This window comes from Panthera pardus, unplaced genomic scaffold (genome assembly GCF_024362965.1).
Source record: "Panthera pardus isolate Hobbes unplaced genomic scaffold, ASM2436296v1 HiC_scaffold_25, whole genome shotgun sequence".
NCBI classification, from domain to species: domain Eukaryota; kingdom Metazoa; phylum Chordata; class Mammalia; order Carnivora; family Felidae; genus Panthera; species Panthera pardus.
Genome location: NW_026526821.1, coordinates 53412646 through 53556824, shown reverse-complemented (window position 1 = coordinate 53556824; position 144179 = coordinate 53412646). Strand labels below are relative to the sequence as shown.

The window sequence follows — 144179 nt, the reverse complement described above, 5'->3', positions numbered from 1 at the left end:
TTTCCTCTCTTCACCTCCATGCTTCACCTCCTTCCACTCTTCACTCTCTATTCTGTCCATCCTTCATTCTAGATTTTTCTTTCTCCTGTGCTATAGGAGACTTTGAAGGTTCCTGGTGTCCTTGTAAGCCAGATTTCTTACACCAATTCATCTCAATTCATCAGATGCCTGATGATAATCTTGAACCTTAAATATTGGCCCCCCTCAAGGAGGCTTCTGTGTGGATTTGTCTGCCCCTCCCAGGAGGCTGTGAACTGAAGCATGAAGAACAGAATCCTTCCTAAAACTGAAAGGAAGCCTGATTACTTTTTCCCCCGGACAATAGGTGTCAACTTATTCTATAAGTAATGTCACAGGAAGCAGATGTTTTCTTTCTCTCTCTCTCTCTCTAAGAGCCAGAGGCAGAATTCCCCTAGATTTGTGTTGTATAATTCGGTAGCCTCTGTCATGTGCTAACAAGCACTTGAAATGTGGCCACTTGGAATTGAGATGAACTGTAACTGTAAAATCCATGCCAGTTTAAAGACTTATTAAGACAGTAAAAAGAATTTTTAAAACATTGTGGAATACCTTATTAATAACATTTATATTATTTATTGTTTACATGTGAAATTTCTGATACTTCAGGTTAAATAAAATATTATGAAATATTATTCCCCCTATTTCTCTATTTTTAAATTTAAAACCACTTTATTGGGGTACCTGGGTGGCTCTGTCAGTTACGTGTTTGACTCTTTATCTCGGCTCAGGTCATGATCTCACAGTTCATGGGACTGAGCCCCTCATGGGGCTCTCTGCTGACAGCATGAAGCCTGCCCGGGATTCTCTCTCTCTCTCTCTCTCTCTCTCTCTGCCCCTCCTTCCACTCATGCACTTTCTCTCCCTTTCTCTCTCTCTCTTTCAAAATGAATAAATAAACATTAAAAAAATAGGGGCACCTGGGTGGCTCAGTTGGTTAAGCATCTGACTTCAGCTTAGGTCATGATCTTGCAGTTCACGAGTTCGAGCCCTGCAATGGGCTCTGTGCTGACAGCTGGGAGTCGGGAGCCTGCTTTGGATTCTGTCTCTCCCTCGCTCTCTGCCCCTCCCCTACTCACAACTCTCTCTCAAAAACAAATAAACATTAAAAATATTTTTAAAGTTTAAAAAATAAAACTACTTTATTGAGGTGACATTTGATCAACATGAAAAAAGCTGTACATATATTATATGTACAATTTGATGAATTTGTAGACAAGTATACACCCATGAAACCATTACCATAATCAATCTCATAAACATACCCTTCAGCTCCAAAAGTTTCTTCCTATTTTATTTATTTATTTATGCAATGATGATAACACTGAACATAAGAACTACCTTCTAGCAAATTTTTAAGTATGCATCAACCACCCCTTTTCTGGGAGGGATACGTCCCAAGCCCCCCAGTGGGTGACAGAAACCATGGATAATACCAAACCTTATACATACTGTGTTTTTTTCTGAGACATACATACATGTAATAAGGTTTAATTTTCAAATTAACCACAGTAAGAGATTCACAACAATAACTAATAATAAAATAGAACAATTTTAACATTATCCTGTAGTCAACGTTATGCAAATATGGTCTCTCTCTCATAAAATACTTTATTGTGCTGTTATCATCTTTCTTATTGTGATGATGAGTGATAAGATACCCACGTGATGAGATGAAGTGAGGTGAATGATGTAGGCATTGTGATGTAGTATTAGGCTACTACTGACCTGTCAACACCCCAGAAAGAGGATCCTTTGCTTCTGGACGGCAGCTGACTGCAGGTAATGTGGGAAGCAAGATGACGGCTAAGGGGGTTACTATAAATCCAGGCACAGCACTCAACAGTGGATTCCAGGACTTGTTCGTCTTCCATAACCAGAACTTGGCACCCTTTGATAACACTGCCCTATTTCCCCCTTCCCCAGCCTCTGATAACTGCCTTCCTACTCTGCTTCTACTCATGTTCCTTTCCTCAAACAGGTGGGATCAGGTAGTACTTGTTCTTCTGTGTCTGCTTATCTTGCTCAGCACGATGTCCTCCAAGTTCATCCATGTTGTCACAAATGGCAGAGTTTCCCTTTACGTTTTGGCATGTGGCCAACAGAAAATTTAGAATTACAGATGTGGCTCACATACTCTTTCCACTGGACAGAGCTACTCTGGGGAATGAACAGGTTTTTTGTTAATCAAATTATTTCGATGACCCATGGCAGTGAGATGACAGGTCGGAAGAGGGACAGGGTGAGCAAACAGCAGGGCTGGGCACAGGGGACTGACAGGGCAGAAAGAGCAGAGGAAAATTTTAAGAACAGGAATTCTGAATATTCAGTGATGCTGTTTGCAAGTTAGCGATGCAAACTTTTCTCTGACCCTCCTGACTTTCGGTAAAGTTTCCGCTCAGAGTGTTTTCAAGGAAAATCAAGGGCAATCCGTGGGTGTGACGTGAAGGTACAAAGCCACAGGTTATAAAATAGAGATGGGAACTGAGAAGCAGCAAATCCAAGTCAGAGAGCACCAAGGACCATGTGAGTGTCCAGAAAAATGCATAATCCCTGGAGAGACGACTGGACTCGGAGAAGTCATGGGATGGGCTTGTGGGTCTCACCAGCAGTGCAGCCTTACAAAGGGGCCCCAGTCAGATGTCATTTTCTGAATAGTGCAGGCTCTACTAGTGGACACAGCATGGTTTCTGACACTTTATTATGGAAGTTTGCAGATATTTGGCAAAGTTGAAATAATTGTACAAATGAACACCTATATATATATCCCCCTGCTTAGACTCTACCATTAACATTTTATTATACTTAAAAAAATTACATATCCATTTGACTATCTAATGCTCCATATATTTATCAATCCATCTCATTTTTGATGCATTTCAAAGTAAATTTCACTTATCGGTATACTTCCCTTTATAAACTTTAGCATCAGGATATGCCATCCCCAAATATGCCACTTTGGTTTTTTGTTTGTTTGTTTGTTTGTTTGAATTTTTTTAATGGTTATTTATTTCTGGGACAGTGAGAGACAGAGCATGAGTGGGGTGAGGGTCAGAGAGAGAGGGAGACACAGAATCTGAAGCAGGCTCCAGGCTCTGAGCTGTCAGCACAGAGCCTGACATGGGGCTCGAACTCACAAACTGTGAGATCATGACCTGAGCCGAAGTCAGTCGCTCAACCCACTGAGCCACCCAGGCACCCCAGCCACTTTGGAATAAGGATTATTTTGAGCGGAAGGCAATTGAGAATCAAGAAATGTGTGAAGAATTTTTCTGCCTAAAAGCAGGGCATAAATTTCCTTTTTGCGGGGTGACCCTCTCTTCTATACCAAGAAGAAAAGAATAATGTTTATCATTGGAGATGAAGAGTCAGCACGGAGATGAATCTGTGTAAACGGACCTTACTAAAAAAATTCCTTAATTTTCATTAGTTTCCTCCAAGCACTTCCTAATCACTTTCTTACAATCTATGATCTCTCAAACCTAAACTCTCTTTCTTTTTTAAAAAGGTATAGATGTCCTGGAGTCTAAGTGCTTCTTCGAGTTTCACTTATTTTTTGTGAGCTCTCATGTGTAACATGTTAATAAAATGTGTATTTTTCCCCCTGTTAATGTGTCTTTTGTCAGTTTAATTTTCTGGCTCCAGTCCTCAAACATAAGAGAGTAGAAGAAAAGTTTTTCCTCTTTCACAAATATCATTAATTGGAGGGGCGCCTGGGTGGCGCAGTCGGTTAAGCGTCCGACTTCAGCCAGGTCACGATCTCGCGGTCCGTGAGTTCGAGCCCCGCGTCAGGCTCTGGGCTGATGGCTCGGAGCCTGGAGCCTGTTTCCGACTCTGTGTCTCCCTCTCTCTCTGCCCCTCCCCCGTTCATGCTCTGTCTCTCTCTGTCCCAAAAATAAATAAAAAACGTTGGAAAAAAAAATTAAAAAAAAAAAATCATTAATTGGAGTTCAATATATAAGGTAAAACTTACGTAAAATGGGTGTGTAGTTTTGATGAAAGTATATACCTGTGTAACACAAAGCCCTGTCAATATATGGCAAATTTCATCCCCCCAGAATGTCCCTTATGCCCTTTCCCTCAATCCTCAGCTCCATCCGCTAGAAGCAACTACCTTTCAGATTTTTCCTGACCATAGATTAGTTTTGTCCTTTCTGGGAATTCTTGTAAATGGAATCATACAGTGCATACTATTTGGGTAAGACTTCTTTTACCCAGCAATTTTTTTTGACATTCTTCCATATTGTTATTAAACACAACATTCTAAAGCATCTTCTGTCACTCTAAAATGAGCCCAAACAATTTTATTTCTACCAGACTAAGCATACACTCTGGAATTTAACATAAAGACATGGACATCACCATAGTCCTTCACGTCCAATATTATGCTCCTGATGTTGATAATAGTAGCTACACCCCAAAATACACTACTTTGGCATAATACTAATTTAAGCTGAAGGAAATTAAGAAAAAGCAGATTACAGGGATGGCCCTCAGAACTTCTCCTTTTGATCTAAAAGCAGAGCATACGTTTTACCTGGAAAAAGGTGCCCTCCCCACACTAGGTAAAGGAGAACATCCTTATCACTGGGTACTAGAAGTCAACATGGAGGGGAATCTATACTTACTATAAACTTACTATAAACTTACTAAAAATAACAGTATCTTCCATTGTTTCTCTGTATACTTCCTAGTCCCTTTCCCATAAGTAGCCGCCCCTACCTCAGACCCTTTTTCCCTCTGTCCTGGCACGTTTGCATAAGTTCTCACTCTTTGTGAAAATGTATATGAACTCTCAAGACTACCTGCTCTTTTTCGTTTTTCGTTTTTTATATATGGAGGTCTCCATGTTCCTGTAAAAATATTAACATCAAATATGAACTGTGTGCTTTTCTCCTGCTTACCTGTCTTTTGTCACTGTGATTCTTAGGCCAGCCACAGAACCTGAGAGAAGAGGTTTTGTGCTGTACAGTTCTAAGAAATATCTGTGTCCTCAATAATCTCACTTGAAAAGGTACATAAAATATAAGAATACCCAAACATCATATATTCCTGTTGAGGACATACTTAAAAATTCATCAACCATAAACATACTGTAATATTTCTTTAATCTATGTATTTCAATTATTTTTAAATTTTTTTAACGTTTATTTATTTTTGAGACAGAGAGAGACAGAGCATGAACAGGGGAGGAGCAGAGAGAGAGGGAGACACAGAATCCGAAACAGGCTCCAGGCTCTGAGCTGTCAGCACAGAGCCCGACGTGGGGCTCGAACTCACGGACGGTGAGATCATGACCTGAGCCGAAGTCGGACCCTTAACCGACCAAGCCACCCAGGCGCCCCTGTATTTCAATTTTTACCATATCTTTATATCATGTCAGAAGCTTGCTACCCTCTACACTGAGTAGAACTTTTTCTTTTTTTTTTTAATTTTTTTTTTCTTTTTTTTCTCAACTTTTTTTTTTTTTTTTTTTTTTTTAAATTTTTGGGACAGAGAGAGACAGAGCATGAACGGGGGAGGGGCAGAGAGAGAGGGAGACACAGAATCGGAAACAGGCTCCAGGCTCCGAGCCATCAGCCCAGAGCCTGACGCGGGGCTCGAACTCACGGACCGCGAGATCGTGACCTGGCTGAAGTCGGACGCTCAACCGACTGCGCCACCCAGGCGCCCCGAGTAGAACTTTTTCAAAAGCTGCCCCTTCATCTAATATTCTCAAACTGGAAATATACTTTGCCCAAACCCTCCCAAGCTATATGTGTGATGTAGGTCCATTATCCTCTCTCAGCTTCCATCTTTCAGAATGGACGTATTTCAAATTTGCTAAAGTTTTATCGTGCTTTTAATTAATATGGCAATCAGTTAATGGTTACTTATCATGGGCCTCCTATGATTAACGTGTTATGGAATTGGTGAATAAGACAGATATGGTCCCTGCCTAAGTAAATCTTGATTGATTGATCTTAAGTGAGCAAGAAGGTATGCAAGAATAGTTCAGATGCTATGAAAATGTAAAGCAAGGGCCCTAACTTAGTCTTCCTGAGAAGAGGCATCAAGCAGGGTTGAGGATGATCAAAGTTAGGTAGTCAATGCAACCATCCATCAGGCTTCTAGAAGTCGGCTCCCACAGTTGCAGAACTGGGGGGCAAGCACTTAGCTCACAATTGACCACATGGCGTGAATCAGTCCACTGAGTTTTTGGCTGCTAAAATTCTTTGCCACTCTGGTTTGGTGGTCATTGATTCCCAATTCTTAATATTGCTCTTGGAACATATTGGGAGTGTATTTATTAAACGACTTTGAATGCTCTTATAGTTGCAAAAATAAAAAAATGCTATTTTCCACATCCACGAGCCGCTAATCTGAATGTGAATAAATATGGATGAGCAGTAACTTATGCATATATTGAAAATATGCCTTCTTAGAGATCTATAATGCTTTTTCTCACTCTAGAAGCCTCATCAAAAAAACAATGGAATGCAGTAGATTTTAAGGATATACATTTTACCAAAGGTACCAAAGCCTTTACTAAACTTCAATCCCTTAGTTGAAGAAAGAATGTTGTAAAAAAAAAAAAAAATCTTGTGGACTGGCTCCTGGGAAGTTTGTAAACAATTTCCTTCTTTCTTTTTCTTTTGTGTCCTTCCATAAAGTAGCCAAGCATTATTCCTATAAGCTATCAATTCTAACAGAAGGCAAATCACATGTATTTATTAACTTTCTTGAATTCTTTTTTTTTTTTTTTAGCTTTTTTACTGTTTATTATTTTTGAGAGAGAGAGAGAGAGAGAGAAAGCAAGCAGGGAAGGGGCAGAGAGAGAGGGAGACACAGAATCAGAAGCAGGCTCCAGGCTCTGAGTGCTCAGGACAGAGCCCGATGCGGGGCTTGAACTCACAGACCACGAGATCATGACCTGAGCTGTCGTTGGCCGCCCAACCTACTGAGCCACCCAGGCACCCCTAACTTTCCTGAATTCTTAACATCGCTTGCTAATCCCTTAAAAAAATTCCCTCTTGATCTGAAGGTAATGGTAGCAATAAAAATACACATTATAGCATCATTAGGAATTGTTTGTTTTGTCTTCAGTCTCTTCTGAAGTTCCTCCACTGGATCAGCTGATAATGATAGCAATCAAAAACATACAGCATGCAGGCGGGGGGCAAGAGAATCCCAGGAAAGACATACAAGACGTTCAATTGGGATTTAAAATTAGATGGAACCAATGAGCCAGAAAACAGATAGGGGAGGCTGCTTGACAGTCGGTAGCAGCAGCAGGAATGAGCATCCACGGAGTAGGGGTCTCAGCTGGGCAGATGTCTGTGCCAGAGTGAGTGAGTGACAGATAAGACAGGATGGAGCAGCCTCCATTCTGGGAAGTGGGTGCTGTCACTACTTGGTACAGTCTCCTTTTGAGGGAGTGGTCCCACTCATTTAAGGAAGGAACACTGTAGATAGAGTTAATAGATGTCGTAGTGGACCTCTGCAAAATTTAAGTACAAACCATGGTGTGATGTTCGTTGCTGAACTATCATATATTGAAGTCCAGGGAAGAAACCACCCAGTTGATGTAGCACTAGCGTATGCAAGCCACGTGAAGTGCATCTTCCCTGCTGAATTATGAGAGATTTCCAACATTCTTTATTCCATAAACCAACATTGATTGCATACTTATCTTGTGCCAGATTTAGGATATTTTTTTGTCCAAGTTGTTAAACAAAAGGGAGGCAAGAAAGCAAGCAGCAGGAAGACCAGGTAGAAGTCTCCCAAAATATTCCTCAGAAGAGAGGATGACGTTCAGGGTCTCACAAAGGGAGAACTTCAGCATTTGCTCATGGGATGGATATGGCGTATGGGAGGAGAGGAGTCAAGGAGGAACCTGCTGTTCTTATGGTGGGCAAATAGAAGAAAGGAGATTGTATTTATCAAGATGGAGGGTCTGTGGGAGGTACTGGGGAAAAAATGGAGAGCTCATTTTGAACATGTGAACTGTGACAACTCCATTAGACATCTAAATAGAGATGTCAAGAAAGCATTTGGGGATACAAGTCTAGAACCCAAGTGCTGAAGGACCACTTTGGAGGTTGTTGTTATTTAAATAGTATTTCAAGCTATGAGACTGGATAAGATGCCCTAAAAAGTTACTCAGCTTAGTATTTGAAATAGCTGTTAAGTAGATCCAATTAAAATGAAAGGACATATTAACTTAAAAAATCATTATCCGAGGAATCATAAAGATAGAACTTATAATTGGTCTCCTGAGAGAGGTGGACAGATCCGTAGAAGACTGGATCTGAAAACTACGTAACCCCAAAGACACACAGCGATTGTATCATTTATGCCTGTCCCCAAAGTGTCACAGAGCACCTAAAATATAGATGACGCCCATTCAATATCTGATAAGTGAATGGATGGATCAATGAATGAAGCTTGATGGAGAGGCAGTCAGGCTTCCCAGAGACAGGGAACCATGATTGTAGGGCTTGGGTATCCTTGGGTCTTACACTTTTTAATTTAATTTAATTTAATTTAATTTTATTTTATTTTATTTTATTTTATTATTGAAGTATAGTTGACATACAATGTTATATTAGTTTCAGGTGACTCACACTTCCCTACTGCCTTTTTTCTTAGCTATTTACGACCAAGTCTTAGGATGTGAAATCCCTGTCTAATTCATGGTGTGAAAATTAACCCTACTGTCTTCTTTCCTCTCATAATAGGAACTCATGGATGAACACTCAGGAATCACCAGGCTGAGAGAGAGAAGGGTGAATAAGCCAGAGAACCCCCAGAACAGCTCTGGGGAAGCAGCACTGTAGGCTCTTATTTCTATAGTCACCTTTTATTTTGCAGCCGCAGTTCACGGCGAGGAATACCAATGAGTTGAGGCACGCTGCTAATTGCCAGATCAACATAACCTCTAGGGAGAAAAGCAAAAAAGCATTCCTATTAACTTCAGCAGTGGAATAATTTGAATCTCCTTCTAAGATGTCTTGTCTCTTTTTTGGTTAATTACTGTGGCAAACCCTATTTTCTCTTTAAATCAAGCCCTGCAATGCCCTTAATTCAACTGGGCTGCTACTAAAGTGCAGCCTTCAGGGGAATGAACTGGGAGTCTTTCATCTGAGAAAAAATAAACCTTCTTGGGGGTTATAGTTTTGTCACTGATCTCAACAAGGATGGCATAGTGTCGGCCAGCCTGCACCTGTCAGGGGGTGGGGGGACAGCCCTCCCACCTTACCACCCTGCTTCCAGGAGAAAAAGCATCCTCACCCTGCTTGAGGATGCTTCTGTGTACAGTCACCACTCACTTCTGTTTCCTCCCGAAAACCATCATCTCTCTTATGCAATGTGAAGTGAACACTGTTCAGAAAACTTTTTGCTTCATGTTGGCCAGGGCAGATTCGCCACGGGCTCTGGCCAGGACAGCTCTTGCTTGTTGAGCATGTACTGTGTGCTGAGCACCTTCTGAGCACCCTACCCAGAGGCGACCATTGAACACAGCAAGCCGAAAAGTCATTACTATGGTATAGCCTGACTGCAGAAAAAGAGAGGGAGAGGGCTTAAGCAATTTGCCAGCTGATGGGCTGCTAGTGCTAGTGCGGGAGAAGACAGGGCTGCAGGATCCAGACATAAACTCAGAATCACAGCAGGTTGGTGCCCTCATGCTCTCTAATTGGATATTTTATTTGTTTTGTTGTTCAATTGGACGGTAAGCTTCTAGAGGTCAGGGACCCCTTCACAGCACTCATTCCAGGGTTGGGGGAAGCCACCTCTGTGAAAGCTGAGCCAGACAGCAGGATGTTGAGCAGGCATTGGCCAGGCATCCTGCCCTGTGGCCTCTTGGCATTGCAACATGCATGGACTCTACTTTCCTATGGAAACTTTTATGGTGCTGCTATCCCTGCCCTTCTAGAGAGTATGTTCCCCGAGAACAGGATCTATATAGCTTTCTATCTACCAGCATGCCTCTTCTCCTAACTCCCCAGGGTAGCTAACAGAGTAAGTCACTCTGCAGAGTGCTGTATGTACAACGTCCTCTTACTGGTCCTGGATTCACTTATTGACCAACGCAGGGTTCACTGGAGAGGGTGAGAAAATGAGAGATGGCGTCTGCTGAATAACTTTTTGTGTACACACATGTATACCTGTCCTGTAAGATCTCCAAACAAGACTTTATGTTTCTCTTCTTTGAATGCCCCATCAGCTAGAATAATACCTGGTCCTCAGTACCTGCTTAATACTTTTTTTTTTTTTTTTTGTATGAATACATCACACAAAAATGCACTTGAAATTTTTTGGTCTGTTCAATGCTGATGATTCTTTTCTTTTTCTTTTCTGGTATGTTCCCTCTCCACGGGGAGTCATGAAAGCCAGTATTCTATTCAAGAAATTTTTTAAAGAATGTAATAAGAGTAAAAAGATCAAAAATGAACTCAAGACCAGTGGTTTTAACTGGGACACATTTCATAAACAACAGTAATGTCTCCCCAATGATTTTAATATTTTATCACTTATTGTTATAAATTGTAGCATTTCTTAATAGGTATGCATATATGTAGTTAGTGCTTTTATGAATGCAAAGCTTGGCCTTATAATTACATATTACTGAGTCATCATAATTAATGAAATTCATGGAAAGAACACCAAGAACAATACCATTTCATAATAGAGAATCAATCTGCTTAACTTTCTCTATGGAATTTCTGATAAATGATGTGTATAGAATTTTACCAATAAATGAAGCCGAGATTCTGGTTTGAGTCTTATTTTAAAACTCAATACACCATAATAAGTACTCATTATAGACCTTTTGTATGCTGGGCACTGAAGATCTGGTCAATAATACACATACATGCCTAAAACCCTCAGGATGCCTAGACCTGACACTTTCCAAAATTATCTATAATCAGGGTTTCATAAAAGAAAAGAAGTAACTGTTTGAACGTATTGTTTGAACTGTTTGATCTTTTGAAACACAACCAGTGCAGAAGTATTTCTATGCAAATAAAAGAATCAATTTTAATTTCTTTCTGATATGCAGCTTTGTGGGAGCTGGGAGATAATTTTTCAGATGCAAGGATCTTTTCAACACCTTTTATCAGCATAGAGAAAGAAAACCAACATTTATTGAGGAACTACTAGCTCACAAATGTTAGTGATAAGGATCACATACAGACTTTTAAACAATGCAGATTCTTGGGCTCTGCCACCAGAGATTGTGACTCAGGAGGCCCAGAAAGCTGGCCTGAGATTGAGTGCCCTTAAAATATTATGAAAAACACTTTGTCCCTCTACAGCCATTAACTGAACTGACTCTGGCTTTGTCCCAAGAGACTGGCTCCTGATTCTTGAGGTGCCCTCAGCTTTTGATTTCTACTTCTCAAACTGGTGCTCCTTCCCTACTCCTGTAAGACTCCTTTTATTTCAAAACCTAGTTTCCTTATTCCCTCAGCTGCCAGCAGTTGGCATTATGTGAAACCAAGCTGTCAGGAGTGACCACAGCCTCACAGCTGGCCCTGATTCCTGACACAGATGCCCTCATTTAATGTGTCCCCTGGCCCCCTTGGGGGTCACAGTTTCGGCTCCTGGCCTACTCCCTCACCCAAAGCTCCCGACCCAGCCAGCATCTCAGGTAGTACTAAGCCACTCCATTCAGGCCATGGGGATCACACTCTCATTTCTCCTTTGGAAGGTATTTGAAGAATTCAGATCAAAAAGATTTTCACATGAACATGGGTCTCTTTAAGATAATCATCATCATCATCATCTAATACCACAAATATATAACAACATTAGTGTGAGCATTTACTGAAGATGCACTATGTGTTAGGCACTGTGACGTCACCTTGTTCCTTCTTCACACGGCCACGTGAAGTAGGTCTGTTGCTGTCCCCACATTACAGTTGAGGGCTCTGGGGTTCAGAGATTTTTGTTGCTTTGTCCAACGTCAAGGAGGGAGCCAACTGAAGAAAGTATCTCCAGCAGAGCAGTTTTAGGCACTGGAACACAAGGACACTATCCAGAGGCAGAGAAACTTTCCAAGTGTCTACAAAACTGTCATTGACAGCTCACTCATAACCATAAGTACAACCTTGATCAAGTGGCCCAGGACATCAGGAAAATGTAAGGAGACAATCGTATTACTTCAGGTAGCGTTAGCTGGGATAAAAAGTCAACCCCCCAGATACATAACAACTTGTGTTTATTTCTTGCTCATGTTCCAGTTCTAAGTAGTTCTGGTCACCAGAGAGTTTGGCTCTAAGCAGCATCCCAGAGGCCCAGGCTGAGCGAGGTTCTGCTGCCCTCAACTTTCACAATTGCTCTGGTCACCTCTATCCAGTTGTGGGAAGAGGAGAGAATCTGGAGCATCACACAAGAGAAGTGTTGGGCCTGGCCAGGAAGTGGGTCCACCTCCTGTGGTCCCCTTTCATTGGCTGGAACTCAGCAAGTTGCCCTACCTAATTGTAAAGGAAACTGGCCAAGGTTGTCTGACCGAATATCCAAAAGGCAGGACAGAACCGGTTGGTGTGAAGCCAGCCGTCCCTGGCCTGGTGCCTCTTCCTACCCTCCAGAGAGCATTCATACATAGCTCATCCTTCTATAGAATGCACCAGCTCCCCTCTCTGATGGAGACAATCTATGTCTTACGCTGCCAGTGTGTCAAGCTTAAAGTCCAAGTTCTCAGGGTGCATGCAGCCCCTCCGGCTGATCTGAATGTAGTTCCATGCGCTTCAACAAACTTAAAGACAAGTTAAAGTTGTTTTTCTACCCCTCCTCACTGCCACCACACTCATTCCTAACTCTGAAGGAGGGACAAGATAACGACAATAAAAACGTCCCATGTGGTGGGGCGCTTGGGTGGCTCAGTCGGTTAAGAGTCCGACTTCAGCTTAGGTCATGATCTCATAGCTTGTGAGTTCAAGCCCCGCGTCGGGTTCTGTGCTGACAGCTCAGAGCCTGGAGCCTGTGTCTCTTTCTCTCTCTGCCCCTCCCCCACTTGTGCTCTGTCTATTAAAAGTAAATAAATGTAATTAAAAAAAAAATGTCCCATGTGGAAAAGGGAAGAATGTGACACACACAGCAATTGCTGGAATGATGAGATAAATCCTGTCGGACAGAATTTGCAAGGTCCCTCTGCCCTCACATGGGGCAAAGTTCCTTGATTCAACACCATTTCTCCTCTCCAGTCTAGAAGGAAGTGCTCTGCCCACTGAGTCCTGTGAGTCTGCCTCCGGAAGGTTCTTTCTTGTTCCTTATTTCATGTGTTCACTATGGAAGGGAACCACAGGACATTTGACAGTGAAGGGGAGGAAAACAACCATTTCTCCTCTCCTCTCTTATCTACCAGTGACTGGAACCCACAAATTAAGCTGACAAGAGCCAGATTAACAGGAGAAAAGGTATATTATGCACACATATGGAGGCTTTCATAGAAAAAGAGTGTAGACTCAAAGAAGCGGTTAGACCCAGGGGCTTATATGCCATTCTAACAAAGAGTGATAAATTCTGGAAAAGTGACAAGACAAAAGGAAGAGGTTTGGGCTTAAAACTGTGGGAAGGTGGATACATGGGTAAAACTAATGGAAGATGAAGATTATTTTAGGAAAGTTTGCTATGCAGATCCAACTCGGTGCCCATTTTTCTGGAATGGTGGTTATTTGCCTCCTGGTATGGGAGAGGGGAGGGGAAACCCCTTCAGGAATGAAAATTTATGCCCTGCTTTTAAGGAGACAGAAGACAGAGACGTTTTTTCTGTATAAGCTGTTTTTTTTTTTTTTAATATTTATTTATTTATTTATTTACGCATTTAAGAAAGAGAATCTGAAGCAGGCTCCACATTCAGTGCAGAGCACGACACAGGGCTTGCTGCCACCACCCTGGAATCATGACCTGAGCCAAACTCAAAAGTCAGACACTCAACTGGTCTGAGGGTCACCCAGATGCCCCTGCTTTCACTGCTTCTTAATTGCCTTCAGCTCGAATGTTTCTTATGTCACAATGGCATATCTTGGGGTGATATGTTCTGGTTCCTTTCAGTAGGGCTGTGAGCTTCCATGGCCACCTTCTACAGGTTGGAGGGCTAAGGTTTCTTTAAGATTCAAAGGCTTTTGGCTAGGGAGTTTTGTTATTCTGTCTATTCTCGTTGGTAGGGTAATTCCTCCAATTCTTATGATCTGTGTGAGCCCACTCTCTATTCCATATGTCAGGAACCCAAGCACAGTTTCTAGATTAACTCTCAAGACTGCATTGTTTCTGTTTTCTTCCTGGACACCTTCATGTAATGGCATGCTTCCTTCATGTAATGGCAAGGCCATTGAAGCAATTGCTTGGGGCAAGGCCACATCCTTGATCTGATATTTGCCACAGGGATGGGCCACTTTATTTAACTAAGTCCTGATGAATTCTTACTGCTCAAACCTTTCCTCAGTCCTTCTTCTAAAAGTTTGGAGTCTAGATGTTATCTGCTGTTTTTAACCCTGTGAGACCCTATATTTATTCACATTTTCTGCTCTCTTTTATTTTTGCTTGCAAACTGGTCAAACTTTTCTAAATTATTCTCCTTCTTACAACACTTGGCTAAATGCAGCGAAGGGCAAGCAGCATATACAAGTGTTTCTAGCTCTCTTCCACCACTTTCTATAAGGTCACAGGCTCTAGAAGTCCTCAGCCAGCTTACCAAGTCACGCTAGGCAATAATTTTACCACATGTTTTGTTTTGACCTAACAGGAGATGTATCATTGTGGAGCTGTTTTCAACATGTAGCTTCCCAAGATCACAGGCCTTCTCCATCTAGTTGTAAAGAGGGGAGGAGGCTGGGATGTGGTGAGCACTGCCACCACTCACACTGCATTGGCTATTGGTTACACTCATTCCTGTGGCCACACACAACTGCCAGGGAGACTGGATGATGAAGGGTAGCCGAGCACTCTGTATCAAGGCCCCTGGAAAATGACTCATGGCCAGTGACTTCCCACTCACTCCACTAAAGTCTGACTCTGGCCACCTTTTAGCCTCAGGAGCACATCTATGTTCTGGTGCAGAAGTCGGGCCAACGTTGCCTCTCCCTAATGGGATGTATGATGGAGTGGTGGCCACAGATGTGGGAAACTGCCTGCTGGCTCTGCCTTTCCCAGCCCTGAGTGCCTGGGTTCTGTGTATTCCCCTCTGCACTGCAGAGACGAGAGTAGCTCCTGTCTCTAGGATGCAGCACCTGACAAATGAAGACTGAAACTCATGTTTTCATCTCAGAGTACATTTCCTAAATGCCTGAAGAAGAGAAGAATGTGGCTTTTGGAGAACATCTAACGAAGTCTGCTACAACTCGGAAAAAGAAGCTTGTTCTCATCACCTTTAGACAGGCTTCAAGTCATCAGATCGACATGATTCATCTCCCTAGAGCTTTGGTGTTGTTATTGGTTTTGGTCTTGTAGGATGAGGGCTAGGAAGAGGAGTTTTTTTTTCCCTGCCAAAAGCTCCTCAGATGCCTTTGCCCTACCTGCACCCCACCTGGGGGGACTTCATAAACTATCGACCCTCTCCATTGGGAAAGGAATGATACACTTGACATTTGGGTTCAAAAACTCTTTAAATCCCAAGTGCTGCCTTTTAGAAACTTCTTGGTCAGTTGGAATGTCACTGTCCCATTGACCTCACTGGGTGCTGTGGTAGCACACTGAACTCTTAAACTTCTCTAGAGTTCTCCACTGCCCCAAGCCAGCAAGAGATAAATCAAAATGTCAAGGTTTTATCCTGCATGCATATCCCATTAACATCTCCATCATTCTTGATAAGCATTTAATGGAGTACAATAAATGTTTTAGCACTGAATCAGGGCAGACTATGAACTCGGGGACTCCTGGAAGACATCTGGGAAGGGAAGGAACATGGACAAGGCACAGGTTGTGGTCACCAGCCTTGAAGGATTTGCAGACATTCCTCAGTGATGTGCTAGGACCACTGCCAAGAGCCTAATCTAAGGAGAGAACATCAAATCCAAATGCATGCTGGTAAAGCATGTAGGCTTCTTTTAGATAGAAGAGTTACTTTTCAGTAATAAGAGTTTAAATTCTGGCCTGTCCTTTAAAAGCAGAATTGCTTTCATCACCAAAGAAATGAGGTTGGGAAAATGCATATCTTGGGCAGGTGCATATACATTCATTCATGTTCCATTGATCTGAGTTGCGTGACCAAAGCCCACAGTTAATGAGATGGAAAGGGGAACCAGTATTTTGTAGTAGTTTATGAAAGGTTCCTTGACCCACGTGTGGTAGTTATGGGTCAGATATGCCATGTTGTTGTTACCTTGCTGATGCTGCCTTCTGTAGCCACAGGGAATCCAGTGAAACCAGTAGATTCTGAGCGTAAGCTGTCACCACACTTTCTGCACATAAAATTAGTTACCTGGTCAGAAGCCTTGCCCTGTGAAGTGGTATTGAGACAAGGAAACTAAAAGGACCCATGAAAAACTTTTTTTGCTCCTTTCCTTGCTTCTGTTCTTGCTAGAATCCGCATCCCTGCCTTACACACACCTTATAGAATAATGTATGTCCTCCTTGTAAAGGTGGATTTAAGGATTTCTTTGGAGTCTTCCAGCACAATAGATAACATCTCAGGAGTGATCGGGTGGGGTCATCATGAATATTTTTCAAGACTGCTGACTCATCAAGACCCCTGGTTCCGCAGCAGAAGGGACTTACAGAGAACACTTAAAAACTCATCTTTGTTCGCAGATTACTGAGAAGACATGTGCACCAGACCATCATCCTCAGTAAAAACCCAGGCCCTAAAGAGGAGACTCACTCTCCTTTCCTTTCCGAGTCTTCTCATGATGCTCAGTCCATACCTACACTCTTCTCTGTATCTTTTATAAATTCTGCTTTCACTTCTTCCCCACTAGTGTTTGATTTCTATCCTGCAAGAAGCCAAGGACACTCTTGGCTTGTCCTTTGGGATACCCTTCTGGGTTCTCACACCCAGTAAGCCTATATCAGTATGACAGCAGATGAGGTCTTTAAAAGTTCACTGACAGAGGCTGTGGCAGAACTATGGCAATAGGGAATGCAAATCCATATTAAGTGTAAGTGAGGATCTCAACGAATAATTCTACATCCCTTTCTTCTACATGATGAAGGTGGGGGTCCAATGCATCCAACCAGGTGGCTAGTTGGCCACCAAGAAGACAGAAACAATGAAAACAGTTCAAAAACATATTTCTCTGTGTTTTCTCATTTTGTGAAAGAGTATTCCTGCAGAGTTTTGTTTAGATCACCTTGAAAACAAATCATCATCACAAAGACCTAGTTTTATTTTACTTTTCAAATGTAAACAGATGAAACCTCTCTGAAAAAGCATCCATCTTCAAAGTCTAGCATCCATCAGTGTTCTCTTCTATTAATTATTTAGATGTATTAGACTGAAGAGATCAAAATATGATAATAATAATACCACCACCAACAATTCATATTCACTAGGTGTTAGGCTCTGTGCTAAATAATTTACATGCACTGTCTAAATTAATAACTGCAATAATTCAATGAGTAGGTACTGTTATTAACTTTATTTTACATGTGAGGGAACTGAACTTGAAAGAGAGTAAGTAATTTACACAAGGTCATCTAGCTAGTGTAAGAGGCAGGGACTGAACCTTGCCTTTCTAATCAATAATGTGATTCCAGGTGCTTGCCATAAGGCATGGTTGTTGTTGCTGGTTACATTGCTGCAGAGCTGGGTACTATCCTAGCCTGTGTGGCTGAGGATATTTGGGGGCTCTGATTTCCATCACACTTGGATCATATAAATGAATAAGCAAAAAGCAGGATGTAGATTTTCCTCTCTGACTACCCATATCATCAAAACCTATGCTCTTTCTGCTAGAACATAGACACACAAACGCACACACACAGTGTAATATATATATATACCTACCTATACCTATATATACATATACCTAATATATATATATACCTATACCTATACACACGTATATACAGATATACACATAATGCATGTACAGACCCCCGGATTGAAAATTAAAGCAATTGCTTATGTTCTTGTCTCTTGCCTGTAACTTTCTTGTGCAGTTTTTCTCACACTGGGATCACAGATCCATCAGCCTCCTCAGATGTATTTTCAGGGTTTTGTGTTTGCTGTATGGGTATTTTAAGTTGTATAGTCAAGAAACAGGTGGGGTAGATAGAAAGTGGTTGCAAATCCTTTACTGTTCCTGCCTTTAAGAGGTGGTGTCTATTTCTCCTCCCCTTGAACCCGGGCTGACTTCGGTGACTTGCTTGACCAATAGAATGTAGTAGAAATGACATTATAAGGCTTCTGAAGATAGAGCATAAGAGGTCTCCACCTTCTAACCCTGCCATCTTGGTGTATTCTCGCTGGGGACTATAGGCGGCCTTTGATGAAGTCTGACAATCCTGAGCCTGCTATACTGGAGACACCTCCGGCCAATGGTCCCCGCTGTGCTAAGCCTTCTAGCCATCCCTGCAAAATGCCAGATGTGTGAATGAAGCCACCTTGGAGCCCTTGGAGCAGCCCATCCACAAGCTGAGTACACAGGGCAGAAGAATCATCAGCCAAGTGCTGCATGAATATGTGAATGATGCAATGACAAAATTTAATAAAATGGCTGCTATTTAACTCTCTGAAAGTTAATTCTTAGGCAGTGATAGACAACTAGTCCAATAATGTACATCTATTCCAAAGCATCTCAATCTGGATCTACAAATGTTTTTGGTAAGCAACAAGATAGTAAATATTTTAGACTTTGAGAGACATAGAGACAGCGTCTGACACAATTACTCAATTCTGCTGTCGTATCATTAAAGCAGCCATAGACAATGTGTAATGAATGAGCCTGGCTATTATCAATAAAACTTTATTTACAAAAATGGACAGCAAGCTGGATTTAGCTGCAGAAGATGGTTTGCTGGCCAAGCACTGTCATATTTTGGTATTTGCTTTTTTTTTTTCCTTTTAATATTCAAGTTGGCCTCATGTAGTACTACTTTAAATGTGGGTTATCGAGACAGGAATGCAAATTTAATGCTGAATGATGTAAAAACACACTCTGTAAATACATTTTACATAAGAGAAAGTGTCAGGAGACTTGGTCTATGATAGGATAGATAGATAAAGGAATTTAAAGGGAGTTGCCCTATTGCAGTCCATACTCAATTTGTGTGATTCAGCTTTAACAAAGCAATATTAGGTCACATCCGTGTTGCTAATGGAGATTTAATTTATTTGGTTGCTAATTCCTGTTTAATTCGAAAATGTTTTTGATGTATAGTTGTGTGAAAACTACAAACATATAGAACTTTTACCTAGTTTTATATTGAAACACATCACAACATTATTATACTAAAGATAAATTGAGTCGACTGTGGGGGACCAGGAGAAATTTTTTTTCTTATGAGTGCTTTGTACCTTCTCTGTGTGAAAAATGTAAGAAATACTGCCCTTAGGCCCCCACAGCCATGGTGTTGGTCACCATGACAACCATTCATTGACCTGTGTTTGGCTAGCTCATGTTGCTGCATTTTCAATGCCAGTATACAGTATCTCCACTTAAGGTGTTTCCAGAATCTTCCTTTGATTCAGAAGTTCCTATCTGGTGTCCATTTAGCTGGCTCCCATAGGTCCAATGAGTCTTCATAGTTTCTTTTCTGCCTGGTCTGGTTAGCATTTTTGGTATACATAGTTTCTCGAGTAACATTCCCCCAAATACTGATACCAATTTAAATTAACAGCTGTTGAGCCAGCAATATTACAAGGTTGCTCTCTTCCTGCTGGCCCATGGCTAGACTACATTCCCAATGGCAGTCAGGCAAGGGGTACGTGACTGATTCAGGCATGGGGACTGTGGGCAGAAGTAGTACATACCGCGTCAAGGCCCCTAAAATGTCCCATGGCATCCTACCAACCCTCTCTTCTCTCATCCTGTGGGGACATGGAGAGAATGTGTGGAGGGCTCCAAAGCCGTCAGGGGATTGGAAGAGCCTCAAGTCAGAGGAGCCTGTGTCCCTTTCATCACAAGGAAGGGTGTCAGCCAAACACCCTATTGAACTGCCACCTAAGCAAAATTCACATCTGATATGGGATTGATTTCAGCACCAAATACAGCAGTCATCCCTAATTTACAGGGGGAAACTATCATTGTTGGTACTTTCCTGTACAAAATTGCATCATCCACATTCTTCTCTTGAATCTTTGGCATGGAGCATTGCTTATCAGCTAATGACGGCAGCAGATAAGCAAACAAATAAACAAGTAGCAAAGGAAGATACATTGTAAACTTAAGGAATACATTTTAATCTGTAGCTCAGCAATTTGTTTTATTGCTCTTCAGGTATGTCCACGGTTATAATTTTGTATTGATCACGTAGGAGAGACAGATGTTTCGCAGAAAGAAAGCTATTTCTAGTATATCAGTATATACTATTTCTAGTATATAAGACGAATGCAGCATATTGATATTTGAAAGTTTCACAAACATCTTCAGGTGTTGTAGAATCATTCAGTTAAAGCACGCCATGAATAGGGACCACATCCCTGAACCATGACTGTTTCTGATTTGTGTTTCATTCAGAATTTTGCCATTTTGCAACTTTGGTATATGGTGATAATATCATGAAACAGTAATTTAAGGTTCTTTCCTGGTAATCCCTAGTACTCCTGGCTCTTTCTCCAGCTCAGGGGGTGAAGGCATGTTGCCATCAATCCTCAAATAAGGAATGTATCTGTAAAATAAAGAGAAATAAAGAGTCAGATATTTAGCTTCTGATTTTCTTTAGCTACAGTGGGTTTTAAGAGAGAAAATTTGGAAGACTGTGCCATTATGAAGAGCTAGTTTCATCTATATCCAGGCTGGCTAAAGATTCTCCAAACTGTAGGTGGGAGAAAAATCTAGAGTGGAACCAAGAGAAGTAGACACTGGTGGCCCAGAACTAGGAGCCATTTCCCCCGCTCTCCCCACCCTAGGCTGACTCCAAGGTCAGGGTATTGAAACAATCCCAGGGTGGGATTCTCTCCCCAAAAAGAGAGAACACATGACTTGCTTTTCCTGGGGAACCATGGGAGGCAGAGAGATACATAGTACCCCACATCCAGGAAGGTGTAAAGTAACAAATGGAACTGTACAAGCCATGAACCAGAGAGACTCCAGGCTGTCCCATCACTCCAGCAAGACACAGCTGTGACTTGTGAGCCTGCCTGAAAGGTGGAAAAAAATAGCTGGCAAGAGGACCAGACTTCAGAGACTTTGAGACTGCAGGGAGGGGTGTGGTGGCAGATCTTGGATGGGCCTGTGGTTGGACATTAGACAGCAATGAGGACATTTCAGCATGCATGGATGAATGATGGCTAGAGACCAGACACTTCCTGTAGGGCCTCAGACCACGAAAGCTGCTCCCTCATGTGGTCATGAATTTTACTTCAATGAAACTTTAGTTTTATTTTAAGTACAAATACATTTGAGTATAAATAAATAAGACTTATTTATTTTTCCTTTGTTAAGATAAAATTAACATACTGCACAGTTCACCTTTTAAAGGGCGCAATTCAGTACTTTTGAGCATATTCACAGGCTCATGCAACTATCACCACTGTCTATTTCCAGAACATTCCATCACCCCAAAAAGAAACCCCATACCCATCTGTAGTCATTCCCTATTCCCCCCCTTGCCCCAGTCTCCAGGAACCACTAATCTACTTTAGGTCTCTATGGATTTGCCTAATTTCAGACATTTCAATATAAATGGAAACATAAAATACTTGTTCTGTGACTTTGTTCACTAAATATAATGTTTTCGGGTTAATCCACATTGTAGCATATATCACTACTTCATTCTTTTTTATGGCGAAAAAAAATTCCATTGAATGCATATACCACATTTTCCTTATCCATTCATCAGTATGGATGTTTGAGTTATTTCTACTTTTTGGCTGTTATGAATAGGCTTCTATGGATATTCAGGTATGAGTTTTTCTGTGGATATGTTTAGAATTATTTTGAGCATTGTATTCATTTTCCATGGTCACTGCAACAAATTACCATGAATACTGGCTTATGACAAAATTTCTTATCCTATAGTTCTGTATTTTAGAAGTCTGAAATTCATTTCACTGGACTAAAATCAAGGTGCCAGCAGAGCTTCATTCCCTTCCAGAGGCTCTCCCTTCCTTGCCCTTCCCAGCTTGGAGAGGCTGCCCATAGTCTTTGGCTCATAGTTTTCTTCTTTCATCACCAAAGACAGAAACTCTGGGAAATGATCTTTATCCATTGCCACCTCTCTGGATCTCCTTATTTGTATCTTTCCCTAATTCTTTGATTACTTTAAAGATTACATTGGGCCCACCTTCATCATCCAGAATAAATCTACTTATTTTGCGGTCAGCTGATTAATCTTACCTGCAATCTTACTATCCTTTGCGATGTGCGAATTCTTTGCTTTAATTAATGATTAATTAATTCATTAATTAATTAATAAGCTCTATGCCCAATGTGGGGCTTGAACTCACAACCCTGAGATTAAGAGTTACATGTTCTACTGACTGAGCCAGCCAGGCACCACAATACCTTTGTCATGTAACATATTATAATCACAGGTTCCAGAGATTAGGATGGAATTGCTGGGGCATTTGGTCATCATATCTAATTTTTTGATGAACCACCAAACTGTTTTCCTAAGCAGACATACCATTTTACAACCCAGAAGAAGAGTAAGAGTGTTCAAATTTCTCCACATTCTCAGCAATACTTGTCATGTCTGGTTTTTATTATTGACATTCTTGTGTGTGCCAAGTGTATTATGAGATTGTGATTTACATTCCCCTAATGACTCATGATGTTGAGCATTTTTTCATGGGATGCAAGCCCATTTGTACATCTTCTGCATAGAATTATCACTTCATTTAAATTGGGCTTCTATGTTTTTTATCATACATTTGTAAACGTTCTTTGTATATTCTAGATACTAGACCTTTATAAGATGTGTGATTTGCAAATATTTTCTCCCATTTTATGACTTGCCTTTTCACTTTTTTGATGGTGTCCTTTGAAACATAAAGGTTTTTACTTTCGTGAAGCCCAGTTTATATATCTTCAAATACATTAAAGATTTCTTCTGCCTGTTAAAATCTGCTTTGGGCCTCTTTAGCTAAATTTTAATTTCAGGTATCATCTTTTACAACTCTAAAATTTCTATTTCATTACTTTTATAATATCTATATCTATATATTTATTGATATTTAATTTTGTGAATCATTGTTCTTACACTTTTCTTTAATTATTTAGACGTGGTTATCTTTAGTTCTTTGAACATATTTATAATAGCTGATTTAAAGTCTTTGTCCAGTAAGTCCAACATCTGTCTTCCTTATAGATTTTTTTTTTTTTTCCTGTCTTTGGACTGTACTTTCTTATTTGTCTTATGTCTCATAAATTTTTTGTTAAAAACTAGGCATTTAGAATTATATGATAATTCTGGAAATCAGATCCTCCTCCCTTCTTAATGGTTATTATTATTTTTTTTTTTTGCTATTTGTCTATTTAGTGATTTCTTCGAAGTACTTATGTAAATACCGTCTGTATTCCTTGTGTTTGCAGCCATTGTGGTCTCTGCCCAGTTATTTTAGTGTTCAACTAGTGATTGGTTTTTTTTCAATGCCTTGAGCCATTAAGCCACCTAGCCTTTGCCTAGGGGTCTAACGTGTGTTGAAGCATGTCTTCAACATTTGAATATTGGGTCTTTTCTGGGCATGCACACATCCCTGCATATGTGCATAGCCTTCCAGATTCACAGGAAGACATCAAAGCTTTTTCAAAGCCTGCTACAGACATCTCTTTCCCAGTTTATTTTGTTCTAAGGTTTTTGGTCAGCCTCTCGTTAGCTTCAACTGGTTAGCATTCAGCTGTCAGACAGCTGTGATGTTAAAGAATTGCTGCTTGTTTTCAAAAAACATCCTAGTGATAAGGCTGTTAGCTCCAGATGGCTCTGAGTTAGGTAAAAGACCTACACTCTCTGAGAAATGCTTTTTGCAGTGAGCTGCAAGAAACGTCAAACAAGGATGGTTCTCTGAGGCTTTCAGGAAGCTCAGAAGCTGTTCTGGCCCTCCAGTGGCTGCTATGGTTGATAGCTATCAAGATTCTCACAGAACTGGAGAGAACGGGAAGAGAATAAGGCAAGTTAAAAATGCTACAAAGCTCACTTGTCTTACTGTGATTTAGCCACTTTTTTTGAATACACTCTCCTTGGATTGTTTTAATCCCTTAGTTAATGTCCTAATGTCTGAAAATTTTGATTGCAACAATTTCTTCCAGTGTTCTTGTTGCTTTTATGGAGAGAGGGGATTTCTGGAAGACCTTACCCTGCCACCTCAGAAGTACTTTTTTGCAGTCCAGAATTTAAATACAACTCTGGGAAAGAATGGGATTAAATCCAAGCTAGATTAGAAATATGTTTTTTCATTAACACCAAGATTTTTTCCCCTCATATTTTAACACCCATGAAGTTGAAATGCATTTTGCCATCACTATTTGCCAGTCAGCAGTCTTAAGAATTTGTTCTTATCTCCTTGTGGACATTAAAATTGCAGACTATATCTGCTCCGAAGTAGCTCCGAAGAAAATCCTGAAGATGATAGCAGTACACCCTTTAGAAGTGGTGTATCATCATTGCTTCTGATAGTGTAGAGGACAACTGTGGGTTGAAAAATCATGGAAAATCAATGACTCTTATCCAAAAAGTGACTCAGAAGAGAGAACCTGTGAATACAAATGTTTTAAGAATACCTTAAGTAACGTGTTCCACTTGTATTTTGCTTTTCTATATATACAAGCATGCTAATGTCATAAAAATTTGCCAATAAGCCTAAAAGTCTTTTCAGCAAATATACGAGTTCAAAGTAACTCCTGTTTCCTGGAGATATAACGTGAGTGTAGCTACTGCAGATCTTCTGGTAAACATGTTAAAAATGTAAAAAGGAACAAGTAAAATTAATTTTCATGTATTTTTATTTAACCCAAAATGTCTAAAATGCCACTTCAATGTCATCAGTATAACACAATGATTAGGATATTTTACATTCATTTTTCATAGTCTTGGAAATTCAGGGTGTATTTTACATTTCACATCTCAAATCTGATGAGCCACACTTCAGCTGTTCAATAGACTTGTGTGGCTTGTAGCTACTGTGTTTGACAGCACACAAATTCTCACTAATTACAGCATTTTCTCCCCTAGTGGTACACAAAAGAAAGATGTATCTCATACTTAGTGATGTCTTAGACGAGATGAAATATGGTAGCTTTTACCTTCTGTTGGGAAAGGGAATTAAGATAGAAATGTTTAGTTATGAAAAAAACTAGCTATGCTTCTCGTACACTCCCGCCGTGTAGATGACAGCTGTCCAGAACACCATTGCTTGCTCAGGATTCCTAGGTCAGCTCTGAGCCTAGGTCAGCCTCTTGGAGCGCCTATGGTGAGGCAGCCACAGTACCATGGCCGCTGGTTCTTCGTTTACTGCCACCCAATATGGCTTCCAAGGTGACTGTGTGTCTTCCCCTAGATGCTCTGTGCCAGACCTCACTCAAACAGGTTCATAGAGGAGAAGAGCAGTTCCAAAGTACCTTCTGCAGTGACTTTAGGCCAGCATTGTTTTTAAGACAGCCAAGGGGCATGCTGTTGTTCTAATCCTCTTTTCTTCTCCCTCCTTGTGAGGATCAGGAAGTCAGTAATGACAGGAATACATTTCTCAAAGTCATTGATTTTTCTTTTATTTTTGTGATCAGTTTCTCAGCTGGCATCTCATTGTTTTCAGGTTAAGTACTGCTTGTTTCTCCAGCATGATGCAATTTAGTTAGGACAGTAGCTGGGAATACAGTTGATGGAACGCCAGGCCTCTGTGCGTGTGCTTTCTCTACTCCACATAAGAGGTACTCTACTCACTAGGTGTGACGAACATAGACACTGGCTTCTAATAACAAAATGAAAGTTGTACTTGCCTGACACATGTAGTTTAGATGCATTTTAGTGTTCTGGGTATTCAGAGAACTTGAAAAGCCTGAATCCTTTGTTAATCTCCATACATTTCATAGCACGGTTTCTCAAAATATTCAAAATATAATTATCCTGAAAAGCTGAGCCCTTGGACTATTGGGGTATGGGATACTTGAATATTAAGGCAGTACCTCTAGGTACTAGAGACTGCTTTAAAAAGCCTAACATAATGGTTCCAACTGTGGGCTCTGAAGTCAGACAAGGGTTGCAAGCCAACCTCTGTCATTTCCTGGCTGTGTGATTATACACTGATGAATTAACCTCTCTGAGTCCCAACTTTCCTGGGGCTAATATAATATCTGCCTTAGAAGGTGATTTTGTGAGATCTATGTGCAACCATCTACTACAAGTCTTGCTTAAATAGTTCTTGGTAAATTGTACAGTGCCCCCAACCCCCGACCTTATCTCTAGGGGATATATTCAAAGACCCTGATTGATTCCTGAAACCAATGATAGTACTTAGTGCTATATATATTATGTATTTTTAATACATATGTACCTATGATAAAGCTTAATTTATAAATTAGGCATGGTAAGAGATGAACAATAGCTAATAATAAAATAGAACAATTGTAACAATACATTGCAATAAAAGTTATATGAATGTGGTCTTCAGTATATGATTGTGCCATACTCATCCTTCTTGTGATGATGTGAAATGATAATATGCCTACATGATGAGATGAAGTGAGGTGAACAATGTAGGCATTGTGACATAGCGTTAGACTGCTGCTGACCTCCTGGTGATAGGTCAGGAAGATCATCTGATTCTGGACCACAGCTGACCTTGGGAAACTGAACCATGGTAAGCAAAACCATGAATAAGGGTGGGGGCCTCTGTATTTGTAATGGGAGGTGGCAAACCTTTTTGTAAAGGGCCAGATAATTAATGTTTTAGGTTTGGCAGGTGGACTGTGAGGTCTCTGTCGCAACTAAGCTCTTTGTATGCAGCAGCGCAGACAGCATGTAAACAAGTGAACAGGGCTGTGTGCCAATAAAACTTTATTTACAAAAATAGGCTGTGGGCTGCCGTTTGCCAACCCCTGTTCCAGGCAATGAGGGGCCAGTAGACGTTTAGTGCAGGAGGGCGTTTGGCCTGCAGGGCTCTGTGCTCCAGGGTCTCTCGAACACAACATTTAAGTGCACAGAGCTCAGTCAGCCTGCTGAGCTTTTAGCCAGGAGGCAGTTTTGTCTCTGACCGGATGCCTTTGCTATGCAAGTGGTGTCAAAGATCCCTGGCACTTGTAGTTCACTCCCCCTCACTTCAGCCTTCCCTTTCCTTACCCTGTTCTTCATCCCCGTCTCCTTCCCCTTGTTCCTCCCTCATCTCTGTGCAGCCTACCCAAAGTTGGTCCTGTTCTCCCCACTCAGTCCTCCCAAGAGCATCCAGACGGCAGAGACCACCAGCCAGTCCCCCGAGGAGGCACCTCCATGTCCAGGGAGGGGCCGGCTCATCACTGGCTGCTCTCTGAGCATCTTTCTAATCAGGGCCCTCAGGGCAAGGCCTGCGTTTTAATGATCTGGAAGCAGGCAGTCATGTTGTGGGAAAAGAAAAATGACAGTAACACAAAGGTAGTGGGAGCCCTCTCTGATTCAGCACAACAGTCAGAGGTGATTTATGTCTCCCGAATTCCCCAGCTGCTCATGTCAGTCCTCACATCAAATACCCCGAACGCCTCCCTTCAAGGCTCCCTTTACATTCCACCCAGAAAGCACAAAGGACTGGGAATTTCTTTCTAGGAGCCTGATTAACCGATTTTCCCTTCACACAGCAAGCACAAAAATACCAAGGCTGATCTGACATTGCAGTGGGTTAAGGTGACTTCACTGTCCCTAGGCCTTCCCTCTAATAACTTACATGTATTTTACATATATATAATAACTTACATATTTTTTCTAAGACCCGAAACCCTGTCAAGCTAAGGAAGAGTCTCCCAAGGCGATAAATTAACCATAATGCTGGGCTACTAACTCCACCTAAAGATACGTGAGCCTAATACGCCTTTCCTGCTTGTTTTTGCCACTGTGGTTCTTTGCATTTGACAATTACCCCTTGGATGAAGACGGCCCCTGCTTCCGGTCTGAGGCCCCAGGGGTGGCCCTACTCTCAGTTCCAGGGCATGCTGTTGTTACCTTGTGTACAAATTTCTAATGAGATTTTGGCATTGTGCCGCCCTCTCCTAGGGATGGCTCGGGATTCTGCCGGTCGCTCATTTGTATCCGCGACTTTTACAAATTAAAACACAGAAACTTCTAGACAAATGAAAACATGTTTTATTTACAAGAAAAAAGTCTGTACACTGTGTATACATAAAAATATACAAAACCAAAATAGAAAATATCAAAGGTGTTAAAATGTATACAAACACTTTTAAAATGTGACTCCTGGAAAAACCTCAGGCCTTCATTAGTTTGAAGGGTACACATTCCAGTTTAAAAATTATCATACAAAAAAATTCCCAAAGCTGTTAAAAAAGTTCACTGGTTCCCACCGGAAAAATGTCATACATGTTTTATCTGGAGTAGAACAAGATGTGCGGCATCAGAAATGTTAGGTGTTAGCACTATCAGTGCAGTTAATTTGTGTGAAACCTACCTGGTAAGAAGACTATTTTCCACGAAGCCAATATTCACTTTTGCCCCCAACCTTGTAAAAGCCATGAGCTATATAATAAATAACCTTCTCATCAATGTTCGGCGTCACATTCTGATGAGGCCACAGTGTTCAGGGTTCTACCTGCATAGTGCCTTTTAAATATTTCTGCCATACTTTTTAACATACCCAGGGTGTGTAAAATATCAGTGTGTGGGAAGACCGAATTTTTTTTTAATAGAAGGACATATAACATTTACGTTTTTCTATTAAAACACTGGTGTTTGCATAATTAAAATAAAATTGGTTGTAAAGGTTTTAGGAAAAGTTTGATGAAAAAAGACAATATAAAACCAACATGTGTGTAGATACGTATATATACAATTATATAACTATATCTACATGCACACTTTTGTAACAAAAGTAAGAACTATAGCAATGTCTTTAATTCTTTAAATTCTATCATTCCAAGCTTGTAGAAGAGTATGCTGGATTATTACGTCTTACTAAAAGGCTTCATTTATTTAAGAAAACAAGAATCAGAACTTACATTTTATCCTTGAATTCACAGAGAGATACCTTTCATTTACCAATTGTGTAAATAATGCCCAAGTGACAAGAACATGCAGAATATTTTCACAATGGAAATGTCCAGAGTATAAAAAGAAACAAGTTTGAACGCAGGCACATTTTACCTAAGCAGTTAACTTCTAAATGTAGCTGCCTTCGTCGGCTGTCACAACTGAGAAAGAGTTCTAACCTATCAGAAAGTGGGAAGTCGAATCGGATAATGTGACAGAGTATCAGAATATATTCAGAGACTATTTGGCCTGTCATGGATTTCTCGATAATTCCCTACCTCCCTCTCTGCCTCTTCCCATAGTTGAGCAGAAATGAGACCAGGTCACTCTACCTATCAGCCTTGAACATGCACTGTGTGTTGATCTCTAAGACAGGCTGGAGAGAGAACTTGAATCATGTCACTTGTGCATAAAAAATGCTTCCATCATATGCCATTACTCACGTGAGACTGATCTCACTTAATGCAGCCGAACAGGACCTAGACCTAATTAATTCAGTGGATGTACGTGTTCCTGCCCGGAAGGGTCAGCTAACAACATAAGGTATTAATCTGTTCCACTGGAAGGAACTGGCTCATAAACACGTAACAGAGCAATCCCATGGTAGTTTCAAACTGTTACTTTTATTTCCCAATTTTGAAAATGCTAACGATTATTTCAGCATTGCTTTGTCCAGACACTATGGCTACAATGACAGATTATTACTGGTGAGTTCAGGATTGATTAAATGTCTGGCTCAGAGACCTAGGGCAGGAGACACTGGAAGTGTTGTGACTGACGCAGGGCTCCTGGAGTTCTACATACAGGCAGACAAGGAAAGACCCAATAATTGGAAGATGTGCAAAAGTCCCTCACTTTTAATACATTTTATATTCATTTTAATACATGCCCTTGATGTTGCATGGTGCATATATGCAACTTTTAATTGACCACCTCTTGGCCTATGCACAAAGTTCCCGATAAAAGCAGTCTTGTTAAGGACTTGGGCTGGAGGGAAGGTCAGGTACGCAGGGCTGGCACTGGTATTCCCTGGGGACAGTGAGCTTTCAACACCTATTAAACCCCATCCTCATACCTGGTAGAGGAACTGGGGAAACTAGTCAGGGAAAATCTAGATAAAGTTGCCTTGTCATTCTTGGTCAACATTTGTTTCTTTGTGATAACAACCACCACCACCAAAGATCTCCTGAAATTATCTTCAATTGAAGATAATGGTTTCAGGTTGAACCTTAAGGATTTTATCAGTGTCCCTTCCAGAAGTGGATGGAGCATTTTAGAAGGGACAGAGCCTGGGAGAAATGTAATAGGACAGCATTTATTGTTAACTACTCCACAGAAGAGCTGTGTGTTTATTGCAGTTCAGTAAATGTAGCCTAGAAGGACTTAATCAATGTCTGGCAAAATACTACCACTTAGGACCAATTTAGCTAATACCAGATGCAGTCATCATGTTAACTGTAACTGCCTGATATTTTTGAGAGGCTAAACAATTTAAACTTTCAAACAGAAGAATGCTCAGCCATGCTATATTAATATGTGTACCACATTTTCTGAATGTTTAACAGATCCTGATTCCCAAGAGTCTTTAAGGCCATAATAAATTCAAAAATTTTAATTAAATTTCCTTTATGCTCTTCAGTCTTTCTTGTAACCTCAGTGAGACTGAAAGGACTTTTTAAAGTACACACGTTACAACAAAATGCTATTTAAAAATCTTTGAAGTGTTTTCTGGGGCTTCTGAACTTGAATATTTATATTGACCCCGATAAATTTTCCTTTAGCCAAGCTCTTATGTCACTGAAGGGGGTTGTCCTGGATAAAAAGAAGGTCAGAAGGAAATCCACCAGGAAGGCTATCAAAGGAACTTCAATGTCATGGGCATTTGAAGGCAGAGCCTGGAAGGTCCAGGGAGAACCAAGGCCACAGGAGGACTGCTCACTCACCGTGATCAGAGTTACCTCACCAGCATCCAGTCACTGAACTCCTTACTCCACATGGGGACAAAACTAAGGTCTTTCAGGAAACCAGAGAGAAAAGTGGCTTGACCATGTCTGCTCACACATAAGCTAATGTGTAGGATAAAATTATGAATCTATTTTCATAGTTCAAGAAAGAAAGTTCTAAAAATAGGCTTTTAGTGGATACCGTCATGATTAAAACTTTTCAGTTATTCCTACACTTCACTATCATAATAAGCCATAGGAGATGTCTATTACCTAACCTGATTTCTGGGGAGTTAGCCTAACCAAACAGAAGCTGTCAATTTCTATAAACCATTCTTGCTCAAGAAAGTAGTTTTGAAAGCACTCAGGAAAAAACCAATCCTGGAACAAAAAAGAAAAAAGAAAAAAAAAAACTTTCCCACAAAACTCTCTTGACATCTACACGCTTGCAAGGGAGAACAGATTTTTAATGAAAAGAAGTCTTATGTGTACTGCTGAAAAATGTTTCGGTTATATAGAGAGATAGTATGTTTAATTAAGGTATTCCAAAATGTTTCTGTTTCACTACATTCATAGCAAAAAAACCTATTTTTCAATGTATCAGTGACAAAAGCTGAGATTAAAACCAAAAGAAAACAGAACCGAATACAGTTAATGCACTGGGGTGACACCTTCCTTCCCTCTATGAGCTGTTGCCTCTCAAGCATGTAGGTATTTTCCTTCTTGTTAAAGAGCAACCTTTTCACACAATTTTACTTAATTATGTGGCTTGTGTGTTGCTGACATAAAATATATCTGTGAAAACAGGGGCAGGGTTCCTCACTGTCTGTCTGTAGGGAGAATTAGTGAAAATCCAGAACATCACTGCTAGGTTTCCAGTAGCTGATATTGACCTGAAAGAAATCCCCATGAAAGAGACAGGTGTGCATCCCCAGAAGCACAGAGTGAAGGCTCCGAAATTCTTCTAGATTGGAAGGAGCCCTTCCTCACGGAAAAGGGGGTCACAAGTGTCTGGAGTGTAACAGCGTAAGGGCTGTGAGAACTGGCAGCCGAGGAGGTACAGTGCGCAAAAGTTGGAGCTGGGAACATCCTGGTCCCGGGCCACCCTGCAGCCAGCCCAGTGATTCTGTGTCTACTTGCCAGAGTAAGAAAATACTGCAGGAAAACAAAGTGTCTCCTTTGCAGTGCTATTCCAGGAGTGGCTTTTTCTTGGACTGCTTGAGATGGATGCTTTATGGTTTTAGAAACAAAGCAAAAATTCAGTGGGCAATGGGAAATGGAACTGGGGAATATGCAACGGTTGGGGAACATGTGCATCTCTCAACATATACTGGGGATTCTGCTGTTAAACACATCTGAGTGATAATTCAGATGGTTGTCATAAACTCTAGGGTATTTAATAACGAATGAATGTACAAGGGACACATTAGGTGCTATAGATACCGTACCTTGACAAGGGTGTATAAACCATTTCATAGTATCAGGTATATCATGGAAAGAAATTTGTAGCTGAAACCAACACTGATAAGGGGTGCCCACGGCATAAGAAAAGGCTAACATTTCTGGAGGTACAGTACCCATTCGTCACACATTTGCTTTTTCTTTCTTTTCTTTTTTTTTTTTTTTTGCATCTTTCTTGAGCTTTTTCCTTTTAAACTCCATTTCTGTATTCAAAGTAGTAATAAATACTCAATGGCTTAGAAAAAGAGGAATTCTCGCGGCCACCACTAAATTACAGTCTAAAGACTGAAGACTACATTGCCTAAAATATATCTTCAAGTATTCTTCTGGGACTCAGAGTACGACAGTAGTACCTTATTGCACATGGGCTCTCAAGAGCCCCTCTTCAAGAGTGCGGACCGACGCGCCTGGGCGCAGGGCAGCGCACCGCCCGGAGCCCCGGCAGGACCACCTTCCCCTTGCGGTGCAGGTCCCCCTGGGCGCCCGTGTTCAGCCGCTGCACCAGCAGCTTCTCGTAGAGCAGCGGGTGGTACGCGCCGAGCGTGCAGGCCGCGTCGTAGTACAGCTCGTGGTAGTGGCACAGCTCCGTCTGCCGGATGGACGGGATGTATTCATACACGTGCACTTCGCTGCACATGGACATCATGATGAGGATTCCTGCCGCGGAAAGAAAGTTAGAAGCCAATGAACAACTCCCAGCAGGAGCGAGAACGTTCTGGAGTGTGGTGGACGGAATGACTGTAGCAACAGGCACTTGCCCTGGGCTCGTTTTCCTGTTACTTTTACCGTGGCAGTGTCAGAACCTCCAGCAAGTGGCCTGTTTGTGGCTCAGGGGCTGTGGGGGCCTGAGATGTGGTACTGTTATACATTCATAGGATTCATAGGATTATTGTGGGAGGCACAGTTACTGTACTTAACAAGACATAATCTAGTGAGTAAGGTTTACATTCTCCAAGTTCACGTGTTGCAGTCCACAGACAGGTTCTGTTCTCATTTGCAAGAGTGGGGCTCTTACGTTCCAAACAAACACATGTTTTAAAAAAAAAAACAAGGGCTATAAAATAGCTTCTTGATTATAAAACATATGAATGGAAAGAGATGGAATTGGGAAAGAGAGTTTAAGATTCATAATATCAAAATTATCTCCCTATGTTGCAAATAGAGTGCTATCAAACCTCATCCTAGGCTAGGGGGCTTTCTTTTCCCAGCACCACCACCACCTTTGTTCACATCCTTTAAACTTCAAGCAAATATATATGCTTATGCCTTTTAGGAAAGAGGTATCCTTTATGAAAAAAAGATGGTGGTAACAGTTAGCTCCTGTTAGAGGCAGTATCTATCTGCAGAGGACAGTTATATTTCTAATTAATCAACCATGAAAACCCTTACAGCCAGAGAAATTCACGCATAAGGGCCACTGGGAGAGAAGAGAGCAGGGGCCAAATGTTGTCTGGGGGTTCAGAGGAGTTGCTCAGGGAGGTGAGGCCTGCACCTATGGGGCAGCCTGGCAGACAAGGGGAGACAGGGAAGCAGGAGAAAGGGATGCTGGTCCAGAGGTGACAATGGCATCCTGTTTAGAAGCCGGTAAAGGTATGACTTGAGAGCCATGACGTAGTAGTGTGGCTGAGAGTAAAAGATATTCCTAACAGAGAGAAGGAGGTGCTTCTGTTCAAAGTCTCAAAAGCAAAACTGTTCTCAAGAGCTATGTCAAAACTTCAAGCTACTGGTCTGTTCCTCCTCTTTTCCTCCCACAACCCACTTCTTCTTCTTCCTCTTCCATGGCTGACTTGCTGCCGGGTTGTGACCCCTTCCTCGGGAAGGCCGAAGGTGACAGCGATTCAGGTGGAGCTAAGGGCAAGAACCTTCCTCCTGAAGTCACCGAGGAGAGCGGGTATCAGTACCTGAAGATACAGCACAGGCGATAATTGAGTCTCCCTCCTTCTGATAATTACTGCTCTAGGAACATTTTGTCCCCTCCTCATAAAATCATCTGTAAGGAACTCACATTGCAAATGAGAAAGCCATGTGCCCAGGGCGAACTAAATCCCCCAACTTTTTTCTGGTTACCTTACACCTGCAACAAACAATGTGTATGTTCTTCATCAGGGAGTGTCACAGGACCTGTGTCTATGGTGTTGAGAATGGCTTCAGTGTTTTCATTTTTCAAAAATATGTATTTTTTTAATGTTTACTTTTGAGAGAGAGAGAGAGAGAGAGAGAGAGAGAGAGAGAGAGAGAGAGAGAGAGACAGGATCCGAAGTGGGCTCTACACTGAGAGCACAGAGCCAGATGTGGGGCTCAAACTCACGAACCACAAGACCGTGACCTGAGCAGAAGTTAGATGCTTAACTGACTGACCACCCAGGTGCTCCAGCTTCAGTGTTTTAATCAGGAGCTATGGAACAAGTTCTTGAACTGCAACACCTGGAAGCTGGCTGCTTTCCCTCCCCTGGGCATGATACGTGGCTATGCCAGCTTTGCACAAGGAACTGCATTGAAGGGTCCTGGCATCCCTCGCATACCTAGATGCCTTTCATTAATACAATTATGACAACTACTTTCCTGCAGATGGCAGTGAAGAGCCTTTGAGGGTGTCTTGCACAAAGGCATCTCGAAAACTAGCAATGGAACTGGACCAGTCTCCGTTTACCTGGGTTGTGTTGTCAGCCAGTAAAAGAAACTCCTCCCTGAGGGCTGTAGTCAAATGTGTACGAGTTGCCACTTTTGCAACTCTGGTCATTAGAGTATTAGAGTGGATAGCTTTCAGAAGTTAATCTCATAGTTAAATATCTTAGCCACGTTATTGGCTCCTCTCCTAAAGCAGTTCTCAAACTTCAGCATGAAAAAGAATGACCAGGGCAGCATGCTAAATGTCAGTTCCTGAGACTTGTTCCCATTTCCAGAGATCTGAGTGCCACTAGTGTATGTTGGGATCCAGGAAACTGCATTTTTAAAAAAATTTCCTCATGGCACAAAAACAGACACTCAGATCAATGGAACAGAATAGCGAACCCAGAAATGGACCCACAAACTTATGGCCAACTAATCTTTGACAAAGCAGGAAAGAATATCCAATGGAATAAAGACAGTCTCTTCAGCAAGTGGTGCTGGGAAAACTGGACAGCAACATGCAGAAGAATGAACCTGGACCATTTTCTTACACCATACACAAAAATAAACTCAAAATGGATGAAAGACCTAAACATAAGACAGAAAGTCATCAAATTCCTGAGGAGAAAGCAGGCAAAAATCTCCTTGATCTTGGCTGCAGCAGCTTCTTACTCAACATGTCTCCAGAGGCAAAGGAAACAAAAGCAAAAATGAACTACTGGGACCTCATCAAAATAAAAAGCTTCTGCACAGTGAAGGAAACAATCAGCAAAACTAAAAGGCAGCCGACAGAATGGGAGAAGATATTTGCAAATGACATATCAGATAAAGGGTTAGTATCCAAAATCTATAAAGAACTTATCAAACTCAACACCCAAAAAACAAATCATCCAGTGAAGAAATGGGCAAAAGACATGAATAGACACTTATCCAAGGAAGACATCCAGACGGCCAACTGACACATGAAAGAATGCTCAACAGCACTCAACATCAGGGAAATACAAATCAAAACCACAATGAGATACCACCTTACACCTGTCAGAATGGCTAACATTAACAACTCAGGCAACAACAGGTGTTGGCGAGGATGCGGAGAAAGAGGATCTCTTTTGCATTGTTGGTAGCTATACACACACACATACACACACACACACACACACACACACACACACACACACTGGAGTATACTCAGCAATCAAAAAGAATGAAATCTTGCCATTTGCAATTATGTGGATGGAACTGGAGGGTATTATGCTAAGCAAAATTAGTCAGAGGAAGACAAATATCATATGACTTTACTCATATGAGGACTTTAAGAGGCAAAACAGATGAACATAAGGGAAGGGAAAGAAAAATAATATAAAAACAGGGAGGGGGACAAAACATAAAAGACTCTTAAGTATGGAGAACAAATAGAGGGGTTGTGGGAGGGGGGAATGGGCTAAATGGGTAAGGGGCATTAAGGAATCTACTCCTGAAACCACTGTTGCACTATATGCTAACTAATTTGGATGTAAATTAAAATAAAATTAAATTAAAAAAATTTCTTTAAAGTTCATTTATTTTTGAGAGCAGGGGGGGAACACGTGGAGGGGCAGAGAGAGGGAGACAGAGGATCTGAAGCAGGCTCTGCACTGACAGTAGAGAGTCTGACGTGGGGCTCAAACTCATGAACTGTAAGATCATGACCTGAGATGAAGTCAGACACTTAACCAACTGAGCCACCCAGGAGCTCCAGGAAACTGAATTTTTAATAAACATTCCTAAACTATGTGTGGCAAAAGGCTGTTAAAAAAAAAGTCCAATCTATCACAGACCATCACTTCTACAAAATACAGTACAATGATTTACTAGAAAAATTATCACATATTTGGATGCCATGCTATGTCAAGTTACTACAGAAGTTTCTAAATACTGTCAATTTCTACGATGATCTACTTGTAGACCAATGACTAATGTTTCTGGACCAATGCCGGTCTGCCTACAATGCATTGATGGCCATTGTTTGAGGATTATGTTGGTCTAACACACATATTCTTTGAAAAGGTCTGCTGTCAGGGATGCCCATCCTGTCTCATTAGTAGCTAGACATTCCACATATTAGATTAAATCTAGAGTTGAGTTTGCTACCCACACCCAAGTAAGAAGATCCTTGGGTGGTTTCTCAAGTACTTCCTATTGTCTTCAGCTCAAAGAGCATCTACTAACATGTTTGAATCAGATTATTTTTTTTCTCTAGGAAGTTTCCCAGAGAAAATTTTTACTCTTGCTGCTAGTTATTACATTTTAAATCATGCATTTGCTAGGTATACAATATAGATTTTGTCAGAAGACTGGGCAAGAAGTTTTGGTTTCCCTGCAAGTAAATAGGTACGTTTTAGCACTTTCATATAAAAATACTTTATATTTAAAAATAACTTCTAGGGGTACCTGGATGGCTCAGTCAGTTAAGTGTTCAGTTTCAGCTCAGGTCATGATCTCATGGTTCATGAGTTTGAGCCCCACATAGGGTTCTCTGTTGTAAGCCCAGAGCCCACTTTGGATCCTCTGTCTCCCTCTCTTTCTGCCCGTCCCACCCCTATCAAAAATAAACTTAAAAAAAAAATTAAAAACAATTAAATGACTTCTAGAGCTTCAGAAATGCAGAAACTTGGTTCTTCATTTTAGACAAAATGAAGGTGAGTGGAGGTTAAGAAAGTGTGGGTTCTTGCTTTGAGTTACCTGCACAATTCCTCCTGATCTTTCCTTACCTGATACAGACTTACAGGAGCAATTATCCAGCCCAATGTGTACTCATACGAACTTGTGGCTTTCTAGAACCATGAGCTGAGAGCATCGTAAAACTTAAACAATAGCAGAATCTGCCCTAAGTGTTTAAATGTCAGCCAGCTATAGCACTGACATCACAACTGGTATGGCAATACCTTCAAAAGGAAGGGGAAGAGCAATTTACAATTTGTTGGCTACACGTGAAAGGTGGACAAGATTTATGGCACCAAAGCTGGAGAATATTTTTATTATTTAAAAGTTTTTTTCAGACAGCATGGTCAATTCATTTGGCATATGCATACTCCACTTTTCGATTTATTAGGGCCATGATTACACACAGATGGGAGTTTAGATTCTGACTCTCTCATATAATAAATACTAAAAATCATTACTGTTAAATGTGGTCAAATATACACAATAGTTATGCTAACAGTTGAGTACTTAGCCATAAACAAATTCTAAAGATGAAATTTCTTCTTGTTTTGCAAAAAGGAGCTAGGTAGACATCAATATTTGGAGTTATATAATAGCCCTGGCACAGTTCTCAGTACGCGTGTTAGGGAACAGGGGATGTGGGTGTAGACACTGCAGGGAGGCAGGGCTGGGACGGGGCTAGGAAAGATCAAAGGCTTCACATTCTGCCAGAGGCCTCTTCAGTTAAATCCAACATTTATTAAACTGGGCACAGTGCTAATCATTGGGGATTAAGAGAAAGTTTCTTTAAGAAAAGAAAGTTAAAGAACTAACCTTTAAATATAAAAACAGGTAGCAAGCCCATAACTGGCAATTCTTTGGATGACTTGGAGAAAGAGTCTTACGTGATGCACTGAGAAAGAATGTTTGAGTACTACCACCAGCATTGCCTCTCAAGTGTTGTGACGCTGAGCCCTACTGTTCACAAACAATGTAAATACCAACAACACGTGGTTCTCCTCTGAATTACCACCAATAAAGTGCCACATTGAGAGCTCCCAACTCACCCCCTCCCCAGGTTTGCTGATTCACTAGGAGGACCCACAGGACCCAGTATATAGTGCTACTCTGCTATGATGTATTAAAGCAAAAGGATACAAGGTAAAAACAGCAAAAGTAGAAGTTACGTGGGCCAAACTCCAGGAAAAAACTAAGGCCAAGTTTCCACTCCCAGTGGAGTCACACAGGGTTTGCTTCATACCCCTAGCAACACATGTGAAATGCTGCCAATCAGGGAAGCTATTGAGAGAGTTGGTGCTCAAGGTTTTAACTGGGAACTGGTCATGCAGGCAGTCTCTGCCTGGCACATAGCAAAATTCCAGACTCCCAGAATGAAAGCAGGTGTTCAGCATAAACCATAGTGCTTGCGTGAACAGTCTAGGCAAGGTGAATTACTCTTATTAGTTTCGAGGTTGGGAACCTTCCCAAATCAAAGATCCCAGATGCCAGCCAAGGGCCAGCTTTGCAGGCATGCCTTCCTAAATATCAGCAGTCAGGCCTGTCAGGTTAAATCTTTTCTGCAAAGATACCATACATGGATAAATTCACAGTATCATGTTACTTCATAATCAATTCCCCATGCCAGAATTCACATGGCAAATTCACATCTGGTTATGCTAAAAATGTTTTTAGTATTTTTTTCATTTCCTTTCTTAGGACTGCTCAGGATCACCTAAAAATCAAAAAGGATACAAATAATTTAATACTAGGCTATTCAGTAAAGAATTTTTTAAAAATCACTTAAACTTTTATGTTAAGTATTTTGTTTATGGACTACCAAAAAGTAACTGCTTTCATCACTAATAAAATTTTACTGCTTTCACCCAGCATTCAAAGAAGAATCAATACCAATCCTTCTCAAACTCTTCAAAAAACACAGAGGAGATGGGAACATTTCCAAATTCATTTTATGAGGCCAGCATTACACAGATACCAAAAACAGAAAAGGACACCACAAAAAAAGAAAATTACCAGCCAATATCCCTGATGAGCACAGATGCAAACATACTCAACAAAATATCAACAAACCAAATTCAGCAACACATTAAAAGGATCATACACCACAATCAAGTGGGATCTGTTCCAGGGATGTAAGGATGGTCCAGCTTCTGTAAATCAATCAATGTGATAGACCCACATTAACAAAATGAAGGAGAAAAATCATATGATCATATCAGTAGATGCAGAAAAGCATTTGACAAAACTCAACACTCATTTATGATAAAAGTTCTCGACAAAGTGGGTTTAGAGGAACTGTACCCCAACATAATAAAGGCCATACCTGAACAGCCCTCAGCTAACATCATACCCAATGATGAAAAGCTGAAAGTTTTCCCTCTCAGATCAAGAACAAGACAAGGATATCCACTTGTGCCACTTTATCCAACATAGTATTGAAATTCCTAGCCAGAACAATTAGGCAAGACAAAGAAAAAAAAAGCATTCAAAGTTAGAAGGATAGAAGGAGAGAAAAGGAAGAAGTAAAACTGTCACTCTACAGATGACATGACACTATATATAGAAAACTCTGAAAACTAGCCCAAAAGCTGTTAGAACTAATAAATGGATTCAGCAAAGCTGAAGGATAGAAAATCAATGTACAAAAATCTGTTTTGCTTTTCTACACTAATAACAGACTATCAGAAAGAAAAATTAAGGTAACAATCCCATTTACAATTGCACTATAAAGAATAAAATATCTAGGAATAAACTTAACTAAGGAGGTGAAAGATCTGCACACTGAAAACTGTAGGATACTGATGAAAGAAACTGAAGAAAACACAAAAAAATGGAAAGATATTCCATGCTCATGGACTGGAAGAATTAATATTGTTAAAATATCCATATTATCCACAGCAATCTACAAATTCATTGCAGTCCCTATCAGAATCCCAATGGCATTTTTCCCCTACAGAAATAGAACAAACAATTTTAAAATCTGTATGGAACCACAAAAAAACCCCAAATAGTCAAAGCAATCTTGAAAAAGAACAAAGCTGAAGGCATTACCATCCCTGATTTCAAACTATGTTACAAAGGTACAGTAATCAGGACAGTATGGTACTGGCATAAAAACAGACACATAGCTCAATGGAACAGAATACAGAGCCCAGAAATAAACCCACACACATATATGGTCAATTAATTTCCAACAAAAGAGCCAAGAGCGTACAATGGGGAAAGGACAGTCTCTTCAATAAATGGCACTGGGAAAACTGGACAGCAACACACAAAAAATGAAATCGGACTGCTATCTTATACCATACACAAAAAATAACTCATAATAGATATAATACTTGAACTGTAACCATGAAACTCCTAGAAGAACACATAGATATTAAGCTCCTAAACATGGATCTTGGCAATGAGTTTTTGGATTTGCCACAAACACAAAGGCAAAAAGAAAAACGAAAAGAAAAAAAAAAACAAACAAAAAGAAACAAGTAGGACTACGTCAAACTAAAAACTTCAAAGCAAAGGAAACCATCAACAAAATGAAAAGATAGCCTACTGAATAGAAAATATTTGCAAATCATATATCTGAAAAAGGGTGAATATCCAAAACATATAAAGAACACAGGCAAAAAAAAAACCCAAAACAAAACAACAACAACAAAAAACCCAACAATCCATTTAAAAAATGGGTGGAAGACTGAATGGATAGATTTCCAAAGAAAACATAAAGATGACCAACAGGTAAATGAAAAGATGCACAAAATCACTAATTATCAGGGAAATGGAAATCAAAACCACAAGGAGATATTACATCACACCTCTCAGAATGGCTATCATGAAAACAATAAGAAATAACAAGTTTTGGCAAGGATGTGGAGGAAAAGAAACCCTAGTGCAGTGTTGGCGGTATTGTAAATTGGTACAGCCACTGTGGAAAACAGTATGGAGGTTCCTCAGAAAATTAAAAATAGAAATTACCGTATCACTCAGTAATACCACTTCTCAGTATTTATCCAAAGAAAACAAAGCCACCTGGAAAGATATCTGCACCCTTATGTTACTGAAGCACAATGTTCACAATAGCTAAGATACAGAAACAACCTGAGTCCATTGCTGGACTCTGTTTCTCCTAACAAAGAATTCTTGAAGGCATTGATAAGTGAAGTAAGTTAGAAGGTGTTATGCTAAGTGAAGTAAGTTAGACAGAGAAAGACAAATGCCTTATGATATCATTTATATGTGGGATAAAAAAAAGCCCAAGGAACAAAAAAATACCCTTATAGATACAGAAAGCAGATTGGTGGCTGCCAGTCACGGTGAGGGGTGGGCAAAACAGGTGAAGGGGGTCAAAAGGTACAAACTTCCAGCTATAAAATAAGTATGTCATGGGATATAACATATGGCATTGAGACTATAGTTAACAACACTGTATTGCATATTGGAAAGTTGCTAAGAGAGTCCATCTTAAAAGTTCTCATCACAAGAAAGAAAACTCTGTAAACCACATATGGTGACAGATGTTAATTAAACTTATTGTGGTGATCATTTGGCAACAGACACAAATATCAAATCATCATGCTGTACATCTGAAACTAATATAATATTGTACATCAATTAAGCCTCAATGAAAATTTCCTGCTCCTGACACGAAGCCAGACTTTTAGATAGGCAGATCAATATTTAGACACATTTTAATGTATTTTCCTAAGCCAATCAGATGGGCACGTGGCCAGCTTTTTAAAATCTGTAAATATAATTCAATTAACATTCAGTTTCTTTGGCCAGTTTTTACAAACGAGTCCATACTAGGGATTCATTTAAAGGGGAAAAAAAAAGTGCACATTTTTCTGGGCAATCATGACTCAAGAAGCATTCATTTGCCAAATTACATGTCTTTAAGTACTGTATAATGCAATGTAATTATCAAACCAATTAAAAAGCATTTCAACTGGTCTTAATAAAATGTCACATTATCTGACTCAGCATACTAACAGTAGATACACTTATTTATTTGCTCCAAAGCCAGGATACAAAGCAAAGTACAACCCATGTTCAGAGTACCACAAATTCTAAATCAGTGAGGCTTCCTCTGTAAAATTCTACTTTGAGTGTCTAGCTGTAGTTGATGTGTTTTCAGATCAGGTATAGTGTATTCATGTATTTTAATTGTGATTAAAATTATCTTGCTTTCACCTGAAGTATTCAAAGTAACGTCCAAAATTGTTCAGAATGACAGAATTTTCTCCTTGATGAATGGATCCTTTTAACACATGGCAAAATAAACTATGGATATAAACAACACAATGCAAGTGACAGAAAAAAACGCTGGCTTACATCAATTCCAGTTAACACTTGAACATAATTCATATGTGAGGTAAATTAGGAATTTCTGAGCATGACCAACACCACACTGCAAACCAGATTTCTGAATACATGGTCCGAGTGCAAGAAAATCTAAGTGTATGGAATAGGCCAGTCTCATAGGAATCTAGCACCCCTGTCTGGTTTCCCCATAAATTCATCATAAAATAGAAAATTATGAAAATTATACTTAAGATTATTTAAAAAAATTAATGTTTATTTATTCTTGAGAGGGGGGAGGGGACACACAAGCAGGGAAGGTGCAGAGGGAGAGGATGACACAGAATCCGAAGCAGGTTCCAGCCTCTGAGCTATCAACACAGGGCCCAACATGGGGCTTGAACTCACAAACCATGAGATTATGATCTGAGCTGAAGTTGGATGCTTAACCGACTGAGCCATCCAGGTGCCCCTATGCTTAAGATTATTTGGGAGCAAAAGTGAGTCTTCAAGTAAGACTTCCAGAAAATATTTGTAATTAAAAGGTGGTTTGGAGATCTGAACTTGATGTAGCAAAATAATAGTTTAAGAAGCATCCACCTCATTAGATAAAATCATATAATGCAAGAATGATACCGGAAAGGCCAATTATTAGCTGATTTGTATTTATTTCATGGTAACACACATTCAGAATTCATTATTTACAGGGAAATGCAAAGGTATCCCTAATCAATATAATTCTGGCATGTTTTACATAATCATAAATATGGATGCTAAGTGGCTTCTTATTTTGTGTTAAACATCTGAGTTTGGATGATGTATTGGAAAATTAGAATCCTCCCCCCTCAAAAGCAATACAACATGGAAAAGAAAGTTATGAGTTGTTTTTAAGCCTATTATTCTTGTGCATAGTTAAAGTGCCTGAAATTATAGTGTCTGCATTTATGAATTCCAGAAATATTAGTTATAATACAATCAGTACTGGCTACTGCCTCTTAAAAAGTGGCAGGAGGTGTTGCTGGTTTCTACAATAAAAATACCGTCAGTTGCTCAATTCCGGATTAAAGTAGAGAGTCTTATCTCTGTGCTGCTGGTTGGGATGTGTGCTACCAGGCCTGTCTGCCTGCTGGTACTTAGGCTATGTGCCACGGATGGAGAAGCTATTGCCTCCCGGCCTGGCTGGATGCCCTACTGCATGTAGATGACAAACCAATGCAGACATGCTTTATGACCCCAGGTGAGTTCACTGACCTTGTATAAAAATATCGGTCTTTATGAGAACAAAATGGAAGCCGTGAGACTCCAAGTAAATTATTCCTTATCCTCAGTCAGGCTATGGTACAGTCAAAACGACTTCAAAGTACCAAATAACAAGATAAATCTCTAGTATCCAACTAGTGATGAAAGAGAAATGCTACTCATATGCGCACAAATCACTCCCCAGTGGGTTCAGGGTAAGGAACCTAATAAAATAAAAAAGTTGCTCCAAAGAAACAAGTCTTTATGGATCATCAAAATTACCTTGATCCACATTACTTTCTTTTAATTTAAAAAATACATGTGCCATCCAAGAGGTATAGGAATCCCTTTACTGCTTCTCTGGAGAAGGGGATGGTACATGTAATACATTTCCAGTGTATCTACTAGTGTGCCTCTTTCTGGGAACTGTAAGGACAAATATGGTCCGATCAGAAATTCAAAGAAAAAGCATTATGTCAACACTTACCAACAGTCACCTACATGACATGTCATACACAGCCTTTGCCTGGCACTAATACCCTTGGGAATTTATCTTAAGGAAATGGTTTACAAGAAAGAAAAGTTTATGTATGCACATACAGAATAAACTATAGTACTATTCATACAGAGATAGTAATGACGCATCAATAAATTGATGATATCAAATACTTTGAAACAACTTAAATACTCAACAGCTAAAGAAAGGCCTAATTTATGATATTCCTATTTGATGGACTGATATGGCCTCTGTAATATCAAAGGGAACAAGTCTATTTTTTATTATGTTTTTATATTTGCCAATATGGTCTTATTTGACTAAGCATAAAGTTTTAGATGGAAACATCACAATAATAGTAAAGAGCAAATATTGGCTATTGTGCTAAGCATATGATGATTCAAACATTATGGTAGTACTGGTATCTTCAGTTTCCAGTTTAAAGAACTGAGGTTTGGAGGTTTAGAGTAACTTGCTCTCAAGATCATATATCTAGTTGACAGGTAGAACCAAAGTTTGATTCTGGTCTCTGCAAAACCCAAGGTCTTAACCACAGCACATGCATATAGTGTGTTATGGGAGGAAGTGGGCATCCTTCTAGATGTGAGAGAAGCTCTATCAGAGGGGAGAGTCTATAAGGAGACAAGAATCAGAACTTCCAATTCATTTTTTCATGCCTTCACTCATTCAGCAAACATTTACCATGCACCTGTTGTGTGGTGCCATACATTGAGGGAATCCCCTTCATTAAAACCACATTAAGAAAACCCAACCCTAGATGTGGTTGCCATTTGGAAGAGCACAGACTAAAACAATCAGATGGCAGTATGCGAGGTGGTGGTGGGGTTACTGGGTGCTTCAAAAAAAATGTTTAAAGGGGCGCCTGGGTGGCTTGGTCGGTTAAGCGTCCGACTTCGGCTCGGGTCATGATCTCACGGTCCGTGAGTTCGAGCCCCGCGTCGGGCTCTGTGCTGGCAGCTCGGAGCCTGGAGCCTGTTTCGGATTCTGTGTCTCCCTCTCTCTCTGCCCCTCCCCTGTTCATGCTCTGTCTCTCTCTGTCTCAAAAATAAATAAAAACATTTAAAAAATTTTTAAAAAAAGTTTAAATATTTAGTTATAATGCTATTTTCCCCTTTGCAAAGGAGACTCTTCAAAAATGTTACAAGGAGCCCTCAACAAATACAAAAAGATCGAGATCCTATTGTGCATATTTTCAATGCCATGAAACTTGAAATCAACCACAAGAAAACATTTGGAAAGGTAACAAATACTTTGAGACTAAAGAACATCCTACTAAAGAATGAATGGGCTAACCAAGAAGTTGAAGAGGAAATTAAAAAGTTCATGGAAGCCAATGAAAGTGGTAACACCATAACCCAAAACCTCTGGGACATAGGAAAGGCAGTCATAAGAGGAAAGTAAATAGAAATCTAAGCCTTCCTAAAGAAGGAAGAAAGATCTCAGATACACAACCTAACCTTACACCTTAAAGGGCTGGAAAAAGAACAGCAAATAAAATTCCAAACCAGCAGAAGACAAGAAACAATAAAGATTAGAGCTGAAATTAATGCTATCGGAACCAAAACAAAAAACAAAAAACAAAACAAAACAAAACAAAAAAACAGTAGAACAGATCAATGAAACCAGAAGCTGTTTCTTCGAAAGAATTAACAAAATTGATAAACCACTAGCCAGATTGATCAAAAAGAAAAAAAAGGACCCAAATAAAGAAAATCAAGAATGAAAGAGGAGAGACCACAACCAACACAGCAGAAATAAAAACAATAATAAGAGAATATTATGAGCAATTGTATGTCAATAAAATGGGCAATCTGGAAGAAATGGACTAATTCCTAGACACATATACACTACCAAAACTGAAACAAGAAGAAATAGAAGATTTGAACAGACCCATAACCAATAAAGATATCGAATAAGTAATCAAAAATCTCCCCCAAAACAAGAGTCCAGGGCCAGATGGCTTTCCAGAGGAATTGTACCAAACATTTAAGGAGAGTTACCACCTCTTCTCTTGAAGCTATTCCAAAAAATAGAAATGGAAGGAAAAATTCCAAACCCTTTCTATGAAGCCAGCATTACCTTGATTCCAAAACCAGACAGAGACCCCACTAAAAAGGAGAACTATAGACCAATTTCCCTGATAAACATGGATGCAAAAATCCTCAACAAGATATTAACCAACTGGCTCCAGCAATACATTAAAAAAAATATTCACCATGACCAAGTGGGATTTATACCTGGGATGCAGGGCTGCTTCAATATCCAGAAAACAATCAATGTGATTCATCACATCAATAAGGAAAGGACAAGAACCATATGATCCTCTCAATAGATGCAGAGAAAGCATTTAACAAAATACAGCATCCTTTCTTGATAAAAACCCTCAAGAAAGTCAGGATAAAAGGATCATACCTCAAGATCATAAAAGCCATATATGAAAGACCCAACACTAATATCATCCTCAGTGGGGAAAAACTGAGAGCTTTCCCCCTAAGGTCAGGAATAAGGCAGGGATGTCCACTCTCGCCACTGTTATTCAACATAGTACTGGAAGTCTTAGCCTCTGCAATCAGACAAAGAAATAAAAGGCATCCAAATTGGCCAGGAGGAGGTCAAACTTTCACTCTTCGCAGATGACATGATACTCTATATGGAAAACCCAAAAGATTCCACCAAAAAACAGCTAGAACTGATTCATGAATTCAGCAGAGTCACAGGATGTAAAATCAATGCACAGAAATCAGTTGCATTCCTATACACCAACAATGAAGCAACAGAAAGAGAAATCAAGGAATCGATCCCATTTACAATTGCATCAAAATCCATAAAATACCTAGGAATAAATCTAACTAAAGAGGTGAAAAATCTATACGCTGAAAACTATAGAAAGCTTATGAAAGAAATTGAAGAATACACAAAAAATGGAAAAAGATTCCATGCTCCTGGATAGGAAGAACAAATATTGTTAAAATGTCGATACTACCCAAAGCAATCTACATATTCAATGCAATCCCTATCAAAATAACACCAGCATTCTTCACAGAGCTAGAACAAATAATCCTAAAATTTGTATGGAGCCAGAAAAGACCCCGAATAGCCAAAGCAATTTTGAAAAAGAAAACCAAAGCAGGAGGCATCACAATCCCAGACTTCAAGCTATACTACAAAGCTCTGATCATCAAGACTGATCATCAAGACAGTATGGTACTGGCACAAGAACAGACACTCAGATCAATGGAACAGAATAGCGAACCCAGAAATGGACCCACAAACTTATGGCCAACTAATCTTTGACAAAGCAGGAAAGAATATCCAATGGAATAAAGACAGTCTCTTCAGCAAGTGGTGCTGGGAAAACTGGACAGTGACATTCAGAAGAATGAACCTGGACCATTTTCTTACACCATACACAAAAATAAACTCAAAATGGATGAAAGACCTAAACATAAGACAGAAAGTCATCAAATTCCTGAGGAGAAAGCAAGCAAAAATCTCCTTGATCTTGGCTGCAGCAGCTTCTTACTCAACATGTCTCCGGAGGCAAAGGAAACAGAAGCAAAAATGAACTACTGGGACCTCATCAAAATAAAAAGCTTATGCACAGCGAAGGAAACAATCAGCAAAACTAAAAGGCAGCCGACAGAATGGGAGAAGATATTTGCAAATGACATATCAGATAAAGGGTTAGTATCCAAAATCTATAAAGAACTTATCAAACTCAACACCCAAAAAACAAATCATCCAGTGAAGAAATGGGCAAAAGACATGAATAGACACTTATCCAAGGAAGACATCCAGACGGCCAACTGACACATGAAAGAATGCTCAACAGCACTCATCATCAGGGAAATACAAATCAAAACCACAATGAGATACCACCTTACACCTGTCAGAATGGCTAACATTAACAACTCAGGCAACAACAGGTGTTGGCGAGGATGCGGAGAAAGAGGATCTCTTTTGCATTGTTGGTGGCAATGCAAGCTGGTGCAGCCACTCTGGAAAACGGTGTGGAGGTTCCTCAAAAAACTAAAAATAGAACTACCCTATGACCCAGCAACTGCACTACTAGGCATTTATCCAAGGGATACAGGTGTGCTGTTTCGAAGGGACACATGCACCCCCATGTTTATAGCAGCACTATCAACAATAGCCAAAGTATGGAAAGAGCCCAAATGTCCATCGATAGATGAATGGATAAAGAAGATGTGGTATATATGTATATATGTATACACACACACACACACACACACACACATATACACACAATGGAATATTACTTGGCAATCAAAAAGAACGAAATCTTGCCCTTTGCAACTATGTGGATGGAACTGGAGGGTATTACGCTAAGCGAAGTTAATCAGTCAGAAAAAGACAAATATCATATGACTTCACTCATATGAGGACTTTAAGAGACAAAACAGATGAACATAAGGGAAGGGAAGCAAAAATAATATAAAAACAGGGAAGGGGACAAAACATAAGAGATTCTTAAATATGGAGAACAAACAGAGGGTTACCGGAGGGGTTGTGGGAGGGGAGATGGGCTAAATGGGTAAGGGGCATTAAGGAATCTACTCCTGAAACCACCATTGCACTATATGCTAACTAATTTGGATGTAAGTTAAAAAAATAATTAAAAAAAAAAAAAGAAACCAAGAAGTTAAAAAAAATAATGAAATAGACATTATTCTTATTCTTGAAAAATCTTATTTTTATTATTTATTATTTGAAGTTAATTTTTAGAAATATTCTCCTGACTTTTTCTGAATGTACTTATTTACTTTATTAATACAACTAGCTATTCTAATAACAATTAAACCATGTTTTAGTTATTTAAACTAAAAAAAAAATGTTACAAAGAAAAATCTTATAAAGCAACAGAATCAGTCTCTCCCTTAAGGTTTGGTCAAAGCTTTGGACCAGTATCTATATTGGGATAAATAATCTCTAAATCTCCTTCGACTTACATATGTTAATAATGAGCTCTCTTAAAAAGTCAGGTTTTCATTAATTTTCACATAATGACCTTGTTAACAAAAGTCAGAATATATTCACACAGTTATATTACAATATTTTGAAAGATAGGGGCACCTGGATGGCTCAGTCGGTTGAGCGTCTGGCTTCAGCTCAGGTCATGACCTCATGGTTTGTGAGTTCTAGCCCCACATCGGGCTCTGTGCTGACAGCTCAGAGCCTGGAGCCTGTTTCGGATTCTGTGTCTCCCTCTCTCTCTGCCCTTCCCCCGCTTGCACTCTGTCTCTCTCTCTCTCTCTCTCAAAAATAAATAAAAAATTAAAAAAAAATTTAAAAATATTTTGAGAGACAATTATCACTAATCAACATACAACTTTGAATTAGGTTTCATGTTTAATTGCAGTGAATATTCATCTCTTTAGGAACGATTCTTCAAAATATTTTGTTTGGTAGAGTAGTTTGGTAATAACATGGGTTCGATTGTTTTAAAAAAAAGGGGGAAAACATAGTTCAAAAATGTTCATTTAGAAATCTGAGAGGACCACCTTCAGTACACATTATAGATATTAAATCTTTAATAAGTATCTTAGTAATATTAAAGCTTGTAATGAAAGTATAGTTTAATTCACTTGATATTAGTATGTATTTACATTTTGTCAATATTATAAAAATTGTTCACATATGTTCTTTAAGTCAGTTTTATTACAAAGAAAGCAAACTGAAGTTATTAGCTTTGATAAGTCCTTTATGTATGTGAATTAGAAACTTCTGGAATGTTTTGGGGGCGCCTGGGTGGCTCAGTTGGTTAAGCGTCCAACCTTGGCTCAGGTAGTGATGTCATGTTTCATGGGTTCGAGCCCTGATTCAGGCCCTGTGCTGACAGTTCAGACCTGTGTCTCCTTCTCCACCCCTCCCCTGCTCGTGCTCCGTCTCTCAAAAATAAATAAATATAAAAAAAAAAAAATTAAAGAGAAACTTCTGGAATGTTTTTCCAGTGAAGAGGCTCTCAGAGTTTGTTTTCTTCAATGGTAGGTCAATGTGTTCCTTAAATCCTACAACTCCCTGCTCTTTCTTTATAATCAGAAAAGGCAGTTCCTATTACTGTAAACAGAACAAGAAGAATTTATTCAGATGCAAGTTAAATATTTGTGCCTGAATCTGATGTTACTAGGACATCTTGCCCAAAAGGAAACTTCTCCATAGGAGCTGATAATACACAGATCCCACAGAACCCAGGAAAAAGTACAGTGCCTATTTGGGTATTGTGATCAGAGTTGACATTGATGCAGCAATATTTCCAACCCTGTTCTAAGGAACATTCAGAATGGTGCAGTGGACAGAAGTTACTTCTAGACCCTTCTTCCCTTCAACATGGTAGTTTTCCCCTTATCTGTAGGTTCAGTTACCCACGGTCACCTGCAGTCAGAAAGCAGATGATTCTCCTTCTGATAGGTCATCAGAAGCTCAGTGGTGGCCAAATGCCACATCCCAATGCGCATGTCATTCACCTTATGTCATCTCATCAAATGGGCATTTTATCTCCTCACACCATCAGAAGAAGGGTAAGCACATTGCAATAGCAGTTTGAGAGAAAGACTGTATTCATATAACTTTTATCATAATATATTGTTATAACCCAGAAGAACACTCATATACCTACCACAGCTCCTATCTACCAGGCAAGCCCACATGATTTGTGTGCCATCAAGGAGACTGCTGGTGCAGGACTAGGGGTTGCTAATGAAGGTACAAATGCTTCTGGAATGGGAGATGTTGGCTGAACTATCTGCCTGAATATTACTGAGGGCGGTTTCCTGAAATCAATGAGAGTTGGGACGTTGCTTATTGGTGCCCGAACTTATACCTGACTAATCAGTACATCCGAGAATCTGGGTGCCAAGATGATAAACCAACCAACCAAACAAACAAAAATCTACTTTTAAGAAGGACATTGACAGGTAGCTGTTACGTATATCATTTCACAAGTTTTCAAGGCATGAAAGAAGTCCATCAGTAATGATAAGAGTAAATTTTTTAGCTATGTCTTCAAAGAAACAAAGGAATAATGTATTATTGGTAGGATCCTGTGTTCTCCTGCTGAGCTAAATGCTTATCACCTTGATGGCATGTCTATCAATACAGGACCCGCAGACTTGATAGCTGAATTTCCTTCTAACTTCAGGATTCTAAAATGCCAGAAGGATGGTTCTCAAAGTACAGAACAAGGACCACAGCAGAAGCATCACTTAAAAACCTGTTAGAAATGCAAATTCTTGCCCCTTCCACCTTCCCAGAAACTCTAGGGGTGGGCCCACTTGTCTGTGTTTTAGAAAGGTATGGTAGCCAGCCTCCAGCATGGCCCCCAATGATCCCTACCTGGTATCCCCATCTTTGGGTAGTTCCATCCCACAACAATGGGACTGACTTGTGTAACAAATAGAATGTAGCCAAGGGGATAGATAGTTTATGACACCATAAAAAGTACTGAGACCTCCTTCTTGCTCTCTCCCTTGGATTGCCTGCTATAGGGAAGCCGGCTGCCATGTTGTGAGAGCATTCAAGTAGACCTATAGAGAGGTGTGGTAAGGAACTGAGGCCTCCAGTCAACAGCCATCTTGTGAGTGAACCATCCAGAAAACAGATCAGCCAAGCCAAGTCCAGACAGCTCAATGCAATCTCATGAAAGATACCAAGGTGAGCCGGCCAGCCAATCTGCTCCTACAATACTGACCACAGAAACTGTACAAGATAATAAATGCTTATTGTTCTGTCCAGTAGCTAAGTTTTGGGGTAATTTGCCTCACATCATTAGATATCTAATACATAAGCCCTCTCTGGGTGATTCTGACACATGTTAAACTTGAGAACTTCTCAAGTTCTAAGCTAAAACATTCATTCTCCAAATAATTACTTCTTGTACCTCCTATGCGCTAGGCTAAGAGCAGGAACACAATGGGAAAAGCACACACTTCCCAGCCCTTGATGCATCCTGCTCTCTTCCTTCATTGCCCAGTTTGTAATTTTATTTTATTTAGGGAAGGCACACCTATGTAATGTCTGTCACTCGGTGCACCATGAGTTCTTTGCCTGGTTTCCTCACCACTGGGCTGAGCCTGGGCTCAGCATCATGCTTGGCACATAGAGGGGCTTAATTAATACCTACTTATTGGATGACTTTCCCCTTCCATTTTCTCCACCTTCCTCCTGTATGATGAATTCAGGCACCAGGAACAAGTCTCCTAATACCACCAATGACATGACATTTAAAGGGTTCAAGGTGTGTTCCCCTGGGAATCTAACTACCATTTATTTCCATAGAAAGACATGTCTTTTGTGTTCAAAACAGTCAACTTTTAGAGTCCCTCTATTTCACACGTGCAGATTCATAAACACGTATAAGGAAAACGTATGCAGCGGGTTTAGAAACATCAGTAATTAAATGTGACACCATTTTCCTTTCCAGAAGAGCACATCCATAAAGCAAAGGGCCTCATCTTGCTTCACCTGCAATATGTTCCCCACAGGTGGAGCCCTGCGCTAATGAGGAAAACCAGGGCGTCAGAATATTGCTCTCCTCTGATAGAAAGCATCCTGCTGACCGCTGTACCTAGGCAGAGCCCAGCGCTGTGCACACAGAAACATCCTGATCTCACCGACCAGGTCTGCAATGGGTTCTTTTTGTCCAGTAATGAACATGAGAGGTTAGTGTCTGGACATGATGAGGTGGTGAGACAAGAAGTCAATAGTTTTTTTTTTTTTTTTCTACGTGACCTTAGAACACGTATTTGGAGAACACTTCTCAATAACAGAAAATAACTCATTGATTTTTAGAAATTCTTATGGCCGACAGATTGAGATGTGAGCGACATCATTCTGCTAATATTTAGGAACATCAGATAAGTTATAAGACAGACTCTGGCTCTCAGCATATTTCTGAGCAGGATCAAAGAGGAGGCAGACAGATAGCAAAATCAGCAGAGTATTCAGAGGGCGACTGGGGCTCTGCTGGGCACAGCCCACCCAGACTGCATCTCCCGTCCATCCTTAGTGAGAGCTCACTCTTAAATCTGGCCAGGGAAGGCAGGCCATGTCTTCTGTGACATCTGTATCCCCAGTCACAGAGCACAGCCCGCCCACTGGGAACTTAAGGCTTCCTTATCTGCTTGCTCTTTTTTCATTCTTCTGTGATTAGCAAAACTTAACAGCACTGTCCTATGCAACTTTGTGTGATGATGGAGGTGTTCTCCTGCACTGTCAAGACAGTGGCCGGCAGTGCACGTGGATACTAAGAACCTGAAATAAGGCAAGTGCAAGAGGAACTGAAGCTTTTCTCTCCTTTAATCCTAATTAATTTAAATTTGCATGGCCACATGTGGCTAATAGTTGTCACTCTGGGCAGGACAGTGGTAGAAAACAGGAACCATTGCCCATCGGCACACCAACTCATCTTTAGAAAGATTTTATGAGTCTCATTTCTCATATGAGCATATTTAAGGCTCACGGGGGTAAGTGACATGCCCATGATCAAAAAGCTGGTAAAGGGCAGAGAAGAATTTACACTTAACCTGCCAGACCCAGCCTCCACTCCTGCAATGACGTCAAACTGCATTCCTCCATATTCGTGTAAAAGCAGCCTCTAAGGCAAGTATCAGCCTCTGAAAACTCCAAATTCTCAGTAAATAGCTATGAAAGGAAGCTGGCCATGTGTGGCAGGATTCCTTCCAACAAAAACACATGGGAAAATATTTCTCTCCAGCTATGACTATGTGAGTCTTTCAACTGCACATTGCTGTAAGTATATCTGACAGCCCCCACTGTGCTCTAAAACTTCTGCTCCAAGCAAGTAGAAGCCCCATGAATTCGTGAGAAGGCAACAATATGAAAATGATTTTATTAAACTTCCGCCACATCCCGTTACGCTGTCTAAGCATTATGCTCTCCTACTTACCCTTTGCTGACAAACTGGATTATACTTTCTTTCCTAAAGCAACAGGATCCCACGAAACTGTGCAAAAGATAAAGACACTACGATTTCAAAAAACTGATTTGGACACAGAGTGTCAAAGGTATGACTTTAAAAGGGGGTTAGCTATACTTAAGGCAGCTAATCTACAGAGTCATATCGTAAATTCTGTCTTGAACTCTAGGTAAAATAGTTCACATTATTGCAATACCAGAAACTCACTCCAAAATCCACAGGCCTCCATTCAGATACTTGTGTGTCCCGTATCCATAACGAAAACAGTGCTATCTCTCCTTTATTCAGAGGGACCCAATCTGCAGCCCAAATTAAGACGCAGGGTGGCTAATTCCTTGAAATTAGGCGGGGAGAACATCACAGTTTTTTGTGGACACAACTAACATCCTTTGGTTCCACTACAGCTTTCATATTGCCAAGGGGATCGAGGATATTCCTTAATATTACCCTACTCGGGTAAAATCAAAGAGATAATGGGATGATTAGCTGAATCATGGGTAAAGAGGTAGAGTAAAACCACAAATTTTGGAGGATCAAAGCCTGGCTGCAATATATATATATATATAAAATAAGCTAAGTGTGATGATCCTGTTATATGAAAAAAATTCATTTTTTAGATTAGAGCTAGTGGACTCTGGCAGCAAGAGCTGTACAAGGTCTTAGAATTAGTCTCAACAAAGCCTGCACTTGCTATCTTGCAGCACATGACACTATCCTACGGTCACAAATTCAGCTCCTCAATCTGGTATCACGTAAACAATGTGAATGGGTGAGTGGCTAGTGGATCACAGATGACCCAGGTGGGGTCTGTGTGTCTTCCCCCTTGAATCCAGTGGGGCCTTGACTACTCTGACCCGCAGAAGAGTGCAAGTGACATTGTGCAGGTCTCTAGGCCTCAACCTTAAGAAACAGGCAGCTTCTATTTCCTGCCTTTTGGCACACTTGCCAGGGGCCATGAGCTCCCATGTAAGAAGCCCGAGTACCCTGAGACCACCATGCAAGAGACCACGTGCAGGCACAAAGTCAATAGTCCTGGCTGAGCCCGCCCTCCCAGCCATCCGCGCCACAGGGGCCAACTACGGGAGTGTAGCCATCCCATGAAGCAGGTGAATACCATGAAGTGATTCCCACTGAAGCCTGTGGAACAGAAGAATAACCCAGCCAAGCCTGTCCTGACCCACAAAACCGACAGAAAATAAGTTTTTGCTGTACACCTTGCAATTCTGGGGGCAGTTATCACGTACCAATAGAAAACTGGAAAAAACAGAGTGTTTCTACTATCTTCAGCTTATCTATGCTTCCTCTAAAACCAACTTTTAATTGTTCTGATTAAATAACATAACTGTACATTTGCTAAATACTAAGCCTAACCCTAACCCTGAGTGCCTGCCTGATTATCCATTTTTATATATACCTACCAATGAAGCCAGAAGATGGTGGGTTGGGCTGAATCTTCTCCTTGGTGTTCTCCTGAATAATGTCCCAAAGCTGCCATATAAATTTAGGATGAAGAATGTAAAATGGCTGATTTGGGTTTCTCTGCCGGTGCTGAACATATGGAGTGAACAGGTTGTAATCTGGTTTCTTGTACCACTAAGAAAAAAAAAAAATCAACACAATCAAGTACAGAGAACCACACTGTGAAAAGGAAACAGGTCAGCACGGGGGTGGGGTTGGAGACTATTTAGAGGCTAAGGGCCGGGGAGAAGGAGGTGAAGTACAGGCACTGCCTCATGGATGAGGGAACCAGAACAAAAAGAGATAGGGTCCCAGCCCTGAGGGACAAGGATTTGTTCTTTAGTGAAATATGGAAGATGAGCTAGGGCAGGGGCCCCAGACTTCTCTGTAAAGGGCCAGGTAGTAAACCCTTGAGGCTTTGTGGGCCAGACAGTCTCTTTTGCAACTAGTCGATGCTTCTATTGTACTGAGAAAGTCACAGAAGATACATCATGAATGAGGATGGCTGTGTTCCAATACAACTTTATTTACAAAATGGGGCCAGATTTGGTCCACGGCTATAATGTGCTGACCCTGGGGCTTCAATCAGTGTATTTCAAAACATATTTTTCATATGTAATACACAGTGACAGAAAGCATATCAGTTATTGCCTAGGTCTGGGGCAGTGCTGGGAAGACCGATAGGTAGGGCACAAGGAACTCTTGGGAGTGCTGAAAATATTCCATTTCTTACCTGCGGTGGTGGATACATGACTATATATATTTGCTAATACTCATCAACATGTACCCTTCCACTGACTGTACATGTTACTGTATGAAAAAATGTACAATAAGGTTGATTTACTTAAAAAAATTTTTTTAATGTTTATTTTTGAAGGAGAGAGACAGAACGTGAGCGGGAGAGGGGCAGAGAGAGAGGGAGACACAGAATCCGAAACAGGCTCCAGGCTCAGAGCCAGACATGGGGCTCTGAGGGAGGAGGGCACAGAGCCAGACATGGGGCTCGAACTCACAATCTGTGAGATCATGACCTGAGTGAAGTTAGTCGCCCAACCAACTGAGCCACCCAGGCGCCCCTAGGTTTACTTTTAAATGTCTTCAGAACATCTGAGGTGCCACCATGAAAAAATGGGATTTGGAGGTATGTGGGGGAGAGACTTAGTTCATAAGGCTCTGAGGGCCCTGTTATCTCTTCAAACAGACACCTTCAGGAAACAGTAGATACGCACTGAGATCCCAAGTAATATTCCATGGTTGAATGGGTTCTGTGGCTTTAACAATTTTGAAAAGGACTGGGGCCAATCATCTTTTGTAAACTTTGCCCCCAAGCCAAGAGGCAGCAGAAGGGAAGCAAGAGGGGTATGGGCCTCAGTTTCTTCACCCCTCCTCCTGCTCCCCAGAACACAGGCCACCCAGAAAGCAGCCTGGTTGCCTGGGTTTCAGCACTGTTGCTGTCCCCTCCATCGGGTTGGACAGCTCTGTGCCCTGGGCTTGGATGCTTCCCAAGGAGGAAGAAACAAGGTCCAATAGCTAGAGCTCTCAGTCTGTCCACAGATAGTGAGAAAGCTGTCAGAACTTAAAACCAGAGAACTTCAGACCGGAAAGGAAGCTGAAGAGTTCCAACATGCATTTCGTGCCAGATTCTCAGTAGACGGTACCTGTGAAAATCAGCCAGAGAGCTTTCTCAGAAACTACACACTGGGGCTGTAAGTGGTATGTCAGGAAATGGGGCTCTGACAGATACATTTGAAAAAATACTCTCCAGGTGATTCTGGTTTGCGCTCCTGGTTAAGAACCAGTTAGGATTAAAAGAGAGAGGGAAGCAAACCATAAAAGACTCAAATGTAGAGAACAAACTGAGGGTTGCCAGAGGGGTGATGGTGCGGGGAGGGGCTAAGTGGGTGAGGGGCATTAAGGAGGGCACTTGTTGGGTCTTTTACTCCTGAAATCATTACTACACTATATGTTAACTAACTTGGATTTAAGTACAATTTAAAAAATTTTTTTTAAAAAGAACCAGTTAGGAATCATGCTAGTTAAATGTCCAGCCTTGGTCTCAAGATGAACAGTGACACAACAGCCCCAGAAGGACCCATCTGACCTTGGGCCGCTGCTCTCTTGGGAAGTCCTCTTGGTAAAGCCAAGGCCTGTTCCCTCATTTCCATCATCTTAAGAAGGATGCATTCTTTTGGGTCATGACAGAACAAGTTGAAAGACGCTCAGTGGCACAGCAGACATTATCTTTCATGAGGCTAAAACTATCACACTTCTTTCCCAGCCTTCCTTAAAAGACAAGTGCATCGGCTTTTCATCCAAGTTCTCACCAGAAGTAACTAGCTGCTTGTTTAGATAGGCAATGATTTGCCAGAATGCCATGAATGTAACTTGCTTATATTTTGATGGCTAGCAGTAATCTTGTTTACACTATATCACATAAGGTAAGAAAGGTTTAGAGGAAAAAGCCAGAGTTGCACACTCAAGAAAAGTCTGTAACAGGTTCCACTTAAAGGGCAGTGAGCTGTTGATTCACAAAGTTTAGATTCTCTTATCAAGCACTTTGAATTTATTTCAGAAGGTCTCGTAACTACGTGGAAAGTGATGTAACCCTATCACAATGGAAAACTCTGAGTTTACTTGGCTCAACTTCCAGTGTAACTAGGAATTTCTGAACATTTAGGGCACTGTGATTTGTTTTTGTTTTTAAATCTTCCAGAGCAAAAGCCCTTTTTTCATTAGATAGGTCACGTTCACCAAGTACGCTACCGGAACTGGGTATCAAAATGGTATGAACGCCCATGTATTTCAGTAGTGCCCATGATTGGTTTCATTCTGTGAAAGCTTAATCCTTGACTTGCTCCCATTATTAATCAGTCAAAGGCACTGTCTGATCAGTAGGGTAAGGGCACCAAAGGGAACACTTACCAGGTTAAGATTTGCAGAGTAAGGAGCAGGGTCCCAGGCCACCAAAATGACGTTTTTATACAATGAACTGTCAATGAAGTGATGATTGGGGTTGGTCAGAATCTGCAAATACATACAGAAATCATTTCAAAGCGAGTGGCTCTTCAAAATTATATTTTTAAAAAGAGGAAAGTTTAAAAAAATGAATCAGAGCAAGAAAAACAAAGTTACTCAGACTTTACTATTTTCCTCTGGGGGAGTGAGAGAGGCAGGCATTGCACGCTAATGAACCTGAAGAAATATCTGGGGAAACTAGGGTTAAAAATAAAATTTAGGAGGGGTGCGTGGGTGGCTCTGTCAGTTACCCGTCTTGACTTCAGCTCAGGGCATGATCTCATGGTTCATGAGTTCCAGTCCCCAGTCAGGCTCTGTGTTCACAGCCCAAAGCCTGGAGTCTCCCTGGGATTCTGTGTCTCCCTCTGTCTCTCTGCCCCTCCCCCATTCTTGTTCTGTCTCTCTCTCTCTCTCAAATATAAATAAACATTAAAAAAATTTAAAAAACAAAATAAAATAAAATTTACGAGTTCTTACATTTTCATCAGCATTATACCCATAGCCAGTGGTATTGAATCAGCTCCTGAAAGATGTGATGCCTTAGCTAATTTGCCACCCCCGACCTCCTCTCTAATTGCCTTCACAGACAACTGGAGAAGGAGGCACAGATATGAATGACCCACGTTATTAAGGCGCCTTCAGAGTGCCAGCCTCAGGACAAATGGAACAGGGACAGCCAGCAGACTGGTGACAGCCCACATGTGACTTCCTCCCTCTGTGGTCCTAGAGGAGTCCTTCGATCTCACCTGCCAATCGTCTTTTTTAAACTACAGCTTTGGAGGAGAAAAAAAAAAATTGGTTTTCCTCAGTGTTGAGGTGCAACTTTTCACAGTTTTTAAGATGCACTCTCTTTCTTCATACAGATTTCTCAAGTCAGGACATATTTTACAGGTGGCATGTATTTTAATTTGTGGGGATGATTAGCTAAAAAGCTGGAAGTGTTAATAAATGAATGGCGACTCTTACAATCCATGCTGTCTATGAAGCAAGGAAACATGGCGATTGTTTTTTCCCTTGCTGCAGGCTGCCTGGCTCAGGGTCCCAGGCAGAAAGCTAATCTTTTCTTCTGCAAGCAACTTGTCATAAATCATCCATCACCTCATGTTCTTTCTATATAGTTTGAAACTCTAGAAACTGCCATGGTTTTGAGAATAATTTTGCTTTGAATTTGGAAAACATTTGTATGAAGAACACCAAAAAGAGAAATACTTCCATTTTCAACAATTTCATTTTTAAAATTTTCAGATAATGGACTAAAGTTTCCAAGCCACCCTACTGACCCTTGGATTTTGTAGCCTTTGCTTTTTCTTCCCTTCATCCCTTACCTTTCACACCACCATGATTTTTTTCTAAATTTAACTGTCCTTTGCTCCATCGGTAATATACAACACACTAAGACTATGATTATATATATATATACACATACATATGCAAATATGGATATCCATACATGTTTCTTTTTTTTTTTTTCAACGTTTTATTTTATTTTTGAGATGGAGAGAGACACAGCATGAATGGGGGAGGGGCAGAGAGAGAGGGAACACAGAATCGGAAGCAGGCTCCAGGCTCTGAGCCATCAGCCCAGAGCCCAACGCGGGGCTCGAACTCGCGGACCGCGAGATAGTGACCTGAGCCGAAGTCGGACGCTCAACCGACTGAGCCACCCAGGCGCCCCAATACATGTTTCTATATCTTCTCTGATTTTTCCTTTTAATCTTATTTACTCATTTCTTCCTAGTCATGTCACACATAAATGCCTATTTATCTGCATTTTTTCTCATCAATTCTTTTATGATTACAAGAACCTACAAATAAGCAAGACCATGGTCATGTACAACTGGGTAATTTCTCTTCATTCACCCAGTTAAACTATTTACCTATAAAATGTACATGCATGAAAACACTCCATCCATCTTACCTGGGAATTAATGATGCGCACGGTGGTTTTATTTCCAACATCTTTCTCATAGCCACGTGTAGGTGCCGAGTTAAATCTCAAAACTGCATCATGAGAATCTAAGAACACATGAGTGACAAAGTTACTTTATTTTTTGCTGTAGAATCAACATAATTTAGAAAAAGTTTTAAAGCAAATTTTTTAATACCTGAAGCTAACTGGAAACAACCAATATAGTTAAGATACCCATACATGTCATTTTCAGTGTCTGTAGTGTTTATTTCGAATGAGGTCTTCGCTAGGGGACAAATCAGCATGGGAATATATGAATCCATTACATGTGGTCTAATGTCCTCTCAGATATATGTAGATACTTGTTATGTGTTCATATTCTTTAAAGGGGGCATGCTTTATGCGGGCATTCTCTTAGAGATTCCAGTGTATTTCGAAGATGGAATCTATGGGAGCAGACAAAGGCTGCAGACAGAGGCTGCTTGTTTGTGGCCTCTTATTGCTTTAGAGCACGAAGGCTGCTCATGGTGTCGCTAAAGAGGCCACTTGTGCCAGGACAAGGACATCTCCCACACAGTGAGAGCCACAGCCTTCAGTGCAACTTTTATACCTTGGGGTACTGGTTTGTGCTTAAAAAGAACACCAGCCCTATAGAACACTGTACTTTAACTATACTGGAATTGAAATTTAAAAGTTGAAAAAGAAAGAAGGAAAGAAAGAAAGAAAGAAAGAAAGAAAGAAAGAAAGAAAGAAAGAAAACCAGCTGATTTCTGTGCTTTACAAATTGCTGCTGATTCCCAGAAGGCCCACGTGAGAGCAATCGAGAGCATTCTGCATTTCCAGTAATGGTATGACCAACTGCCACAGGACTGGAGGACGGGAGACACCACCAGTGGTACTGGCTGCCGAGGCTCTTTACACTCTTTAAGGGCACACCTTGGTTCACCGAGCCTCGACTACAACATAAATCTGTGTCTCTCTTCATTCAACTTGACAGACTTCCTCAAGTTCTCAGGGGTCCCGGGTGAAAACACACCTCCCACATCCTGGAGGCTGACGAGGACACGAAGAGCTAGAGGTAGGCTAGATGGGAATGGGGACACGTTCCCTTTCCACAAAGCAGTCTAGATGCATGCATATGTCTTGAAATCTCCCAAGCCAGCTACTGTGTTGCCCAGAAACTAGAGTTAATCAGCAATAAGGGAATCGCTACGGGCTATCTTTAGCTTCAAAAATTCTATGCACATTTCAAGCTTACCTTGGAGCAACAACAATGCCTCTGTCTGCGTGAGAGAGAGGTAAGGTTATGTATTTCTGATTCACCAAAGAGCCTGTAGACGTGCCCTATGTTTACCGTGACCATACCCCACACAAGTCCTTAAAGCAGGGCACCTCCTTGAGTGTGCTGCTCCCTCCTGAGCAGTCTTCCTAGGAGAGACTTTCCTACTCCCTAAGTAGCAGAGACTGGGCACACATGCCACCATTGAAACAACGTTACCTTAGGGGGCGCCTGGGTGTCTCAGTCAGTTAAGCATCTGACTTCAGCTCAGGTCATGATCTCACATGGATTTGAACACTGTGGATTTGAACCCTGTGTCCGGCTCTGTACTGACAGCTCAGAGCCTGGAGCCTGCTTCAGATTCTGTGTCTCCCTCCCTCTCTCTGCCCCTGCCCTGCTCGCACTCTGTCTCTCTCTCAAAAATAAACAAACATTAAAAAGAAAAACAAGCAAAACACAGTTATCTTAGGTGCCTTTCTTGACGGGCCCTGAACTCAGAAGAATTTGTATTCCAGTTTTGAGCACCAAAATTAAACAGAACACAAAGAATGAATAACGGGTACTTGACTACGTAATTGAAAAAATTCTAAAGGGGAGCCTTGGGTGGCTCAGGGGGTTAATCTGACTTCAACTCAGCTCATGATCTCGAGGTTTGTGAGTTCGAGCCACATGCCAAGCTCTCTGCTGTTATCACAGAGCCCACTTCAGATCCTCTGTTCCCCTCTTTCTCTGCCTCTCCCCAGCTCGTTCTCTCTCTCTCAAAAATAAACAAATAAGCATTAAAAAAATTCTACAGTGTTCTTTTAGGGGAAATGGTGCAGGGGGGAGCAAGCTGTGACCACCTGTTTTAGTAAATAAAGCTGGACCACAACACAGACATAGTCATTTGTTTATCTATTGTCTGTAATGGCAGAGGTGAGTTGTGACAGTGACTCCTATGGCTCACAAAAACTAAAATATTTACTACTTGGTTCTTAAAGAAATAAATAAAGAGGTTTGCCAATGTTTACATTCTAGGTGATCCATGCTTTGAATAAATGATGCCTCACAACCTGAACACTTTCTATTTTCTTTACAATATAAGCACTTGTTCATATATATATATATATATTTTTTTTTTTTTTGTAATGAGCTGTTTGGTTATTTATTTTTATTGGATAGTATTTTCTCACACAAATTCAAATGCTATTGGAGTCAGAAAAATTTGATTACCCAAAGCAGTGGTTCTCACGTTTTGGTCTTAGAACCCTCTTACACTCTTGAAAATTATTGACAACACAAAGTTCTTTTGTTTATTTGGATTATATCTGTCAATATATGCCTACTTCGGAAGCAAAATAGAAAATAAAGATGTTTTGGGGCGCCTGGGTGGCTCAGTCGGTTAAGCGTCCGACTTCGGCTCAGGTCACGATCTCACGGTCCGTGAGTTCAAGCCCCGTGTCGGGCTCTGTGCTGACTGCTCAGAACCTGGAGCCTGTTTCAGATTCTGTGTCTCCCTCTCTCTCTGACCCTCCCCTGTTCATTCTCTGTCTCTCTCTGTCTCAAAAATAAATAAATGTTAAAAAAAATTAAAAAAAAAAGAAAACTTAAAGATGTTTATTAATTAACTGATTATTATTTTCTTAAAGTAGGCTTCATGCCCAGCATGGAGCCCAAGGTGGGCCTTGAACTGACCACTCTGAGACCAACACCTGAGCTGAGATCCAGAGTCAGATGCTTAACCGACCAAGCCACCCAGGCACCTTTACTTACTCATTTATTTTAAAATAAAATATTTTTATGAAAAATAACCATATTCAAAAAATAGAGGACTTGCACTGGTTTAAATGTCTGCAAATCTCTTTAACGCCTGGCTTTTCAGAAGACAGTTGGTTTCTCTTAACTGCTTCTGCATTCTGTTGCAACATATTGCTTTAGTTGAAGTATATGAACCCTCCGATATATCTTTGAAAATGTAAGGAGTACTTAAAGTCTTTCCACATTACTGAGAATATTCTTCTTTGATACTTCATCAAAACTTGACAAGTGCTACTTTCTTAAAAAAGCTTTCCTAATGTGGAATGTGAAACCGTATCAATGAACTTGCCATGCTCTGTTACATTAAAATCCATTCAAATAGTTCATCTTGCTCTTAAAATGGATGATTCACCCACGCATGATTTTGCAGCATTGTGCAACGGTCATTTGGAACTACCAATTTAATAAGTTATGCAGATCTTCCAAATATTGATGCACATCATTATAAGGTATCCCCCCAAGTCACAGCAGTTAATATTACCATGCATCTCATCAGTTTTTAAGGCTGGGACACTTCTAAGTTTGAAAGAGTGCCTCATGGGGTTAATGAGGTTGAAACTAGCAGAAAGTTTAAAGCTTGTTTTTCTGAGAACTGTTCCCCCCTAATCAGCTGCTGTGTCTTTTCAGACCCCACTAACAAACTCACTTAGCTATTTCTGCAGAAGCCTGGACTCAAGGTCAACTGATATGGTTCCAGCCTAGGAACAAGCAAAGCCCGGCATTCCTTACTCGAGATTACAAGCCCAAGACCCCCTCCAGTTTATACTGGCTCTCAGAGCAAGCCCATAACCCCTCTCCTCATCTGAAGACAACCTCCTGACATCAGGGGCTGAATTCTGCCTCCTTCCAGAGTTAAGTCTCCACCTCAAGGGAACATGGGGTATATGTTACAATAAATGTTTGCTCAATGAACATGCTATCTTTCCTTATGAGTAGTTGTTAAGTTTCCTTGCACTTTGCATCAATATGTATGCATTCTCAACCCCTATGATTGTAAAAAACTCATTCCCTCCCCCTTGGAGGAAGCAGATTTGAAGCTTATCCTCCCTTCTTCAGGTTTGGCTGCATAAATGAACCCTTTCCTTGCTGCATACCTGATGTCTCGGTGATTGGCTTTGCTGCTGCACATAGGGCAGACGAACTTGGGTTCAGTTACAAGTTCCTGGTTGAAAGCTGGAATTTTATTACTGGCAAAAAAAAAAAAAAAAAAAAAAAATACTGTCCGCTATTTTCCTAAAAGGGACAGGCTCACTCAATTCCTCTTTGAGAAAATATCTACCAAATATCCAGTGACTGAATGAAGTATGTCTATCAGTCATTTGTTTCAAGTAAACATGGTGTCGCATGATACAAGTGGCTAGTTCTGCTCACTACTCAGCCACACAAGGGCTTTTCCACTATGTGCTGGTGTGCAGAAGCGTTTTCACGTCATTGCCTTCTTGGTCTTGAAAACGCGTGTACTCAAAGGCTGATATTTAATAAAGCCAACATTTTAAAATGTTTTCCTGCTTCATCAAGGACACCCATAAGTGAAACTGCCACTCTATTCTTCTCCTGCAGAGCTTGGCTGCAGAAATCACAACTAGTAATTGGGCACCACTGCCTTCATTTACACTAAGCAGCAGTTTTACCTACCGCTGCCTCTGCACCACCAGTGCAAATGTCAATGGTTAAAAAGACCCCTGTGTGTTTTCATAAAAAGTTTTCCCCTCATGAGCCCCTGAAGGGGTCTTGGGACCCCAAATGTAAGCGCATCACAATGATGTGAACGGCTGATCTGGGGCAACCCACTCCCAAGGCAGAGTGAGAGCAGGCTCCAGGCAGTGGGGTGACCTTTAGGAACAGACGTAATCAGGGCACTATGAGGGCAAGAAGTGTGAGGCCAGTGCTGCTGAACCTTAGTTCTCCTGCTAAACCATGCTGCCCTTGGACGCAGCCTCTGTCTAAAGGAGAGGTGAATAAGCCAAGGCTTCCAAGCAGTGGGTGCTTTTCAAATTAATTAGGTAGAAATTCCAAATTAACTGTATCACCCTTGAAAATGTCACAGCTTTTAAATGCCAGTATCCTACACTGAGGTGTGTGTTAAGCCTTCAAGCGACCACACAAGGCACAGGGCACAAAAACATAAACTAGCTTAATTCCTTTGGAAGTGGTAGGAGTCTAAAGAGTTAAAAGGCCAATTTTTGTGCAGGAGGCTGCTATGGATGGACTAGGAACCTCCTTAAAGCTGTCAGTGGGATCAGGATGGGAGGGGGGAGCGTTTTGGGGAGGATGAGCTGAGAGCGTGTCTATCACGCAGACATGTTTTGTAAACATATGCCTGGCTGTGCATCTCCTTGATAACGCTCTTGAAAAACTAAGCTGTCCATTCATATTTAGAAAAGAAGGAATGGATCAGACAGCAAGCACATGGGGAATAAAGTAAAGCCTCATTTCTGGAGAAGGCATTTCCAGGGTAGAGCCATTTCGTGTTGACCTTGAGAACAGGGCCAGGCTACATGCATTCACTAAGGAAGATTAAAAAACCCTTCAAGAAGCAGCCAGCCAGGAGGCGTACCAGCACTAAGTCAGTGCCCTGCCTTGGGCACTGGGCCCCAAATCCCCCTCCTCCCTTCCCGCACTCCTCCAGAAAACAAAATCTGAAACAGCAAGGGAGCAAAAGCCTCCAGTCTATAGGGAATGGCCTGCCAAAAAGATGATTCATCCCTCTCAAGACTCCGCCACCCCTGTGTGCCTCGCCTCTCCCTGGGACTGCTGCAGTGTGACTTCCTTTGTGCCCTCCACTCCAGGCTCTGGAACTCTCTCTGAAATGCAAAGCTGACCCATCACTTCCCTGCTTCAAAGATCGTAATTCCTCTCTGGGCCCCATGGACCCAGGGGTCAGAGCTAGACTTTCTGGAGACCCAGAGTGGGGTTTAATGGAGTCCAGGCTCCACCCACTGTGCCTGTAGGTGCCCCCATAAAACAGGAAGATTCCTTTTCTTGGCTTTGCAACAGTTTACACAAGAGCATTTAGAACAGGACTTTGCAGTAGACACCCTATAAGTGGCACCTTTTATTACAATTATTAAGTGAAATCTAATTTCTGGAGAATGATGTGTAAGCGGCCTGCCTGCCTATCAGTGTAAGTCTCTCCCCACTCCCAGCCCCTCGTGCTCCCTGTAGATCTCATGCCACCCACCTCCCCCATCTCCCCTACCCCTGTGCCCTTCTGTGTGCCCCCCACCCCCCGCCCCGCCAAGCACTTCTCATGCTGTGTCTCACCTACCTCTTACCCTAGACTTCAGCCTGGATTTCCCTCTTTGGGCAGTCCTTGCTAACCTCTCTCTACCCAGTCATCAGCCCTCACGGTGGGTTAGGATTCTGCTGTCATTTCTTCCCCATCAGTAAGCATATCTCTCTGTCCTTCTAACCACAATACTGAAAATGTCTGTTCCAGTTGGTCTTCTCCAATAGACTGCATAGGACTTGAGGTTTATCTCTCAGCCTTATTTATCTTTGCATCGCTAGTGCCTAGCATAGCATCAGGCCTCCGTGGGTTGGGGACTCAATAAATAATCAATTCCTGTTAAATAACTACAGGATCTTCTTTCTCCCCTTATGAGGCATCAGGATCTGCCAAATCCTAAGCTATTACCACCAAGTACCATATGCTCTGCTTCCTACACACAGCCCTCCACACCCTCCCACTTCCCCAGACCCTTCCCAGAATTTGAGTTTCAAGCACACAGACCCTGATTTCCCACATCAGGGCTAGGACTGTTAAGACATTTCTCCTCTGTAGTGTGTTTGCACAGGACTGCTGGGAGCTGATTTCACTACTAAATTATTATTGTTTATATGTATGGCTGAAAAAAAAATCATCTCTTAGTTCTAGGAAAGAATGTTCCATGTTTCCAAAACAGTTCAGTTTGCTTTGCAATAACACATTCAAAGTGGAGGTGTTTACAACTGCTATACTGTTCTCAAAAACAATTACATGGCATGACTCAAGCCTAACAGAAGAGGGAGAAGCAAGACTGCATTGTCAGCAGAGCAACCAGCAGAGGGAGCTACAGGGTGGCCGATAAGCAAACCTGAGGCGCATGGGGTCTCTCACTCAGAGAGGGGAGATTGATGGAGCATTCTGGGCCAGTACAGCCTGGAGGGGCCTCCTGGCAGGGGTGACATGGAGGTAGGTACTTTCTTAGCTTCTTCCTCAGTCTTTCATGAGACCATGACCTTCTGTAAGTTCTTTGATCTTCATTTGGCCAATTACACAAGTAGAAATGTAGGGGCCAAGATGATTTTAGCTAACCAGCATGGCACGCCCCAGCATTCCAAGTTGCCTGAAGGAATCTGCTGAGTGAATCTGTTTTTATCAAGAGAGACATTAAGAAATATGTGTTATAAGCACATATACGTTAGGGGAGCAGGAAGGAGACATAGAAGCACCTGGCATGCACAAGTGCTGAGACTAAGACACACCCTCGCTTATAAAAATGAAACTTTTTGCTTTTACACACGGAACTGTGCTGATTCCACATTCTTAAAATGGTAGTAAAAAATTGGGTTCAAAGGAACCTGGGCAATACAATAAAGAGAATTTCTTAAAATTTCTGAGTTGCGTTCTTCAATATCATAATTGGAAGTCTATAGTTCTAATCATGAAGCTTCACCTAAGGGCAGACAATAGAAGTTAAATTTGGATGCTAGCAACTAACAAAGATGTAACTGACATTTCACGTTCCCCAGAAATGTGTAATTCCCAGTGTCTTTCACACTCTCTTCCAAACTCTGAATCAAGCAGAATTTATAAGACTCTGGTCAAGGATATTTTTGCCAGAATAAAGAGCAAGAGAAATCTCCCTGACACGCAAGAACAATCCATATATGCAGCTACTATGCAGAGGTGTTTAAAATAAAGCAAAACAAAACTGGAAGCAAGTTACTGCCTGCTTTAAAGCATAATACTTAAATTCCTTCTTACATTATTAATAATGGTCCTCGGGAATGAGAAGGAACTTCACCCCAGGGAGCTTTAAACCACTGTTCTTCCATAATCAATTGCAGACTACTCTGCTCTGGCTTTGGCTGCATATGACACATGGACAGTGTTATTATGAGCCTGCTGTAATGTCAGCACTGGGACACTGGGACCCTACACCTCAAGCCCGTGCTCGTGCTTACTTTTTTTAACTTTTTAAAAATTCACATTCAGCTCCATTCCCAAGAATGTCTGATAGGAGGTCTGGGTGGTGGGACCCGATTACAATGGCATCGCCCCATTTCAAGGCAGCTCTGGCATGTCAGCCCCTCCTCAGGAATACAGAACACTGACAGACCCAAGAAACAATGGTTATTCCTTTCTACCAAGTGAGCAAAAGCCCCTTGACTGAAACTTCCAGATTAGCTATGAGCTACAACACTGTCTACTGTGAGAATGTATTAGACACAGTTGTTTTACAACTTGACTTCAGGCCAAGGCTGTGTCCGATTCACATTTTTTTCTTGGCACCTAGCACAGAAGTCTGAACATAGTAAGGACTAAACACATGTTTACTAAATGAATGAATGATTCTATAGACTCAAACTGCTTGTTTGCCCGTGTGGCAATGGAATGAGCATGGGCACAGAGGGAAGGCTAAGGCCTTACAGCTAAGCCTGAAGTTTGCTGAGAAAGAAGGAATTCTGCCTCCAGATGCAAAAGAGAAACCCTGCCTCAACTTCCCACCTGCTGGCCTGCCCTGCAGACTCCAGCCTCCAGACAGCAGTCTCAACTCTTATCCAAACTTCCAGCCTATTCACCTGCCCTACAAATTTCAGACTTGTCAGTCCCCACAACTGCAGGAGCAAGTGCTTAAAAAAATCTCCTCTCTCTCTACATCAATCTGTTTTTCTGGACAAGCCTAATACAGGAACTATGACCCAGATGTGCTCTTGGGCTCCTGACAGGGCTCTGAAGGCAGAGTTCAGAAGGAAAGACGGATACCCAAGGTGTGGTCATGTTATTTACCATCTTGGAGAAGGTCCCTGATGGGTGTCCTGGCCACGACTCAAAGGTTGGACATGCACTAGCTGGCGTGAGGTCAGAGCTCATTGTGCAGACAGGAAGGGCTCTTCTCAGAGCCACAACATCCATTTAGTCCCTGGGCTAACTAAAATCACCACCATGCATACTTCTCTTTGCCGTTGCACCCTCTCTAACTGTCGCTGCCCTGCAGACAGTTCTGCTTTTTTTTTCTGGCCCTTGCTCCTCTCCCATGAGCCTACAACTTAGGGGTTCATCAGGTCTCTGCAGGCTAGGCCAGGAGCCTGGCCACGTAGAACACAGTCTCTTTGGGAGAAGAACTCAGAGCGGCTGCCAGGGGCAGGACACAGACCTTCCACTCCCCTGCCAGCCAGGAGAGGGGGAACACCTCTGCTTTCAAATCGTCCCCCAAAAAGACCTCTGCTGCTACCTCCAACAGGTTCGTTCTGCGCCAGTGAGGGAGAAGCACGGGAGACTCTCCCGCTGGCGTCAGAGACATCCAGCGCAGAACCCCCGTTCTGCCCAGCCAGCCAGATGCAAAGAACAAGGCCGAGTGCGCACCGTGGGCGACCGTGCGGGACCCACCTATCTCCTCGCCCAGGGAGGAGTTGAGGATGGCGCCGGCAGACATGACCACGGCGCAGCTCCGCAGGCCGCGCGGGTGCAGCTGGCTCAACGGCACGGCGGGGACCAGCTTCTGCCAACCAAGCGCGGAGAAGGGCGCCTCCTTGCCGTCCAGCGTGCGCACCCGCACCCGGCTCCGCAGCGCACACAGCAGCTCGGCGCGGCTCAGCCCGGCCGCCCGCCGCCCGCGGAAGCGCACGCCGTGCTTGTTGGCGCTCAGGTAGTCCTGCATGGCCTTCTGCAGCCGCGGGTTGAGCATCTTGGACGAGACGTTTCCCTTCCAGAGCCGGTGGAGGAAGGCCCTGGACATGGACGAGTATAGCCTGTCCCCGTCGTCGCCGTCCTCCAGCGCTGGGCTCCCGCCGGGTTTCCGCTGCCGCTTCCTCGACCGCCTTCTCTGAGCCAGGCGAGCCGGTGCAGCCCCCTCCCGCCGGCCTGGGTCCCCGGGGGAGAGGGCCCCCGGCGTGCCCAGAGTGTGGCTGTGCAACCCTGGCTGCCCGGCGGCAAAGAAGTAGTCGTCGTCCTCCGGGTAGAAAGCACTTTGCGATTTTCTCCCGATCTGGGATGAAAAGAACTCTTCGTCATTTTCAAACCCATCCTGCACCTGGGTCCATTGCGGCAGGTCGCCTGCACCAGCGCGGAAGGGGACAGACGGGCGTCCGCCCAGCAGCCGCTTGTTCGCACCCACGCTCTCGGGCAAGGAGGGCTCCTGCATGGCACCCATGATGGCTCTCTGCTTCCCCTGCATGGGCAGGAGCCTCCTGGTCTCCAGGAAGGAGAAGGAGCTGGGCGCAGGCTCAGCTGGGTTGCTGTCGGTGAAGTAAATGAAAATCACTACGAAGAGGAGCCCCCAGGCGAAGATCCCGCAAAGCATTCGTTGTCTCCATTGCTTCAAATGTGGTTTCATGGCAGGTCTCTGGGGTCAGCACCTTGTGTCGGTAGGAGGCCGAATGAACCTGAAAAACAGCCAGGTCTGCAGTTAGCCACCGGAAGACACCTGCTCCGAGGTCCCTGGGGACAATCTGGCTTGAGCAGTGTTTCTGCAGGGGAGGGTTAGAAGGGGCATCAGAAACCAGGATCATTTGGGAAGTTTGACTAAATTTAAGCGTCATATCCCCCCAGCCCCACCCCACTTTCCTCCACTGGATCCGTGCCAGACAAGAGGTCCTGCCTAGAGTCTTGGGAGAGAGGTGGAGGAGTGGCTGTATATATGGAAAACCTCTGGAGGTATAACCACTTCCCCAACCCTGACAGCTACTGAATTGGGGCCCATCCCAAAAGCCTCTCCCTGAAACTGGGTTTACAGAATTCCATTGGAAAAGCAAAGCAGCTGAGTTAAGAAGCAGAGTCCGTCCGCCCTCTCTTCCCTGCTTTATCAGACAACAAAGGCTCCTATATTGTACAGCTGTAGTACTGTGCGCTTTTAATGGGTGACAACCGTGTCAGATTCTTCCTGGTCTCCCCCAGGCCCTGGGGGCTGCCTGAAATATACCAGAAGTCCACTAGGGTCCTGAATAACCAATGCTTCAGCCAGGTCTGCAGTTAGCCACTGTGGGCGAATGTGATGCCAGGGTATCTGTGGACTTCAAAAATACACTCAAATAAGTAGCCTCCGACTTCACCCCCATCATGAGTCTCTCGTGGAACAGGAAGGTAGTATGTTCACATGTCAAACACGAGAGGAGATGAAGGAAAAGCTGCCTGATTCTAGATGAGCCTCCAACAGAGAAAGGGTGACGAAGAAGGCAGAGATGAAATGGACAAGATAAAAGGTAAGGGAGAAAGAACCTCTCCTTCACACAGTACTCAAGCCCCTGTTTACTGCTACATTGCTGTGTAGGTACAGTGCCTGGTACTAATAAAACAGTAACAAGAAATGCCCTTAATGTTCGGGAATGTAAGCAAAGCCCCCAAAAGGGAAAAAATACAAGGCACGTGTAATAATACTGGAGCTTTCTGGAGCCTACCAATGAGCACAGTGCCCAACACAGGCAGACACTGAATACATATTGGCTGAAAGAATGGCGTGAGCCTGCGTGTGCGTGTTGGGGGTGGGGGTTGTGTGTTTGCGTGACGGGGTTGGAAGAAGTAGGGAAAACTGAACTGGAAAGTGACTCCCATCCAGCTATGAGGGACCAGGAGGGTGTATTTGCATGTGTGAGCCACAGGCTCTGTGAGAAACGGGGAGAAGTGAAGTTCTCTGAGCGAGGGTATCATGCTGGTTGCTTTCAGATTTCTCTATAGCAGGTAGGGGGGACAGGGAGGAGGGGTGTAAGGAGGCAATACAGGGCTCGAGGGGGTCTACCTACCACCACAGTGATGATGACAGGTTGTGGGTATAAGCCACACAGGTTTTGAGGACTTTGTTACCTCAGAGTAGATCACTGGGACCGGTGCTAATAGAAATGTGAAATGAGAAGTGCCCCAAAAGCTTCCAACATCATGACATCCTTAAAAGGAGAGCCCAGCCTCTCAGAGATTATATGAAAAGCAATATTCATTTCAATGGAGGAGTTGTGGCTTTTAAAAACGTGTTTGCTTTACCTTGTATTCACCTAAAGGCAAGGCTGCAGGTTTCATTTATGGTCATAATTCAAACACACGCGTACAGAACATGCTTTCACCAAGCTGGGAACACTGATGCCAATAAATTAACACAGAAGAAACAATACTAACGGTTAACCTATGTGCCAGACCCTAGGCTTAGCTCTTTCCCCCGGATTAGCTCATCTGGTCTTCCCAGCACCTCATAAGGTAGGAAATACACTTTATAAATGAAGAAACTAAAGCCCGGAGGGGTTAAGTAGCTTGCCCAAAGCCGGGGAGATAGCAAGCAGCAGCGACTGCATACAAAACCCATCTGCGTGACTCCAGGGCTCACACGTTTAACAGTAAGTTCTGACTCCATTTGATCATACAGACTGAAGCTATATCTTCTAAAGAAGGCTATTTAAGCTCTCTCTGGTGAAGGATCGCTTTTTTTCTCCAAACTGTCACAATCTGATGCTCTTATATTTCCACTCCTGCACGTCTTGGCAATGCCCAATTGCCGTAAAAGACTCTAAATGCTTACTGTCAAGTTTTGTACACATCTCATCAGGAGCTGGTAACGGACAGTTTGCAGATGTGCACACGCAGTCTGGGGACCCGCTTTGAGTAGCGTCTACCACATGATCTCTCTAAACTTGTTTTCTCGGGAGCCTGTGCTTCAAGCTGTGCTGCCCAAGCTGAGGATCTAGATGCTATTTCCAGTATTTCAACATTTCTATTAGGAAATCGGAAAATCACCCTTAATGCCGGTTACTCTGCCCTTACCCCAGATGAGTACACTGCAATACCATTCTGACACCAAGCTCTGGAGTTAGCACTCAGTCCCACAAGACTGCCTCCACCTCGGACACCAGCCTGAAGTGGGAACCCCAGGCCACATGCACTTAGGACCCTTTCTTTGGCTAGCAATCTGGGAGGTTCCCATGGCACCCCCTCGGGTTCCATAATTTGCCAGAATGAACTACAAGAGCCCTGTACTAACGATTACCGAGGTTTTGTAAGGTATACACATGGCTCGAGGTCTTGCAGGGTGGATCCCTCTCTCTGTGGTGTCAGAGAACATCACTCTCCAGACACCACTATGTTCATGAACCATGAACTTCCACCAAGCCCTGGCATCCAGAGATTTCCCCCTACCGTCTGAACACACAGTTCGTCTTTCTGGTGACCAGCCTCCATCCTGAAGCTCGGCAGGAACCCACCAAGAGTCACCTCATGAACATAACAAAGATATTCCTGCCACTCAGGAAATTGCAAGGCTTTTGGCAGCCCCATGCCAGGAACCCCTGGACAAAGACCAGAGAGATTATTCTGCCACAGCAAGGCTGTAGTTGCTAATTTAAAAGGCAGTCTTTCTGCTTCAGGTAGAAGTCCTCATTACGTGGTTGCCTCTCGTTGAGCAACAGCTCTGGGCACACAGTCGGTGGCTTGCTGAAGAATGGGGAAGTGGAGATGTCTTTGTCCAACATTTGCTTGAGAGACTGTTTTTAAAACAGCAAGTCAGAAGGGGAGGGCTGTGCACAGGGTTGCTGTGTGTAAAATGATGAGGAGGAAGCCTTGATCCTTTGGGGAGGGCCTAGAAACCTCTGGCCGTGGGGTTTGGAGCTGAGGGCCCCACCCCCATGCCAGGTGACCCTGAGCTGCTTCAGAGCAGCAGAGCTGGGGTATTAGGCATACAGACTTCCTTATTTAGAAAACGCCTCGTTCCCAACCGAAGCAGGCCAAGACATTTTGTTTTTAATTTTGGGGAGCTGACAGACATGGAAGGGAGGCAGAATCATGACAGGAGCTCTCTGGTCAGAAGGCAAGCCTAAAAGGGAAAAGCAGAGGAGAAGGCACTGCCATGGGGCCAGGACCCTGGGGCAGCTCTTGTTGTCTCTGCCCACTTTGTCAGGAAGCAGAAAGGTGGGATTTGTGAAGCCCTCTGGGCACCATGCAAGCACTGGGAAGCCCAATGCAATAATGATGATTTTTCATTAGGTACGATTTCGTGGCTTCAGATGCACAGTAATAATAGAAAGGAGGGGGATCACGGTCTCAACTCATGATTAGGCTGAACTTTTAATAATCCAAAAGCTTCCCCGCAACCTCTGTCGCTGCAAACCTTCTGCTGCCAATTAAGGGAACCTTCTCCAAAATGATTAAATCTCAAGGCAACAGCAAATCCTCCGCCAGCAAAACGCTACACACATCATTTTACGGATCATGGGGCCCAGTCCCCAGCATCTTTATAAAAATCCAGTCAAAGACAGGCGGAGGACATCACCAATGTTCTGTCCATTGCTCATTCTCCTCAAAATGACCATTCAGCCAGAGGAAGAAATGTTCAGCTAAGCAACAGAAAAAGAAAAAAAACATTTTTTTCCTCTAACGTGGTATATTTAAAATATAATAAAGTAGCTTAAACAAAGTAACGTATACTCATTGCTATTTCCCATCATTAGCTGGTGTGATATAAATCACATCGGGGAGATTTAAGAGCTACATCAGGCAAATCATCCGTTCCCAGGTGCCAATGACAAAGTGCTACCTAATCCTACGTTCACGTGTGCTTTGTCGGGGGTGATTTTAGTGACTGCGGCAGTTCAGTCCCTGCCAGTTTTCCCCTGGGAAGAGAACTGGCAAGATTATAAGCATCGTTTGTGTGGCGTGGCCCTCTCTCCATAGCGAGAGACAGAGACAGTGCAAGTGGGGGAGGGGCAGAGAGAGATGGAGAGACAGAGAGAATCTCAAACAGGCTCTGCACTGTCAGCACAGAGCCCGATGTGGGGCTCAAACCCACAAAGCGGTGAGATCATGATCTGAGCTGAAATCAAGGGTCAGAAGGTTAACCAACTGGGCCACCCAGGTGCCCCCTCTCCAAAGCGATTGTAATAACATTATGACCTACTACCTTAGCCGCGCTAAGGTCTACATGCCAAGTAGACATTCTCTGCCCACTTGAACTACTTTTCTCTCTTCCCACTTTTCTCCCAATTCCTATTGCCTTTCTAGCCAGGCCTCTAGGAAACTTAACAGGGTAACACTAAAGCAATGATCATAGACAAACAAAACACAATGACCGGCTGCTAGAAATTATTTTGATTATTCCACTTGTTCAGGAATTTCGGTGCCCCTCAGATACTAATTCTCAAAGAAATGAGCCACGTTTCTGCACGGAGGATGTTGAAAATAATACAAAAGAGTGTTAATAATCCTCCTTCAAATTGTTGAGGGAGAAATCACATTTTCCAAAAGGCACAATTCATTACAAGTGGTCAGATGACGTGAGGAAACGCAAGCTGCAGATGAACATTACAGTGCAGCTAAGTGTTAAGAGGGCTAGCTTCCCATTTTGTTTAAGGGTAGAGAGAAGTTAATTCTGGCCTTTGCCACTTCAATGATGTCCCTCTCATAAGCCCTCAGGTTGACAGGCTTGATCACCCGTTTCCTTGAATGGAGAGTATTCTGTAACACACTTTGATGGATGGGTCTCTGTTACAACTGCCATCTGGCCGGGTTTTCTGTTGGTCGGAGAAACACTCGTGTCTTTTTTGTGTGTCGAAGTTGTCTGAAGAATCTTAAATCTAAGTATTTATTTTAACATTGAAATAATAAAGAAGATTTAGGATGTGAGCTATAGTGAGTTACTCATGTATCTTAGTAGCCGTCAGGAGACATTTGCTTTCAAGATTCGTTTTTCCAAAATTAGCTCTTGTCACATACCCAAGAAAACACTCAAGTCTGCAGAAAAGAGGGAGGTACCACCCCCAGCTGGAATCCTTCTCTCTCTTCACAACCCCATTGGCTCCTTTCACAAATAACCCCTTTTCTTTCTTTTCATTTTCTATAAATGTAAGAAAGCCTCCAGACTGCTACATGCATGACACGGAGGGCCCGCTCTTTCATTCTTTCTCACTCCGGTCTCAGCCCATTCTGAAGCTAATGCCCAGAAGAGCAGAAAGAAGGAGGTCAGCCTGGTCAGTGGGGCCTGGTGGTGGGAGGGCCGGCCCCTTTTCTAATGGTCCCGGCCGAACTGCTGATTCATCGTCCTACAAGGGCAGCCCTGCAGGTGCACTGGGCGCCCTGAGGTTGAGGCAGCTTGGCTCAGGGCAAGTATCCTTGTGACCAGGAGCCGCTGGACTCCACGATAGATGTCACCATCTCCTGTGGGAGGAAGGACGCAGTTATGCTAGGGCCAGCCGACCCAAATGAGCTCGCTTGGCAAAGGCCTGAGTTTAAAAAACCAGTGCCATGGCTTCTGGTTGATTTAAAATGTGGTATCTTGAGTAATCTCAGAGGGGGACAGTGGGAGCTGCCTGAGGGTGGGACCGTATCAGATTCAGTCTTATATTCCCAGGAAACCAGTGTAGGTGGCCCCATGGAAGGTTCCCGATTAATGTTTTAAATAAATGAAGTGAATGACTGCAATTCATAAAATAAAATGAGCAGGACCGCCCGGAGGCAGACTCCTGGGTGGGACAGGCGGGAGGGGCCCCACCGCTTGCTGTCCTTCCCAGGCCAGCGGGAGTGTGTGGGTGGCTCTCTACACATTTAACCAGTTGTCGTATGGTTGGCTTAAGAACAGCATGTAAGGAACAGAATGTAAGGAACAGCAGTCACAGGAGTGGTCAGGGAGATGGAATGAACGAGCAGCGACAGTATCAGATGCTGCCATGCAGCAGACGCCTACCACGTGCTGGGCCCTGTGCAAAGCCCCTCATCTGTACTGTCTCATTTAAATGCTTCATTCCTGGTGTAATCCTTGTATCAAACTCTACAGTCAACATTGTTATTCTCATTCGGCATATGGAGAAACCGAAGCTCTAAGTGGTCCCCATCATGTACACTGTTCCAAACCCCTTTTTGTACCAACTGTACAATGAAACCAGGGGATGTCGCACCATGCCTGAAAATGTATTGTATTTTTTTTTTAATTTTTTAATGTGTATTTATTTTTGAGAGAGAGATAGTGTGTGACCACGCGTCAGGGAGGGGCAGAGAAGGAGACACAGAATCTGAAGCAGGATCCAGGCTCTGAGCTGTCAGCACAGAGCCTGACTCGGGACTCGAGCCCACGAGGTGTGAGATTATGACCTGAGCCGAAGTCGGACACTCAACCAACTGAGCCACCCAGGCGCCCCCACCATGCTTGAAATTTTAATGAGATTTTTTTTTCTCTCTGCCAGAAAGTATTATGCCAAATTTCAGGTTAGCTCCCTACACTGACCAGACCACCTGACATCCCGTCTTCCCTAACACGCTTTTGTCTGCTGGAGAAACTGATCTTCCCAGGTATAGGCCTTGGAATCAACACCTCCCCAGAATCCACCTGCTTGGCCATTACTAGAGACAGCTTAGCCTGGGCACGCCAACCATGTGGATTTCGCCCAGTCAAAACAGGCTGCCAGTTCACTAACATTTCCAGCTACAGGTGGGAAGGTCTAAGATCTCAAGGAATTTGTTATCTAGGTAGGAAGACCACAATTCTGACTGCTTGGGTCTCTGTCCCAGGATAAGTGAATGTAGAGAGGAACGAAATGGACTAAAGATGCGGGGGAGTAGGTTTGGACACTGAAGCACACATTGGTTTGGAAGGGAGTCAGTCACCTCCAGCCAGTGGAACAACTGGGCTAAGTGCACCTGGGATGAGAATTTGCATGGTGCAAAAACAGGTGACCAGGATTGTTGGGCTCCGGCTGAACAAGGGTGGCCAATCTTATTAAGACGATGGTATTCTCTTTCTGAGCAAATAATTTCAGCAATACAAGATTTTTCCTCAAGTGGCAGGGCAGATGGGAAATAGTTTAAAAGGCAAGGACTCCCATATGTGAGCCACTCTGGGCAGCTTTTAGCTTTCAGAACTTTCTGCTATGAGGTGGCAGGTGCTGTTGGGGCAGAGGGAGGTGGAAATGATTCCAGACGTCTATTATTGGTTGTGCAGAGACAACACAAGCTGCCTACCGCTAGGGTCTGCTGGCTTCCTGAAACAGCATTCATCTGCTTTGGACACAGTGGCCTGTTTGTTTTACGATAATTAGCATTCAAATATTTACACTTTATACCAATAATATGCCAAGGCTCATGATTGAAGCTGTAAATTAGCTTCAGCACTGATGTTTAGTAGTCAAGAAGATGAAATGTTGCATACCTGCCACTGAGACTTGAAGGTTACACTCTGCTTCCTCCAATGTAACTGGGCTTCTGGGTCAAAGTGTAGGTGGTCAGCAGGTGGCTCTCCCAAGGAGGCCTCTGGACCAGTGGAAGCCACTCTTTCATAGGAAAAGCATGCCTTCCTGTCCCCACAGGGGTCAGAGCATCAATATGGACTGGCAGTGGATGCATGTGTGATGGCAAGAGGGTGCCGGCACCAATCAGGGGCACATCAGGGCCACCATCTCTGGTCTACACAGTGTTGCACAGTGACATTGATGATTCCACACTGAGAAGGAAAGGCAACGTATGGTTGACTGGAAAGCCCTTTGGTCAGACAGCCTGTTCAGATCCTTGCCGGCTCTGTTATTTTGTATAAATCCTTTGAGCCTCAGTTTCTTCATCCAGTGTGAGTCATAACACTGCCTCGATCACCACTGCTCTGTGAGATGAATGAGTCAGGCGCTGCGTGTGACTTGACTGGCACAGTGCCTGGCCCAAAGGGAAAGCTACATAAATATGATTTCAGTCCAGGTTTTGAAATCCTGTAAAAGCAAAAAAGTGGTATAACCAGCATGGATTTCACTGTATGAATATTGGTCCCATGCGTAAACACATAAAGGCTCACCAGTAGGTATCCCTCTCTTTCAGTGGCCCCAAAAGGACATGCCCTCGTTGAGATCAGCACAAGCAGGGGACTCCAGCTAATAAGCATGGCCCAGACCCTGCCTAAATAAAGCCCTGTCTCTGGTGTCTCCGTCACAAAAAGCAGAACCCATCAGGGGCTGAATGCCCAAGAAGTATCTTCTTTGGGGCTCATCGTGTTAGCTTATTGTAATTCATGTTACTCAACAAATAGTTATTAAACTTAATGTCAGGCTGAATATGTATCCCAGGAGACTCTGCCTTTGGGGGAATTGAATGAAGTTCTTGGGGAAATTAAGATTTAAAATCTTGAACACCAAGAGTGCAAATTCCAACATGTCTCTTCAGTCCAGACACTGAGGCTCTCACCAGAGCCCAGGAAGAGAGTGTGCTTAGAAGAATTCCCTTTCAGAAAACTTCAAACCAGGGCACTGGTTTTGCCTATCAGGGGAAAAAGAGTGTTTTCTATGGCAAGAGCCACATCTTAACAAATACGGATCATAAAAAAAAAGCTAACTGCTTTAGATCCGTCTCCATAGATCAGCACAGGTGGATCTCAAGAATAATGCTGGGGGGGAAACAGAAGCTGCAGAAGCAAACTCACAAGAGTCTTAATCATTTCTGGAGGGTTATAAAATGCCAGTACAAACCTCAGCAGTGACCACCGAGGAAGGAGGACTGAGATTTTGAGTGGGAGGGAGGGTGCTTGCATCATTGCTCAAAAATGTCCTCTCTTGAGGCACCTGGGTGGCTCAGTTGGTTAAGCGTCCGACTTAGGCTCAGGTCATGGTCTCACCGTTCGTGGGTTCAAGCCCCACGTCGGGCTCTCGGCTGACAGCTCGTAGCCTGGAGCCTGCTTCAGATTCTGTGTGTGTCTCTCTCTCTCTCTGCCCTTCCCCCACTCAACTCTCTGTCTGTCTGTCTCTCTCTCAAAAATAAGTAAACAATGGGGGCGCCTGGGTGGCTCAGTTGGTTAAGAGTCTGACTTCAGCTCAGGTCATGATCTCGCGGTTTGTGGGTTCGAGCCCCGCGTTGGGCTCTGTGCTGACAGCTCAGAGCCTGGAACCTGTTTTGGATTCTGTGTCTCTCTCTTTCTGACCCTCCCCCATCCATGCTCTGTTTCTCTCTGTCTAAAAAATAAATAAACGTTAAAACAAAATTAAAAAAAATAAAAAAAACTTTAAAAAATGTCCTTTCTTATAAAGAAAAGATTCAAAGTAGTAAGGCAGAATATTAATAGGTATTAAATCTGAGTATATAAACTAACTTATGTATTTTGTGTTTTGAACATATTTAAACATAATTTTACACATAACAAAAGTTATAAAAATAAAAGTTGTAATAAGAGTTGTAAAAATAAGAGAAATCACTAATTGTGTTTATATTTACATCTCTACTTCCTAATCTCTTTGGCTAATAACCCCTGCTTCCTCTGTTAGCACAAAGTATAAATCTAACGTTTAGATTCCAGCCTGGATTCCAGCTTTGGTTAAGACTCTCATGTGACAACATCATCAATCCAGCAATGAATAACTTACAGCTGTAATGATTTATGAAAGCATACAAAAGCAATGAGATTTTGGCCCGCACTCTTTCTAGCTATGTGATTTGGGGCAAGTTACTTTAGCTCTTGGAGCCTCAGCTTCATCATATGAAGATGAAAATAATCCTGACTTTAACAGACTGATACAGAATAACAGATTTTAATGAGAATATGCAAATAAAGTTTCTATTGTTGCTACCGTAGGTTGTAAGTATCTAAAAACAGCTATGCCCTGTGGCCCCAGGCTCTGCCTTAAGCACTTATGGCTGCCATCTTGTTTACTCCTAACTACCTGAGAAGATGGAGTCTCTGAGTCCTGTGTTCTCTACTCCACCTCTTAATTCTATAGAGGAGTTCCCAGTCCACTGAGGGACAAGGATAATGGCATGAATCTTGGTAGAACCAAACTAAGCTGGCCCAAAGTCTAGATTTGACAGTTGGGGGAAGCAATGTGGGGGACTGGCAATCCAATTTGTTCCCCACACCCAGGCCACAAGTTATGCATGACTATCTGTAACGCATATAATTTAACCTCCATCTGTCTGACATTTGTGGTATCTTGCAAAATGCTGAACAGTTATGTCAGTGTCTCTCAAATCCTACCATCTGGGAACTATGGTGAAGCCCATTTTATGGATAAGAAACATGAGTCCCAGGGAGGTGACTTAAAAGTCCCATTGTTAACCCGTGTGGGAGCCAGGACAGTACCTGGTAAAACTGCAAGCAGTCAAAATGAGGACAATGATGATGTGCATTTTCCTTACCTCCTAGGGTTGTTGAAAATGCCCAAGAAAAATGTGTTAGTAGGAACATTTAAAACTCAATGTCCTACAAATTCATTCAGTGTCCATGATATAAGGAATCATAAATACTTAGATTTCATTATGTCAAAGTTATCCTAGTTTATTTTTTTTGTCCCATAATATATGTGTAAATAAAAAGATAAAAATCACCTTGGCAGATGAAGAATTGCCAGTGAAAATCGTAGACTGGTGAACACTTTTCTGGGCAAGTAAAAATGACAACAGTTTGCCTTGTAAGGCTATTTAGTGGCTTTAGTAATGTAGCCTTAACACTCCTAAAGTTTGGTTTTAAGAATGAAACTATTAAAACAAGAGAAAAGGCAAGTTGTGAATGCCCTAACACCAAGTTCTTATGATAGGAAATATTTTCCACAGAAGTAGCAGAAGAAGGCAGCATATCTTTGAAATGCATTAACTTTCATATTAAAACACATATACATATTATGTTGTCAAATATAAATGAACTTGAATTTAACATAAAATATGAGACTTCAAAGAAACTTCTCGGTAGAGCTTTCAGCTCTGCCCTCTGACCTTCCAGAGCTCAGTGTTCTTCTCCCTAATGGAAAAGTCTGAGAAGCTGGGATGAGACTCCAGAGTAGGGACCCCAGGGGCACCTGGGTGGCTCAGGAAGTGAAGTGTCTGACTCTTGGTCTCAGCTCCTGTCTTGATCTCAAGGTCCTGAGTTTGGGCCCCATGTTGGGCTCCATGCTGGGTTAAGCCTACTTAAAAACAAAAAAACAAAAAAACAGACAGACAAACAAACAAAGAAGGTCCCCAGTGCACTTAAGAATAACTTGGGTGGGGCCCCTGGGTTGCTCACTGGGTTAAGCATCCAACTTCAGCTCAGGTCACCATCTCCAGGTTTGTGAGTTCGAGCCCTGCATCGCGCTATCTGCTGTCAGCACAGAGTCTGCTTCGGATCCTCTGTTTCTCTCTCTCTCTGCCCCTTCTCTGCTTGCTTGCTCTCAATCTAAAATTAATAAACTTAAAGAAAAAATAACCTAGGTATGATTCAAATGTTTCCTCTCTAGTATGCTTCTCCAGGTTCCATTTCCAAAGCCAGTGAAAAAATTCCAGATTATGGAATAATTTCTGAAGTTTCTAATTCTAAGGATTAGCTCACCCTTATAACATCTTCTAAATGCCAATACACCCCAGGCATGGCCAGTCAACTGAGTTATGGTTCCCCTGGGAACAGCAGCACAAATGTTTTTTTGTATCTGAGCACACGTGTACCTACGAACACAGTGTTGGTCTTAACATTACTTCACTCATTCATTCGTTCTACAGGTAACTGGGCACCTACTACACACTGGGTCCTGTGTCTACCATGTGGAGGAAATCAAATATAATCTGTCCCCTCCCCTGAGCTTATAGGACAGGAAAGGCAGAAATCAGGTATACAAATCTTGCAAGATACTGTGTAGTCTTAACTGTTTTTTTTTTTTTACCACATTCCTTTTTACCCTGTGACCTTCCTGGTGACCTCAGCAGCTACCGCTAAAGGAGGAGATTTTGAGTGGGAGGGAGGATGCTACACATAAAACAGGGGTGCTTGGGTGGCTTAGTTGGTTAAGTGTCCAACTTCAACTCAGGTCATGATCTCGAGGTCTGTGGGTTCAAGCCCCGCGTCAAGCTCTGTGCTGACAGCTCAGAGCCTGGAGCCTGCTTTGGATTTTGTGTCTCCCTCTCTCTCTGCCCCATCCCCACTTGTGCTCTGTCTCTGTCTCTCTCTAAAATAAATAACATTTAAAAAAAATTTTTAACATAAGACCTCTAGTGCCCAAAGGAAAATTGTCACAAAGGAACCAGAAGGCGGTGATGTCAATTCTTGCCTTTAAAGTCCAAAAGCTAAATGACTTATTTTGATTAGATGGAGAGAGGTGGGTGGGGGATGGGACAGATGGGTGAGGTGTACTAAGGAGGGCACTTGTTGGGATGAGCCTGCATGTTATATGTAAGTAATGAATCAATGAATTCTACTCCTGAAGCCAAAATTGCACTGTATGTTAACTAAAGTTCTTAAAAATTAATTTATTTTAGTATTTATTATTTTAAAATTAATAAATTAATTAAATAAATTCAATGTATTTATTTTGCGTGATCAGGGGAGGGGCAGAGAGAGGGAAAGAGAGAGAATCCCAAGCAGGCTCCACACAGTCAGCACAAGAGCCCAATGTGGGGGTCAAACCCAGAAACCATGAGATCATGACCTGAGCCGAAACCAAGAAGTGGATGCTTAACCAACTGAGCCACCCCCTAACTAAAATTTAAATTAAAAAATAAATAAATAGAGGCACGTGGGTGGCTCAGTTGGTTAAGCATCCAACTTCAGCTCAGGTCATGATCTCACTCACGGTTCATGAGTCTGAGCCCCGCATCAGGCTCTGTGCTGACAGCTCTGAGCCTGGAGCCTGCTTCGGATTCTCTCTCTGCTTCCCCTCCCCATCCCTGACTCACACTCTGTCTGTCTCTCTTTCAAAAAGAAATAAACACTAAAAAATATTAAAGAAATAAATAAAGTTCAAAAGCTGTATTTCAAGGGGTGGGAAAGGGCAGGACAAAAACTGGGAAGAATACTTGCTGAGTCCGTTTTCTCTTGTCCAAAGGGAGACTGGAAAGATCTCTGAACTGATGGAAAAGGAGAGTGGGAATTGAAACAGAACAACTGGGCACTGGCCAGGGCCCCCGAAGATGGTTTCTAATGTCAACCAACTGTGGCCTCCAAAGTAGACAGAATCCACAGACCCAGAGGGGACGTGTGGCACAGGCACAAGATGGAAGGGGGACAGTAGAGGGTGCTGTACTATAATGTACTGCAAGGCAGAAGGCCAGGCAGGTAGTTCAAGCCCAGCCAGCCCAAATGCATGCACCTGCATGCTAAGGACTAGACAATTTCCCTGAAGTCATGAAGCTATCTAAGTCAGAAGAGGGAAAAAAAAGAACCTAAATCACCCACGTTAATGTCAACTTTGGTTAATTTACTCAACTAGAAAAGGTTGGCTGAATTGGTAGTTTGATTTTCCAACACTGGGTGGAATGGGGTCTCAAAATACAGCTTAAGTTGCATTGAGATAAATTTCCATTTCTTGAACACTTCTGGATGTGGACTCAACATACACACCTGCTACATAAGTGTACGGATACAACTGTGCTACGTTTTCTATCTCCTGGTGCCGCCCACATTTATATCCATCGTGTTGGTTTCTCCTCTGAACCGCAAGCCTATATATAACCAACTACCCCCCTTCTGTGCTTCCTAGCAATCTCGAACTTCATGTGTCCATACCAAACACCTGTTACTCTCTACTCCTCCCTTAGCCTTTCCCCATCCAGTAACCAGCATGGCCATTCGCCGGGCTGCCTGGGTCAAAGACTTTGGTGTTACTCTTGCTTCTTCTTTCCACTTAAACCTATATCCAATCCCAACCACCAGCCCTGACCTGACCTAGACAGACCCAATCCTAAAACATACCTGCACTCGCACAACTGATTGCCTTCTCTGCCTCCCCAAAGTGGTCCACACCACCTCTCGCCTGCACCAGTGCAACAGCCCTGGAACCGGTGTCCCTGCTGGCACCCTGCCTTCCCTCTGTGCGTGCTCCAGGCCACAGAAAGAAACTCTTATGATGGGAATTTAATGTAGCCAGTTACCTGCTGTCAATCGCCCCTCCCCCCTTACTTCCCGTATGTGGTATGCCTCCACTTCTTTTGCTGACCTCATCTTTTAAAATTTTTAAAAAATATTTATGTTTGAGAGAGAGAGAGAGAGAGAGAGAGAGAGAGAGACAGAGTGTGAGCAGGGGAGGGGCAGAGAGAGGAGACACAGAATCCGAAGCAGGCTCCAGGCTCTGAGCTGTCAGCACAGAACCCGATGTGGGGCTCGAACCCATGAGCTGTGAGATCATGACCTGAGCTGAAGTCGGGACACCCAACCGACAGAGCCACCCAGGCACCCCGACCTCACTTTTTTTTAAGTTTACTTATTTTTGGGAGAGAAAGAGCACAACCACAAGTGGGGGAAGAGCAGAGAGAGAGGGGGAGAGAGAGAACCCCAGGCAGGCTGCACACTGTCAGCATGGGACCTGATGCGGGACTCGAACTCACAAACCATGAGATCATCACCTGAGCCGAAATCAAGAGTCAGAGGCTTAACTGACACAGGTGCCCCTTGCTGTCCTCATTTCACACCACTGCTCCCTTTGCCTTCCTCCATCCTCCTGGCCCCTACAGCTTCCTGCACACTCAGCTCCCACCTGTTGCAGGGCTGGGGCCCTGCCTGGGCCCTTCCTTCTGCCTGGGGCCATCCTCTAGAAGCTGACCTGCCTTCCTCCCAGTTTTTATGTAAGTCTCTGCTCTACTCAGAAGGGCTTTCCCTGAAATACTCCTCCTCCCGACCTCTCTCAGCTGGCTCTGTCTTCACTTTTGGTACTGCTCTCCACCTGCTATGTTGTTTGTTTAATGCTATCCTTCTCCAACAGGCTGTAAGCTCTACGAGGGGGACCTGTCTTTCCTCACTCCCTAGACAGTGCCTGGCACATAGGAAGTTCTCAGCCACTCCAGGAACAAGGTGCGGAAATGAAGGAGGGACTGTAAGACAAAAGACTTTGGGGCCTAACTTAGGTTGGGGAGCCTGGGCGGATCATACGGTGGCAGTAAAATTTAAACTGAGAACAAATGGGTGGCAAGAATTAGGTAGTTGGGGGCCGGGTGCATTTCAAGTGGAAAAATAGGAGCTGTGAGGGGTAGGGCAGCTGGGAATCTGCGCGCCTGTATTGTGGTTTGGGTAAGGGCAGAGATACACAATATCTCCTCTTCACAAAGATCAAACCCCTTGTTACTTAATCCCCAAACACACCATGATACGGAAACGCTGGCCTCTATGAAATATACTATCAAGAACTTGGGAGAAACACTATAATTTTAATGTCTTTATCACATCTAATGACATAAATAAAATGCAGTGGTTTCAGCCTCCCCATCAGAGTCAGTAGACAATTTTAGCTAAAACTCAACCACACACAGTTGGCAAATGGGAACTTAGCACTATGACTTCTGGAAGTTTATTTGGTCATAGATGGAATGAGGAAAAAGGGAGAGATGTGAAAATAATATTGCGTCCACATGCACCCAGCCTTGACGGATGGCACAAAACTTCTGCAGGGCTCCAGCAGGACCAGAAGTTTACAAACAAGGCATCGCTGCCAGACGCCAGAAACCCAGATCTGCCCTGGAGAGGGACCGACCAGCCCCACTCCTGACATGGCAGGGACAGAAAAGTACAGAGGGAGGGAAGGGTGAGACCGGAGTCATGGCAAAATTATCAGAATAGGAGTTTAAAGCAACCAGGATGACACCGGAAAATAGCACCTCAAAGGAGATGAAAGATGCTGTCTGAAGACTGTGTCTCTGGGACGACAACAGGCATCATAAATCGTTCTGATGAATTCTGGTCCAGTATCTATGCTAAACAAATGCTCTGGTCATCTAACCCCACTCGCCCCAGCCCCTCTTCCTTCCAGCTGTAACTTTTCTCTGGGCTGCAAAAAGCTCTTTTATCTAATTTGTTAATAAGCCATGGCATGTAAGCTGCCCACCTACCCTTGATGGAGACACACACACGTGCACACACACACACACACCACATCATATACACACAATGCACGCATTACGCCTTTATTATATGCCAGGCACTGTGCTACGTGGTAGGGATCAAAAGGACAATACAACACTGTCTTATCCTTCACGAGTCTATAATTTAGTGAAAATAACTTCTTTTTTTTTTTTTTTTTTTTTTTTTTTTACTAAATACAATTTATTATCAAACTGGTTTCCATACAACACCCAGTGCTTATCCCAACAGGTGCCCTCCTCAATGCCCATCACCCACTTTCCCCTCTCCCCCACCCCCCATCAACCCTCAGTTTGTTCTCCGTATTTAAGAGTCTCTTAAGGTTTGCCTCCCTCCCTCTCTGTAACTTTTTTTGTTCCCCCTTCCCCTCCCCCATGGTCTTTTGTTCAGTTTCTCAGGATCCACACATGAGTGAAAACATACGGTATCTGTCTTTCTCTGCCTGACTTATGGTGAAAATAACTTCTAAAGTTGTCTTCATGGTACCTGCGTCAGCCACGAACATTTCACTATTAAAGAGAATTTATGTTCATTATTTTTATTTCGTAGTCTTATGGAAATTTACAAGTAGTACTACATTTAGGCTATCTGTACCTAATTTCCATGCTGGGTAAGTGAAAGTTCTGTTAATAGAAAAAGAGAGCACTGATCCAACATTGATTCACTCAACAAACATCTCTTGTGAGGCCCACACTCAGACATAAAATTATCAGCAACAGCACCATATATTCCATGCAGCTTAAAGGAGATGCTACCACCAGGGCACCACGGTAATAAAACCGTATGGATATTTATGTTTTCTCTCACTCCACTGTGCATTTGCTCACTTTATTTCTGCTCTTGGCAAGATTTAAATAAAGGCTTTTTCTCCTCTGCTCTACAAATGTTTGCAGCAGCTACATTACACTGACTTAACACAGCATTAACTACAGTACAAATATACAGTCCTCATATTGCTTTTGGAACAAGGAAAACGTTTATGATCTCTGTCACAGAAACACTGAATTCACCAATCTAAAATTTATTTAAAATGTCAGATGACTTTGATAAAAATCTATAGCTCAAATTCAGCTCTCAGCAGTGTGGAGTTATTACTTTGAATTTAAAAAAGAATGCACCCTCAAGTATGTTCTGGCTGTCTTCAGAATGTAAAGTTCAAGGCAAGCCATGTGGGCTACTGTGTGTTTACACTGCATTAGGTGCTAGAAAAGCATTCTGACTTGGATGCCCCCCTCATTTTAGTAAAAACTTCAGTCCCCATTTTATAAGAAAACAAAATATCAGCTCTCAGTGGAAACCACTGAGAATTGTGCACCCGGAGGAACGTAATTTCACTGTGCTTTATGATGTGGACGCTAAACGGAGGCAGGTCATATAAGAAAACCACATTTTCTAGATGGAGACAGGGTAATTGAGAAAACTGGCTTCACACTAAAGAAAACAAGTAAGTGAGCTATTTTAAGTCTAATTAATACAATGCATAAAATACATTTTGGTTTTCCCTCAACCCCAAAATAAGTGAATACAGTAATAGAATCATGAGTTCATGGCTTACAATGTCAATGCCATTTGTCTTAGAAAAGCCAAAGAACATGAAATCAGTGGTTGTATTTTCTCCCTCCATCCTGGAGACCAGGGAGTTTTCACAAAAGCCAGGACAGACCTTACAAGGACTCAAGGACTCCAACTTTTTTTTTTTTTCACCAAAGAGGAACCCACGGTGTGCGAAAATGAAGCGCGTTACCTGTGTTGCAAGGGTAACTGGAGGCAGATACTCACAATGCATTCCCTGTCATCTAATGATACCAAATAGATCGGATCACAGATTTTACTTCCAGAGTATTTTAAAGTTCTGTAGCCCAAGAGAATCCTGCAGAAATTGGGAAGGAGAAATCTGAAGAATAAAATTACTACATTGTAGCATCTGTACAATCATTCCAATGGAGTCCCAAATATTCTGGGGAGCACAGGTGGTCCCCTCTTTAAGGCACAGTATTTCTGAAGCTGACTGCAGAGCATATCACCACAAGGTGGCATCCCAGGCACCGGGGCAGCATCCCTTAAGGGCACCATGCACCTGAGGGAAATATACTGGCAAGTATTCGGAAGTCTGGGTCCTCAGTTTGCCAATGGTGGAGCCTGGTGGTACTGGATTAAACCTCTGCCAAAGCTAGGAAGAGCTATTATCATTATTAGGTGCCGGTGCTTTCTTCTTGCTGGTGGAGACAGCACAGAAGTTATAGAACAAGGGCCTGGTACCATCCCAGAATCTCTAGAGCTGCGTATTAAAAAGGAAACTTCCTGGGTCCCACTGTGACTTCCTGAATCAAAATCAGAGGAGGAGGGCCGCTGAGACTGCATTGCAGACACTCCCCCTTGGGCCATTCACCCTTGCCCTTGGCCTTGCCAGGGTCAGTGAATGAGCCTAAAGCCAGGGAGGCCGGTAAGAATGGGCCACTGCATTCTAAATGCTCCTCCAAGGCGGTTGGGCAGGAATCTGCCCCAGACTACCCGCTGACGCCTGTCTGACCACAATCTCATAATCCTGTCACCGCTAACAAAACCAACCTGCACCACAACATGTTAATCCCTGGGGTCACCCCCGGGCCACACGTGACTGATGCCAGGCACACATCTGCATGTCTTTGAAATGACCCGTCACCTTTTAAGAGCCAGCTTCAGCATCCCTCTCAGACATTCCTTAGCATTTCCTGCACTGCCCCAGGACTTCGTACACACTACTCCTCCTCGGGGCAGAACCTCTGCATGACCAATGGGCACCTGCCTTCCAATGCTTGTATACACATGAATGAAAGGGGGAAAAAAAGCATTCATTACACTTGCAAAAACCTTACCACAGCATTAATGACAGTATTTCCACTAGACATTCAAATTTCCATTCTATAGGGAAAAGACAATGAGTTGAGTTACAAACACCTACATTCAAATACTTTTCCATGTAAGTTTCTTCCCTTATTAACCATACCAACGTGGGTAAGTTATTAAACCAAAGACCAGTTTCTTCAACTGCAAGACTGAGGTAACATCACACAGCTTAGCCAGCCTTTAAGAGGATTTTAACTGACCTCTATATGAAAGTCAATTAATGCACTGCCAGGCACGGATGCTTCAAGAATGTTCGTTCCCTTCCCCTTTTCCTTTTGTACACTTTCTAATTGGCTCTGTAATGGTCTACAGGAGCCTATAGAGCTTGTAACAAATCTTCCAAAAGAAACTTCTATGCCAATTTCATTCCTCCTTAGTAATGTGCTGATAAATGTTTGACAACTGGCTCTTGGGAAAGAGAAGTGGGAAGTGGAGGGCTGATTTTGGCATTTTCCCATTTCCTTGGAGTACATCCTTCAGTCATGGCCAGTTTTAAACTACTAAGGTGAGGCCACTGAACACAGAGAAGAGATCCACAGAAGCTTATTGTCATACAGTATTTGCACCATCAGCCACGGCAGATGTGAACACCTTCGAGAGCATAGATGATAGTAAAATGTAACTGAAATAATTAGGAAATGATGAATGTTGAGAAAGGACTGTTTTAAAGTAGTTTAACAACTGGCTCACAAAATTCCCGAGCGAGTATTCACCGGCCGGCTCTAAGCACACCACTGTATCTCACCTCATCAAGAAAATGCTGACTACAGAGTATTAATTCTGGGGTGTTCTGATTTGCAGACTATATAGGGGGCTTTATTTATGCAGGACCCTTTAAGCAGATGCAGAAAGTATATGCTTCGAGTTTCTACAAGGGTGAAATATGGCTACAGAACAGTACACGTCTGTGCAGTATGGGGATAGTGCTCCCTGTGCATTAGCTCTGCCGGGCAAAGCCCTTGCTGTAGAGGAGGAAGCTTCTACAGTGCACAGCTCACGGCCAGCACCCAGTCAACATGATGGCAATAATAAAACTGATTTATTGCCACTCTTCTTTCCATCAGGTCCTCATAACATACGTTTGTTAAGCCTTTGCTTTTTATCTTAGGCCCCTTCCAGTTGCTAGATGCTATGTCATGATGCAACGAGTTTTAGTATCCATGTCAGACATCTGACACTCTCCTGGACACAAGGAAGCAAGCTGCCCACAGGTAAAAAGAGGTGTGGAACTGGAAGCCATGTTTCATATTTTTATAAAACCAGTTGGCTCTTCAAAGCCCTCAAGGCACTACATTTTATTTGCTTATGCATCTGAACAGGCACTGAATTGTTTCAACAGAGATAATAAAATGCATTTGTGGCTTATAATTTTTTTTTTCCACCCTGCTCAATTCTAGAAGTTGCATTTCATGACTCTGGCTTGCCTCCACATTTGGTAGTTTTTCCAACAACAAAACCATCTTATTTGAAGACTCACCCTGTAGTCCGAAGTGGTTTCAGAATATATGGGGTGCTTGGGTGGTTCAGTTGGTTAAGTGTCCAACTCTTGATTACGGCTCGGGTCATGATCTTACAGTTAGCGAGTTTGAGCCCCATGTCAAGCTCCACGCTGACAGTGTGGAGCTTGCTTGGGATTCTTTCTCTCCCTCTCTGTATCCCTCCCCCAGTCACACGTGCGTGCACGCTCTCTAAATAAATAAATAAATAAATAAATAAATAAACAAACAAACAAACAAACTTTAAAAAAGAAAAGAGTGAACTTTAAGTAAAGGCACGCTATGTACCAAGTGTGGTACTTCATACACCACAAACAGGGCTTCATTTGAACTTAAAACAACCAATGGGTTCGGTCATATTATTGCTCAATTTTATGATGAGGAAAGAGGTTCCTTGAAGTTAAGAATCCATTAGATGTCAGCAGGGCCACCTTCATGGGATGTGACTTGTGTCGTGTCACAGGACCCCACATTCAGAAGGACCATGCTTGCTTTGATTTTCTCCTGCCACTGTCTTAAAGTTATTAATAATTTCACCTTTGAGTTTGTGTTTTCCAAGTAAAATCCAATGGGAAAATGGGGCAATGGGACAATGAAGCATTCCCACGAGACCAGACATGTATAACGTGTGTGCAGTATGTGTGTCCACCTTTCCTTGCCAGCCCCTTCACAGACAGCATGCCTGACGCCCTGTGGATCCGGTGCATTGGAAGTTTAGCAAGACTCAAAGTGAGGACACAGTAAGCATGTTACCTCTGTGACTAAGTGGGGGGATCTGACAGCCCCGAGGGGCCATGCTTTGTTAGAGCCAGAACTGTCTTCAAAAGCAAAAAGAAGCAATGGTGTTCTAAGAAACACAATAGGCCAAGGGCTCTCATCATGTCCTTTCTCATTGCCCTGGATGAACTGTCCACATATGCTGAAAATAATGATGCGGAAGAAAAGCCTGGAATTCCTTCCTTATGGGAAAGCTGAGGTTGGTAGAATCGCATGTGTCACGAGGTGAAATAAAAAGAGCTGAGTTAGTTTTGAGTTATGTCTCCACTGTTCTGGTAAGAATGAAATATGTAAGCCTGTGCCTGCCAGGAAGTACACATTGTGTAATCTCAGTGATTGTGCACAGGAGTTAAATGATCCTACATGTGGATTTAAAAGTGGCATTGCACAACAAAAATGACCAGTAAAATTGATGTTAATAATTAAATTTTAATTTTTCTTTCCTTAGAACATTAAAAACACCATGACACGCAAAAAAAAAAAAAAAAAAGGAAGGAAAGGGAAGGAAAACGTGTTTTGTTTGGGTGCTGTTAAGGGCATTATCCCCCCCTGCTTTCTGAACAAGGGTTCCCCCTGCCCCCTCGCATTGTGCATGGAGTTCTTCAGCCAGCCCTGGGTGTCACGCAGCCTGTAAGTGGCAGTCAGGATCCAAACCCAGGCTGACTGCAGAGCTTCCTCTACTTTCACACCATCTTAGTCGGCCTCCGGTTAAAAGCAACAGTGCTCCCAGCTTCAGAACATTTTTGTCATTATTCCACTGTTAGCAATCTGGACAGCACACAACTAATTGTTTATTCCCTTTGGCTTTTCTTGTTTTCTTCTTGTTTTCTCTGGATCATTTAAGGCTGTGTTTTCTCTATTCACTGAGTAAGTATTCACTCTGAGCCAGGAACATATAAGAGTCTCAGCAAAGTGTAGAATGTTAGAGTCGAAGATGGCAAAGTCATTTCTAAGAACCTTAATAAAAACAAATAAATGAGGAGTTTTATGTAACTTCAAAGTCTTTCTGCTTATTTTCCCCAATACTTAATTACTTTCATAACCAGAGGCTGCATTTTACAGCAGGTGTAATCCTTCCGGGGACTGGGCTGGTTAAGACGGAGGAGGGAGGGACTGAAATGAGCATTTGGTTGCTAAATGGGTGTGTTTGGTTGAACACCAAATGTGGGTGAGAAGCAGCAGATGAAAATTCTGTGTGCTTGAGTCCCACAGCGAACTCAAAGTCAGGGAATTTCCACCCTAGGAACTGTCTGCATCTTTAAGACCCCGAAATCATTTATTGTGTTGTAAGTCACATCAGCCAAAACTCACTTTAAAGAATAAGGTATTCTATAAAAAGGCAATGCAATAGCAAAACCACCACCACCAAAACAAAACCCCAAAACTTTTATGAGGGCTGATGAGGCAAAGGCCAAAAAAATGTGCTAGACCTGCAGCCAAGTTCATTGCCTTTAACTACTGTGTTGTGGTTCTACTAATATCAGCCACAAATGACCACCCTTGAGCCTGGGATAGGAGTGCTGGTTGATACTTAAGCATAAAAAAGACGCAGAGGATTTACTCTCATTTTACAAAGGAGAAACTTAAGAACAAGTAGAAGAAACCACAGACCTAAACCCCAAACAGAAAACTATAAAATGCCTCAAAGATAATATAGGGGGGAATCTTGACGACCTTCAGTATGGCAGAACTTGTTAAATACAACACCAAAGGCACTATCTATAAAAGGATGAGTTGATAAGCAGAACTTCCTTGAAATAAACAACCTCTGCTCTCTGAAATACAATCGCAAGAGTGTAAGAAGACCAGTTACAGACTGGGAGAAAATACTTGCAAAAGACACACCTGATAAAGAACTGTGAGCAAAATTATACAAAGAACTCTTAAAACTCAACAGTGAGAAAATAAACATGATTAAAAAATGGGTTAAAGACCTTAACAGACAACGTGTCAAAGAAGATATACCAATGGCAAGTAAGTGTATGAAAAGATGCTCCACATCATAAGTCCTCAAGGAAATGCAAGTTAAAACAACCATGAGATACCCCTACATACCTGCTAGAGTAGCTGAAATCCAGAACACTGACACCAGCAAGGATGTGGGCCAAAAGGAGCACTCACTCATAGCTGGTGGGAATGAGAAAATGGTACAGCCACTTTGTCGGCTTCTCAGAAAGCTAAACGTCCTCTTGTCCTATGATCTGGCATCATGTTCCAGTCATGTTAAAAGGAACTGAAAACTTACATCCACATAAAAACCTGCACATGGATGTTGACAGCAGCTTTATTCACAAGTGCCAAAACCTGGAAGCCACCAAGATATCCCTCAACTGGCTAAATGGATACATAATCCATTGGATAAATATGAACGGATAAATAAGCTGTGGCAACCAGATAATGGAAAGTTATTTGGCACTAAAAAGAAACGAGCTGTCAAGCCATGAAAACACACGGAGGAATCTTAAAATGTACTAAGTGAAAGAAGCCAATCTGAAAAGCCAATCACAAACTTTGTGATTCCAATTATATGACATTCTGGAAAAGGCAAAACTATAGAAACAGTAAGAGTTCAGTGGTTGTGGGAGCTGGTGGTGGGGGGAGGAGGTAGTGGTGAACAGACTGAGCACAGAGGATCTTTAAGGCAGTGAAAATACTCTGTATGACACTCTAGTGGTGGATACATGTGAACATTTGTCCAAACCCACAGCACGTACAACCCCAGGAGTGCACCCCAATGTGAACTGCGGACTCCAGGTGACAGTGATGTGTCAGGATAGGTTCACTGGCTATAACAAATGTACCGCTCTGGGGGGAGGGGGGGCGGTGCTGATGGTGGGGGAGGCCGTGCACCTGTGAGGGCAGGGGCCTGTGGGTAATCTCTGTGCTCTGCTCAATTTTTGCTGCAATCCTAAAGCTACTCTGAAAGTCTTAATGCTAAAAGATGTAGAAATAAAAGGAGAAGAGAAAAACTCACACACAAATCACCCCGAAGTGGAGGCCCTGGAATCTGAGACTGGGTCTGTTGAGTCCAGGCCTCTCTCCTCAGGCAGCCCCTCCATGGCTTACAAAGTGCTTTCATACACTGTGCGACTCAGTGCCATATGGATTTTGGATTAAATGTTCAATTCTGACCTCAGTTACACCGAAAATAAACTTTTCACAGGTCATAAATTTTTAGAACCTGCCATAATAAACGAAATATCTGTGTACAAGTCCCAAAGCAAAGATAACGGTCCTGAAAACCTCCAGCAGTGGTTCAATAGTGCTTGCTGTTAATGCTGAAGTCCTGACATCATGTGTCACACCAAAGAGACAGGAGACCAGAAACTGAAGAAAGGTGGGGGTTGACAAAACACTGTGAACCATCTACCATCGGTGTTGGGGCCGGGGAGCTTAAGAGACAATACAAGCCTACGTGTTCCTCTTTTTAAGAAGGAAATTTCTAATCTCAGAAGGTACCTTCTACAAATTTCTGTTCCCACTTCTGTTTATTATGGCTGAAGAGCACGAATCAGAAAGTGCAATAGAAAAAAAAAAATGATTAAATACGTTATTTGTGGAAGGAGTGCCATCACATTCCATGCTAAGTTAGTAGTAAGATCGCTGTGTCCAGCATGAAAGCAGCTTCTTTTATTCAACAACTGTCTATGGAAGGTGAGAGAAGATCCCATATTTAAGAATTCTGGGGGTGGCAAAGGGTGGCGAAGATCTGTGGGTGGTGACCAGAATTCCCAGGAGTCCAGGACAGCCAGGCCAGGAGATACCAGCCACGCTGAGAAAGTCCTAGGGAGGGAGTCATGACTCACTAGAATCAGGGACTGCAAGGGCTCCCCTCAGGCAGGTGCAGCCAGGGAGTGAGGGGAAGCCATCTGGGTCTCTGGCAGCTTCCCTTGCATACAGAGCTTACCTCTTCCATGCAGATATTCCAGGAAATACCAAAGCCAGGCAACTCTGTTAATTTCCTTCAGCAAACAGAAAACATATTTCGCCTCATCTTTTCACCTTGTCCTCTAGAAGCCCCAAAACAACAGCTGCCCTTTGAACTCAATGGGAACTGCTCCTGTCCTAGGAAGCCTGCCTGAGATGGGGCCCAAGGGACCCCTTTCCTGCCTGTTTTCTAGGTCAGGGAGGGGAAAGGCTGACAGTTTACACAGTACAGAAGCCCCCTCTGGCCGCTTAAGCTCTCTGGGCAGGAGCAAGGCCTTCAAAGCTGTCAGTCAGACCCTTCCAGAAAGCTGAAGAACCCTGGGGAGGGAAGAAAGGATTTGTTTGCTTTTAAGCCTTTCTCATTAATTTGACTGATAGCTGAGGCCTCACTTGCATGCCCAGCCATGTGGGGATTTGGGGCTGAAGCCCCCTCTCCCAGCTCCAAGGGGGTCCCAGCTCCCCCTTAAACCTGCGCCTCACCCCTTCCTGATTCAAAGCAGGACTGAACAGAGGGCCCATCCCGGAAGGCACCTGACCTTTGAGCCTGGGAGAAAGATTATCCTTTAGTTATTTATTTGTGAAGACTATAATCGAGCTGACCCCCTCTGTGTTGAGCCACGTTCCACTTCACCTGGTGTGGCCGATGTGATGTGTCTGTGGTGACTGCTAGGGAGCCCATCCGCAAAACGGCCAGGGAGGGGAGCACAGGGAGAGCCAGCTCTGTACAGACAGTCACCTGGGAGATCCCTGCATTCAGCCACTGTTTGGACAAGGAATTCTCCCAATCATTGCATGGCCACATCTCCATCTTTGCCTTGGCAGGGAGGGCGGCAGGCATAATTCACATCACCCTGCAGGATGCTAGTCTTCCTGGGAGAAGGCTTTGCCTCCAAAAAAAAAAAAAAAAAAAAAAAGAATAAATAAATTATTTGGGGGCGTCTGGGTGGCTCAGTCAGTTAAGCATCTGACTTTGGCTCAGGTCATGATCTCGCGGTTCGTGGGTTCTAGCCCCACGTCAGGCTCTGTGCTGACAGCTCAGAGCCTGGAGCCTATTTCAGACTCTGTGCCTCCCTCTCTGTCTGCCCCTCCCCTGCTCGCACTCTGTCTCTCTTCCTCTCTCAAAAATAAACGTCCAAAAAAATTTTTTTAAAATACATTTTTTTGCTGTTCAAACTGAATGTTTAATAGTAATTCACTAAGAGGGCCTTCAAAGTTACAACTTTGAATTACTTCAGATATTCATGAAAGGTAAATGCAGGACTTCCTGTTAGATCTATATTATTCATCACTAGTTTCTAGGAAGCCACAAAATTGTGTTTACTTTGAGGCTTACTGCCTGAGAGTAAATCTTCTCAAGGAGTCTAAAGCATTTGGGGGCGGAGGGGGTAGAACAAAGAAAAGAAAACCAAACCAATAAATAAGCAAAACACCAAACCCATTACTAAAAGCACAGGCCAAATTTGGTGCCTCCCCACACAGCCTGGAATCCATCTGAGACGAATTCCAATATCCAACGATTTTGAGTTTCCTGAAAGGTTCAACAATTGTTGGTGGGTTGGTTTGTCGCAGGGGTAGGCCTTCCTGGCTGGCACCAGATTTCCAAAACACAGTAACAGAATCTTTTAACCACATCCAGTTATCAAAAGCCATGTCTGGGACAACAACATAATTAAAAAGCGCCAAGAAACCCACTGGCATAGAAAGCCTTATTAAGCTGGCATAGCATGACTCATAAGGAAAATTAAAAGGGCTTGGGGGTGTGTAGGGATCTAAGGTCATTAAGAAAAATGAAATAATTTAAACAGATATTCAAATTTGAATACATCACTTTAAATAACAGCCATGCCCTGATGCTCTGGTGCCTAACCCTGACTTCTACCCGTAGTTTTCTTACTTTAAAAGCTTCCTTTGCTTGGTGTGTGAATCCAGGGACAGATGTGAGTCTGTGCTGATGATGTGGAGATGTACCCATAGCCTCCGGCGGAGGAGGGGTCACCAGAAGGAACTGTCTGAGTGCCACAGTCAGCAGCATGACAACTGCTAATAGCCAGCACACATGAAATCATTAAAATCCACTTAACTTGACTATGAAAGCGATTTAAAGCTATTTCCGTGGGTGAGAGGAAATCCACACTTAGGTTCTTCTTTCTTTACTCCCAAGTGGTTCCTTGATCTTAAGCATATGTAAATGGAGCACGGAAATAGTTTATTCAAACGCTCCAAGCATTTTTTAAAATTCCTCCAGCTTTTGTTAAATTCCTGCAATGTTCTATTTACTGCTGGGGACCGCCAAAGGTCCCTAACTTCAACCACGGGTAACATTTTTTATTTTAATTCTAGAATGGGTTCAGAGTAAGGGAAAGTGTCCCCTTAATTAAACGACTCATCCCAGGCATTCCCTAGCTCTAACCCAGTGTTTTGGGAGACTGCAAACTTTAAAACAAAACTCATTTAAATAGTGGGGAGACAAATGCACAGCATTTGGCACTCTAGAGGATGTGCATCTGGGAAGATACTTTGAAAATACACTAAATTCCACATAAATTTTTGTGGAATGAGTGACCCCAGACACGCACTGACCCCCCTGTGGGGGAAGGCACCTCAGCCCTGGGGGCTGTCTCCTCCAGGAAACACTGGCAGAATGAGGTCAAGGCCACACCATTAGACACACAGGAAGAAGGCACAGCACAGTGCCTTCTCCAGGCTTTCAGCTAAAGGTGTGCACCTTTCCACTTGCACCTGGTTGGACTGATATCAGGATAAAGGGATTGCACTTATAATTCCTCACAGACAGCTCATATTTCATACCGTCCCCGGGCTAGCAGCACCTTTCCCAGTTTTAATACCTATTCATAGATGATTTGTGGGCAGCCAGAAAAAATGCAACCCCACAACAAAATGCTGCTGAGCCCATTCGCTCTGGAGCAGCCTTTATTATCACACCAGGTGCTGATAATGTATGTAGCTCTAATTGTTAGGATGTGATACATTTATGAATCCTAGACAAAGTGCTTTTATAAAACCTCCCTGGGCAGATCCTCCCCAATTTATTTACTAATCACTTACCAATTACACGTGTCCCTTACTTGGGAATGCTTTGTTAAAGGAGGAACAAAGACGCCCAGCCACATTTCTACCACTTATGAAAAGAAATGTGAATTTCCAGTGTTCTCGGTGAGATTCACAAGAGGCATAAAGATTACAAGGTTGAACAGTTTAACTCTGATTTCCTAATATCACTAGTAAATGTGTTTCTCCAAAGTGATTAACTGCAACTCTAAAGATAATGTATGTACAGAATGGTCCATTCAGTCCATAGTCCCTTGTCTTTAGAATAGCCTGTTTATAAATGGATGGCTAGAAATGGAGGAGCTATATACGTGGGGATTTGCCTTGAAAAAAAAGGCAGAAAGGATGTCACCCTCTCCCCTTCATTTGTAGAAGTCATGTTTATGGAGTGGACAGTAGTCCTTTCAAATCTGAAATACTTTCAGCTCCGTTCATTCAGTTGACATTGATCAAGCCATCTACTGAGCTCAGTATCTTGAGATGTACTAAGGAGCTGGGGACACAGCCTCACAGGGCTGCCTGCAAGCACCTTACAGTCAAGCAGGGGAGAAAAAAAAGTAAAAGGTTAATTACAATACAGACTGGGAGGTGCAACAAAGACAAATGGTGCTATAGCACAGGAGGGGACCACACATCGTGTGTGTGTGTGTGTGTGTGTGTGTGTGTGTGTGTGTGTGTGTGTGAAAGAGACAGAGACAAAGAGACAGCAGGAGGAAGAAGCAGGTCCATCCTTAAACTCAGCCTAATATAGTCAGAGACACCCTTAAAGTAGTAAAGAGGAGACAAAACTGGGGCCCAATTCAGAAGCACATGATATTCTAAAAATTCCAGGCTGGGTCCTGTATGCCATGGGGTGGGGGGGTGGGGTGGGGGAGGGCATGTCACTAAGGAGAGGAGAAGGTCACATGATCAAGCTTAGGGTTTGGAAAGATGACTCTTTGCCAATATGGACAACATACGGGGGATCGGGAGGTGAGCAAGAGTGGACAGAGGCATCTGTAAAGTGAATTCCTCATTTAAATGCTCCTTCTGCTAATAGAGCAGGGCTTCCCTCCATTTTTTCTGTAAAGAATATGATAAACAATAGAAGCTGAAGCCCAAAAAACATTTTGCCTTCCAGAAACAGTAAATGTCAGGAAAGAAACTCTGGACAATCACATGAAGTATAATCACATATTTCTGAACCACTTAAGTAGAACACGCCCAAGGGCATGCTGTACAAAAGCCAGCATTTTCAGAGGCAGGTGAGAGATACAGCTTCCTCTTTAGGAGACAGAAACCAAATCATTAGACTCTTAATGCCATGTGAGCTTCGGCTGCCAAATGCCCTGCTCTCTACCAACTGGGTTCCAATGGCATCTAGCTTTGGGTTTAAGCCAATCTCTTTGGCTTTAGGCAAATCCTGAATTTATACAATACAATCCAAGTACATCAGACTATTATTAAGCAGTCTGCCTGTTAACCTTTTTACTTTTTTAAATCATATTTCCAATTTTTAATTCTTTTCTAGTAAACGTTAAGATATCATTCTATCTTTTCTTTATATCCCTTTGAACTTTACTTTCTTTGGTACGGTGAAAACCTTTTTTCAAGTTGGTCAGTGTACCAAGTACAGGCCAGGCAACTGATGACCTGGAACTGAGTTTTTAGGTTTTTTTTTTTAGTTTTTTCAGTTTATGGATTTTTATTTATTTCCAAATAGCAATGTAGACTATCTCTAGGCAGACAAAAACTCTAAAGAATCTATATGATTTTAATCTTCCATGTCCTGCTGAATTTTTCTGAGCTAGTCCCTTAAAAAATCTAAAAAAGTCGTATTATGTAAAATATCTCATAGAACTATCCATCTATCAGTGTCCACTTACAGTATGAAAGTATGCCAAATTCACAAATCAAAGGCTAAAAGTTGCCAAATGAAACTAAATTCAGTTAGTAAAGAAAGCTTCATTTTGAAGTTTTTTTCCATAGAACTGTCCTATGTTCAATTTTATTTTTTTAAGTTTGTTTGTTTGCTTATTTATTTATTTATTTATTTAGGCAGGGGAGGGGCAAAGAGAGAGGGAGAGAGAGAATCCCAAGCAGGCTCCACACCGTCAGCACAGAGCCCAATGCAAGGCTTGAACCCACTAACTGTGAGATCATGACCTGAGCCGAAACCATGAATCAGATGCTTAACTGGCTGAGCCACCTAGGTGCTCCAGTTTTATTTTTAATAAGGGGCAACATATTAAAATATATCTTCAAGATTTAGAACATAATGTTACTAGCTTTTAATACACTTAAAAAATATTTTGATCCTGTTGTGTAGCGAATGGAAAGGAAGATCTGTAGCATCCAAGAAACAGCAAAATTAAGCGACATTTATGTTACTAACAACCTACAATTGTTAATAACAAAATGCACTTTTGTTCCATGCACAGCATGGAAGTTTCTGAACCAAGAGCAAACTTCTCAACTTTAACAGCACAACCTATATTTCATTGCTGGTTAACGCTGCTTTAACTCTAAAAAATATACATACCATACTGTTAAAACGTCATTTTGTTTAAAACTGAATGCAAGCAGGTGACACAAAACTCCTCTGTTCTGTGAGAAATCAGGATAATGGTTACCTTCTGCTGGACAGTGACCAGAAGGGTCAGGCTTCAGGGATTGTTGGCAATATTTTACTCTTTTTTTTTTTTTTTAAGTTTATTTATTTGAGAGAAAGAGAGAGAGAGCATGCGTGTGCATGTAAGGGAGAGGCAGAGAGAGAAAGAGAGACATAAGAGAGAGAATCCCAAGCAGACTCCATGCCATCAGCATAGAGCTCAATCTCATGAACCATGAGATCATGACCTGAGCCCAAACCAAGAGTTGGATACTAAAAGGACTGAGCCACCCAGGTGTCCTGGTAATATCTCATTCTTGATCTAGCTGGTTATATGGGTGTATCTGGTTTATGAAAATCCATCAAACTTTTCACTTATGATCTGTGCACAGTTGGCACTGGCTAAAGATTTAATAATTACCTTTTCTATGCAACACTTCTCTGGTTAGGAACACAGCTGAAGAAAACAAGACAGGTAAGGCAGTTGCCCAAAATCCAGAAAAAACTAAACTGTGGGGATGTGATACAGCTTCCCTCCCACGTCCCACGGACACAAGAAGCACATGACACACACAGACACATTTCGAGAGGGAGGAAGAAAATAAAAGCTCTGAAGTCTCTGGAGGAAAAAACAAGGGGCAAGTGGGGATATGGGGTACAGGTTTCTATGTACTTCATTTCTCCCCCCAGACTGCATCTGATGCCATCCATTTCCAGTTTCATACTGATTAGTGTCTGACAACCCTGAATGTTTTAGCAAATCTCTGATGGCCTATTTGATCTTCAAGGGATAGCTAAGCTGGATTCTCTGTATCTTCCTGAGACCCCAGAAGGTGGTTTAGGGGCACTGCTCCACCTCTGTCTTTTGTATTTGAGGTTAATGTCATCTGCTTCTTGGGCATACAGGTAGCTGACAAGAAGAATGTCACATGAAAATAACTGTAGTAGTGGGGCGCCTGGGTGGCTCAGTCGGTTAAGCGGCCGACTTCGGCTCAGGTCATGATCTCGCGGTCCGTGAGTTCGAGCCCCGCTTCAGGCTCTGTGCTGACAGCTCAGAGCCTGAAGCCTGTTTCAGATTCTGTGTCTCCCTCTCTCTGACCCTCCCCCATTCATGCTCTGTCTCTCTCTGTCTCAAAAATAAATTAAAAAAACGTTAAAAAAATTAAAAAAAAAAAGAAAATAACTGTAGTCTTGTGAACTTAAAAAAAAAAAAGTAAAAAAAGAAGAAAAGACATGCTCTAGACCTGTTTTGTTCAATGATGTCACTCTTCCAAGCTCCCATTCTACCAATGTATCTACACGTATCTCCCATTCTACCAATGCAAGCAGTCCATGACTCAGTCACTGCTTTTTCTCTCTCTACAAACTGTCAGCACCAAATGAAGGATGCTTCATTAAAAAAAAAAATAATAATAATGTTTATTTATTTTTGAGAGAGAGACAGAGCATGAGTGGAGAGGAGCAGAGAGAGAGGAAGACACAGAACCCGAAGCGGGGCTCGAACCCATGAGATCATAACCTGAGCTGAAGTCAGACGCTTAATGGACTGAGCCACCCAGATGCCCCAAGGAATTTCATTTTGAAATTTCACACAGATGAAAGAACAGTCCAAGGGACTTCACCTTGAAAAAAGATTTGCTTAGCAACTATGCAAAACAAACAAGGGGAAGATTTAATTACCTCACTGCAATCATCAATCCTTGTTTTCTTCTCTCTCTCTCTCTCTATATATATATATGTGTGTATATATATATATATATATATACACACATATATATATGGCAAACAAAAGGCACATGACCTTCCTCCTATAATTTTGTTCTATGTCTACCTTTCCCCACATACAGAATTTGAATTTTTTTCTTGAGAAAAGACTATGTGGGTTCATAGAAAATATGTACCCTGGAAAGTGAATTAATTGCTCTGTGGATGCCTTTCAGTTCAACAAGGAATGATTCTAAGGAATGGCCCTCCTTCCAACCTGTAACTGGTGAGGTTGAGCACGGACCTGATGGACGACAAGCCTGGGCACCTGGCTGTGCACTGCACCAATCACACTAAGCATTTAGAGTCACCACTATGCACCACAGTCATTCCCAGACCAAATGTGTGGGCCATAATGCAGGGTCACTCAGTATATTATAAACTCATATTCATTTTCAATACGGTGTAATGAATTCAAGATAGATCTAAGTTGGGCAACTGAGAGGCAGGGACCCACTGGGGGAGATTTGGGGCAGGTGAGTTTAGTTTTGCCAGTAAAACATGCACGTCATGTATGTGATTATACTCCTGGAGTTCCATGCTATAATTGGGTTTTATATATCATCTACAAAAAACAAAGCTTCCTTGTTCCAGGAGTCTTTTGACTCTCCTTTGTGAAGCACATTGTTTAATGCAATTTAAAGCTTTTCTTTTACCCACTTCTGGTTTTACATCTAATACTATGCCTACCAGTCATGAAAATACTGGAAAACCCCCAAACCAAAAATTAATTCTGCTCTTTCAGCATATGTATCAAACAGTAATATGAGGGGTATTACTGGGGTATGATTATAATACATTAATGGTATGTTTTAATTATGTGAAAATTACAGAGTGTGGCCAGTAGAGACATGTTTGGGTTTAACTTACGGAAGCAATCACATTATTTTCAAGTCACATTATAGACTTTTTCCTGTTACTATCAAGTCAGTTTCTGAAACCCTCCCACCTCAAATAGTTAATGAAGCAATCTATTTAATGGCTCTCTCTGAATGTTATTATAAAGTATCAAGTATTTAGTCAGACAAATTACTTAATTATTTCAACTCTCCCGGCTACTAATTTTGAACATAAGGCAGAGGAATACTGTTTGTACTGTTATTGTAAGGAGGAAAACTGCCCTTTGAAAAATGTCAATCAAATACCTACATATACATTACATACATACAGATACACAAATACTAATATAAAGTAAACCATGTTGCACTTGTCAGCTTCCTGGTATTCATTAATTGCTCCAAAAAGTACCTTATGAACCAGAGGGTATCAAAAAAAATTTTTTGAACACTTGAGCTTGCTGCTGTTTTAATTATTTTACCTAAAGTTTAAAGTGATGAGACGACATTGGGGCAACTTCAAATGGTTATCAGAGAAAGACTAACTCACACTCACTATTGGGCCAACACCAGGTTGACCCCGAACCCTCTAAAATGGCTCCACTTCTTTCACCCAGCAAGTAGCTAACTAATGTATAGGACCCCAGCATTGGTTTTCCAGGCTGCCCTGCCCGAGAGGCCTCCCTCGTGAACATCAACAGTCAAAAACATTCTGCAAACCACCAAAGGGACCTTGAAGACGCTACTGTTGTTAAAGAATATTTACAGATACACACACTCTCACACATATACACATAGAAGTAAAAGTGTGTTTTCCCATACCTATCCTATTAATAATAAATCCAAGTAAAGCTTAAATGACCTTAAACATTTCTATCTTCACACAAGCCACTGGCAATCTGGAACATGCAATTCTCTCAGAGAGAAGTAATACAGGAAAAAGAATGTTCTTCTCTCCGTCAGAAGGCCAAGGCTCTAGGTCCTGATTTTCTCACTCAACAGTTGTGAATCCCAACAATTCATGCATAAGTATCTGAATTCAGGTTCCCACTCCAAATTACTAATGGTAAACCATATTAATGCAGGGATGCAGTCCCCCTGTATTTGCAAGTTTATGTGTGCACACATGTCTGTGCACGTGTGTGTGCGCGTGTTCTTGTTATATTTTTATTTTTTACTTATTTTTTTAAGTTTATTTATTTTTGGAGAGAGAGAGAGCAAAGGCAAAGGGCAGAGAGAGAGGGAGAGAGAAAGAGAATCCCAAGCAGGCTCCATGTTGTCAGCACACAGCCTGACACAGGGCTTGAACTCACAAACCCTGAGATCATGTCCTGAGCCCAAACCAAGAGTTGGATATGTAACCGAATGAGCCTCCCAGGCATGTTCTTTTTAATGACAGTGGGAAGGAGGGAAGGAGGGAAGGAAGGAAGGAAGGAAGGAAGGAAGGAAGGAAGGAAGGAAGGAAGGAAGGAAGGAGAAAGGAGGAAGAAAGGAAGGGAGGGAGGGAGGGAGGGAGGGAGGGAGGGAGGAAGTCCTCTTTTCTGTATGGGGGATATAGTTTTACTAGTTTTAAAATAGAATTTACAGAGCAAGATCCCTCTTCTCACAGTAAACCCAAATCCATTCATTCAGTCACGCACTTACAGTTCCACAGCATGACTGGGTTAACTGTATCATTCAGAAAATATGCCAATCTTACCAGTACCTTTTCTACCTGTTTGTGGTCAGAGGTACAAAGACAGGTTTTAAGCACCTAGTAATATACTTATCTTTCAGAAAAAAAATCATTGCTACACTTTCAAGGAAGCTACTTTTCAAATTTCTTTCTGAATAATGAAAGCTACCGGATTATCTAAGAGATTTACCCTCTTCCAAATTTAATTTAAAGCCAAGTCATTTTAGAAACCACAATTACCAAGATGCAAGAACCTCTCCTTGAAAAATTTGTATAATTTGAACATGGAAAACCAATTGTTTTAAATTTAATAATGCGTTTCCCTCTCGGGCTCAAAGACTAGGAGCAGCCAAGAGCAGAACATAACGTGTGAATTATAAACTTCTGAAAGCAGAAGGTTATAATCAAGATATCGCAGGATTTTTCTTTACAGTGTCTTCTCTAATGCTTTAGCCAATATATTTCTCAATGTCCCAAGAGACTACTTTCTGAGCTTCCTCTCCTCACTGACCCAATAACTTAGAGAGTAGGGATCATTTTCTCAAGTCTTTGCTTAAATTTTTCCTTGGAAATTTCACTTGATGAGAAACCCTTCATATGAGCCTGATTTTCATTAGAATACTGACTGCCTGGGATATTCTCAACTGCAGGGGTCATTTTTAGGTTGCATTTCCTGCCTTTTTCTGCTTCCAGGTTCCAGTGAATCTGCTGGCTTTGTCTAATGAGTGCCCCACCAGCCCCTTCCATCCTGTTATAAAAATCTTTCTAATCCAGCAAGCTCAGCCATGGTTTGAGACAAGCAAGCTCAAGGTCACAGCCCTTGTCTGACCCCAACATAGAGACCACGAGAGGAGTCATGCCTTTTCCTCCACAGTCTGAGCATAGTCTCAACAGCATGGACTTTGGAACACACAAACCCAGGGCTGCTTTCTCACTGTGGGACTTTTGAGGAAGGCCCTTCATCTTTCCGAGGCTCAGTCTCCTCACCTATGAAATGGGGATAACAATACACCCCAGGGTTGTGGCTAAGGTATACTGGGATAACCTATGCAGAGCAGGTGGCAGGGTATAATCCATAATAAGTCTGAAGCAATTGCTGTTATTATTCTTTGAGTTACTACTCCCTCCTGGGCTACATGGTGTTTGAAGGGATATGAAGCACAGTAACTAAAGGTGAATTCTCCTCTGAGCATGGGAATTCACTTTTAAGTATGTCAGAATATACAATTCTCAATTTCACGGAATCTCAGCATGAGGAGACACCTTGGAGAGGATTTAAGCTAAGCCTCCATTTCCCAGCCCTGGAAACCAGGCCCTGGGAAGGCTCAGACTTGCTCCAGTGACCTGTGGTGCAGGGACAGCACTCCCGAGGACTCAGGTTTGAGGGCGCCGGCCAAGAATTTCCTTTGAGGCTTCTTCACTGAGAAAGTCCAGTGCAAACTGCAAACCCAACCCTCACACCCTTCTAGCTTGTTAGAGCTGATGTCTGCCTGGAATTCAGAATTTTTTCCTAGAGAAGACCACAGGGGGCAGCAGAACCTGGAAGGGGGCACAGAGCACGTCTGTGCAGACCAAAATCCCTGAGAGAGTGGGTAGTATTTCTCTGATGCCACTTCCATCCAGAGAGCAATTCTTCCCCAAATCAGAAGGGTCTTGGCACAGTGGGATGGCCAAGAAGAACCTGCAAGTGGCCAAGTGAAGACACTGGCCAAGCAGCTGCTGGTACCCCGTTTTTACCAAAGCAGCAGGTCTAGGACCCATGCTAGTGCTGGACCAAACCACTGATAAGGACAAAGCCTCAGGAGTGCCAGTTCATATATCACATCCTTTAAACGCACGGCCGCTATTTCACCCACAGCTTGGGTGGGTTCCAAGCATTACGACTGTTCCCCATCCATCCCGGGGGGTGGGGGGGGCATGGAATTTCGGATCAGGATGGGATTTGATAAGGGGCATAATAAATCCATATTTCTCTGATGCTTCTTTTTTTTCCCCCCTGATTCTTCTGTCTGTGCTCTGTGTACTTAATAATGCTTCCAAATGAATCTCTCCAAAGTAGGAAGGAGCGCTTTCAGAAAAATGACAGATAATGCTAAACAGAAAGTGTGAAGTTTATCCACTAACAGCAAGCAGCTGGGCAACTTCTAGAGCACACTCAGTTCTTGCCCTTGACCTCAACCTGTTGAGAATACTGAAAATTGCTATGTAAATGTACACCTGCACTTTCTGGATTCCAAAATTAGCATCTGATTCTATGTAATTATTTCTCTGTCAGTTGTGAACTTCATCCCATAGTTCTTTTTTGAGGAGGCTCAAAAACTTAAAACTTAACATACACCTAGCATGAGGGCACTATTTTTTGCTTAGACATGTAAACAAGTCAAATTAAGTATTTCATTCAATCTAAGCAATTAAAATTTAAGATCATATAACAGAAGACCCAGGTGGGTAAAACACATTACAATGAAAGAGAAGGTGAATATTTAAAAGACTGTCCCTATTATCAACACATAAGATATTTTTATTCAAAAGTATCAGGAATGAGGCATGAAATCTGAAAATCAACTAAGTTTCTCAAAGGGCAAATATTTCTAAGTTTTTTGGAATGCAAACCATCGTGTATCTATCTAAGCAGCAGATGCAGGAAACTGAGAATTAGTTTGTCATTTTAGGGAAGATTTAAGCGCTTGGCAAATGCTTGGATACATTCTGGACCCACAGTACACAATTGCAGTTAGTATAAGCAATAGATAGAGACTCACACAGGTAAATCATCTCAGAAAGAGAAATCTCAGGGGAAAAAAAGCTCTAGAGAAACAAGCACCTAGAGGAATTTCTCAGCAACCCCTTCGCTATTTAACCTATCTCACTGGCTGACCAGAAATCCTTCCCGACACCAACTTAATTGTCCACCCCCTTCTTACGTGTCCTCATCAGAAACTGAGCCTAGTTGATTGACTCCCCTTCCCTGCCTAATAAATCTATTCACATATTTTGAAACATTAAGTTATCTCAGGCTTGAATCCTCCTGCCTGCATATCCTCACTTTATCTTTAATTCCTAGATGGCGTGCACAACATAAGCAACCCCCCAAATGCTGGTCTCTGCTCTGAACACTCTCCAACAGTCTCTACCTTCTGTCTGAACTCTGGGGCTCAGAATTCCACAAAGAGCTGAGGCTCCTACTACACGTTCGTCAAGAGACTTACCTCAAAACTAAGCGTCAGCTGCATTTTACAAAAAGGTAAAAAGCTAAAATTCATATCAATCACAATAAAAACTGGATCAAGAATTCCAACATGTTTGAGTGCCCCCATTTTTCACTGTGGCTGTAAAATTCAAGGCGACTGCCCTATTTTAGGTTGTTCTCCATTTTCATCATAATATTCATTCACCATTGTCATCAGCTTTTCTAAACCTTTAGTAGGAAATGCAAACCCTGGAGGGTTGCAAAAGTCTGGCGGTCAAGTTCAGAAAAATAATGGAGGAGGAAAGTGGGTAAAAATAAGTTCAAGGCCATTTAAAGGAAGTGTTAGCCCTAAGTTTGCAACAACGGGATCACACACAGCATTTCAGGTTTTGAAATTCGTCGTTAGTCACAATTATTTCAAAATGGCAAAAATATGTTGAGCAAAATTTCAAAAAGAAAAAAAAAAACTGTAAATATCAAGTAACCCGCATGAAGCTTTTTAAATACGTACAAAGCACTTCGCTCACAATGTGTTGCAAGCGCTCCAACAATACCCTCACCCAAGCAGTCAGTCCCCGTGGGAGATCAGCAAGCCCCTTCGCTGTTAGAACGCAAACGGTACAGAAAACAAAGATTGCTACCAAATATGGTTTGCGTCTCCTCCAATTTTCAATATGACCCTGCAAAAATAAGTTCACAAAAAACCAGCCAAGCATTACTTTTCTCCCAAAGTGCTTCTCGGATTATAAAACAGCTTTGAAAGTTCAGCCTGACAAAACAAATATGGTACTAGGAGGAGAGACCTGGAAGGCAACCACAAAAAGTCTCATTTAAATTCCTGGAAAGCAGGGCTTCTCCAAACACAGCTATTCAGCTCGCTTTGGAAGGCATCACTCGCTGCGAGCCACAAGTTGAACTTCACTCCCCGCCCCAGCAGCACCGTCACATCCGAAAGAGACGGGTGTTAACGTTGCTTACTCAAAAGAATTCATCAAATATCTTCTCCCTACACGGTGAAAAGTGTAACAACTTAAAAGCAAGAGTTTTCCCCCAGCAAGCGCGTAAGAATTAACACCCGGGTATTTGGGATTCTAAGGATCCCTTCTGTCCCTAAACATTATACCTACAGCAAACTAGAAACCAATAGAACACACTTTAAGCCTTAAGAAGCGCAGTCTTGCATGGGGGTGGGGTCAAGAAAGGCAATTAAAAATCTCGATTTCCTCCCAGAGCCAAATTAAATAAAATAAAAGATCGCCGTTTTATTGATTGAACCGCAGGAGCACAGCCGTGTCTGCCCGTCCCCAAAGCTCAAGCCCGCCGGTTCACTCACCCTCTCGAAGAATGTCCTGCTTCTCCCCCAAAACCCTCAGCGTCCCCTCACCCCCCTACACAGGTCTGGCTCCCGGCCACCGAGTCTAACTCCGTGCCGAGCAGCGCACAGGCTGCGGCGACCCGAAGGCAGACGTCGCCCCACCGCCCGAGCCCCGCGCCCTCCCCTACCAACCTTCTCCGGACGCCGCGCCTCGCACCGTCCGACCCCGCGGTGCTCCGCACTCCCCCGTCCGCGCGGCGCTGGAGACGGAGACGTGCGTGTCACATTTTATTCTCCGGCAGCCGCTCGGGCGCGCGCGCCACGCGCTCCCACACTTACACGGCCGCCCGCGGGAGCCGGGACCCGGGGCCGGGGGCGCCCGACGCGCGCCGCGGAACTTGGGGACTGCGAACGCCGAGCGCGCGGCTCAGATCCTGCTGCCGGTGGCCGCCCCCGCCTCCGCCGCGCAGCCTCCCCGCGCCACCTCGGGAGCCCCGAGCGACCCGCGCTCGCGTCCCGGGCGGCCTGCGGGATCACCTCCCCCGGGCCAGAGCTGCTCGGAGGCGGGCGGCAGCTGCGGGCGCGGCGGGTGCTCGGCCTCGGGCCGGCGCGGCGCTGCGCTTAGCCCCGCGCCGCGCGCCTCATTGTTCCCGGCAGCGCGGCGGCGGCGGCGGCGCGGACGGCGGGAGGGACCGCGGCCCCGAGCCCCGGGGCTAGGCGGAGGCTCCCGGCCCCCGCGCAGAGCTTGCGCCGCGCCCCGCCCCCGAGCTCCGCGCGTCCCCCCCGCCCGCCCAGGGCCCTCCCCCGCTCCCTCCGCCCGTCCCCCCGTCCTCCCCCTTCCCGGCCTCGGCTCACCTAGCGGCCGGGCGCCGGGAAGTTGCACCGTCCGCTCCCCGCGCCCCTGGCCCGCCAGGCGGGGTGCACGGCGGGACCCTCCCCGGCTGCGCGCCGAGCCCTTCCTCTGGCAAAGGAGCGACTGCAGACTTGGGCTGCGTGGGGCGGTGCGGGCGGCGCGGCTGCCTAAAAAGGCATGCCTCTCCCCGGCCACCGCCTGCAGCCAGCCCTAGTTCCTCCGAGGGTTACTTGCACCCGCACCGCGCTGGGCGCCCGGCGGGCACGCAGGTCCCGCAGGCGTCAGGGATGCAGGAATGTGAACGGGCTGCGAGTGGCCCCGCGGAAGTGAGTCTTTGTGTTCCCGGCTTGAACACACCTTCCCGCCGCGCCGCAGGCCGGGCTACCTGCGCAGGAGGCAGCGCCCGAGAGCCGGCCGGGTGGGGCGCGGGGGAGCGCAGCATCCTCCCCGGCCCGCTGACTCCCTTTGTTCCGCCCGCGCGGCCGCCGGCTCCTCGCTCCGGGGAGCTTCTCCGGGGCGCCCTAGGGTCGGGGTTGGACTTGGGGACGAGCCACTTTCCACTTGCGAAGGGCCGCCCGCCAAGTCCCGGGAAGGAATTTCGTCGAGGCCCCCACCTAGCCGCCTCCTCCCCACCGCCCGCCCCTAGCCCCGAGAGGATTGGAAAGTTCTCGGGACGGTGGCGCCAGAGGCTGCTAGCTGGGCGCGTGGAGAACCCGCCGAGGAAGCGGGCGGCGACTGTGGGCCAGGCAGCTGGAGGCGGTGGGTGGGGCCGCCGGGAGCCTCAGATCAGGTGTCCGTCTGCTCGCGTGCGGAATGTCCATTTGTCACCGCGGCCCTCCTGCCCCTCCCGGGAGGCCGCAGCTGGTCCCGGGACCGGAGACCGCGCCGCCCTTTGTTTGCTGGTTAAACACGCTCCTTTGAACTTCAACGTGGCTCGCAGCGTGCGTGCGTGTGGCTTTGGGCCTCCGTCTTTCCCCGGGGGTCCTCACGCTGACCGTGAGCTGTACCGGTGTGGGGGAGCCTCCAGCTGGAGTTAGGTTGAGTCGGATGATATTACCAGATAGCGCCCATCCACCTCAGAGGGACAGGTTGCCCACTGTCCTCTCCATCCCAGGGCCCTTCAGGGGCTCACATTTTGGAGACACAAATCCCTCACTAAATATATCATTTTATATATATATATATATTTATATCATTTTAAAATGTACGTTCGTTTAACTGAGGCTTTTTAGAGTAAAACAATTACCTGGATACCCAATTCAGTCAGTGTTACCGAGTGGCTACTGTGGGCTGGGGACTGGGTTCAACAGTAGACCTGTTAAGGAGAATAAAATCTCTTTCCTACCCTCAAAAGGCTTGCAGAAATGTAAAACATCACGAGGGTTCGACTAAAACTGACTGGGCAAAATGCGTTGCACTCAATCAAAAGCATGGGCCGAAAAAGCTTACTCAGTATTTCCCCAGTTACGTTGATGGTTTCTGACACTTGGAATTCTGCAGAACTGCACGAAGGGGTAATGTGTCACACGGATTTAACAGCAACAACAACGACTCTGTTTCACAAATGTGAAATATTATAGTGTGGCTAAAAGTAACTTTTAAAACAAGAGAGACATCATAGAGGCCATTGGCTGGTGGGGGAAGGAAGATAATGCAGAAAAATCTAATCCTTATCAGCTGAGAGGCCTTGAGCCAGTCACTGTCTTGTTTTCTCCTTTGTCTAACACATGTAATAGTGCCTACCTTCAAGTTTGTTGTAAGAAGTAGAGATTACGTGTTGAAAGTGTCTCCCCTAGTGCCTGGAATCTGATACTTAATAGTAGTAATTCATAAACAATAGTGTTAAATACTTTGGTGAAGTAAAGGAATAATTTTTATACACTTCTTGTGGTGTATTTGTATTTTTTACACTTCCATTTCTTTGCATTCTTGCTGCAAAAGTTGATGTTGACTACCTTAAAGAAGTCTTAATGAGAAGTTAAATAAGAGTAGTCATGGGGGCTCCTGGGTGGCTCAGGTGGTTAAGCCTCTGATTCTTGATTTCAGCTCCGGTCACGATCTCACTGTTCAGGGGAAGGAGGTTGCTTCCACTGCTTTGGGCTCTGTGCTGACAGCATGAAGCTTGCTTGGGATTCTCTCTCTCCTTTCTTTGCCCCTCCACTGCTCTCTGTCTGTCTGTCTCTCTCTCTCAAAATAAATAAACTTAAAAAAAAAAAAAAAAGAGTGGCCCAATAACAATTAACTTGATGCTTGTAGAAAAATTGCCACCTGAAGGCAAATATGCAAATCATTGTTGTAAAATTTTAAGTGGATTGTATTTATTATTTATGATTGGGGGTAGTAAATGAAATGATGCTAAACTAACTTAATCTGTTGCTTCCTGAAGAAATCAGAAAGCCAGTTGATGTACATAAAACTATCAATTGATGATTATTTCTGTTAAAGTGTAACGATAAATAACATATTTTGACATCTTTTAGTTTCATTGCCTAGAAGGTACGCCAAATAGGAACAAATGATTTAACTTTTGTGTTAGTCTACTGACTTGTAAGAAATTCCAGGGCTCATCTGACACTTTAATATCCCTTTCCTCAAACAAAACAAAACCCAACAAAGAGCCAGAATAAACTTACTCCTGCAAATAAGAAAATCCGTGCATCAGAAGCCTGCTTGCTAGTATCCACTTACTTATAAAAACTTCAATTTCTTTTTCTGTTTTTAAACTCCGGGCTCCTCCCCTGAGCTTTTTTTCACATCCACTCTTGACCGATGGTGGGCTGTGTTTCACAGGAAACATTCCTTCTGTTTTCAGAAACTTGTTATTGGTAAGCAGTCAAATCGGGAGGCTAGGTGAATCTCTCAGCTGAGAAGTATTTGAGCTTGGGTAGGAACTGAAGAGTCAATATTTCCTAACTGTACCATTGCTGAATCTGGGGGTTTGTTTCCACTTAAAGTACTGTTCATAGAAAATATTTCTCTCCCATTTATTTTGCCATTCTGCTGTTACAGTAAACCCAGGGATTCTTTTACAGATGAGGAAACTGAGGCTGGCAAGTTTTCTTTTTTGTTTTTTTTTTTTTTTCCACTTCTCCAAGCATGACATCTTCTGGTTCTGATTTACTTGTGATTGCTATCCTATAAATGCATTTAGTACCTCAGGGAGGGGAATCACCTATAGATGTGTTCATACTTCATCAGCGAAACAATTCGGTATGTGGTCGGTGTAAAAAATGAATTTCAGATACTCATTTGTTTGGATCCCATATACAATGCAAAGATCAGGAAGAAACATTTGTTTTCCAGCCAACCTATAGATATTTAAAAATAAGATTAATTAATTTACTCTTTAGAAATGTTAGTAAGGAAACAGACCAGTATTAAAAAGAAATAGCCTTGAGTGTGTGGATGTGTGTAGAAGCTGGAATCCTGGCCATACAGGAGTTCCCTGCCCCCATTCCTTCAATATTTGCAGGTGGAGAAAAAAAATCTTTGCTAGCATAAGAAAGATAGCTTTTCAGCATGTGATATGGAGGACAGGACAAAGAAATGCAATTGGTTGCCCTTAGGCTTGCCCCGTCCACAGTTTGCACCCCTTCTAGCCTGCCCTTGGACCCCAGGCAAGGTCACTGAGCTGGCCTCAAGGTGGGGTCAGGAGGTCACAACCTGACCTCCCATAGGCCATCCCTACCTTTCATACAGAGCAAGATGAGAACAGGTCAGGTGTGAACATTTTCTTTTCCTAAATTTTTCCTTCCTATCTGAAGGAGTGGATGGAAAGCTGGGAGCTCTGGGCTTTGCTTCTGACCTTGTCACGCTTAGTGAATTTGTTTGAATTTTCTGTACCTCAATGACCTCACCAACACTACAGATTAACCCACTTCACAGTTATCTACAAAAATCTGACCTCACGTCGCAAGCTTAGAAACATTCGCCAGGGTACACAGTTTATGTAAAGGCTTTCCTGTGAATTGTTTTCCTGGATTTTCCACAACTCTGAATGAGGAAGTGAAGGTATGCGGGGGCAGAGTGAGGTGTCCCCATCACTTCTTAATTGTGTGGTAATAAGAATACCTAGTCACTAAAATTTTAGGGCCTGTGTTCTAAGTCCTTTATAAGCATGAACTCACTCAATCCTTACAGTAAGCGTTTTAAAACCCCTTTTCCATCTTTAACCTTTTCTTTTGAAATAACCTCAGACTTAGAGAAAAATGGGGTAAGTAATACCTCCCCCCACCACTCCCCACATATTGACACTTTGCTGTGTTTGCTTTCCCATTCCTTTACCTTCTCTTCATGTCCCTGCCCTCCCCCCCAGCAGTCGAAGCCTGCATTGCATACATCATGCCTCTTTTACGCCTAAACACTTCGCTTTAGTTTTCTGAAAACAGGGACATTTTCTTACATAACCAAGGTACAACTATCATACTTAGGAAAATAAAATTGGTTATACTGTTGTCTAATCTCTGACTGTATGCACATGTCAATTGTCCATTAATGTCCTTTATATCAGGTGAAGGGGTTCAGGACAGCCCCACCCCCCCAAGAATGTGCCCCTTTGGCATGTGGATTATTTGGAGCTCAAGATAATTGAGACCCGGTGGGCTCAAGAGAAACTTTTGCCCCTCCCTTAAGTATCCAGAAGAATCTAAATTGGAGGATCTTACCAGAATAAGGGTTATTAACAAAGATACATTTTATCTGAGTGACCCATCTGTATGGCAGGGCAAACATCTAATTACCAAACATCTGCTGTCTTATCACTTGTGAAGTGCCTTTATTTCCCCTGAACCCCCAGATCCCTGCCTCCTTCTGCTTGGTTCTGGATGACATAGATCCATCATTTTACCCCCCGTCTTTGGAATTTCTGTGTGTATGTGATTCCCCATACATACACCTATTACATTTTATTTTCTCCTGTTAATCTGTCTCTCCTTGATTTGATTCTTAGTCCAGCTAGAAGGACCTTGAAGGGGACAGGAAATTCTTACTCCCTGTGAAGGGGGTGAGGCAGTCTTGCTCCCTGACACAGGTCATTAAGGAATAATAATAATAATAATAATAATAATAATGCCCAGAATCCGATCCAGGATCATCTGTTATATACTTGGTGTCTTTTTGGTTTCTTTAATCTGGAACATTTTCTTACAGTTTCTTTAACCTCAACACTTTTGCAGAGTTCAGACTATTTATATCATTAGATGCCCTCAATTTAGGCTTGTCTGCTGTTTCCTCACGATTAAATTCAGATTAGATTCAGGTTATGCTTTTTTCCTTTTTGGCCGGGAATACCAAAGTGTTATGTATCACTCAGAGCATCATTTCAAAGTCAGGCTTTCTGTGCCTTTGTTCCAATAGCAGTGGGCTTAACTTCTGTTCTTGGCGAAGGTGGTGCCTGCCACCTTGCTCCACAGTGAAGTTACTATTCCTTCCTTTATAATTAAAAAGTAACTTGTGTGGAAATAATTTGAGGACATGTGCATATTCTGTTCCCTTCAAATTTGTATTCGCTAGCTTTAATCTCCACTCATGACTCCTACAAGCAATGGTGGCACCTTTTTCCTTTACACTTAGTTGTTGGCATGTTGCCACAGAAAGAGCTTTCCCTTTCCCCCATTTATTGATTTTATAGCAGGATTTTGATGCGAGCATTTTTTGTTGCCCTCTTTCTAAAGATGATGAAATGAAGGGTCACAGAGAGGGGACGCAGATTGTCCTGGATCACACATCTATTAACTGTCACTTGGGCAAGGTAGTGCCTCTGATTTCTTTCAGTTTATTTATTTAATTGAAACCAATTGTTAATGTTTATTTATTTTTGAGGGGGGGGGTGTGTGAGCAGGGGAGGGACAGAGAGAGAGAGAATCTGAAACAGGGTCCAGGCTCTGAGCTGTCAGCACCACACAACCTGATGCGGAGCTCGAACCCGTGAACTCTGAGATCATGACCTGAGCCGAAGTCAGACACTTAACCGACTGAGCCACCCAGGCATCCCAGTTTATTTATTTTTGTGAGAGACAGAGTGGGGCAGGGGAAGAGAGAGAGGGAGAGAGGGAATCCCAAGCAGGCTCTACGCTGTCAGCACAGAGCCCAATGCCAGGCTTGGACTCACAAAACTGTGAGATCATGACCTGAGCCAATGCTTAATGCCACCCAGGTGTCCCTTGTTTCCTCATCTATAAAATTAAAACAATAATCCATGTTTTGAGGCTGTTTGGAGAATTAAATGAGATAGTGACTCCGAAGTGTCTACCCCTATTGAACATATAGTAATGGTCATTAAGATGATGGGAATATGCCCATTTTGTAGAAGAGGAAATCTGGTTATAGAGGGTAAGAGAAGTGTGTAAGACTTGTTACCAAGGGACATTGTGACCTTGAAATCTTTCCTTCAGCAACTATTTTTTGAGTGCTAACTGTCTACCAGGTTCGGTTCTAGGAGCTGTGGCTGTAGAAGTCAACGACACAACATGCACTTGCTCTCGCTGCCTCTTTTTCCCAGGTGAGACTAAATATACAAACTGACAACAGCCAGATCGTATGTGATGATGAAACTCTGACTCACAATCCGCAGCAACCAAACCAGGAAGCCAGACCTTTGTGTGATCCACCGCAAACAGTCAGGGCTTAATAACTGCCGGCTTCTCCAATTTTTGTCCCCACTTTCAATTTAAGACCATGTGTACCAAGGCAAATATGCTCCTCTAACCAATCACATGGGATGCCCCATGTCTAGTTACTCCATGGTTATAGATTATGTCCCCCCAAGATTCATGTGTTGAAGCCCTAACACCCTGTACCTCAGAATATGACTGTTTGGAGACAGGGCCTTTCAAGAGGTGATTGATTAAAATAAAGTCATTAAGCTGGCTCCTAATCCAGTCTGACTGGGGTCCCTATGAGAAAGAGAGGGTAGGATACCCAGAGAGACATGAGGGTTCCCTCTCACGGAGGAAAGACCATATGACACAGCCAGAAGCTGGCCATCTGCAGGGCAGGAAGAGAGGCCTCAAGGGACGCACCCCTGCCACTCCTCAATCTGGGATTTCCCGCCCTCAGAACTGGGAGAAAGTGGATTTCTGTTGTTTAAACCACCCCCTCTGTGGTATCTTGTTCTGGTGGCCCTAGCAGGACCACATACCACCTACAGCTTCCTCTGGCTGGCAGTGTCACTCAGGGCACCCCTGAAGCCACCTCTTTTTTTTTCCATTTGAAAGCTTTCCCCCTCCTCAGCCTGCCTTTGAGTCCTTGCCAAATGCCTATGATGGTGGCTGACTCCCTCCCTTGAGCCAGCTCCCAGCAAATAGCCTTTGTCGGTTCTCATTTGGTTGGGCTTCATTTATTTCCACACAGGAAGGGGGAAGACCCATCAGCGCGTTGCCTGAAAAATACTTAATCCCACCCCCAATCCTTGGCAGGCTACGGAGGCCGACCAAGGCTAGTCAAGAAACTTCCTTTCTAAACACAGTGATTCAGGAACAAACAGCCCATATGTGCTGATTCTTTGATTACCTGTTCAAAGGCCTCTCTTCTAACAAACTAGCAATATAATTAATTAAAACCCTACCTCAACTACTGGGTAATTTTCCCATTGATTGGCCTTGCAATTTGTTATACATCCCTCACAAAACACTAATCATTTTAAGGTGAAGCAGCCTATCCCGGCATATAATTACAACAGAGGTGAAAACACCGTTCCATTTCAGTGTCTAAATCCTACAGCAATTTACGCTTTTCTCAGTCAATACTAGAAATGGTACAAAATAGCTTTAGCTATAGAAACTAATGGATAATAATGGCACTAATTTAAGAGCCACCAGAAGCATGAATGCAAAGTAGAAACTTTGCACCAAAGTTTTCTTTAAAAAAAAAAAAAAAAAGAAAGAAAACCTACCAACCTGTTAGTTTTTCAAAAGAAGTGCTAAGTCGTCTTGATATTTCTCTTGTTCAGTTCAAATTATTCTCCCCAACGTGTTTCTTATCTAACACAGTTTAAAATCAATTCTTGCATGACTGAGGTTGATTGTAAGGTATATATTAAATACTACAATTTTTATTTATTTATTTATTTATGTATGTATGTATGTATGTATGTATGTATGTATGTATGTATTTATTTATTTTTAAAGTTTATTTATTTATTATTTTTCTGGGAGAGAAAGAGACTGCATGAGTGGGGCAGGGGCAGAGAGAGGGGGCGGAGAGAGAATCCCAAGCAGGTTCCACATTGTCAGCAAAGAGCCCAATGCAGGGCTTAAACTCACGAAACCTGTGAGATCGTGACCTGAGCCAAAACCAAGAGTCAGACGCTTAACCTACTGAACCATGCAGGCGCCCCTAAATAGCACGCTTTTAGACAGCTATACTTCTCTCAATTCAAAAATCAACAAAAGTGAAAAAGAATCACCAAAGCAAACCGTATCCTATTACAGGCAGGAAATAATTTGTAGATTTTTGACTGACTTGGCTAAGGGGAACCAATTACCTCATGGCATGTAAAAATATTAGAAGGACACAATTAAAGTCCGTTGCCCTATTTGTTCAGCTGGATCTTATGGTGCAAGTATTGATGAGACACAGTGAATAATTGATTCTTCTGAAAATGTTAGCACTTTTAAAATCTTACCTCTTTTTCTGTTTCTTTCTCCCTTCCTTCCTTCCTCCTTCCCTCCATCCCTCCCTTCCTCCCTTCCTTTCTTCCTAGTTTACATGGATTCTGGAAGATGCTGTTATCTATGGAATCATTGAGATATGGTAAAAGAAAAATACACATATTCATGATTTTACTCTTTTTTTTTTTTTTTGAGAATAACTTAACACTCTTGAAGGACACCTGGGTGGCTTAGTTGGTTAAGGGCCTGACTCTTGGTTTTGTCTCAGTCATGATGTCACAGTCATGGGTTCGAGCGCATCGGGCTCTGCGCTGACAGTGTGGAGCCTGCTTGAGATTCTCTGTCTCCCTTTCTCTCTTCCTCCCCCTTGCTTGCACATGCCCTTTCTCTGTCTTTCAAAATAAATAAATAAAATAAACTTAAAAAAAAAAAAAAAAAGAACGCTTTTGAAGGAAGAGTCCAAGATGGGTTGCATTCCACAGGCATCTTCCTGAACGAGAGAGCAGCCCCCTCTATGTGTGGACAGGGTTTGGGGGCCTCAAGACCGTCTCCAAAAGAGCTCTTGAAGTCAAAAACTATTTTCCTAATAATACTGGATATTATTTTCCTTTTTCATTCTCATTCTGTCATGAGTGTGCACTGGTTTTCTAGATGCAGGGTGACATGTGACATGTGATATTGCAGCAGATTGATGGCAGAAGCAGCTGTGAATTCACCTGTATTTTCAATCAGACATTAAAGCAGTTTGCAAAAGTGTCGAGCAATGTGGTTCTTCTTCGTAGATTTTGTTTTGCTTTGTTTTGAAAACTAGTTACTTTGTCACAAAAACATGTGATTTATGTTAACATACAATAGCTTTATATTATTGTTACTTTTTTAACTTTCAAAAAAATTCCATTATAAACACACAGTGTTATATTAGTTTCAGGTGTACAATGTAGCGATTCAACACTTCCAGACAACACCCCATACTCATCATCACAAGTGCACTCCTTCATCCCCATCACCTATTTCTCCCATTCCCCCACCCACCTCCCCTCTGGTAACCATCAGTTTGTTTTCCATAGTTAAGAGTCTGGTTTTGTTGTTGTTGTTGTTGTTGTTGTTGTTGTTGTTGTTTGTCTCTTTGTTTGTTTTGGTTCTTAAATTCCACATACGAGTGAAATCACATGGTACTTGTCTTTCTTTGATTGACTTATTTTGCTTAGCATTATACTCTCTACACCCATCCATGTTGTTGCAAATGGCAAGATTTCATCCTTTTTTATGGCCAAGTAATATTCCACTATGTATATATACCAGATGGTATCCATTCCTCTATCAATGGATCCTTGAGCTGCTTTGATAATTTGGCTATTGTAAATAATGCTGCAATAAACATAGGCGTGCATATACTTTTTCACATCAGTATTTTCATATTCTTTGGGTGAATACCTGGCAGTACAATTGCTAGATGGTAGGGTAGTTCTATATTTAGCCTTCTGAGAAACGTCCTTACCATTTTCCACAGTGGCTGTACCAGTTTGCATTCCATTCAACAGTGCACGAGCGTTCCTTTTCATCCACACCCTCGCCAGCACTTGTTATTTCTTGTGTTTTATCAGTTATTGTTATTTTTAAATTAATTAGATATTAAAAATATTTTGGCTTAATTTTGGTAAATATGCAATAAAGTTCGAGAACCACTAAGCTACAGCATTAGAGCACATTTGATCATGAAAATGTCCTGAAATGTGGTGAGGTCCTGGATTAGTGGACTCGGCTTGTCCCCCAGGGCTTGTGTGAACCGGTTCTCCTGCCGCTTCCCTCTTCCTAGCACAGCACTTCTTTGGCTCCCTCCACTTAGGGGTCTTCTGGTCACTGGGCCTTTGCTTGCTCACTTCCTAACCTTTACATCTCTGTTTCAATCTAAATTTTTCCTGAAAAAAAAAAAAATGACGCCAGACCATGTTAAGTACTTTTGAGATATAACTTCATGGGGCACCTGGGTGGCTCAGTCGGCTAAACGTTGGACTTTGGCTCAGGTCATGATCTCACGGTTTGTGAGTTCAAGCCCCAAGCCCTACATTGGCTTGCTGCTATCAGCATAGGCCTTGCTTGGGACACTCTGTCTCCTTCTCTCTCTGCCCCTCCCCTGCTCACGTGTGTGCACACACTCTCTCTCCCTCTCAAAAATAAAGAAACATTAAAAAAGTAAAATGCAATCCATGGCACATGGTACTTTTCTTCTGTTGCGTGTAACAAAACTATATTCACGTTCAAAATACTTGTCAAGTAGTATTTTTTGAGTGTCTTCTATATGCTGGGGCCTGTTCTAGGGGCTGAGAAACATGAGTGAAAAACATAAAAATAATCCCAGGCCTTGTGGACCTAATGTTCTGGTGCAGGGTGGGTAGGAGACAGACAATAAGCAAATAAACAGATAAATTATATAGTATGCCAGATGATAATAAGAGCTCTAGAGATTAATAAAACAGGGAAGGAATATAGAGGGTCCTATCAATGGGAGAGTTGCTATTTTTGACAGGTTGATCAGGGAAAGCCTCACAGAGAAGGCGAAGGAGCAAACCTACCTGGAGAGGGCCCCAGAACAGTAGAAGAGGGAACAGCAAATAGCAATGATAATGGATGCTATTTATTCGTTAAATATTATAAGGAGGTATGTATTTTTAAAGCACAAGTATCTAATTTCTGTGGCATCCCATTTCTCTGTTTGAATCAATAAAAACAAGGATGACATCTCTTGCATTCAGTGCTCTGCGAATGTCTGCTAGGTGCAATCAACAGGGCTGGCTGTGTCCAGCTCTCTTCCGTCCACCCTTCAGCCCCGCCCTAAGGCACGGATTCACCCTTGGTCCTGAAACCGGCTCTTCCTGGAATCTCTGTGGGTCCTTCTCTCCACCCGTGTCATTTAACATTGACAGAGAAATAAACCAGTGAGGGATACCAGCAGAAGTACTAAAGATTACTGGCATCTGGAGTAAAACTGAACTTTAATTCATCCTTCTCATCTAACACCGGTGAAGAGAATTCTAAACTCGAGTCTGAAGATAGCTTGGTTAATGGCATTACCGTCCACCCAGGAAGCTGAAAGTGAAACAACACCTCTCCCTCTCTATCCTTAATAACTAGTTAGCTTCTTGAGCTCCTGTATTTGCTTTGCCTTTTAAAATGTTCCTTTCCTTTTCCATTGCTTTGGGTCAGATTCTTAGCATCTTGTGCTGAAATTAGCTTACAGTCTGGTCTTTCCACCTCCAGTTCTCCCTGATTCAATCCATCCTTCATAGCCACCATATTGTGTGTATATATATATATATATATATATATATAAATAATTACATATAAATATACATATTATATATGCATTACATATTACATATACATATGTATATTTTATTACATATAAATATATCTACTCATTTATATTTATAATTTTATATATTATATAAAATCATATATGATATATTTATTCATTCATTTATATCATATACATTTTTATAACTATAATTTTAGATTTACTTATATGTATAATATATATTTTTCAGATATATTAAGTATAATACATATCTGAATTCATCTATCTCTATGATAGCTATGTCTACATATCATTGAAACATATCTACATACAGATTTGCCAGTCTGCCCTTCCTCCTTTAAGATCTTCTTTGGCTCTCTAATGTTTTGAGAATAAAAGCACTTTTAAAGTGATGTTCAGAGTCTTTCTCTGCTAGTTCAAACCTCATCTTCTGGCCTCATTTTCTACCACTTTTCTCATAAATATGCAATTTTTCTCCATATTGGAAAAATAACCAAATTGGTTATTCCTGAAAAGAATATTCAATTTCAGTGTGTCTTTCTTTTTTCTTTAATTAGATCCATGGTTCTCAAAATGTGTGCAGAGGGGTTGTTGGTGCCAGAGCAAACTAAGCAAGATGCTGCAGAAATATTTTAGATTTTCAAGGGAAACACAGTGGTACCTGATACCTGTAGGATAATGCAGTTCAGGCAATCTCAATGCTAGCTTGTGCTACATTGTTACTGGTGATATCTCATCTCTTTGAAGTTGTGTTTCCAGCAGTGGTTGTGATTGAATGAAGTATCATGTACAAGCTAAAGTGGAACCAGAAATGAAAGCAGCGGTGTTTGATCTGATTTCATGTGTGAGAAGTTGTGCAGTGCCCAACTGAAACACACATTATTGAATAATTTTGGATATTTAAGAAGGAAGAGAAAACATGTTGTTTCTTCAATTTATATGAATTGTTTTCCAAATAGCTACAGTGGATTTGGGTTGTTTGTAGTAGTAATGTTCCAGAATGTTCCCACAAACAGTGAATTCGCAAATACTGAATCATTGCTCTGAGAGGAAATACAGGGTTGGTTCCTGGGAGGTCCTGACCACAACATTTTCATCAACTGATCAATTTATAAGCGTGTTTATTAGTGGTTTTGTTTAAAGGTATCTTACGTAGTATATATTGTTGCGTCTTTAACATTCATTGAACTCACAGCTCCTGGCAATAACACATTGCTGGAGGAAGTTTATCTAACACACGTATTTTCTCTGTAGGGCACCTCAGAATCTTCCTGCCCTTAGGAACTTCAGTGCTATACTTGGGGTGTTTTAAACGGCAACGTCACCAGCGAAAAAGCACAGAAATGTGAGAAATATGGCACTTAATAAACACTTAAGGACCTTGTTTACAGTAGGAGAGCTGAAACAAGAAGGCAGAGCATCATCTTGTTTGACCTCAACTGGAAACATGTTCTCAAAATCTGACTCAAGATTTTCAGTGCTCCGTGTATGTCTGCAAATGACCATGGAAGTGCCGTGAGTACTGATTTGGGGATCAGTGATATATGGAGCAAGTAGGTGAATTTGCAAATATATAGACGCCATGAATAGTGAGGATCAGCTGTGTGAAGATGTCAGACTGCATATACTTTTAAAGTTGTTTGTCCTAATTAATTAATACATGAATCAAAACTATTAGACATTCCTTCTGGCCTAGAGGCATCTTGAAAAATTTCTGAGACACTGAGGGCACTGTAAACTACCAAAGTTTGAGAACCTTTGGTTTCTATTTTTCTTTTCTCCTCCCCAAGTCGTTGACATTTGGTCTTCTTTCTTAAACCAACTTGGTGCTCCACCCACCCCCCCTTTAAATTTTTTTTTTTTTTAAGAAACTGAAAGAGAAAGAGAGAGAGAAGGGGGGTGGGGGGAGAGAAAGTGCATTCAGGGGAGATGAGCAGAAGGAGAGAAAGAGAGACTCTCAAGCAGGTTCTGGTGCAGGGCTTGATCCCATGACCCTGGGATCATGACCTGAGCTGAAAATCAAGAGTCTGATGCTCCACCCACTGAGCCACCCAGGTGCCCCTGGTGCTTCCTTCTTCTTCTTCTTCTTTTTTTTTTTTTTAATTTTTTAAAATGTTTATTTATTTTTGACGGAGAGAGAGAGGGAGACACAGAATCCGAAGCAGGCTCCAGGCTCTGAGCTGTCAGCACAGAGCCTGAGGCAGGGCTCAAACTCATGAACAATGAGATCATGACCTGAGCCGAAGTGGGATGCTCAACCGACTTAGCCACCCAGGCGCCCCCCACTGGTGCTTCCTTCTTATCTGGCCCCTTCTCCCTCTCTTCAGTTAACATCAGCCACTTTCTCTTTGGCGCTGATGTCGCAAGTGGTAAGTGGTACCATGGTACCACTTATCACAATACAAAGGATGCATCTCTGTCATGAGATTGGAAACTCTGAAATCTGGAAAAGTATTTCATTCTTTGCCCGCTTCCCCCTGCCCCCCTCAGGCTACAATGTCCTGGTTCTGCCACCAGTAACAAAAAGAATTTCAGCAGATCTAGTTCCCTGTTGCTGGACACTGTGAATTGTCTCACGGTCTTTCCTATTTTATTTTCAGTTTCCCGAGATTTGAAGGAACGGAGAGAGGAAGGAATAGGATCTGACTGGTGCTCAAAAATCAGTCTTTTCTGTGTTTCAGCCCTCGCTGAGCACTATCTACCTCTCAAGCAGCCAGTGCCAAAGTTGCACCACGGAAGCACCCTTACTTATCTTACAGACTTCATCCTCCTTCCCAGATGGTGCCATTGTCATGGGAACAGCAAGCATATTGGCCTCTCTGTCACCTTGGGATAGGAAATTTCTCTGTACTGTCTGAAAAGAGGTTCATCCAAAGATATTGTTAAGAGAATGAAAGGTAAATTCACAAAATGGGAGAAGACACTTGCAACACTTATAAATTAGCAAAAGATAGATAGGCACCCTGTAGAAAATAAATAAGAGAACTGAACAGGTGCTTCATAAAACAGGATATATAAATGGCCAATGAATCTCAAAACGTGTTCAGCTTTCTCAGTAATCAGAGAAATGCAGATTAAATCTTTAATTATTCTCTACAACAGAAAAACTAAAATTAATAAAAGACTGACAATACCAATAAGAAAAAAAAATTTGTAGCAGTGTCATTTCTATTCTTCCAATCTGGAAGCATCCCAAAGTCCTTCAACCATAAAACATACATAAATTATGGTATATTCATCATGAAGTATTATACAATAATGGAATTGAACAAACTGTAGCTGCGTGCGACGACGTGGCTGAGTTCCACAAACACACCGGCTTGAGTGAAACGGTTCAGAAACAAAAGGACATATGGTTTTTGAGAGTTGCTCTACCATGTTACATTCCCACCAGCAATATATGAATGATTCAGTTTCTCTATATCCTTTCCAGCATTCGCTATTGTCACCATTTTCTAATGTTTAATTTCAGTTGCTCTAATAAATACTTATAATTCGTTACCCTAATAATATGTGTGTAGGGATATCACACCTTGGTCTTAATTTGCATTTTTCTAGTGGCTAATACTGAACATCTTTTTGTGTGCTTATTCGCCACCCATATTTTCCTTCATGTCTTTAGCCATTTTCTACCCAGATTGTTTGTGTTTTCAGTGTTGATTTTTGAGAGTTTTTGCATAGTGTATATGAGTCCTTCGTCATGCGTGTGATTTGCAAATATTACCTTTTCTTTCCATTACCTTAACAGGGTCCTTTGCAGAGCAAAAATTTGAAGTTTTGATTTATTTAAATTTATTATTTTTCTCTTTTGTGGATCATATTTTTAGGGCCACATATTGGAACTCTTTATTGAGCCCTAGGTCCTGAAGATTCCTGCCTACATTTCTTCTAAAAGTTTAATAATCTTATGTTTTACATTTAAATCTATTTTGATTTTTGTATAAAGTATGAGGCAGGTCTAGGTTTATGTTTTTGTCTGTATATACCCAATCACTCCAGCACCATTTGTTGAAAAGACTACCCCCTTCCTCTATCAATTTGTTTTCCCATCTCTGTCAAATACTAGTTGGTCCTCATTATAGGGCTATTTCTGGGCTGTCAAAGCTGAACCATTGACCTATGTATCCAAATCAACTCCAGTACCACTTGATTTTGCTTACTGTATTATGTAATAAGTCTTGAACTTGGGCTGAGTGATTCCTCCAAGTTCATTCTTCATTTTCAGAATTATTTTAGTTAATCTCATTACTTTACCCTTCCACATAAATTTTAGAATAATCTTGCTTATATCGTAAAAATTCTTTCTGAAATTTTGATAGGAATTTTGTTAAATCTGCGCATCAGTTTGGGAGGAATTGACTTCTCTAATATGTTGAGACTTCCATGACTATATGACTCTGGTATGTCTCTCCATTTATTTTTATCTTCTTTTGATTTCTTTAATAAACATTTTGTAGTTTTCAGTACAAGTTTTGTTAGATTTATTCCTCAGAAAATTATTTTTTAAATATCAGTTTCCATGTGTTCATTGCTAGTATATAGAAACATAACAGATTTTTGGATGTCGATCTTATCTATGCTAATGTATATATTCAGGGCTATAAATCTCATTCTTGCCACTGCATTAGCTGCATGTCATAAATTTTGGTATGCTGAGGATTCATTTTCATTCAGTTCCACACATTTTTTATTTCTCTTGAGACTTTCTCTTTGACTAATGGATTATTTAGAAAGGTTCTGTTTAGTTTTTATGTTTTGATGATATCTCTTTTATCTTTCCATTATTGGCTTCTGGTTTGATCCCATTGCAGTCAGAGAACCTGGTCTTTATGATTTTTATTCTTGTAAGTTTGTTGCAGTTGGTTTTATTCCAGGATGTGGTCTAGGTTGGTATATGTTCCTTGGGTATTTGAAAATATTGTTTTCTGCTATTGCTAGGTAAATTGTTCTTAAGTATCAATCAGGTTCTGTTTGTTGATGAAGTAGTCAGGTTCTTCAGTGTCCTTGCTGACTTTCTCTTTAGCTGTTCTATTAATTCAAGAGAAAGGAGTATTGAAGTTTCCAACTCTGTGGATTTCTCTGTTTCTTCTTTCAGTTATGCACACACACATTTTGTAGCTCTGGTTTTGTTGTTGTTGTTTGTTTGTTGTTTTTTGCTTTTGTTTTTGTTTTTTTTGGTTCACACACATTTAGGATTGTTGTATCTACTTGATGGATTGACCTTGTTATTATTTTGTGTATTCCTCTGTGTCTCTGATAGATTACTTTGCTCTGAAAGCTACCTTATCTGATATTAATATAGCCGTCCTTCCTTTCTTTTGATGAATATTTGCATGGTATATGCTATTTCATCTTTTTACTTTCAAATTATGTATGTCATTATACTTGAAGTGAATTTCTTGAAGAAAACATATTCTTGGGTCATGTTTTAATCCATTCTGATAGTCTCTTTTAAAAGTCCTTTATATTTAATGTAATTATTATACACTAAAATGTTTTATATTTTGTTTTCTGGTTATCTCTGTTTTTCACTTCTGGTTCTCTTTTCCTACTTTCTGTGAACTAACAACATTTTTTTTTTAGAATTCTATTCTCTTTTGTGTATAGAGTTTTTGAGTGTATCTCATTTATAACTTTTTTAGTGGTTGCTTTGGATATTATATTACAGGTACATACTTATCAAATTCTACTGGTATTCGTATTTCATTAGTTTAAGTGAAGTGTAGAAACCGTACTTCCCTTTGCATCCATATATTTCTCCCATTTATAATTGTCTAAATATTTCCTCTACATCCATTGCAAACCACACTAGACAGTGTCACAATTTTTACTTCCACTACTGAACATAGTTTAGAAAACTCAAGAGAAGAGAGAAATTCTTTTGTAATTACACACGTTTGCTTTTACCAGTTTCTTCTGTGTCCTGATGTTCAAGATAATAATTTCCTTTCCATTTGAAGAACTTCTGTTAGCCTTCTCTATTTTATTTATTTATTTATTTATTTATTTATTTATTTATTTATTTAACGTTTATTTATTTTTGAGACAGAGAGAGACAGAGCATGAACGGGGGAGGGGCAGAGAGAGAGGGAGACACAGAATCGGAAGCAGGCTCCAGGCTCTGAGCCATCAGCCCAGAGCCCAACGCGGGGCTCAAACTCACGGACCGAGAGATCGTGACCTGAGCTGAAGACGGACGCTTAACCGAATGAGCCACCCAGACGCCCCTAGCCTTCTCTATTTTAAGGAAAATATGTTGGTGACAAACTTTCTTAACCTTCCTTTATCTGAGAATGTCTGGATTTCCCTTTCATCCCTGAAAAGTAGTTTCCCTAGATATAGAATTATAGGTTGTCAGTTCTTTTTTTTTTAAGCATTTGAAAACTGTTGTGCTATGTCCTTTTGACCTTCATGGTTTCTGATCAGAAATTCTGTCATTGGAAAAAAAAATTTCTGTCATTTGAATTGTTTTTCCTCTGTTGGTATGTGTTATTTCTCTCTGACTGCTTTTGAGGTTTGTTTGTTTTTTTCTCTGTTTTTAGTTTTCAAAAGTTTGCCTATGTATCTTAGCATGGATTTCTTTGGTTTTATTCTGTTTGGAGATTGCTCACCTCTTGATTTGTAGGTTATGCTTTTGTCAGGCTTAGCAAGTTTTCAGTCATTATTTCTTCAAATATTTTTTCATTCCCATCCCCTTTCTGATCTCCTTCTGGGATTTTAATGACATAAATGTTTGATCTTTTGTTATAATCCCACGTGGCTCTGGGACTCTGTTCAATTTTTATTTTTTTAATTTTTTGCTCTATTTTTTCTCTGTGTTGCAGATTTGATCATCTTTATCGTTCTGTCTTGAAGTTCACTTATTTTTTCTTCTTTCCTCTCCACTTTACTATCGATCCCATCACTGAACTTTTCATTTTGTCTATTGTTGTTTTTAGCTCTAAATTCTTTCTTTGGTTCTTCTTATATCTTCCATATATTTGCCAAGATTTTCTATGTCTTCGATGTGTTTCAAGTTTCTGTATTTGATCACTGAAGTATTTTTATGATGGCTGCTTTAAATCCTTGTCAGATAATTCCAAGATCTGTGTCATCTTGGTGTTGATGTCTGTTGATTATATTCTCTCATTTAGTTTAAGATATCCCTAATGTTTTATATGACAAATGATTTTATTTTTCAGACCCAGATATTTGGATATTATAAGAGTCAAGATCTTGTTTAAAGCTTGTGTTTGGGAAGGGCCTCTCTGACACTACTCCAGTAGGGGAAAGGGGGTGCGGCTTTGTTACTCCTGAGTGGCCATAAAAGTCTCAGTTCTCCACTTGACCTCTCTGGGGACAGGTGGGACTCCTTTGTATTGCTGCATGGGTAGGGTGGGGGTTTAGTTGCCCCCTAGGCCTCTGATGATACCACCTTGGCACCCTGGCATACTTTCTTTTCTTCACATATTTAAAATGATAGATCTAAAAGTATTTCTCCATCAACAATCAAATCATAAGCCAACAAGGAAACTACGTATTTAGATCTGGTAACTGTTCTGGCTGGTTCCTTTTGAGAGGATAAGATAGCACTCCTGGCAGGAAAGGCCTTTGTGAATGCAAAGCCAGCAGTCATTTAGGCAGAGGAAATTTCTGGTTACGGCTAACCCTGCCAATTGTTTTAGTTTGGTTTCCCCAGAAGCAAACCTTGAGGTAAGTAAGAGTTTGTTTGAAGGTGCTCCCAGGAAACAGTAAAGGAGGGGGAGCCGGGAAGGAAGGAGTGTAAGTGGAGGCAGCCAAGAAAGAGTGCCTTGTGAAGCAAATAACCAGTGTGGGCACTCAGAGCTCAATCCTGCTGTGGTACTGTGGGCACGGGCATAATACACACAGCTCAGGGTATGATGGAGCTGGGGTTTTATACATTAGTTCCTGTCTGTTTCTGCTCAAGGGCTGCCTGGAATGTGGGGGTGGGTGCGAGGGGGTGTTCATTTTTTGATGCTGGCTAAGAGGATTCCAGCTGTCACAGAAAGTCCCCAGCGCAGAGCTTAAATGATCAGCTGGAAGTCAGCCTGGTGCACTACTGTGACAAGGCCTGATGGAGAATGGAAGAGCACCAACAGTATTAGCAACACTAACCGAATAGTTAACTAGAAGCTACCTGCAATGCTTTACTAGCATATCTTGGTACCTGGATGAAAAAAAATGTGGTCGTTAGCTGGATCTGTCCCTCCATGATTGTTTCTTTATAGGTTGCAGGAACACTGTTCACTGGGGGAGCTTATCTGCCCTGTGTCTTGCTTTACCATATTCACTGTCTTTTTTTTAAGATTATTTATTTTGAGAAAGAGAGAGAGAGCAGGCACATGAGCAGGGAGCAGGCAGAGAGAGAGGAGAGAGAGAATCCCAAACAGGCTCCGCCCTGTCAGCGCAAGCCCCATGCAGGGCTCGAACTCTTGAAGCATGAAATTATGACTTGAGTGGAAATCAAGAGTTGGTCGCTTAACTGACCCAGCCACCCAGCCGCCCCCTCCCATCTTCACTGTCTTTTTAAAGAACTTTCCCTATTCCAGCCTTCTTCAAAGCCATCCTCAGTGTTCACCAACAACCCCGAGTCTCCTCTCTCTAAGGTGGTTTTGGGCAAATCAAGGATGAGAGGCTAAAAACTGAGTGTGCTACCATTGCAGGTGGAGCTACATTCTAACAGGGGAATGAGTGAACTCCTTGCGGGCAGGTTCGGGCCTCTGAGCCTCTAAGAGAGGCTGCCTGCTGTAAAGTGGGAAGGGAATGCCAGCCTCGCTCTTCTCAGGCTTTGATAACATACAATAGCAACTGCAAATGGGTGGCCACCTACTGCTCTTCTGGATCCAGTCCACCTCTGGTTTCAGCTTAAGAACAGAGCCCGCCCCTCTAAACGTTCCATCGGGCAAGTGAGCCCCGTGAACCAGTAAATTAATAGTAGGCCCAGTGTTGTAATGCAGATGCCTGGGAGGAAGAGGTCTGTCATTTCCTGAGCCACTCAATGCTTTGGGGGAAAGTAATTTAGTATTTTGGTTCTTCACCTGTCAAGGGATTAGAAATAATATCGAACTGTCTCACTGAGGCAGATTGTAAGAATTGATTGCATGAATCAATTGAATGTACAGTTGTTTCATTTTCCCTGTAACCACATAGGATGCTTTCCTTGCTGGGACCCTAAGACACTATAAGAAGGAAGTGTTGCTTCTGTGCCTTGGTTGCATCAAGCCTCAGAAAAATGTAAAAATGTGAAGACACCAATTTACATGTATGGAGACCATGTCTCTTATTTCCTAAAGGCTAAATAGGAATATTATCCATTCTTTATGTTTTGTCTAGGCTCAGAATGGAAGAATATGGAATCAAACAATGAAAACCCTTTTAAATGCCTTAAATGTACCTGTAAAATACTCACATGGTTAGAAATATCCCACCCGCTGTAAGAAATGTGAAATTTAGTGAAGATAAAGATTCCCTCTGAATGATCTTTCTCTGCCATCTCCAGTGGCAGCCAAAAATGACATTGCTTTTGACTTAAGAAATAGGACTCAAAACCAGTCTGTGGAATCAGTCCAGGACTTTCCCCAAATCTGGCTTCGGTTGAAAGACAATCTTTTTGGATAAACCCCAAACCCCCCCCAATTAATATTCTTTTAATGTCAGACCAAGAATTAACATGAACAAGAAATTGGTTTTAGGTATACACCTCATATAGCCAAAGTTTTGAATGATTGGATGATTCAGCAAACTATTCTTTTATTTAGTGTTTGTATTAGTTTCTTAGGGTAATAGATGAAGATAAGCTTGGTGGGTTACAACAAAAGAAATGTATTCTTTCATGGTTTTGTAGGCTGGAAGTCAAGAATCAAGGTTTGGGTAGGGTTGTCTTCCCCCTGAAGGCTCTAGGGGAGAATCTTTCCTCACCTCTTTGGGCTTCTGGTGGCTCCAGACCATTCATGATTTGTGGCTCCATCACCCCAATCTCTGCTTCTGTCTTTACATGGCCTGATCCCCTGTATGTCTCCTCTATCACACTGGTAATTGGATTTAAATTTCACCCAGAGAAGCCAGGATGACCTTATCTGGAGATCCTTAACTTAGTTACATCTGCAGAGACCTTTCTCCTAAATAAAGTCATATTTTATTTTATTAGGGGCCACTATTTAATCCATTACAGTATTTATTTTTAAAATTTTTTTACTTATTTATTTTTTGAAAGTAAACTCTATGCTCAATGTGGGACTTGAACTCAGGACCCCGAGATCAATAGTCACATGTTCTACTGACTGAGCCAGACAGATGCCCTAGTATCTTTTTTTTTAAATATGTTTTTCATGGGATTAAAATTGTAGTAAAATTATGGCTGTCTCAGAAAAGCAAATTCCTTTTCATTCTTTATTCATATTTTCTCTCTCTAGCATTTTAGCTCTTTGAGAAGACAAAATTACTTAAAGGTTTACAAATCCACTTAAAGTTTTAAAAATCCCTCTAAAGGTCTCCAAATGCCTGCCATTCTCTGTTAGTTCAAGAAGGATTCTCTACCAGGTGATAGGGCTTCATGAATTGAACCATTTCTGGGGTGCCTGGGTGGCTCAGTTGGCTAAGTGTCCGACTCTTGGTTTCAGCTCAGGTCATCATCTCATGGTTCGTGAGTTCGAGCCCCCAGCAGGGCTCTGCTCTGACAGCTCCAAGCCTGTTTTGGATTCTCTCTCTCCCTCTCTCTCTGCCTCTCCCAGCTAGTGCTCTCTCTCTCTCTCTCTCTCTCAAATAGATAAACAGTAAAGAAAAAGAAGAATTGAACCATTTCACTTTCAGTCATCTCCTTTATCTCAAAAGTTAGAAACCAGTGAGGAGGAAGGACTCTGATTAGCAAGGCCAAGGTCATGTGTGCTCCCCTCTCTCAACCTCTGCATGGGGGTATGGAGTGAGCAAGAATGCTGAGCAGGGGAAAGCATGGCGTTCCCACAATTTCTGAAAATAGTTCTCAGTGAGGTATTCTAGTGGAAAGGGGGTACTTCCAGAGAAAGAGAGAAAATTTCCATAGCTGATCCAAAACCTAACTTTCAAAATTGATCTTCTCCCCATTTCCATGTGTTTCCTTGGTGTGTCTAGACAGCCTGACAAGTAATTCCTTTTTTTATGACCATAGACATCTCAGGCCACCCGTGGTTGCTACCACGTCATGCTCAAATGGACTAATGCTGATGATATGCACACAAACAAACTTGTGATGATCAGGCCTCCCGTGTGGCTTGCCTACTGGGAGAGAATTCAACAGCAGGCCTGAAATCATTTTCTGGCCTGCTTGACTGTAAATGTAAGAGCTGGCCTTCTGGTTGCATACTTTCATGACTTGTGAGCTTTCCCAGGGAGAACGAACAACCCCAGTTCTTGTCAGATTTCAGGAGTCATGCATGTCTCTCCTTCCATTTACAATTCTTGAGGATCAATTTAATTTGAGTCCTTCCTGGTTCTATCAAAGAAGGCTAAGAGTTTAGGGTCAGACTTTATAGACACAGCTGCTCCGGGTCAACTCCTATACCTGGTAACACTGACGGTAGGGGGATAACTTTCTGTGGGGTGGGAAAGTATCTTAAAAGGTGTCTATTTTACCCAATATCCCTCTTTTCTATGCTTCTAAACGTTTCTTTTTCAAAAGAAGTATATGAAAATACTGTTTTAATAACCTAAAAAGAGAAATGGGCCTGAAATATTTCTTAAAAAGGGTTATTAAAAAAATTCAGTGGCTCATGATACCTTTTACTCTGAAATATTTGTGCAATGAATAGGTTATGATTGTTAATATAACATTTTATTACAATCCTATATTCATGTAAATGCTTCTTCAGCTTCAAAGCAAATTGTTTGAGGGCAGGATTGTGCCTTAATAATCTCTGTTTTAGTTTCTGCACACAGAAAGCTCAACTAAGTTTGCTAAGTTTGTTATTCTAGGTAAGTGCTGCCCAACAGAACTCTCCGTGAAGATGGAAATACCCTTTATCTATGCTGCCTGCTACAGTAGATACCAAACATTGTTGGCTGCTGAATATTTGGACAATGGCTGCTGTGATTACAGAACCAAGCTTTTTATTTTATTTATTCTTAATTAATGTGAATATAAATTGAAATGGCCACATATAAACAAGGAGGAAACCAAGTATTACCTGTAATTGCAGCTACTGTATCAGATGTGATCTCCTTGCTTGAGCAAATTAACGCATCGCCTGGTACCTGGTATGCAGCTATTGACCATGCTGATGCTTTTTTCTCCATACCTGTCCTTGGAGACCACCAGAAGTGTTTGCTTTCACCTGGAGTCTAGAGCAAGAGAAGGCTCTGCAATCGGTTGAAGCTAACTTCCAGTTGCTCTGCCCCGTGGGCCATCTGATCCAGCTGATCCACTGGTCCTGGATGTGTCAGTGGCAGAAAAGGGTACATTTGGAGTCTTTGGCAGTCACTATAGGTGAATTGAAGAGTGGCCCGTTAGGGTCTAGGGGCAAAGTCCTGTCACTTTCTGCGCATAATTACTTTTCTTTTGAGAAAAAAGCTCTTGGCCTGCTGCTGGGCCTTAGCAGAGACTGAACGCTTAACCCTGGGTCCCCAAGTTACCATGTGGCCTGAGCTGCCCAATAGGAAGTGGGTGTTACCTGAACCACAAAACTATAACGTTGGGTGGGCACCGCAGCACTCCATCATCAAACAGACGTGGTATATACATGATCAAGCCCAAGTAGGTCCTAAGGCCCAAGTAAGTTACATGAAGAAGTGGCCCAAATGCCCATGACACCCACTTTTGCCTTTCCTCACACACTGCCTTCTCTTTCCCAGCCTGTGTCTATGATCTCATGGGGAGTTCCTTATGATCAGTTAACAAAGACAAGATTACTCAGACCTGGTTTATGGGTGGCTCTGCCTGATATACAGGCACTGTTTAAAAATGGACAGCTACTTCAGCCCCTTTCTGGGGTCTCCCAATAGGACAGTGGTGAAGGAAAATCCTCTCAGTGTGCAGAACTTTGAGCAGTGCACCTGGTGGTTCACTGTGCTTGGAAGAAATGGCCAGGCATGTGATTATATACTGATGCATGGTCTGTAGCCAATGGTTTGACTGATGGTCAGGGACTTAAAAGGAACATGATTTAAACATTGATTACAAAGAAATTTGGGGATGACGTATATGGATAGACCTCTCTGAATGGGGAAAAAAATGACAATATTTGGAGAATGCTCACCAAAAGGTGACTTCAACAGACAAGGTTGTTAATAATGGGATGGACAGGATGACCCATTCTGTGGCTAATATTCAGCCCCTTTCCCCAGCTACCCCTGTTATTGCTTGATGGACACATGAGCAAAGTGGCCATGGTAGTAGAGTGGAGGTTATAAATGGGATCAGCAACATGGACTTCCATTCACCAAGTCCAACCTGGCTATGGCCACTGCCCAGTGCCCTGTCTGCCAGCAGCAGAGACCAGTCCTGAGTCCCAGATATGGCGACATTTCCCAGAGTGACTAGCCAACTATCTGATTACATTGGACTACTTCCATCATGGAAGGAGCAGCACATTGTTCTTACCAGAACTGACATTTACTCTGGGTATGGATTTTTCTTTCCCATGTGCAGTGCTTCTGCTAAAACTATTATCTGTGGACTTACAGAATACCCTATCCATCATCATGCTTTTCCACATGGCATCACTTCTGATCAAGGACATCATTGCACAGGAAATGAAGTGTGGTGATGGTCCCATGCTCATGAAATTCACTGGTCTTACCATGCTTCTCACCACCCTGAAACAGCTGGATCGATATAATGGTGGAATGGCCTTTCGAAAATTTGTTTACAGCATCAACTAGGTGGAAACTCCTTGCAAAGCTAGGACGAGGTTCTCTCAGAAGCTATGTGTGTTCTAAATCAGCATCTAATAGATGGTGTTGTTTCTTCCATAGCCAGGCTTCCTGGATCCAGGAATCAAGGGGTGGAAATGGGAGCAGTATCACTCACTGTTACTTTTATTGACCCACTAACAACTTATTTGCCTCCTATCCCTGTGATCTTATGTTCTGCTGGCCTGGAGGACTTCTTTCTAAAGGGAGGAATGTTTCCTCCAGGAGACACAGTAATGATTACATTGAACTAGAAGTTAAGACTGCTACCCAGCCATTTGGAAACCCTCATACCTCTGAATTAACAGGGAAATAAGGGAGCTGGCTGTGGTGACTGAGTGTGTTTGGGAAATTGGACTGCTATGCCACAATCAAGGTAAGGAAGAATATGTCTGGAATATAGGAGATCCTTTAGGCGTCTCTAAGTATCACTGTGCTCTGCAATTAAGGTTATGGACAACTACAACAACACAATTCAGGCAGGACTAATATTGGCCCAGACTCTTCAGGGATGAAAGTTTGGGTCATCCCACCATGTAAAGAACCACAACTGGCTGAAGTTCTTGATGAAGGTAAAGAGAATACCGAATGAGTAGTAAGATGGTAATTATAAATACCAACTAAGACCATGTGACCAGTTACAGAAATGAGAGATGTAATTGTCATGAGTTTCTTACTTCTTATTTTGTTATAAATGTGTGTTTGTGTGAGTGTGAGTGTCCAACAAGTACCTTTGTTTTCTTCCTTCTCTTACTCCTTTATTATATAACCATGTTATATTGATTTTATATCATGTTATTGAAGTATTATTAACTTTGTATCATAGTATTTAAGTTATAGCATATCAGAGAGAAGAGTAAACATCACTCAAGAACTTTGTGTCCTCTCTGGGGAAAGAATTTAGTGAGTTTTTGGTTGTTGCAGGAAAGTCAAGTGGAAGTATGACCTTGTTAGTGTCTCTCTTTGGAGACTAACAATGGTATAAGGAGAACCAAATTGACAGGGGGTTAGCTTGTGTTGGTTAATTTTATGTGTCAACTTGGAGGGTGTTTTGGATGAGATTAACTTTTAAATCAGTGAACTTTGGATAAGCAGATTGCTTCCCATAATGTGGACGGGCCTCATCCAATCAGCTGAAGGCCTGAATAGACAAAAAGAACTGCCTCTCCAAGCAAGGGGAAATTCTCCATCAGAAGACCTTTTGACTGGAACTGTACCACCTTGGGTCTCCAGCCTGCTGACCCATACTGCAGATTTTGCACTCACCTATCTCCATAAATATGTGACCCAATTCCTTATTACACACACACACACACACACACACACACACACACACACACACACCTTATTGATTTTGTTTCTTTGGAGAATCCTGGTGTGACAAATACAGGTGATTCCAATGGTGGAAAAAGATTGAAAATCAATAGTCAAAACCAATTATGGTTATTCTATTCCTCTTAGCACAGATTGCTGTAAGAATGCAAATGTGTTTCTGCCTATTGCTACAACAATCACTTGTAAGAGGAATGGAATAACAGTAATTTTAAAATGCAAAATCATAAAATTTCTCAAGGATAACACTGCAGAAATTCTAGATGGCTTTGGGCTTGATAATCTACTTTGTAGATACAACACCAAAAGCATGATCTATGAAAGAAAAAAAATAATGAGTTAGACTACATTAAAATGAAAACCTTTAGCTCTGTGAAAGATACTGCAGAGAGAGGGGTGCCTGGGAGGCTTAGTCAGTTAAGTGTCCAACTCTTGATTTCGGCTCAGGTTATGATCTCACAGTTCGTGAGATCAAGCCCCACATCAGGCTCTGTACTGACAGTACAGAGACTGCTTGAGATTTCTCTCTCTCTCTCTCTGCTCCTCCCAGCCCCCTTCCTCTCAAAATAAATAAAGAAACATGAAAAGAAAGATACTGCAAAGAGAATATAAAGTTATCCACTACCTAAGAGGAAGTCTCTGCAAAAACATGTCTGATAAAGGATTGGTATCTAAAATATTCAAAAACCTTTAAAAATTCAATAATAAGACAACAGAGAATCCAATTAAAAAATGGGTCAAAGGTTTGAACAGAATTCATCATTGTGGTAGTGGGATGTGGAGGAGGGAGGGGTTCTCATCTCTAAAAAGGTTTTCTTCTTTATTAAAAAGTGATGCAAATAAGGACCATTCTTTCCCCAGGCCTTGGATGTTGCCATATGAAGATGAGATGCTCAGACCTTCTCCAGCTGCCCTGCAGCCACGAGGAGACAAAGTGTTTTTAATTTTAAATTCCAATCATTTATTGTTTGTATATAAGCAATTGACTTTTGTATATTAACTTTATATCCTGAAATTTCACTATACTAACTTATTCATTCCAAGAATTTTTTTGTTGGTGGTGGTTCTCGGGGATTTTCTACAAAAATAATCATGTTGTCTCTGAACAAAGCTTAATTCTTCTCAATTTGTATATTTTTTTCTTTTCTTATCTGATTGCATTAGCTAGGACTTTCAATAGGAAGTGGTAGAAGGGGATATCCTTGCCTTATTCCTGATCTTTGGGAGAAAGTTTATCACCACTAAATTGCTACCAGTACACTTTTCATTGATATACCTTGTCAAGTTGTGAAAATTCACTTCTATTCCTGGTTTGCTGAGGGTTTTTATCATAAATGTGTGCTGGATTTTGTCAACTGCCTTTCTATTTGTATAATTATGTTTTTTCTCTTTTAATGTATTGATATGATAGATTACATTAATTGATTTTTAAATGCCAAGCCAGCTTCCATACCTGGAATAAATTATATTTATGGGGCATAATTGGTTTTATACATTGTTGACTTCAATTTTCTCTTGTTTCATTTCTCATGTTTCATTGAGGATTTTTGCATCCATGTTCATGATCTGTAGATTTCCTTTCTTGTAACTTCTTTGGTTTTGGTATGAGGATAATGATGGCCACATAGAATGAGTTAGGAAGATTTCTCTCTCTAATTATGAGCAACAGATTGATATCATTTTCTTTCCTTAATGTTTCCTAGAATTCATCAGTGAACCCATCTTGGCCCGGCATTTGTTGTTATTAATTATTGATTTAATTTCTTTAACAAATACAGGCCTCTTTAGATGATTTATTTTCCCTTGGATTCATTTGGTATATTTTGTCTTTCAAAGAATTGCTTCTTTTCTTCTGTCTTAAACTGTTTCCCTGCCCTGTCTGATTTTTAAATGAACATTTTATTTGACTCCATTTTCTCTGTTCTCTTTGCATTTCAAGTATAGTTCTTTTTTTAAATTGTTAGTGGTTGTCTAGAGTGGGCTATATACATTTACAACTAAATCCACTTTCAAATAACAATATACCACTTCACAGTTAGGGCAAGTACTTTATTACTGAGTCTTCTCAATTGCTGTCTCCTATCCTGTATGACAATTGTGTCATTCATTTCATTCATCTATAACCTATAATCACTTGATACATTGTTGCTATTATTATTATTTTGAACAAATCACTACACTTGTTAGATTAATTAAAGCCAAGAAAATAGAAGCCTTCATTTAATCCTTCTCTAATTCTCTTTCTGTATATATGTATATCTAAGTTTCTGACCCTTATAATTTTCCTTCTCTCTGAAAAACTTTAACTTTTCTTGCAAGTTGGCTCTACTGGTGGCAAATTTCTTCCTTCTATTTTTGTTTGTTTGTGAAAGTCTTTATTTTTCTTTCATTTTTGAAGGATAATATTTTTGAAGACACAACTCTGAGTTGATGGAGTTTTATTCCAACACCTTGAATATTTAACTTCCATCTCTTCTTGCTTGCATGGTTTCTGAATGAAGTCTAATGTAATTCTCATCTTTGTTCTTTAGCATTTGGAATTATCCCCCCCTCTAGATTCATTTAAGATTTTCTTTTTGTCCTTGATTTTTTGAAAGTTTGAAGATGATATTTCCAGGTGTAAATCCTGCCTGGTGCTCTCCAAATGTCCTAGATCTGTGGTGTAATGCCTGTCATTGCTCTTGGATGATTTTCAGCCATTATTAATTCAAATATTTCCTACATTTTTTTCTTTCTCCTCCTTCTGATATTTCTATTATACATATGCTACTCCTCTTGTAATTGTTCCTCAGTTTGTAGGTATTTTGTTTTCTTGATTTCATTCTTTTTTTCTCTTTAATTTTCAGTTTGCAAATTTTCTACTGATATAGCTTTAAGGTCACTGATTCTCAGCTGTATCTGATCTACTGATGAGCTTATTAAAGACATTTTCTATTTCTCTTCTAGTGTTATCAATTTCCTTTTGATTCTGAAGTTTTCATCTGTTATAGGTAGCAGATATATTACTTACCTGTTCTCACATGTTGTCCACTTTTTTCCATTTGATTCTTAGAGTATCAATCATAGTTACTTTAAATTCTTAAGCTGATAATTCCAAAATTTCTGTCATACTGGTTCTGATGTCTTCTCTGTCTCTGCAAACTCTAGTTTTGCCTGATAACATGCTTTGTAACTTTTTGTTGAATGTGAGAAACAACGTATTGGGTGAAAGGAACTGAGATGATAGGCCTTTAGTGTGAAGGTTTGTGATTCATGGCTAGGGGTTTGATTGTGTTTGCTTTGTGCTCTAGCTGTGGTGTCAGTGACTAAAAAGTCCTCAAGTGTCCTTGTTTTTGTCTTCTCTGTTGTCTTTGTTTTCCTAGAAACTTTCTTAAATAGGATATGAGGCTTGCAATTCTTTTAGCTGTGATCACTATTATACTATTGTTATGACTTTGTTAAATTAACATTTGTTAAGTGGAGCACCGGGTGCTGGTGGACTGCAGCTCAACAACAAACTCCAAGAAACATTGAAATAGAGCAGTTTATTACTCATGGGTTCTGGTGGAAATATGGGGAATGATTCAAGGGGCTACAGGGGATGACAAGGTGGAGTGCAGACAGAGGAATATGACCTGGAGTGCACACCTTCATTAGGATTCATGGGCTGAGTGTTTTCGGGTTCCCAGACTAGGGCTGGACTAGTCAATTCACACCAAGAATAGGGTTTTGGTAGGCCCCTTGGGGGCTTATCTAAGGGGTATACAAGAGGAAGGCCCCGTGAGGTGGGGGACACTTTTGATAACAAGGGCTGTTGGGAAAATCACATCAAAGACTTATTTTTGTTGGAGACTCTGTGGGCTACTGTCTGGGACATGCATTTGCATGAAGAGCTGGTGTCAGTTTAAGGTCCCTGCAGGCCACTTTGCCAAACTAAATGGAATATGAACTCTCAATACCTATAGATATAGTGCAGGTATCCAGAGAAGAGGAAGTGTTCTATAGACCTATGATCAGGTCTTAGTATTATTTTAGTGAGTCTGTGTGTGCCCATGGGTTGTGGCATTCATGATGAGTGCTTTTCAGAATCCTTTCCCTGTTAGGGGGAGAGAAAGTCTACAGGGGACTGGATTTGGATATTTTCCTTCCCTTAAATTCTAGTAAAACTGAAATCACTTAGGCTCTGGTAAAATAGTTCCTCTTGAGGCCAGTCTTAAGGATTGCAACGCTCTCGGTGTACTTTGAAAAGATTCCATTTTTCCTTTCCCCTGCCAGAAGAAGGAGGGGATTTTTCTT

At 42.1% G+C, this 144179-nt stretch overlaps 1 protein-coding gene and 1 long non-coding RNA gene across 6 annotated transcripts; one reads left to right on the top strand and one right to left on the bottom strand.

The window, feature by feature from the left end:
* Positions 1-32799: 32799 nt before the first annotated feature.
* ST6GAL2 (ST6 beta-galactoside alpha-2,6-sialyltransferase 2) lies at positions 32800-113304 on the bottom strand. Of its 4 annotated transcripts, none has more exons than XM_019428479.2 (6): positions 113152-113304; positions 71042-72036; positions 61380-61477; positions 59369-59470; positions 56407-56581; positions 32800-33326 (listed from the first exon to the last, which is right to left on the bottom strand). In XM_019428479.2, the coding sequence occupies exons 2-6, from the start codon at positions 71985-71987 to the stop codon at positions 33055-33057; spliced, it is 1593 nt and encodes a 530-aa protein (XP_019284024.2). In that variant the 5' UTR covers positions 71988-72036; positions 113152-113304; the 3' UTR covers positions 32800-33054. The 4 variants fall into 4 exon arrangements, with proteins under 4 accessions (XP_019284024.2, XP_019284025.2, XP_019284023.2 ...); XM_019428480.2 differs by lacking the exon at positions 113152-113304 and adding an exon at positions 112769-113058; XM_019428478.2 differs by lacking the exon at positions 113152-113304 and adding an exon at positions 112106-112574.
* Positions 53531-65358, top strand: LOC109254528 (uncharacterized). 2 transcript variants are annotated; one of them, XR_008417804.1, is made up of 3 exons: positions 53531-53711; positions 54203-55076; positions 65074-65358. It is a non-coding gene; the product is annotated as an uncharacterized LOC109254528 (long non-coding RNA). The 2 variants fall into 2 exon arrangements; XR_002074841.2 differs by lacking the exon at positions 54203-55076.
* Positions 113305-144179: the final 30875 nt, after the last annotated feature.

What these genes read in the sequence shown, in the direction of transcription:
- ST6GAL2 (XM_019428479.2), bottom strand. Translation starts at nt 71,987, where the DNA reads ATGAAACCACATTTGAAGCAATGGAGACAACGAATGCTTTGCGGGATC. An exon ending in CTCCCTGGGCGAGGAGATAG is followed by an intron (nt 61,478 to 71,041) that starts GTGGGTCCCGCA and finishes ATGTGTTCTTAG; the next exon opens with ATTCTCATGATGCAGTTTTG. An exon ending in ACCATCTTCTGGCTTCATTG is followed by an intron (nt 33,327 to 56,406) that starts GTAGGTATATAT and finishes TTTCCGCGGCAG; the next exon opens with GAATCCTCATCATGATGTCC.